The 114,177-nt window shown below is 41.7% G+C and overlaps 1 protein-coding gene across 1 annotated transcript; it reads left to right on the top strand.

The window, feature by feature from the left end:
* Positions 1–5,358: 5,358 nt before the first annotated feature.
* On the top strand, positions 5,359–75,465 carry LOC111966749 (teashirt homolog 2-like). The gene is made up of 2 exons (XM_023991653.1): positions 5,359–5,860; positions 71,745–75,465. The coding sequence occupies exons 1-2, from the start codon at positions 5,821–5,823 to the stop codon at positions 74,786–74,788; spliced, it is 3,084 nt and encodes a 1,027-aa protein (XP_023847421.1). The 5' UTR covers positions 5,359–5,820; the 3' UTR covers positions 74,789–75,465.
* The last annotated feature ends 38,712 nt before the right edge of the window (positions 75,466–114,177 follow it).

The raw sequence follows: 114,177 nt of genomic DNA, 5'->3' as shown, positions 1-114,177 counted from the left end.
GAGCTTGGGATTCATTGTCTCCACTAACTTCATTAGAAAAGGAGTTGGATTCATTGTCTTCACTGACTTCAATAGAAAAGGAGTGGATTCATTGTCTTCACTGACTTCAATAGAAAAGGAGTTGGGATTTAATTTCCAACTCCCATAAAATATGTTGATCTTTTTAAGAGTTCTATACAAAATAATTCAGACATAAAAACTGGACAAATGTAAATCAAATATCCCTTAAGACTTATGATTGCGTTTGTCGATACTACCATATCAACTGATCAATCATCTTATGCATGCATATTATGAGATCATGAGATCAAATCAATTACTTTCTAATTTCAGAGTCAATTAGGAAAAATATTGATTGGCTACAATCAGGCAAATGTTTGCACAGCAGGCAACACCAACCTAAACTTCTCAAGTTAGAATCAGATCAGATCTCCCATAATTGAGGGCGCAGAACTGCAGACCACCCTTCTGTAGCTGTCAACAAGATGTCAGGGATGCATCCTGGCATCCTTCCTGGGTGGGTGATGGACACGGAAAGGAGCACTGGAAATGTCCATCAGCATCCTTTAGCCAGTGCCATGTGCTGAACAAGACAGCTCAGGTCTGAACAGACACTGACAAACCCAGGGTGGACACACTGTCGACACAGACTAAAGCCAATGCCAAGAGACAAGTGACAGGTTGCTTTATTGCCTTACCTTAACTGCCCACTGCAGTAGGCCCACATGCAAACAGGGAGCAGAAATAGGCACATAGAGTGGAGTGCTCTCATGCACGCACCACACACACACACACACACACACACACCACACACCACACACACCACACACACACACACACACACACACATCACACACACACACACACACACCACACACACACACACACACACACACCACAACACCACACACACACACAACACCACGTTTGAATATATCCTAAAGATACATATGCCATCACAAAGTTTAAACTGCAGAAACTCAGGGAAAGCAAAACGATGTATAACAGCAGGCCTACAGATCACCAACATGTGCAATACATTGACATACAGCTCTTGACTAGTAAGATGTAGAGCTCTAGACAGTGTGTTCAATGTTCAGTACTTTAAACAAACAAATGCTCTTTTCTTTTAAGCAATTACCTGCCACAGGTGAACCTTATAGATCAAGTGAAATGTTTGAGATAAATCATTAAAGACACTGACAGGGCATTTATCTTCACTCTCTGCTTTACTGCCTCAAGTGCACAACACCACACATATCGACACATACCGACACACACACACACACATTACCGACACACACACACACATACCGACACATACCGACACATACCGCACACACACACAACACACCACACACACCACACACACACACAACACACACACACAACACACCACACACACACACAACACACACACACACACCACACACACACACACACACACACCACACACACACACACAACACACACACACACACACACACACACACACACCGGACCACACACACATACCGACACACACCAAACACACACACACACTGAACCCGATTGTTTTTGAACAGTCCTGCTGCTTAGTCCCAGTGTGTCTCAGTGTGTGTTCTTGTAAGAACACAGTTGCATGTGTCAATCCTCCAGTGGATCCATGTTCTTAAAGCGCTTCATTTTGAAATCAAGCATGAATAATGAATTAATTTCACAAGGCTTCCTTAACGATATATTACAGGAGAGGAAATAGGTCAAGCGGCTCGATGGTAGAAATATTTTTTGAAAATGATATTATTGGGTTAAAAAGACACACTTTAATCTGGTAAAGAATAACCTAACTTCCACACTCTCTTCTCAACACCACAACCACCTTCAAACACCATAGTAAACCAATGTACTAACATGTTTGATGTCGCCTATGCCAAAACTGATATATTAGGATTTATAAACTGGGTGGTTTGAGTCCTGAATTCTGATTGGCTGAAAGCCATGGTATACCACAGGTATGACACAACATTTTGTTTTACTGCTCTAACTACGTTGGTAACCAGTTTATAATAGCAATAAGGCACCTCAGGGTTTGTGATATATGGCCAATATACCACCAGGCACCACGTTGCGTCAGGCTTAAGAACAGCCCTTAGCCGTGGTATATTGGCCATATACCACACCACCTCGGGCCTTATTGCTTAAATATTATCCTAAAGATATCAAGGCCATTGTTTCGTCAACTTAGATAATAGACACCAGATTTAGAATTAAAAACAACAGAGATATTTGGATCCAAATACAATATTCTTGGACATTGAGCAATGTCATTCTCTAACATGTTAGTCTTAGCAAACTTTGACAAGGATTTCTCACAGTGAAGCATTTGCTTCAAGGTTAGCAATCAGAGCATAAAACAGTAATTGTCGTTGTCATAAATATGTGCATTTCAAATTACTCCAAATTAATATACAAAGTTCTCATGCAGCTAATTGAAATATAGTTTGATATTTTATTGAAGCTCTTTGTTCTTTTGGCCATTTTTTTTTACTAACTGGTTTCTATATTTGATTTTGAAATGGGCATCTGCTGTTAACAGTATGCATATGTTGTTGTTCTACTTTGAAACCTATGACTCTCAAGATGGATCACTGGTTGTCCGTCTCACATGAAATGTAATCTTTGAATCAAAAACAGGTTTGGATTCCCTAGGCCTTTCTTCTTTCATTGTGGCTAGTACATTTTAATTAGACTGGCTATGCTGCTCGGTTTTGTAGCCAACCTGCGTAACTAAATAGTTGAACCAAAGATGCAAATGAGTACTGGGTTATTGGGTTGTTGCAATATTGGAAACAGTCAGGAGGAGGTGAAACTAACTGCTCTTAGTGAATTCCAGAACACTGATTTCCTTAAATAAGAAAATCCATGTTCAACATGAGGTCGTGGTCAAAAGGTTTTTATTTTGTTTCACATACACTATATATACAAAAGTATGTGGACACCCCTTCAAATTGGTGGATTTGGCTATTTCAGCCACGGYCGTTGCTGACAGGTGTATAAAATCGAGCCCATAGCCATGCAATCTCCATAAGAAACATTGGCAGTAGAATGGCCTTACTGAAGAGCTCAGTGACTTTCAAATTGGCACTGTTATAGGATGCTGCCGTTCCAACATTAAACAGTTTTTTTTTACAGAGACATTTGAGAGATTTTTTGACAAAAAAAATGTGACTGATTGATGTCAAAGTGCATGTTTGTGCCTTTCTTGTGTTTAGCAAACATCGATTACATGTTTCATCATTGAATGAGTACATGTGAGCAACATCATTTGCAATTGGAATATGTGATATGATTTTATAATGTTGGGGCTTTGATATCCTCAGACAGTGTATACACACATCAATGTGTCTTTGTTTACGGCCTTCTCAGCATGCAGGCAACACAATGCATCTAATTGCTGCAACACTGAAAATTATGGAAGCTTAAAGCCACAATTGTCCACAGTTAGGAACATAATCCCACTAAAACTGGTTTGTTACCATATGTTATGGTGGTGGATCATCAGCTATGTGGTGGAAAATCCATAAGCAGCCAAGTAAGAGAGATGCAGCCGTGTAACACTGAAATGCTTGACAAAAATATGTGAAATTGTACTATAGCGTAGACTAGTAGCAATATACTGTATATACACTGATTGTACAAAACATTAGGAACACATGCTCTTTCCATGACATAGACTGACTAGGTGAATCCAGGTAAAAGCTATGATCCCTAATTGATGTCCCTTGTTAAATCCACTTCAATCAGTGTAGATTAAGGGAAGGAGACAGGTTAAATATGGATTTTTAAGCCGTGAAACAATTGAGACATGGATTGTGTATGTGTGCCATTCAGAGAGTGAATGGGCAAAACAATATTTAAGTGCCTTTGAACGGGGTATGGTAGTAGGTGCCAGGCACACCGGTTTGAGTGTGTCAAGAACTGCAACACTGCTGGGTTTTTCAAGCTCAAAAGTTTAATCTGTGTATCAAGTTGGCTGGATGTCCTTTGGGTGGTGGAGTCAACATGGGCCAGCATCTCTGTGGAACACTTTTGACACCTGTAGAGTCCATGACCCGACGAAGGTGTTTGTACACTCAGTGTATAGCAGAGATATCCCATAGACATCATCTATGCGCGCGCGCACACACACACACACACACACACACACACACACACACACACACACACACACACACACACACACACACACACACACACACAAACCTCCCATAGACATCAATGCGATGATTTACACACACACGCACGCAGGCACACACATAAGAACACACACACACCCCTGAACTGAGCAGAGCTGGATGGAAGTGTACACACACACATGCTTCTTTTGAAACACACAGCCGGGACCGGGGTGGGTGTTAAAAGCTGTCAGACAGGTATGGCTGGGGTTGCATCTAAGCCGTGATTGATCACACCGGTTCAGGCCGAGTTCAGGGGAGGTCGCTGGCATTGTGGGTAAGATGACTGATATCCACATCAATGGCATGATGGAATATTATTATGAAGCCATTTGTAATGTAGGGACGGACTGGCCAGGGCAAACCAGTTTCTCCGAAAGGGTTTGTGAGATCATGTTGCACTGTGAGGACCACCTAAGTCATCCATCATATTACCTAAACCTAGTTTCTGATTATGTCATGAGTAGCTTCTCTATGTAATAGGAACACAATTTGTCTAAACATACAGGTACCTACTTACCTCAATAATCTAGTAAGGACATTTCTGGTGAAGCAGTTGGTCAAGTTCTCCTGCAGCATTGCAATTCTCAAACAGAAATGGTAGAAATGGACGGGGATTAGACATAATTATCACTGTACAAGATATTTCCAAAATATTAGAGCACAATATTAGAGCACAAAACGTGTTTTTGTGAGGGTGAATGTGAAGTTGATGAACATGATGCTACGCAAGACTGAATCACAGATTACAAAGACATAAACAGGTGTTGAATACTTCTTATACAACTCTATAACCTCATAATATAGCATTTACTATGTTTGGAAGCAATTTCAGTTTTCAAATGTCTATTTCTTTCTTCCAACACCTCAGCAAAACATTGTGAAAACAAAAGGGAATTTAAATCGATGACGTCTAGTACCTTTTTTACAGTTTCTACTGGGCCATATCCTGGTGTTTTCTCTGGCCTCTGTCCCTTTAATAAGTTATTGAGCGTAACAAATGTTTGGTTTCCACTAGCTTCCATAGACATAAAACGAAAATTGGCAATAAGATACATTTTAGAAATGGGCGGGGTTTAGACTTAATTATGACTTTGTGGCTAGTGACGACCAAATGTCTCACTGCCATCATCAAGTCCAGGCGAGGAGGGAGGAGTTTTTAATGTTCAGTTTGTACTATGTATCGATGTTTGCTGGCATCGCCTCACCCTGCCTGCTCCTTGCGTGATATAGTCTACTGTACCATTACCAAAACGTTTTACGCTCTTCCTTCCATATATGCTATTCAATACAGGGTGCTCTCAGAACCTGACTGGCATCTATCTATCTGACGGACGTCGTCCTATGGCTTTGGTGGACCGAAACGGAAAGAAAAGGAGAAGACAATACGCCCTATATGATCTAGGAACGGTGAAAGAAGAAGAATTGCTTTGACACCTGCATTGCCCAGGCAACGTTTTCTGACTCTGGATTTTATAGTAAGAGGAAAGAAGTAGGCTACTCTGAGAGCAAAATAGAGAGTYGCTCGCTCTGCATGGACTAGCTTATTAGACTGCATACTGATTTCACCTGGACAGAGTGAGCTACGTGAACTACGAGTTAAAAAATGCCAAGGAGGAAACAGCAGGCGCCGAAAAGGGCTGCGGGTAAGAGGACATTCACACGTATATTGGTCTTGAACAATATTAGATGTTATTCTTATCAAACTGATATAGCCTCTTTACTGTCCCAAAGCGAATATCAAAGTGATGGTAATACGAGATGACAAAGGTGCAATTTATTCAAATATACTCGAGTCTTTTTTATATTAAGTTAAAGTTTTCTGTTTTTGAATAAGAGAGATATGCATAGGCTATTATGCGCACATATGTGGGGGTAATTTAATTGAATTAGTCTACTTTAGCGTTTGTAATTTAGCCCAAGTCATTCGAAAATAGTTTTACCAGAAAGCAAAAGTGGTGTGTATTGCTATAAACGATTAAGACGTGCGTAAAAGTATATTTCAGATGTGTGCTTCGGGTAGGTTATCTGAAACAGTTTAACTTACAAAGAACTCATATTATTTGATATCACAGACAAATGGAGAACAGAGTGAGAAAGAAGCATTTATTTAACTTTTTGGCGTGTGTGTGTCTACTATGTTATGTGTTTAAACAAGATGGAGAACACCTGAGACAATCATTGACAACCACTGTAACAGTGTAATGCAAATATTATGTAAATAGTTATACCTGACTGTCACTCAGTAAACTGAATACATACAGTAGGCCTACATCATCTACAGTGCAAGGTGTAAAATATGAACAAAGCTCTGTTGCTTAAATGTAGGTGTTAGGGGTCATCAGGAAAAATACATGCATATCTGTCAAATAAGGCTAGAGTTTATGTGGCCCTTAGTTTTTGGTGTGTGTGTGTGTACTTAAGCATATATTCTCAGTGTGGCCTTTCTTCATGTCATGACCAATAGTGAAATAGTACTGTAGTGTTAAAGGTCATCAGTGTTCCAATACTTGGTTTGTTATGGTGACCAACTCATTTTAGTGTTTACTAATCGGGTTACTTAAGCCAGATCGATCATTACCAAAACCATCAGGCTGTCCTACTCCTTCTTTCATCCTTTGTTACCTCACTCTGCTAAATAATTGGTGTTAATGCTCAGTAATTCAGGCCATATACATCACCTGTATGATTAACCTTAACCTTGTTCTTTAACAGTGTTTCCACCATTGTAATAACGCACTGTAGTGCAGACCAGTGGCTTTATTAAAATAGGGACTGAAAATAATTGAGATTATGGATATGAATTGATTGATAAAAGGTATTGTCAGTGGAGATGGCAGGATGGGGTGGGTATAATTTGTGGAATGTTCTAACAGAAATCTGTTCTAAAAACTTCAGAAATAACAAGGTTGCCAACAAACAACTCATACAAAGTTGTATAGTGGCTGAATAAGATACCGGGTAGGGAATGGGCTATTTCATAAAGTTTTCACTCACCACGTTTATTCAGAAAAATGTCTCTGGTAGCCTATGGACAAAGATTAAGTATAAGCTACGTTGGTGAGTTGATGCCTATTCGGCAGCTAGTTAGCTAGGTGAATTGATCATGCTACTTTGTATGCGTTGTTTGTTGGCAACCTTGTACTTTATGAAGTTTGTGGAACAGATTCCTGTTGTAACGTTCCACAAATTATACCGACCCTGCAGGATGCTGTTCAGTGGGTTTAGAAGTTATCACTCCTTATTATGATTGCGGATGTAGGCACCAGATGGTGATTGTTCTCTGCCAGTAATGGCGGATCTATATAGTCGCTTAAGATAGTGAAACCCTTATCTAATAGACACCCACTCAAGTGTATGGACACACAGACACACACGCACAGACAGAGAAGCACCTCCAAACACACACACTCATCCTTATATATATATATATATATACACAGGGCCTTCGGAAAGTATTCAGACCCCTTGACTTTTATCACATTTTGTTACGTTACAGCTTTATTCTAAAATGGATAATAAAAATAATAAAAAAGCACTCTACACATAATACCCCATAATGACAAAGCGAAACAGTTTGTTGAAAATTTTGCTTATTTATTAATAATAAAAATAGAAATGCCTTATTTACATAAATATTCAGACCCTTTGCTGTGAGACTCGAAATTGAGCTCAGGTGCGTTCTGTTTCCATTGATCATCTTTGAGATGTGTTTTGACAACTTGATTGGAGTCCACCTGTGGTTATTTCAATTGATTGGACATGAATTGGAAAGGCACATACCTGTCTATATAAGGTTCCACAGTTGACCGTGCATGTCAGAGTAAAAACATAGCCATGAGGTCAAAGGAATTGTCCGTGGAGCTCCGTGATGGTATTGTGTCAAGGCACAGATCTGGGGAAGGGTACCAAAAAATATCTGCAGCATTGAAGGTCCCGAAGAAAACAGTGGCCTCCTATCATTCTTAAATGGAAGCAGTTTGGAACCACCAAGACTGTTCTTAGAGCTGGCCGCCAGGCCAAACTGAGCAATTTGGGGAAAAGCCCTTGGTCAGAGAGGTGACCAAGAACCCGATGGCCACTCTGACAGAGCTCTAGAGTTCCTCTGTGTAGATGGGAGAACCTTCCAGAAGGACAACCATCTCTGCAGCACTCCACGAATCAGGCCTTTATGGTAGAGTGGCCAGACGGAAGCCACTCCTCAGTAAAAGGCACATGACAGCCCACTTGGAGTTTGCCAAAAGGCACCTAAAGACTCTGACCATGAGAAAAAAGATCCTCTGGTCTGATGAAACCAAAATTAAACTCTTTGGCCTGAATGCCAAACGTTATGTCTGGAGGAAACCTGGCACCATCCCTACGGTGAAGCATGGTGGTGATGGCATCATGCTGTGGGGTTGTATTTCAGCAGCAGGGACTGGGAGACTAGTCAGGATTGAGGGAAAGATGAACGGCGCAAAGTACAGAGAGATCCTTGATGAAAACCTGCTCGAGAGCGCTCAGGACCTCAGACTGGGGCAAAGGTTCACCTTCCAACGCGACCACGACCCTAAGCACACAGCCAAGACAACGCAGGAGTGGCTTCGGGACAGGTCCTTGAATGTCTTTGAGTGGCCCAGACAGAGCCCGGACTTGAATCCGATCGAACATCTCTGGAGAGACATGAAAATAGCTGTCCAGCAACACTCCCAATCTACCCTGACAGAGCTTGAGAAGATCTGCAGAGAAGAATGGGAGAAACTCCCCAAATACAGGTGTGGCAAGCTTGAACTGACATACCCAAGACAACTCGAGGCTGTAATCGCTGCCAAAGATGCTTCAACAAAGTACTGAAAGGAAAGGGTCTGAATACTTAAGTAAATGAAATATTTCATTTTTTAAATTGTATTTTTTATAAATTTGCAAACATTTCTAAAAACATGTTTTTGCTTTGTCATTATGGTGTATTGTGTGGGGGTGAAACGATTTAATACATTTTAGAATAAAGCTTTAACGTAACAAAATGTACAAAAAGTCAAGGGGTCTAAATACTTTCCGAATGCATTGTAATATACATACCTACATACACACAACACCAGTCTCAACGTCAACAGTGAAGAGGCGACTCCGGGATGCTGGCCTTCTTGGCAGAGTTGCAAAGAAAAAAACATATCTCAGACTGACCAATAAAAATTAAAGATTAATATGGCCAAAAGAACACAGACACTGGACAGAGGAACTGTCGCCTCTTCACTGACAGAGGAACATCCCGGAGTCGCCTCTTCACTGTTGACTTTGAGACTGGTGTTTTGCGGTTACTATTTAATGAAGCTGCCAGTTGAGGACTTGTGAGGTGTCTGTTTCTCAAACTGGACACTAATGTACTTGTCCTCTTGCTCAGTTGTGCACTGGGGCCTCCCATTCCTCTTTCTATTCTGGTTAGAGCCAGTTTGTGCTGTTCTGTGAAGGGAGTAGTACTCAGCGTTGTGCGAGATCTTCGATTTCTTGGCAATTTCTCGCATGGAATAGCCGTCATTTCTCAGAACAAGAATAGACTGATGAGTTTTGGAAGAAAGCTCTTTGTTTCTAGCCATTTTGAGCCTGTAATTGAACCCACAAATGCTGATGCTCCAGATACTCAACTAGTCTAAAGAAGGCAGTTTTATTGCTTCTTTAATCAGGAACAACAGTTTTAAGCTGTGCAAACATAATTGCAAAAAGGTTATCTAATCATCAATTAGCCTTATAAAATTATTAACTTTGATTAGCTAACACAACGTGCCGTTGGAACACAGGAGTTCTGGTTTCTGATAATGGGCCTCTGTACGCCTATGTAGATATTCCATAAAAAATCTGCTGTTTCCAGGGATAATAGTCATTTACAAAATTATCAATGTCGACACTGTATTTCTGATCAATTTGATGTTATTTTAATGGACAAAAAAATGTGCTTTTCTTTTGAAAACAAGGACATTTCTAAGTGACCCCAAACTTCTGACCGGTAGTGTATAGTTGAAGTTGGAAGTTTACGTATACCTTAGCCAAATACATTTAAACTCAGTTTTTCACAATTAACATAGGTCAGTTAGGATCACCACTTTATTTTAAGAATGTGAAATGTCAGAGAATTATTTATTTCAGCTTTTATTTCTTTCATCACATTCCCAGTGGGTCAGAAGTTTACATACACTCAATGAGTATTTTGTAGCATTGCCTTTACATTGTTTAACTTGGGTCAAACGTCTCGGGTAGCCTTCTACACGCTTCCCACAATAAGTTGGGTGAATTTTGGCCCATTCCTCCTGACAGAGCTGGTGTAACTGAGTCAGGATTGTAGTCCTCCTTGCTCACACACGCTTTTTCAGTTCTGCTTACAAATCTTCTATGGGATTGAGGTCAGGGCTTTGTGATGGCCACTCCAATACCTTTGTTGTCATTAAGCCATTTTGCCACAACTTTGKAAGTATACTTGGGGTCATTGTCCATTTGGAAGACCCATTTGTGCAGGTCTACAATTTTATCCCTGATGTCCTTACACAGCTCTCTGGTCTTGGCCATTGTGGAGAGGTTGGAGTCTGTTTGATTGAGTGTGTGGACAGGTGTCTTTTATACAGGTAACGAGTTCAAACGGGTGCAGTTAATACAGGTAATGAGTGGAGAACAGGAGGGCTTCTTAAAGAAAAACTAACATCTGTGAGAGCCGGAATTCTTACTGGTTGGTAGGTGATCAAATACTTATGTCATGCAATAAAATGCAAATGAATTACTTAAAAATCATGCAATGTGACTTTCTGGATTTTTGTTTTAGATTCCGTCTCTCACAGTTGAAGTGTACCTATGATAAAAATGACAGACCTCTACATGCTTTGTAAGTAGAAAAACCTGCAAAATCGGCAGTGTGTCAAATAATTGTTCTCCCCACTGTATATATATATATCACACACACACAGTTGAAGGCAGAAGTTTACATACACCTTGGCCAAATACATTGAAACTCAGTTTTTCACAATTCCTGACATTTAATCCTAGTAAAAATGCCTGAGTCTTCTTAGGTATGACGCTACAAGCCTGGCACACCTGTATTTGGGGAGTTTCTCCCATTCTTCTCTGCAGACCCTCTCAAGCTCTGTCAGGGTGGATTGGGAGCTTTGCTGGACAGCTATTTTCACGTCTCTCCAGAGATGTTCGATCGGGTTCAWGTCCGGGCTCTGACTGGGCTACTCAAGGACATTCAGAGACTTGTTCCGAAGCCACTCCTGCATTGTCTTGGCTGTGTGATTAGGGTCGTTGTCCTGTTGGACAGTGAACCTTCGCTCCAGTCTGCGGTCCTGAGAGCTCTGGAGCAGGTTTTCATCAAGGATCTCTCTGTACTTTGCTCCATTAATCTTTGCCTCGATCCTGACTAGTCTCCCTGTCCCTGCCACTGAACAACATCCCCGCAGCATGATGCTGCCACCACCATGCTTCACCGTAGGGATGGTGCCAGATTTCCTTCAGACGTGACCCTTGGCATTCAAACCAAAGAGTTCTATCTTGGTTTCATCAGACCAGAGAATCTTGTTCCTCATAGTCGGAGAGTCATTTAGGTGCCTTTTGGCTAACTCCAAGTGGGCTGCCATTTGCCTTTTGCAGAGGAGTGGCTTTCATCTGGAAACTGTACCATAAAGGCCTGGTTGTTGGAGTGCTGCAGAGATGATTGTCCTTCTGGAATGTTCTCCCATCTCCACAGAGGAACTCTAGAGCTCTGTCAGAGTGACCATCGGGTTCTTGGTCACCTCTCTGACTAAGGCCTTTCTTCCCAGATTGCTCAGTTTGGCCAGGCGGCCAGCTCCAGGAAGAGTCTTGGTGGTTCCAAACTTCTTCCATTTAAGAATGATGGAGGATACTGTGTTCTTGGGGACCTTCAATCCTGCTGAAATGTTTTGGTACCTTTCCCCAGATCTGTGCCTCGACACAATCATGTCTCGGAGCTCCACGGACGATTCCTTCGACCTCATGGCTATGTTTTTGCTCTGACATGCACTGTCAACTGTGGGACCTTATGCAGGTGTGTGCCTTTCAATTGAATTTACCACAGGTGGAGTCCAATCAAGTTGTAGAAACATCTCAAGGATGATCAATGGAAACAGGATGCACCTGAGCTTCATTTCAAGTCTCATAGTAAAGGGTCAGAAATATTATGTAAATAAGGTATCTGTTTTTTATCATTTATAAATTGGCCAAAATTTCTAAAACCCTGTTTTCACTTTGTATTGTGTGTAGATTGATGAGGAAAAGTTTTATTTAATCAATTTTATATTAAGGCTGTAACGTAACAAAATGTTAAAAGTCCAAGGGGTCTAAATACTTTCCATATGCACTGGGTATTTATTATTATTATTATTCACACACTAAGTATTTTTGTCCCACAACAATCAATTTTCTTAAAAACAATGTGTCCCCAACCCACTATTATCCTGGTAACTTTTGAGAAGATGCCTAAGATCCCTTTACACGCTCTCAGCTGCCTCGCCTGTAATCTGGTAAATGTGTCAGCCCTTTAGAGAAATAAGCCTTCCTGAAGAGTTTCTTCATTGTTGAGGTAATTGTCTCCTCTTTGACAGGCACATTCATCAGTGGCTTAATGGTCAATCAAAAGTTGGCAGGCAGAGTGTTTCCATTCTTTCCTATCCACTACATTAGGAATACTTAATCAAAATGTCTACCGGTAATGGTTGTGAAGAGTTCATGACTGACTGATCCGTTGTCTGTGCCGATAGAAAATTAACAGCTCGGCACTGGAGAGATGTTGGCCTGCAGATAAACAAATTGTGCATTAATATTTCATCTTCAAGACCTGGGATGTGCTTGCAGGCAGCTGAATATTCCTGGGCGGTGTTGTCATTTCTCTCACTCGCTTTTTTCCCCCTCTGTATTCTTGAAGGCTCTTTGCAGCTGTAACTCATTTCGCTTGATGACTTTACTGGGGTTACAGAGAGTGACGACAAATTGATTACCTGGCAGAGCAAGAATGGTGCGAAGAGAGACACGGGCTGACAGTCATGTTATAATAATATGTTTAATGATGTGTGGAAGGGAACAGGGAGAGAGGGCTATTGAAATAAGAGATGCAAGTATTATTTTTTTTGTGCAGATGTAGTAGGCCTATACCTCAGTGAAAATGTAATTTTGAAGGTGTAATGAAGAGAATGTCCTCAGCTACAGCCCATTCATTTATGGGACATTTTGTTTGAGGCGACAGACATTCATGCGAAGTCCAGTTACAGTATTAGATTTGCTCATCATTCATTGAACGTAAGGGTAACTTAAAGTGACAATTCCTTCCTGGCACACTGCAGAACACACTAAACTTTTAGATTTAAGTCACCATACGCCATTGTGGAAACGTTAAGGAATATGTGATGGAGTATAGGAAAGCATTTCAGTGTTTTGTTTCATATGTTGCAGACGCATGCAACCCTATGACTGGACTAAATACTGTAGCTCTAGCTGTACCTCAAACCGTTAGCCCAATTTTCTTTTAACTAGATACATTGGGCAACAAACAAAGGCTTCAGGTGTTGCAGTGCCAGTAAGTGAGTGACAGTAGCTTGTGGGGATTGGCAAGCTGAAAGTGATTTGTTCTGGAAACATCTTATCATCAGGGCAGATGTTGTTTATTCTAGTTCATGTAAAAATAAAAGGATGTCCAGTGCAGCAGTTTGATTTGAGTGACAAAAGATGAAAGGAAAGGGCACCACCAAATATAGAAGTGATGCATTTTCTGGCCTATTTTTCTATAGAAGATTATAACCGTTGCTAATTATTGTGTTTTGTACCAAAAAGTGTTGACTTTGTCGAAGGTCTTGATGGCTTAGTTTTGCTCTCCTATTGAGTTGTCCTCATATTTGTTATAAGAGTAATATGGGGTGTGTTGTGTGATTTTGTAATGATAAATGCCGTTTAGCAAATGTTTTTTATCCAAAGCGACTTACAGTCATGCGTGCATACATTTTTCGAGTGGGTGGACCCAGCAGGAATCAACCCACAATCTTGGCATTGCAAGCACCATGCTCTACCAGCTAAGCTATAGAGATCTCATTACATTTCACGACAGTGAGGTGAGGTGACAGCAGGTGTGGATAGGTAATAGTCTGAGAGGGAGTCAGCAGGGGGGCGCACTATCTATGTGATAAGAACAGAGACTCCTATGCCCTCCCAGCGGACTGATCTCTCCTGTGTGGAAAACAGACTGTTATGATTGGTCTCAAGGTCTCCTGACTGCCTGTGCAGTGCTGCACCGTACCTCCTCAGTCACAACGCAACTGCAGCCTGCAACTGCTCATTCACCTTGCGTTCCCTCTGAGACCTGCGCTAGTTTCCAGGCAAATTACACAATTTAATATGCCATTGGGCTGGGTGATTCATGTGTCCATGTGATCATCGCAGCAGAAAAAGGCTTTCTTGTTATATTTTTTTCCTCATTAAGGCAGACAATAACTAGAATATTGGGAGAGTTTATTGTAAGCAGGCTAAATCTCAAGGATCAAGGAAATTATGCCACAGCACTGTGCTTTGTCCAGGTTCCAGATACAATGGTTTAAAGACCGAAATGGGGAAAAGACTGAAGAGTAAGGGCAGTTCATCTAAATGTACTTTGAAGATGAAAATGGGGAAGGACTAGTAGAGATAATGTAATAACACTCTGTTCCTGCTGTGTGAAGGACATTTGTATATGATGAAGTACAGTGGAGGATTTCCACTTGCCAAGAGCACTGCATTCTTATAAGTATGCAATAAGCACATTTACCCTGTACATCACCTTATAAAACACAGTTTACTCCAACACAGGAAAGACTAGGACTACCTGAGAGTTGTTGAATGAAATGAATGGTTGTAGACCTACTTTTTGGACATATGACTCTGAAGGCAGTGCTGGATCAGGTATCTAGCGCCATATGCCTCTCAAATGGATACATCCATATCTGTTCTATTTGACACAATTCACAGAAGAATATCCTGTGTTGTGTAACGCTCGTCTTCCTCCTCGTCTGAAGAGGAGCAAGGATCGGACCAATATGCAGCGTGGTTTGAATACATACTTATTTATTATGTAAACGAAGACGGAAAAACACTTAAACAAACTACAAAACAATAAACGACGTGAACAGACCTGAACTTGAGAACATATAAAAATGAACGCACCAACAGGAAGAAACAAACGAACGAAACGAAACAGTACCGTGTGGCGAACAAACACAGACACAGCAACAATCACCCACAAACAAACGGTGAGAACAGCTTACCTTAATATGGTTCTCAATCAGAGGAAACGTAAAACACCTGCCTCTGATTGAGAACCATATCAGGCTAGTTGACAATGAACCCAACATAGAAACACATAACATAGAATGCCCACCCAGCTCACGTCCTGACCAACTAAACAATACAGAACAAAGGAAATAAGGTCAGGAACGTGACATGTTGTATATATGATGTTCTCTCATTTCAGTTGTATACACATCATATTGTGTACGCCACATCATATTGTAAGTTACTTAAATTGTGAAATAAATAAAAAGTAGTTGTGTGTGTGTGTGTGTAAGATTAGCATAGACAAATTTCAAATTTGACGACAGCACCTTGAGAAACTATCCAACATTTGAGCGATTTAGTGCTTTTTGAGGTTGTTTCGTTTTGAATCTTTTATTTTTGGGGTTTCAATGATTAATTTTTTTAATTGTTTTTTTATTTTTACATAATGCACTATGTGGGTTGAATGTTGTAACACAGAATAAAACAATTTAATACCAGTCCCATAATGTTAGTGTCTGCCCCTTACTGCTAATCGGTTATTACCCATAATTTATTTATTCACTTTACTTTAATCAAATATTTGAGTAGTTGTGTATATTACATTTGATTTATTTGATTACTGCATTATTTTATTCTCAAGTCATCAACTCATCTCTATAGAGCTGCTGCCTCTACTGTCTGACAATCATCATTTTAGTAGTTCTTCAAAGTAAATAAGGCATACTTTTTTATGACTGCTGAACACCTACTATCAATCACTTAGATTGGGTATTTTCAGGTAGAGAGACCTCGCGAAGTAACTGCTCTCTATCCCTTTCCATCACGCATTCTTCTCTCTTCTCTCTCTCTCTTTCCCTTTCTTCCCCACACTAACCTAATGTGGCAGGCGTAAAAGAAACACACAGACCAGACAAGTAGGCGTGCAATGGATTATGGTCATTGTAGTTAGTTTAGCGCAGACAATGTGGTAAATTATGTAGAATTATTGGTCTGTTGGAAGCTACAACTCCCTACAACATCACACAGTTCGCAGTAGTGATCTGATTTATCTTTAGAGAAACTGTGCAATGTGCACATTTAATCTCCCTGAAAAAACAGACAAATAATTGAACTGATTGGGTCAATTAGTTGTTTTAAACAAAAAATAATCAACATTTTGGTTAATTGCTCAGTGCCACTGAATGCAAAAAAATCTAAAACACAGTGAAAACATTAATCTGAAGTTATCTGCGGTGTACCTGATTTGCTTCTAATCAAATCCTTAATAGGCTTAAATTAAGATGTATTATGCAAATTAACTCTCAGCTGTTACTGTCTGCAGGAGCTAGGACAATATTGTGCTAATGGTGTGATCTGTAACAATTACAAAGTTAAACTGATTTCATACTGTGGCTCTATGCTTTTCCTAGAGGTCAAAAGGCAGTTCAGTTTGCATTGCAAATGTTGTTCATATTTTAGCATACACTCTTAGAAAAAAGGCTTCCAAAAGGATTCTTCAGTTGTCCCCATATGAGTAACTTTTAAAGAACAATTTTTGTTTTCAGGTAGAACCTTTTTGAGTTCCATGTAGAACCCTCTGTGCAAATGATTCTGGAACGCAAAAGAGTTCTACCTGGAACCAAAAAGCTGACCTCCCTTGCCTATGCTCTCCATTCTCTAGACTGGGGTCAAACGGAGGCTTTTACGTTTGAAAGAATTTTACCAATTCAATCACATTTCGTGTCTTGAAGAACGACTCTTGTACATTAAAACCTCTTAGTATTCAACTATTCAGGAATATTAAGTGGGCTAAAAAATCATGGTATTTTCAATGTCAATTACAGTATGGTACTGTATTTGACAATCAATTCATTGATCAATCAATGGACTAAACAGAACCGTATATTGGTTTCTTCTGATTTTGGACATTTAAAACTATTTTGCTATGGTAGCTTCAGTGTATATAATGTCAGTTTATGTGCCTCTTAGTAACATATTGCAATAAACATTCATACTGAACAATATTCCTAAAATTCAATACAGCAAATGTAGTATGGTTACTCAAATCACTTTCCATTGGTGTGCATTTCAAGCCTTGAGTTATTTGACTGTATGTGCTGCATGTGCTGAGCCAGTCTTTTGAAACCAACATCTTAATTGAATCTCATTAAATAGCACTGACAGCTTGGGTGTTCGTGTTGAATATAGAATGATTCTGCTGTGCTTGCAACTTGATTAAGAGGATTCAAGAGAACATATTATTGTATGCCTTGGTTTACTCTGGTATGTAAAATTAATTAAATCATCATTAAAGGGAATAACCTGTTTAATTACTTTTTACCAGGCATGTACTTACTAGGTAACAGTTATGTTACTTACAGTGCATTTGGAAGTTATTTAGACCCCTTCGACCCTTTTCCACATTTTGTATTCTGTTTTTCCTCCTCAATCTACACACAACACACTATGACAAAGTGAAAACAGGCGTTTAGAAATGTTTGCATATGTATCGGGGAAAAAACAAACAGAAATACTTATTTACTTAAGTATTCAGATCTTTTGCTATGAGACTCGAAATTGAGCTCAGGTGCATCCTGTTTCAATTGATCATACTTGATGTTTCTACACCTTGATTGGAGTCCGCCTGTGGTAAATTCAATTGATTGGACATGATTTGGAAAGGCACACACCTGTCTATACAAGGTCCCATAGTTGACAGTGCATGTTAGAGCAAAAACCAAGCCAAGTCGAAGGAATTGTCGGTAGAGCTCTGAGGCAGGATTGTACCGTGGTACAGATCTGGGGAAAGGTACCACAAAATGATTGCAGCATTAAAGGTTCCCAAGAACACAGTGGACTCCCTCATTCTTAAACGGAAGAAGTTTGGAACCACCAAAACTCTTCCTAGAGCTGGCCGCCCGGCCAAACTGAGCAATTGGGGGAAAGGGCCTTGGTCAGGGAGGTGACCAAGAACCTGATGGTCACTCTGACAAAGCCACTCCGTAAAAGGCACGTGACAGCCCCCTTGGAGTTTGCCAAAAGGCACCTAAAAGGACTCTGACCATGAGAAACAAGATGCTCTGGTCTGATGAAACCAAGATTGAACTCTTTGGCCTGAATGCCAAGCGTCACGTCTGGAGGAGTCTTGGTATCATCCCTACGGTAAAGCATGGTGGTGGCAACATCATGCTCATGGGAATGTTTTCAGTGGCAGGGACTGGGAGACTAGTCAGGATCGAGGGAAAGATGAACAGAGAAAAGTACAGAGATCCTTGATGAAAACCTGCTCCAGAGCACTCAGGACCTCAGACTGGGGCGACGGTCTGAATACTTTACAAATGCGCTGTACGTGCCTATTAGTACTTACATTCTCATTTTCCAAGAAAATACAGTACTAGACAAATAATTGAGCATCTTAGACAATTACTGCATGAGTTCATATGTATTTATTATCTTGTAGTACTGTATGTAATATCTAGTAGTATATTATCTTGTAATAGCCTGTTACTTTGTTATTCCACTGGAACAGTTTTACCTTGGAAACTCAACATGCACAACAACAACGTACTATACAGTAACAGGAAAGTTTGCATGCAACCCAAAATGTGAATCATGTTAACTTTATTATTGCATTTATTCATGCAGGGCACAATATATTATCTTAGCTACAATAACAGAGTCCGTAGTAGACAGAGTTATGAAAAATATGCATCCTGTATCATCTAAGCTAGCAATAAAAGGCAATTGGAATTGGTTCAAAATTGTCTGTCCTTGTAATGAGAGGATGACGAATGATATAATTTAGGGAAAGGAAATGAATGCGGGCAAACCAAAGAAATAATGATTCTGCTGCATTTTTTATTCGCCATGAAGATTCACTAATTCTGCTAAATATACCAGGAAATGTATGATCGCCAGTTAATCATTAGGTATTTTCTAACATTGTTATAGTCTGGTAGTAACACAAATGATGTATGGACAATGTAGATTTGATAGATGAACAGAGCATACATAGTGTGTGTATGAAGACGAGTAGGCTACACAATCATTGTCAAAATTGAATCCATTTCTTAGTCCACTTTTTTTCTTCTGTAGCCCCCCCTCCCCCTCTTTTTTTACCATTAACTCAGATCATCCTGTACTTAAGAACATTAATCATTGCAGATTCCAGTACTTAGCCCATGTATGATCTCAGATTGCAGACATCTGATTAAATCACACAATTCAAATGGAGTCCTTTTCACCATTTTTAAGATCATGAAAAGGGGGGAATTTCCGAAGGAGATGGATCTAAAGCTCAATAATTTTGTCCTCACATGATTAATAGTAGACAGGGAGGGCTTTGTACAGGAAAGAGCTACATCTAATTGTGGGCCAAGTGTATCTAAGAGAAAGAAAACATGATGCCAAAGGCTTCCTGTATGAAGTGACATGACATGAAAGGTTCACGTGGGTGTTGGATGCTGTGATGATGTCACAGATGAGATTTTGGAGACCGCAAATGTTTCCTGACTGATTGGACAAACGCGTTTCTGGCATTTCCACACAATTCTAAAGAACACCCAGGCAACTTTTTCCAAAGAAATGTTGTTAGTTGAAAAGGAAGAGGTGTGTGTGTGTGTGTGTGTGTGTGTGTGTGTGTGTGTGTGTGTTAGAGTTTCCGGTAATAGCCGGCTTTTGGCGTTTATTATAATTATTTTGGGCGAGAAATAAAATTGGTGCCAGCAAATTGTCTGGGAGAATAAGAACAAATGCTGTTGCGAAATAATGCATTTTAGCCTCTTCATTGATGTAAATACATTTGACTGGTAATGCTATTCGGTCTATAGGTTAATTTGCATAATTTAGTCGAATTAAAATGGCACGTGTGTACACAGTAGATTCGTTATGTATCTTATTTATCATACTCGTACAGCATGCAGATACTGCTGCCGCATCTCAAACAGCACACATAGGCAACAGAAGGCAGGCTTCATCACTTTGCAATGAGCTGTAGGTAGTATGCATTTTGAAAACATACACTACCGGTCAAAAGTGTTAGAACACCTGCTCATTCAAGGGGTTTTCTTTAATTTTACTATTTTCTACATTGTAAAATAATAGTGAAGACATCAAAACTATGAAATAACACATATGGAATCATCTAGTAAACAAAAAAGTCCAAATCAAAATAGATTTTAGATTCTTCAATGTAGCCACCCTTTGCCTTGACAGCTTTGCACACACTTGGCATTCTGTCAACCAGCTTCATCTGGAATGCTTTTCCAAAAGTCTTGAAGGAGTTCCCACATATGCTGAGCACTTGTTGGCTGCTTTTCCTTGACTCATCCCAAACCATCTCAATTTAGTTGAGGTCAGGGGATTGTGGAGGCCAAGTCATTTCTATTTTATTGATTTATTTCACCTTTATTTAGCCAGGTAGGCCAGTAGAGAAATCTATGTACAATGTGTGCAAATGTAGAAGAGTAGGGAGGTAAGGTAATAAATAGGCCATAGAGGAAAAATAATTACAATTTAGCATTAACACTGGAGTGATAGATGTGCACATGATGATGTACAAGTAGAGATACTGGGGTGCAAAAGAGCAAGAAGATAAATAACAATATGGGGAAGAGGTAGTTGGGTGTGCTATTTACAGATTGGCTGTGTACAGTGATCGTTAAGCTGCTCTGACAGCTGATGCTTAAAGTTAGAGAGGGAGATATGACTCCAGCTTCAGTGATAAAATGTTATTTTGAATTTTTTTGCAATTCGTTCCAGTCATTGGCAGCAGAGAACTGGAAGGAAATGCAGCCAAAGGAGGAATTGGCTTTTGGGATGACCAGTGAAATATACCTGCTGGAGTGCATGCTACGGGTGGGTGTTGCTATGGTGACCAGTGAGCTGAGATAAGGCGGGGCTTTACCTTGCAAAGACTTATAGATGACCTGGAGCCAGTGGGTTTGGTGACGAATATGTAGTGAGGGCCAGCCAAGCATACAGGTCGCAGTGGTGGGTAGTATATGGGGCTTTGGTGACAAAACGGATGGCACTGTGATAGACTGCATCCAATTTAATGAGTAGAGTGTTGGAGGCTATTTTGCAAATGACATCGCCGAAGTCAAGGATCGGTAGGATAGTACATTTTACGAGGGTATGTGATAAAATCATTTATATATTTAAAGATAATGATTAAATAATTCCACTCTGAAACCATATAATTGTACGAAATGTATTAGATTCATAAAACTATAATCTGATGATGTGTGTAGTTTTAGTCAGAATTAGAACAAGGACCTTTTTGTTCCTTGTTAGTACGAACGCAGGGTGCAAGTGTGAAACAAATGATAAGAGGAGCTATCGACAGACGAGTTGTACTACTGTGTCCCTTACAGGACATTCTGTCTACACCCGTGGAGGGGAGAAACTGTTAGGCTTGCAGAAAATTATGAGACATGTTGCAGATTAAACAATGTATCTGTGAAGTGGAAAAACACCGACTTTCTAAGCAAGGCGTAGTTTAAGATTTGAACTTGTTTGTGTGTGTTATAAAAGACTGGGTTTGTATAATGGACTTCAGAGTACTCTCGTGAATAAACATGTTTGACTATTGTAAGCGGGGACTCTTGTCTGTTTCATTCAACCAGAATCTTACAAACTCTGGGTTGCAGACTGAGTAGATTAATTGAAGTTTATGAACATTGATAACGAAGTTCTCATAACAGTATGTTTGGCAGCATGAGTGAAGGATGCTTTGTTGCGAAATAGGAAGCCGATTCTATATTTAATTTTGGATTGGAGATGCTTAATGTGAGTCTGGAAGGAGAGTTTACAGTCTAACCAGACACCTAGGTATTTGTAGTTGTCCACATATTCTAAGTCAGAGCCGTCCAGAGTAGTGATACTGGGGGGCAACAATCGGTTGAAGAGCATGCATTTAGTTTTTCTATAATTTAAAAGCAGTTGGAGGCCATGGAAGGAGTGTTGTATGGCATTGAAGCTCGTTTGTAGGTTTGTTAACAGTGTCCAAAGAAGGGCCAGATGTATACAGAATGGTGTTGTCTGCGTAGAGTTGGATCAGAGAATCACCAGCAACAAGAGCGACATCATTGATATATACAGAGAAAAGAGTTGGCCTGGGAATTGAACGCTGTGGCACACCCATAGAGACTGCCAGAGGTCCGCACCACAGGCCCTCCGATTTGACACACTGAACTCTGTCTGAGAAGTAGTTGGTGAACCAGGCGAGGCAGTAATTTGAGAAACCAAGGCTATTGAGTCTGCCGATAAGAATACGGTGATCGACAGAGTCGAAAGCCTTGGCTAGGTTAATGAAGACGGCTGCACAGTGCTGTCTTTTATCAATGGCAGTTATATTGTTTTGGACCTTAAGCGTGGCTGAGGTGCACCCATAACCAGCTCGGAAACCAGATTGCATAGTGGAGAAGGTACGGTGGGATTTGAGATAGTCGGTGATCTGTTTGTTAACTTGGCTTTCAAAGATTTTTAGAAAGGCAGGGCAGGATGGATATAGGTCTGTAGCAGTTTGGGTCTAGAGTGTCTCCCCCTTTGAAGAGGGGGATGACCGCGGCGGCTTTCCAATATTTGAGGATCTCAGACATTTCGAAAGAGAGGTTGAACAGGCTAGTAATAGGGATCCAGATTTTCCTCTTTCAGAACATCAGCTGTCTGGATTTGGGTGAAGGAGAAGCGGGGGGGCGGGGGCTTGGGCGAGTTGCTGCAGGGGGTGCTGATCTGTTGGCTGGGCTGGGGTAGGGGTAGTCAGGTGGAAATTATGGCCAGCTGTAGAAAAATGCTTATTGAAATTATTGATTATTATATTCGATGCTAATGCAGAATGCCAGAGGGTGTTTTTGTGCTGGTCAAGTCTGGGGTGAACCATGGGCTATATCTGTTCTTAGTGCTTATTTATGATGGCGAGGAAAGCACTTTTAAAGAATAACCAGCCATCCTCTACTGACGGGATGAGGTCAATATCCTTCCAGGATACCCGGGCCAGGTCGATTAGAAAGGCCTGCTCGCTGAAGTGTTTGAGGGGGCATTTGACAGTGATGAGAGGTGGTCGTTTGACCACAGACCCATTAAGCACACAGGCAATGAGGCAGTGATCGCTGAGATCCTGGTTTAAGACAGCAGAGGTGTATTTAGAGGGCAAGTTGGTCAGGATGATATCTAAGAAGGTACCCATGGTTACGTATTTAGGGTTGTACCTGGTCGGTTCCTTTAATAATTTTTGTGAGATTGAGGGCATCTAGCTTAGATTGTAGGATGGCCGGGGTGTTAAGCATATCCCAGTTTAGGTCACCTAACAGTACGAACTCTGAAGATAAATGGGGTACAATCAATTCACATACGTATATGGTGTCCAGGGCACAGCTGGGGGCTGAAGGGGTCTATAACAAGCGGCAACTGTGAGAGACTTGATTCTGGAAAGGTGGATTTTTAAAAATAGAAGCTCTAATTGTTTGGGAACAGACCTGGATAGTATGACAGAGCTCTGCAGGCTATCTCTGCAGTAGATTGCAACTCTGCCCCGTTTGGCAGTTCTATCTTGTCGGAAGATGTTATAGGTAGGAAAGGAAATTTCAGGATTTTTGGTGATTCAGACACAGCTAGGACATCCGGTTTGGCAGAGTGTGCTAAAGCAGTGAATAGAACAAACTTAGGGAGGAGGCTTCTAATGTTAACATGCGTGAAACCTAGGCTTTTACAGTTACCGAAGTCAACAAATGACAGCGCCTTGGGAATGGGAGTGGTGCTGGGGGCTGCAGGGCCTGGGTTAACCTCTACATCACCAGAGGAACAGAGGAACAGAGGATGAGTAGGATAAGGGTACGGCTAAAGGCTATAAGAACTGGTCGTCTCGTGCATTTGGAACAGAGAGTAAAAGGAGCAGATTTCTGGGCGCGGAAAAATAATAGATTCAAGGCATAATGTACAGACAATGTTATGGTAGGATGTGAGTACAGTGGAGGTAAACCTTGGCATTGAGTTACGATGAGAGAGATTTTGTCTCTAGAGGCACCAGTTAAGCCAGGTGAGGTCACCGCATGTGTGGGGGGTGGAACAAAACGGCCATCTCAGGCATATTGAGCAGGGCTGGGGGCTCTACAGTGAAACAAGACAATAATCACTAACCAAAACAACAATAGACAAAGCATATTGACATTAGGGAGAGGGATGTGTAGCCGAGTGATCATAGGGTCCAATAAGTAACACTAGATGAGTCAGGGAGCCAATTCAGTATCTACTATGCTAGGCGAGCTGGTGACACAGCGATTCAGACAGTGGGCCGGGGCTAGCAGATGGGCATCCGGCGACGTCGCAACGGAAGAGCCTGTTCAAACCACCTCGGACGGTTACGTAGGCAAACCAGTCGTGATGTATCGGCGGGGCTCCGTGTCGGCAGTGAAGGGTCCAGGCCAATTGGCAAAAGAGGTATTGTAGCCCAAAAATTGGCTGCTGGACCTCTTTGGCTAGCCGGGAGATGGGCCTAGCTCCAGGCCAGCTCCAGGGTAACTGGTGCTTGCTTCGGGACAGAGACGTTAGCCAGGACTGGCCACTCGGATAGCAGCTAGCTAGCTGTGATGATCCGGTGTAAAGGGTCAGAGCTTGCGGTAGGAATCCGGAGATGTGGTAGAGAAAAAGCAGGTCCTTTGCTGTTGTTCTGGGATTGATTTGCACTTTTCGCACCAATCTACGTTCATCTCTAGGAGACAGAACGCGTCTCCTTCCTGAGCGGTATGACGGCTGCATGGTCCCATGGTGTTTATACTTGCGTACTATTGTTTGTACAGATGAACGTGGTACCTTCAGGCGTTTGGAAATTGCTCCCAAGGATGAACCAGACTTGTGGAGGTCTACAATTCTTTATCTGAGGTCTTGGCTGATTTCTTTTTGATTTTCCCATGATGTCAAGCAAAGAAGTACTGAGTTTGAAGGTAGGCCTTGAAATACATCCACTGGTACACCTCCAATTGACTCAAATGATATCAATTAGCCTATCAGAAGCTTCTAAAGCCATGACATCATTTTCTGGAATTTTCCAAGCTGTTTAAGGCAGAGCCAACTTTGTGTATGTAAACCTCTGACCCACTGGAATTGTGATACAGTGAAATAATCTGTCTGTAAACAATTGTTGGAGAAATTACTTGTCATGCACAAAGTAGATGTCCTACCCGACTTGCCAAAACTATAGTTTGTTAACAAGAAATTTGTGGAGTGGTTGAAAAACGAGTTTTAAAGACTTCCACCTAAGTGTATGTAAACTTCCGACTTCAACTGTATAAAACCCCCAAGGTGCATTATTGCTATTATAAACTGGTTACCAATGTAATTAGAGTAGTCAAATTAAATGTTTTATCATACCTGTGGTATACGGTCTGATATACCACGGCTGCCCACCAATCAGCATTCAGGTCTCGAACCACCCAGTTTATAATATAAAATAATTGCCTCAACGGACATGGTCTGATTTTGGCTAGGCTACTTTGAAGCAAGGTAAGATATGCCTCATAATATGTAGTAAAACGTTCAGGTTTCAAACAAAGTACACACTACCGGTCAAAAGTTTTAGAACACCTACTCATTCAAGGGTTTTTCTTTATTTTGAATAATTTCGACATTGTAAAATGATTTTTGGAGGAATGTCATTTTTGGAGAAATGTCCTTTGGTCTGATGAAACAGAAATAGAACTGTTTGTCCATAATAACCATTGTTATGTTCAGAGGAAAAAGGGGGAGGCTTGTAAGCCGAAGAACACCATCCCAACCGTGAAGCATGGGGGTGGCAGCATCATGTGGTGTGGGTGCTTTGCTGCAGGAGGGACTGGTGCACTTCACAAAATAGATGGCATCATGAGGCAGGAAAATTATGTGGATATATTGAAGCAACATCTCAAGACATCAGTCAGGAAGTTAAAGCTTGGTCACAAATGGGTCTTCCAAATGGACAATGACCCAAGCATACTTCCAAAGTTGTGGCAAAATGGCTTAAGGACAACAAAGTCAAGATATTGGAGTGGCCATCACAAAGCTCAATCCCATAGAAAATTTGTGTGCAGAACTGAAAAAGCGTGTGCGAGCAAGGAGGCCTACAAACCTGACTTAGTTACACCAGCTCTGTCAGGAGGAATGGGCCAAAATTCACCCAACTTATTGTGGGAAGCTTGTGGAAGGTTACCTGAAGTGTTTGACCCAAGTTTAAACAATTTGATGTCAATGCTACCAATACTAATTGAGTGTATGTAAACTTCTGACCCACTGGGAATGTGATGAAAGAAATAAAAGCTGAAAGAAATAATTCTCTCTACTATTATTCTGACATTTCAAATTTTTTAAATAAAGTGGTGATCTTAACTGACCTAAGACAGGGAATTTTTACTAGGATTAAATGTCAGGAATTGTGAAAAACTGAGTTTAAATGTATTTGGCTAAGGTGTATATAAACTTCCAACTTCAACTGTATATGGCCAATATACCACGGCTAAGGCCTGTTTTCAAGCACTCCGCATTGCGTCGTGCTTAAGAACAGCCCTTAGCCGTGGTATATTGGCCATATACAACACCTCCTCGGGCCTTATTACTTGATGAACTTTCTTTCATTGTCAAATAGCCAAAGGCACAATCCTAATTATATTAGCAACCTATGCAATTATTATTTTATTTTTTTGGCCTACTGGTACATTAGTATGAATTTGATCTATTGTCCCACAACTGTCTGAGTCTGTTTGGAATAGGCTATTTATTTCTTGACAAGTTGACTATTGGCATAGGTAAACTTTTCTACTATGGGGGATAGTAGATTGACAGGCTAGTGAGTTTTCTGTTTGTTACTTGTCTTGTTGGGTGAGAAAAAGTACATTTGGAAAGTTATTCTAACATCTTCAAAGTGCGCATCAGAATTTGGTAAGAAGGACCGCACATCGTTGCACCCTCGACTTGCATGTTCTGTTGAATATTAATACCATAATCTAAATGAGATTTCTGTCATTCTGAACACTGTGGGTGGACACCCTAATCAGGTTACACACCCAATGCATATGGGTCAGGTACATTTCTCAAATGACCGGTAAATTTAAATGTTCCCGGTCAATTGTCTGGCGCCACATTTTCCTAATGAATACCCTGGTGTGTGTGTGTGGGAGGCAGGGCTTTGGGGGATCAGCAGTGTAATACATGCCATTACATTGCCAGGGGGAGTCATTGACGGTTAGCAGGATCCTGTTCCACATCATACTGCAGTCAAATTAATTCTGCGGTAAAACGACAATATGCATTTCAGTGGAAACCAGACCTTAATGTTCTCAGGCGTTTCCACTGTTGTTCCCTGAACATACAGTGTACATATTTATTTGTCCCTGACTGTTTTTCAATAAAATGTCAAATGGAAAGTGGAAAAGGGAAATATCAATACTTATTGAGCTAACAGTGATGTGATCAGGTACTTGTGGGAAGTCTTCACAATCAGAAGGAATGTTAAAATGAGTCCAAAAGCCATTTTAGCTTTAAAGAACAATATATTTTTTCCCCTCCCTCTCATATCCTGAAAAACACGCTGACTCAGCATTTCCTTTTTGTTTTGATCAAAGTTCATAAGTTTTATATTTTTATTCATACATTTTTTATCTTTAACTCTGCATTTTTGGAAAAGGACATTTCAGTAAGCGTCTCACTGTTAGTCTACACCTGTTGTTTACGAAGCATGTGACAAATACAATTTGATTTGAATTATCTCACAGTCCTCTCAGGTAATTTTGTGAAGTAGATCACGGCCATTTTCTCCATGACAGTCTGTGGTGTAGTGTTTGGATAAGAGGGAAGCCATTGTCTGGTGGTGAAAGTGATCATGTTGGGAGTGAACCACGAGCCAGTCGTCTCCTTGGTCATAATAAACCACAGCAATCCTCTGTCTGTGAGTCTGAGTGACATGACCAGAGCTCAAGGCTGTGGGAAGATCATCTCCACGACAACGTAACAGAGGTCACACATAGATCAAAGCACGTTGCCCAGAGCCATGACATCAACACTGGACAGGCTCTTTGTCAGCTGGACAGGGTACTGCATATCTCTTCATATCTACTGGAAACATACATCCAAACAATCTGCTCCTCTATCATTGTTATGAACTGAGACAGACTGTTTCAGTTCTGTATGTACCCAACAACAATCATTGCATGTCTCAGTACTGTACAGTATATGCATTCATCCACAGCCCTGTAAGGCTGGCTGAAAAAGGCTTAGAGACAGGGGTTGATTCAATTTGAAAAAGGGACTTTGTGATTGGCAGTTTGATACGTGAAACTGTATATCAGATGTCATATGGAGGATGTAAGCGGATTCATTTCTGATGTCTATTTAACACCTATATCAGTCAAGGAGTGAAGTGTTTTGGGAATACATTTGATGTAGTTTATATAGATCTGACTTTGTGTTTGTAAACATTGTTAAATGTTAAGTGCATTTCCCTCGTATTTTGACAACACCCCCCCCATTCAGAATAACTTTGACTCTGAACCCCTAACCCTATTTGTCGCCACTTCCATTTCCTGAAACACAAAAGAGGCGGATCCAGAAGCGTTGAGTTATGACTCATGACTTCCTGTCCCGTCCACTCTCTTACCTTGTCAATCTAAGAGACGCATGCAGCTGTCAGGACACATGTACTATGGCCAAAATAACAGCTGCTATACATTGTCTTAGAAAATCTCTTATCCTTATGTTGTTGTTGTTTTGTAGTGTATTTGCATGTATGTCTTGTGCTCTACTGTACATACGCAACTACAGTCCTTATACATTGTGTCAGTGACATGTGTTTGCACACTTGTTTGTGCATACATATGTGTTTATTTTTGCATGTTCCCTACATGCGCTATGGCAGCCCTACCATTCTGGTATGGACCCAGCTGAGAAGGTTCCGGCAGTGTCCAGACGCATCCTTTAAGGACCTCTTCAGGTCCTGAACCCCCCCCCCCCCCCCCCTCGCCTGCAGGAGGGCATTCATATTAATTTCCTCCTCTGATTTGGGAGAAATGATAAAAGGCGAGTTTCTTCCCCCCACTCTTATTTCCTGCCTGTGTTACTTACAACACGAACCTGCACACTCATTCACATTTAAAATGTTTGTATTTTTTAAATATATTTTTCAAATGTATTATTTCCCCCTGACCCTACCACCCCTCCTCTAATTGAAGTAAAGTAATGTACAACAATACTTAGGCTTCTACTTCCAGCTTATACATTCCCATTTGATTTAGACCCTAGACTGTTAATGGTTGTCATGCCATGTCACAGAGTAGGATGAAGGAAAGCTCCATGTTAGGATCTGTGATTACTGAACGTAGTGTTAGTGAACTCTTTGTTGGGTGTTTTTTTTWAAATAATATTCATCACTCCCGATATCCATATCTTAGTTGCTTCATATACTAGTACACTTTTGTGTCATTCTAAAGATGTGTTTCTCACCCTGAACTGAAAAACCCCCTCTAAATAAAGTTATTAGTGCTCGATGATATAGGGTTAGGGTTGAAATAAATTACACTGATTAGACTGCTGGCTGTATATTTATTTTCTTACTGAGGACGTTGAGTAAATTAATGGTAATGAAAATAAGTCAGTCATGTAACTCAACTCTGTAATTACTGGCATACTTTGATGGTGCTATATGATACAGACAGCATACGCATCTACCTATTTATCCAAAACTCAGGTATCATTACATCTTATCCAGAGCGACTTACGGGAACAATTAGGGCTAAGTGCCTTGCTCAAGGGCACATCGACATATTTTTCACAAAGTGAGCCCAACGCTCTTAATCACTAGGCTACCTTCCACCATATCATTTACACAATATTAAGTATCCTTCCTCTAAATATGCAGGCCTGGGTGGGGTAGCTTAGCTATAGCTCTGTGACTCTGTAGGCTGTAGTCTGTATGATTGCCATGTCAACTCTAAACACACATACACACAACTACAGCACCTTTAGCTTTGAGAGGATGATCTCCACCTCTGGCTCAGATTATGAGGGGTCTCTGTCTCGGCTCTGTTCAGTCAGCGAGGAATGTGCTCCCTGCTCTCTGCCTCCCTCTCGCCTACAGGCACATTGAGCAGAATGTGTCTGCGGTCTTCAAACAGCCCACATTGATCATTATTCATGACAGAAAGTCATAGGAAGGTTTATGCTTATTCTAGTGAGAACGGAACAGTGTGTTTGTGTTTCAATCTGAGTAACAGAAACGTAACTTTTTTAGTAGATAGGCCTTAACTACAATTACTGTAAAGACACCCACTTCTTCTTGTAATAGGTGGTGCGATTCATATGTGCGATTTCAAGTGTGGATAACAAAATGGAAACTGAAACAAAATAAATTGCCAAGGTTGTTCATTATCTTATTTGCACATACTTTTTAACTGTGTAATTATACGTGAGAGGGAGAGAGAGATGTGCTGTATTGGTGTATGGGCAGCCTATACTGTATATGAGCTCTGTTGGGGTGTGACTGTGTGCACCATCTTGAGTCCCCTCTTTGCAGGGGCAGCAGGCTGGCTATGGCATCAGTAAGGCACTGGGCTAGCTGAGATTCCAGCCTGTGAGTAATTGACTTGCTCTGGTAAACTCCTCTGAATGACACAGGCATAATTCACCCTAAAAGTTTGCACTGTCACCAAGATGAGCTAACTGTCTCCCTGAAATATATGGGTGCAATTTTCGTAATTGGGTTTATAGCAATTCTTGGGAGAGGAGAGTGAGATTGAGATATTACTGACTTTATTACTGCAGCTGAACACCATCTAGCACCTTTCCCCTCAATATCTCTCTATTCCTCTATTGAACACTATTGTGAAGGTTCACATGGCCCATACATTTGAGATATTACCAAAGTGAAGATTTTAAACAGTACTTACGTACAATACAGAATAGGAGGATGAGAAGTCACCATACATAATGTCTTATTACCCATGCCTACCGTATATTCTATTACTGATGTAATAATGTTAGAAATTGTGTTCCAGTTTCCTGGTCCTCTGGTACATTACTGTAGTTGTAGCCCTTGGTTATTGTGGTGGTGTGTCTGCTAGCATTACCTTGTGTTCACCATTATTGGTCATTTTAAAGTAGAAATTGTGGGAAGCTTGTGGAAGGCTACCCGAAACACTTGACCCAAGTTTAACAATTTAAAGGCAATGCTACCAAGTACTCATTGAGTGTATGTACACTTCTGACCCACTGGGAATGTAATGAAAGAAATAAAAGCTGAAATAAATAATTATTTATACAAATTATTCTGACATTTCACATTCTTAAAATAAAGTGGTGATCCTAACTGACTTAAGACAGGGACTTTTTACAAGGATAAAATGTCAGGAATTGTGAAAAACTGAGTTTAAATGTATTTGGCTAAGGTGTATGTAAACTTCTGACTTCAACTGTTTACTAAGAATGATATGTACAGCAGTATATTGCAGTGAGCTATGTCAAGAATCCAGTATATAAATAATGGAACGTACAGTAGTAGAATGAACAGCTCATTGTTGAACCCTCTCATTGGATAATTTTCTCATCTTTACTCATGTGCCAAAACATAATGTGAACTCATAAAAAATCTAATCTACATAGGCTGTATAACACATCCCATAAATTGATTTTGACTCAAGCGTTTGAACAAAAACATCACTGTTACATTGCCCATGTTAGAGAGCTGATGCCACTCCCCTCTCTGGCTCCCTGTGAATACTCTCCTTTAATAGTGTGATGGGTGGTAGCTGAAAAGGTAGCTTACTTTGTGGGTTGAGGGAGAGGAGAGGTAGGATGGGGTTTTTGTGACTGGCAGCAATCAATCACTTTGTGAGTGCAGGCTAATGAAGCGGCCTGTGGTTTATTAAAGGCTACCTGGGAAAAGATTACTGCTGGGCCTGTATTTCTCGACAGCCAGACAGCCAGACAGCCAGCCAGACAGCCAGACAGCCAGACAGCCAGACAGCCAGACAGCCAGACAGCCAGACAGCCAGACAGCCATAAAGCAGTCAAGGTGTTAACTCAACACTGGCTCCTATTATGTGACCTGGGTATATATGTGAATGCAAAGCTTTATACATTGTGTATTTTAGTAGGAGGAGAGAGAGAAAATAAAAAAATTAGGATTTTTATTAGGATCCCCATTAGCCGACGCAAATGGCGACACATAATGACGCCATCCTGGGGTCGACACATAATGAAAAATGAATTACAGACAAAAAGGCTTTACAATTGACATACATTTAAAATCAAATCAAATTTTATTGTTCACATACACATGGTTAGCAGATGTTAATGCGAGTGTAGCGAAATGCTTGTGCTTCTAGTTCCGACTGTGCAGTAATATCTAACAAGTAATCTAACAATTTCACAACTACCTTATACACACAAGTGTAAAGGAATGAATATGTACTTATAAATATATGGATGAGCGATGGCTGAATGGCATAGGCAAGATGCAGTAGATGGTATAGAGTACAGTATATACATATGAGATTAGTAATGTAGGGTATGTAAACATTATATAAAGTGGCATTGTTTAAAGTGACTAGTGATACATTTATTACATACAATTTTAATTATTAAAGTGGCTGGAGATTGAGTCAGTATTTTGGCAGCGGCCACTAAATGTTAGTTGTGGCTGTTTAACAGTCTGATGGCCTTGAGATAGAAGCTGTTTTTCAGTCTCTCGGGCCCAGCTTTGATGCACCTGTACTGACCTCGCCTTCTGGATGATAGCGGGGTGAACAGGCAGTGGCTCGGGTGGTTGTTGTCCTTGATGATCTTTTTTGCCTTCTTGTGACATCGGGTGGTGCAGGTGTCCTGGAGGGCAGGTAGTTTGCCCCCGGTGATGCGTTGTGCAGACCTCACTACCCTCTGGAGAGCCTTGCGATTGTGGGCGGAGCAGTTGCCGTACCAGGCGGTGATACAGGCCGAAAGGATGCTCTCGATTGTGAATCTGTAAAAATGTGATTGTTTTTGGTGACAAACTACATTTCTTCAGCCTCCTGAGGTTGACGAGGCGCTGTTGTGCCTTCTTCACCACGCTGTCTGTGATGTGTATGCCGAGGAACTTAAAACTTTCCACCTTCTCCACTACTGTCCCGTCGATGTGGATAGGGGGGTGCTCCCGCTGCTGTTACCTGAAGTCCACGATCATCTCCTTTGTTTTGTTGACATTGAGTGTGAGGTTATTTTCCTGACACCACACTCCGAGGGCCCTCACTTCCTCCCTGTAGGCCGTCTCGTCGTTGTTGGTAATCAAGCCTACCACTGTAGTGTCGTCTGCAAACTGATCAAATCAAATTTATTTATAAAGCCCTTCTTACATCAGCTGATATCTCAAAGTGCTGTACAGCCTAGAACCCAGCCTAGAACCCCAATCAGCAAGCAATGCAGGTGTAGCAGCACGGTGGCTAGGAAAAACTCCCTAGAAAGGACAGAACCTAGGAAGAAACCTTGAAAGGAACCAGGCTATGAGGGGTGGCCAGTCCTCTTCTGGCTGTGCCGGGTGGAGATTATAACAGAACATGGCCAAGATGTCCAAATGTTCATAAATGACCAGCAGGGTCAAATAATAATAATCACAGTGGTTGTCGAGGGTGCAACCGGTAAGCACCTCAGGAGTAAATGTCAGTTGGCTTTTCATAGCCGATCATTCAGAGTCTCTACTGCTCCTGCTGTCTCTAGAGAGTTGAAAACAGCAGATCTGGGACAGGTAGCATGTCCGGTGAACAGGTCAGGGTTCCATAGCCGCAGGCAGAACAGTTGAAGCTGGAGCAGCAGCAAGGCCAGGTGGACTGGGGACAGCAAGGAGTCATCAGGCCATGTAGTCCTGAGGCATGGTCCTAGGGCTCAGGTCCTCCGAGAGAGAGAAATAAAGAGAGAGAATTAGAGAAAGCATACTTAAATTCACACAGGACACCGGATAAGACAGGAGAAATACTCCAGATATAACAGACTGACCCTAGCCCCCTGACACATAAACTACTGCAGCATAGATACTGGAGGCTGAGACAGGAAGGGTCGGGAGACACTGTGGCCCCATCCGACGATACCCCCGGACAGGGCCAAACAGGCAGGATATAACCCCACCCACATTGCCAAAGCACAGCCCCCACACCACTAGAGGGACATCTTCAACCACCAACTTACCATCCGGAGACAAGGTCGAGTATAGCCCACAAAGATCTCCGCAACGGCACAACCCATGGGGGGCGACAACCCAGACAAGAAGATCACGTCAGTGACTCAACCCACTCAAGTGACGCACCACTCAAGCACTAGTAAGCCAGTGACTCAGCCCTGTTATAGGGTTAGAGGCAGATAATCCCAGTGGAGAGAGGGGAGCCGGCCAGGCAGAGACAGCAAGAGCGGTTCGTTGCTCCAGTGCCTTTCCGTTTACCTTCACACTCCTGGGCCAGACTACACTCAATCATAGGACCTACTGAAGAGATGAGTCTTCAATAAAGACTTAAAGGTTGAGACCGAGTCTGCATGTGAGATGAGTAGGCAAACCATTCCATAAAAATGTAGCTCTATAGTAGAAAGCCCTGCCTCCAGCAGTTTGCTTAGAAATTCTAGGGACAGTTAGGAGGCCTGCATCTTGTGACCTTAGTGTACGTGTAGGTATGTATGGTAGGACCAAATCGGAAAGATAGGTAGGAGCAAGCCCATGTAATGCTTTGGAGGTTAGCAGTAAAACCTTGGAAATCAGCCATTGCCTTAACAGGAAGCCAGTGTAGAGAGGCTAGCACTGGAGTAATATGATCACATTTTTTGGTACTAGATTCTAGCAGCCGTGTTTAGCACTAACTGAAGTTTATTTAGTGCTTTATCCGGGTAGCCGGAAAGTAGAGCATTGCAGTAGTCTAACCTAGAAGTGACATGATGATTGAGTTAGAGGCGTGCATGGCCACGCAGTCATGGGTGAACAGGGAGGACAGGAGAGGGCTGAGAACGCACCCTTGTGGGGTCCCAGTATTGAGGATCAGCGGGGTGGAGATGTTGTTTCCTACCCTCACCACCTGGTGAAGTCCAGGACCCAGTTGCACAGCGCAGGGTCGAGACCCAGGGTCTCGAGCTTAATGACGAGTTTGGAGGGTACTATGGTGTTAAATGCTGAGCTGTAATCGATGAACAGCATTCTTACATAGGTATTCCTCTTGTCCAGATGGGTTAGGGCAGTGTGCAGTGTGATTGCGATTGCGTCATCTGTGGCCCTATTGGGGCGGTAAGCAAATTGGAGTGGGTCTAGTGTGTCAGGTAGGGTGGAGGTGATATGATCCTTGACTAGTCTCTCAAAGCACTTAATGATGGCGGAAGTGAGTGCTACCGGACGATAGTCGTTTAGCTCAGTTACCTTCGCTTTCTTGGGAACAGGAACAATGGTGGCCCTCTTGAAGCATGTGGGAACAGCAGACTGGGATAGGGATTGATTGAATATGTCCGTAAACACACCAGTCAGCTGGTCTGCGCATGCTCTGAGGACGCGGCTAGGGATGCCTGGGCCGGCAGCCTTGCGAGGGTTAACATGTTTAAATGTTTTATTCACGTTGGCTGCGTTGAAGGAGAGCCCGCAGGCTTTGGTAGTGGGCTGTGTCAGTGGCACTGTATTGTCCTCAAAGCGAGCAAAGAAGTTGTTTAGCTTGTCTGGGAGCAAGACATTGGTGTCCGCAACCGGGCTGGTTTTCATTTTGTAATCCGTGATTGACTCTAGACCCTGCCACATACGTCTCGTGTCTGAGCCATTGAATTGCGACTCTACTTTGTCTCTATACTGATGCTTAGCTTGTTTGATTGCCTTGCGTAGGGAATATCTACACCGTTTGTATTTGGTCATGTTTCCGGTCACCTTGCCATGATTAAAAGTAGTTCACGCTTTCAGTTTTGCGCGAATGCTGCCATCAATCCACTGTTTCTGGTTGGGGAAGGTTTTAATAGTCACCGTGGGTACAACATCACCGATACAGTTGCTAATAAACTCGCTCACCGATTCAGCGTATACATCAATGTTGTTGTCTGAGGCTATCTGGAACATATCCCAGTCCATGTGATCGATGCAATCTTGAAGCATGGAATCAGATTGGTCGGACCAGCATTGAACAGACCTGACCACGGGCGTTTCCTGTTTTAGTTTCTGTCTATAGGCTGGGAGCAACAAAATGGAGTCGTGGTCAGATTTGCTGAAAGGAGGGCGAGGGAGGGCTTTGTATGCGTCACGGAAGTTAGTAGCAATGATCCAGAATTTTGCCAGCCCGGGTCGCGCATTCGATATGCTGATAAAATTGACATTACAGACTTAAATATAAAAATATTTGTAAACCGCTACTAAAGACACACACATATACGCCTCCCCCAAAAAATACAGAAACATTGTGTCGTAGGCTGGAGTTCAAAATTATAATTGACACTGCAGATTGACGGTGAAATTGGGAAATTCAATTTAAGATGGAAAAAGATGTTAAACTAATCACACTAAGTTGGTTATTTTATTGGTTTCTCATTTCATGTAATAGTGGTGTACACATACAGATGTAGAATCTTAATTTTAGCCAGTTTGCTACAGCAGGAAAATAATCCTACAGCAACAGGCAATGTGGATTATAATTAATGGACTTTTTTGTAGCGGTTGATAAATTTTTTGTAAGGGGAAGTGGAAATTACAAACTTCAGAAGCCTTTTTAACCTCAAATGTAAAAGTTTTTAAAAATCCTGAAAAAAATTTAAAGTTATCATGCAACAGAGTGATCAAATTAAGATCTGACATCTGTAAAGCTTGATCAGGTGTGTGAGTATAATACTTTTCCATTGTACAATTAACATTCATCTGTTGAGGGGTTTTGGAGGGGCGCAATGTGCGACTTATGTGTTTTCCGTTTGCTCCCACAGTATTCTTAAAGTTTGTCAATTTTGCAGCAGAACCGTATTTATTTTCCAATATTAGTTTGGTGATCCCTTTCCGTAAAAACCAAGACTACTTTGCTTTCGAATGTCAGCATGTCGGCGAAACATAAGGCCAAAAATATGACTTTGAGAAAACCCGGTCTACAAGACCCACTCTTATCACCGCCCTCTCCTGAGTCTGAGGGCCCGGGGATTTAAACTTTACCTGGAGGTACGACTTGGCCTGGCGGTGCTGAAATGAACATTCTCGAAGCCATCAAACTACTACGTTCTGAGGTAGTTTAAATGAAAACAGAGGTAGTTGCTACGATTGAGGCCCGAATACAGGAGGTTTCTGATACTTTACAAGCAGATCTAACCATCCTGCGGAACGAGACGGTGCCAGCAATCACATCACTCAAATCAACAACAGAGTCGCACACTACAACGATTGCAGCACTGGAGACCTCTGCTACCAATGTCTCCGACCTAACTACCTCCCTGGAAGCTGACGTGAAACGCGTGGCTGCGGATCTGAAAAAGGTGCAGGAGAGTTGTGAGTTGAGGGATTCTCTCGCAGCAATAACCTGAAACTGGTATCGGTCCCAGAGTCAGTGGAAATGCCTCACGCCCCATATTTCGTTGCTGGGCTCCTGAAGAATGTTCTTGCCATGGATGAGAAGCCGCTAATTGATCGTGCCCACCGGTCGCTCCACCCAAATCCCCGGGATGGTGAGAGGCCCTGTGACATCATTCTTCGAGTGCACTTTTTCCATGAGAAGATGGAGATTCTCCGACTAGCCCGCAATACCACTCTGAGCTTTCAAGGACAGAGCTTCTCTATCTACCAGGACTACTCCCCCACTGTTTCCAGGCAGCGCACAGCTTTCGGGCAGGCCAAACGACTACTACGGGACCATCCAGGTGTAAAGTATGGACTGCAATTCCCGGCCCATTTATGCCTTTCTCATGATGGTAAAGACTACACATTTGATTCTCCCGATGAGGCTATGGCTCACATTCAACGTCACATCAAGAAGTCTTGAACTTGCCCATAGATCAGCAATTGTTGCTTGCGAACTGTGGATAGTAAGTAAGTAGGCCACCTGTGGTACAATTATGTTTAGTTATAATGTACTATTCTTGTATAGTTGGGGAATTGGCGAACCCATTCAGGCTTATTTGATGTGATCTAATGTTTTGATCATCTAGTGTGCTTGCCTTTACAAGCATTCAGTCAATTTAATTTCATTGTATTAAGGTTTTACTTAACTCCTTTGTTTCCAGGCTGTCTCATTCACCTATTCAGTTTGTTTACATAGTGTCTCAGTGACCTCAAAATATTTTTGGTTATTTGTTTACTGCATCCGTTTGTACCGACCCAGTAAACCCGACCCAGTAAACAGTAAATGTTCTGAGGTTACACGTTTTTGGGGGTCTTCACTTCAATTTTAAAGGTTTTGAACGTCATTTATGCCCAGCAAACTTTCAATGTTGCACACACACAGTTTTTTGGTCTTAGCTGTAAGTTGTCTTATCGTCCAACTAGACAATTATGTTTTTTTGATCGTCTTACTATGATTTGGTTACTTCAAATTCGTTTTTTGGTTGAAAGCCTAGATACATTTATTTTATTGTCTCTCTCAATGCTTGTTATAAGACTGGGAATATGATTATATACATCTACAAGTGGTGCCTTTGTAATATCGATTGCACAAGGGATTCACTTTTTATTTAATTTTTTTGCTGCTTGATCCACTAACAGAAAACGCGACTTTAAAGAGCGGGACTGTGGGTTTGGGTTTAACACCGCACTCTCACAGACATACTGTGCGAAGAGAACATGTTTTATTTAGGCTTGTACCTCCTTTGGGGAGGTACTGTCTGTGATTGGGGAGGTGGTGGGTGGGTGGAAGGAGGTTTAATTGTTCAGTTCTAATGTTGTCATTCTATCTTTTTGTGTAACGGTTTTCTTCCATTGGTGAAGGAGAGGACCAAAACGCAGCGCGGCTAGTGTTCAACATAATTTAATAAAGAATATGTGAACACTACAAACAACAAAACAATAAATGTAAAAACCGAGACAGACCTATCTGGTGCAGAACACAAACACAGAGACAGGAAACAATCACCCACAAAATCCCAACACAAAACAAGCCTCCTATATATGATTCTCAATCAGGGACAACGATTAACAGCTGCCTCTGATTGAGAACCATATTAGGCTGGACACAGAAACAGACAAACTAGACACACAACATAGAATTCCCACCCAGCTCACGTCCTGACCAACACTAAACAAGCAAAACACATAAGAACTCTGGTCAGGACGTTACATTTGAGTGTTTTTTTTACTGTACTTTTTCAAAGTATCTTACACTGTACATTTTTACTCTGAGACAAGTTATTCTGGGGTTTTGGGTATTCATTGCTTTTTCCTGATGATTGGTTGTATAATGGGAGTGCTCATGATGCCCGAAATAATATAATCAAGTACATTCCATGGAACATCAAGCGGGCGTAACAACCCTGTGAAGCGTAAGAGGGTGCTGACACACTTAAAGGGTTTGAATGCAAATGTTGCATTTCTACAAGAGACTCACTTGAGGACTGGTGAGCACTTTAGGATGCATAGGGACTGGCTTGGTCAAGTGTTCCACTCTAACTTTCATAGTAAATCGAGAGGTGCTGCTGCCATTTTGGTTGATAAATCTACTCCCTTTGTAGCTTCTGAGGTTATTGCTAATTCTGCCTAACCTTCGACAGTGTACTTATGAGAGTATTGTTATTTCTGACCATTCACCATTAGTGCTTGAACTAGAGTTTCCCCAGCGACCTCCTGTGTGTTATCAATGGCGTCTTAACCCCATTTTACTCTCAGATAAGGAGTTTGTCAATATCATTTCTTCTGAAATCACCTTATTCCTAGAAATTAATTCAACGCCAGGTATGCCCTTCTCTACCATATGGGAGTCTCTCAAAGCATACTTACGTGGCCAAATTATGGAATCCATAGCTACATTGGATGAGAAGTATGCTACAGATAACTTCCTCTGATCTACATAAAGAGTGCCAACTACTCCAATCTGAATTTGATGAGCTTTCTACCAGCCAAACTGAACAGTTACTCTTGCGAGCTCGATACAGAGTGTATGAACAAGGCGACAAGGCCAGTAAACTCCTTGCACATCAGATCCGTAAATCTGAGGCCTCACGTTTAATCCCACAAATAAGGACCCTGTCTGGTGCCACCACAGTTATACATAAAGAGATCAATGATCAATTCAAACAATTTTACTCTGCGCTATACACCTCTGAATCTCCTCAAGAACCTTTGCTGATTGATTCATTCTTTAATGGTCTGAATATGCCTTCAATTAATACAGGCTCCCATGACTGTTTAGAAGAAGAATTTACACCTGAGGAGATTGCAACAGCAGTGTCCGCATTGAAAAGTGGTAAATCACCGGGTCCGGATGGTTTTCCAACCGAATTTTACAGGACGTTTTCTGGTCTGCTTTGCCCATTCTTGTCTCGATTTATTTAGAGTGCCTTAATACCTCAAAGCTACCGCCTAGTCTTTATCAGGCTTCAATTTCATTACTATTAAAGAAAAACAAAGACCCCCTGGAATGTGGATCCTATCGCCCAATCTCTCTTTTAAACTGTGATTACAAAATCCTAGCCAAGCTCTTAGCCATCCGTATGGAAGGCTCGCTGCACCAAGTAATACACCCTGACCAGACTGGCTTTGTGAGAAATAGGAATTTGTTTTTCAATATTAGACACTTTATGCATATACTGTACTCCCCAGCATCGGGGGACCCGGAGGTGGTGGTCTCGCTCAATGCTTTTGACCGTGTTGAGTGGGACTACCTAACAGCTGCCCTTTATAGATTTGGCTTTTGCCCCAAATTCATTGCGTGGATAAAGATTCTTTATTTTTCTCCCATGGCTTCGGTATGGACTAACAACTTGTCCTCTGACTATTTTCCCTTTCACCATGGATCCAGACAGGGTTGTCCACTCTCCCCCTTGTTGTTTTCTTTGGCAATCGATCTCATCGCCATCGCACTACACTCTAATGATGCCATTCAAGGTATAATCAGGACATGCTTAGAGCAGAAAGTCTTGCTATATGCTGACAACCTCCTTTTGGGGGGACATTAAGGTTGATGATGTGCCTATTGATTCTTATTGAATGTGACCTGCGGGTGCCTTTTTCACCTTGCCCTGTCAGAGACTAAAATGTGAGCTTGTTTTGCCCTGTTTTTTATTTTTTGTTTTGTTCACTCTTACATAAAATGATCATAATTTATTTTTGTTGAAAGCATTGTAAACTTTTTTTTGGGGTCCAGTGGATGGTTGGTCTGTGGCCATGAGTGGTTGCATTTCTTCACCCCTATCCCTTGTCTGTTTACAGGAACAAAGGTGAGGTGTCTGCTCTGTCCTTGTACTACAGANCACCCCTATCCCTTGTCTGTTTACAGGAACAAAGGTGAGGTGTCTGCTCTGTCCTTGTACTACAGATTGCCCTTTAACCTTGGTAGCCTTCTGCCCGATGTGTTTAACCTGTCTAGGACTGGGGAACCCCTCGCCAACAGCCAATGAAATTGTAGGGCGCCAAATTCAATCAACAGAAATCTCATAATTAAATTTTCTCAAACATACAAGTATTAGACACCCTTTTAAAGATAAAATTCTCGTTAATCCAACCACAGTGTCCGATTTCAAAAAAGCTTTTCGGCGAAAGCAGAACATATCATTATGTTAGGTCAGCAACTAGTCACAGAAAGCATACAGCGATTTTCCAACCAAAGAGAGGAGTCACAAAAAGCAGAAATATTGATAAAATTAATCACCAACCTTTGATATTCTTCATCAGATTACACTCCCGGGACAACATGTTACACAATACATGTATGTTTTGTTCGATCATGTTCATATTTATATCCAAAAACCTCAGTTTACATTTGGCTTTGCCTCCAAAACATCCCGTGAATTTGCACAGAGCCACATCAAATCACAGAAATACTCATAATAAACATTGATAAAAGATACAAGTGTTGTTCACAGATTTAAAGATATACTTCTCCTTAATGCAACCGCTGTGTCAGATTTAAAAAAAACTTTACGAAAAAGCAAACCATGCAATAATATGAGTACGGCGCTCAGACGACAAATTAACCCAAAGAAATATCCGCCATGTTGGAGTCAACATAAGTCAGAAATAGCATTATAAATATTGTCTTACCTTTGATGATCTTCATCAGAATGCCATCCCAGGAATCCCAGTTCCACAATAAATGTTTGATTTGTTCCATAAAGTCCATAATTTATGTCCAAATTACTCAGTACACAATCTAAACTCACGACGCGCGGGCAGGTCCAGGCAAAAGTTCAGACGAAAAGTCATATTACAGTCCGTAGAAACATGTCAAACGAAGTATAGAATCAATCTTTAGGATGTTTTTAACATAAATCTTCAATAATGTTCCAACCGGAGAATTCCTTTGTCTTCAGAAAAGCAATGGAACAGAGCTGGCTCTCACGTGAACGAGCGTCACAAGCTCCTGGCATTCTGCCAGAGCCCTGACTCATTCCCCTCTCATTCGGCCCCACTTCACAGTAGAAGCATCAAACAAGGTTCTAAAGACTGTTGACATCTAGTGGAAGCCTTAGGAAGTGCAAAATGACCCCATAGACACTGTGTATTCGATAGGCCAAGAGTTGAAAACCTACAAACCTCAGATTTCCCACTTCCTGGTTGGATTTTTCTCAGGTTTTCGCCTCCCATATGAGTTCTGTTATACTCACAGACATCATTAAAAAAGTTTTAGAAACTTCAGAGTGTTTTCTATCCAAATATACTAATAATATGCATATATTAGCAACTGGAACTGAGTAGCAGGCAGTTTACTCTGGGCACGCTTTTCATCCAAACGTGTTAACTTATCCAAAGTACGATATCTTTAAAGCTATTCTTTTTTATTTGTATTTTTTCTAGTTGAGTATATTATTTATATTGTTTTGTGTTGTCCTGTGTGTAAAACTGAATAAACAGAGTTTTCAAAAAAAACATAAACTTCAACAGATTAATAAGTAACTTTTTCTTGTCATTTTTTTTTTTACGGAGAGAGCATTTAAATCAAGGCACACAAATATAGTTAGGAAGACAAATGAGTAGCAAGAGTGAAAAATGCAAAGCAGTTCTTTTTCTCTTTATTTTAATGGTGGTGAAACATTACTGATGCCATTACAGAGACCTTTTATTGCATTCTTTTTGTCCCTCAAGCCGAGAGTAAAGAAAACCCTTGTGGTGCAAAGTAGCCTCTTTACTTTTAAGAGATAATTTGAAGCCATTTCCAATTCATTTCCTTATCTGTCAGCAGGCTTTACAGGGCTTACGATGCAATTACTCTACTAACTGAAATAAGGTTAAGAAAGATAACTCTGAGGTAAATCTATCGTATTAGTTGTCTGTGTTTAGATTGATACCATCAACTGAAAATGGCTCTTGCTGATAATGAACTGTACCAAAAATGGAAAATCCTTTGAAAACAGAGATATAGGGCACATAGTTACAACTTTTTTAAAGCATTGTAAATGATAAAGATCAAAAACATTCTCGATAACCACCAAACAAATTCTCGTCAGACATTCTAACTACATATCCTGATCAGATTTACATGTGGTGGGTGTGAGTCATACGTTTGGTCCCTGTATCAGGTCCAACCTGCAGGTCTCCCAGGGGTCTGACTCTGGGATGGGGTGAGTTGAACTATATGGCTCCATCCCACAGTCCAGACGGTAGTATATCAGCGGAATCGCAGCAGCATGGGCGTGTGTGTGTGTGAACTCGCTACTCATAAATATCCCCTCCTCCATAGGGGCCCCTCTGATGGTGATGGCGAAAGGATGTTGCTGTCTGAGTGATTGAGTGCTCCTGATCCTGGCCCTGGGCACATCCCTGTACTCAGCACCCAAATGGGAGGCCTACCGCTGAGCCGAGCAGAGCACTGGGCTGGCTGGCTGGCCTGAGGGGGCTCTTCTACTAACACAGGCCGATCAGTCGCAGACATACAGCTACACACACAGCATAAAAGCTGCAGAGACCCTTTCTCCCTTTCAGACCACAGACAAAGGAACACTTGCAGTGCAGCCAGCTACACCGTGAACACAGTGTGAATGGGGTATTGTCTGATAGTAGGCCTACATCTGTGGGGAGAAACATACATTAATTTATGAAATGTGAAACTTGGTGCTGAATTGTTTTATTGTAGTGGAAAAATATGATACAATTTTTGGGGGGTAGATCATGTGATAAATGTGTCTTCACGTAACCTCCTAAAGGTGTCAGCAGACTTCAGTTCGGCTGGCGGCTAGGCGAACCGAACGAGTATGCTCGCAATACTCCCTTAAAAGATTCAATAGTACTGTTTGTCCATTTTGAGACGCCATGGCCAGCATTCACTTCCTCAAAATAATCAGAATTAATCTAAGATATCTCAAGAAATCTGTCATTCATTTTTTAGTTTTTGCAGGGGGTAGATCTTAGTCACACAATTTTACATTTAACTAAGATGTTTGGTGCCGTATTTCTCAATAAAAAAATGTCCCTCGTTGAATGACAACAAAGAAGAATCCCTAATGTTGACCAATGAAAAATGTTGTGTAACGGAACAGCCCCAAACAAACTCACCAAAGTCCCCCAAAAACCGCCACAAAATGTCATCATAGTATATGCACAAACTCTTCTGAGTGGTTTCGGCTGGGAAGCATGCGGGCTCCTTAAGTACTGTAACATTATCAATACAGTATTGTGTGCCCTGCCGTTAACTTTCAAATAGGAATCTCCCCCCTCTCTCGCTCTCTCTTTCTCTCCCCTCTTTCTCTCTATCTCTCTCTCAAACCCTCTCTCKCCCTCCTGTCTGTCTATCACTCACTCTCACAGGAATCTGAGATAATCAAGGAGCGGTAATTAGCCTGACTTGCTTCATGGTAATTGGGGGCAGGAGGAGGTTGATCTTTCTCTAATGTTTTATTTTCTTTCTGATATTTACGTACTTTAGGTTGCTTAAGCCAGCTTTTTTCCTTCAGTCTTTTCCTCAACTCGTCCCGCTGAAGTGGATAGCAGCCGTTTTATGGGCTCCTGACCAATTCTGCTGTTCGGTGTGTTTTTTTACACTGATCTTAACCGTTTTGTACAYAATGTCTCCGCCATGATTTCCTATGACCGAAAAGAGCTTTTGGGCATCAGAACAGCTATCACAAACCTCAATTTGAATGGCAATTTCTATTTCAACAAGTTCGCAGCTCTGGACGTTATGCTTATTTTGGACCAGGCCCTAATCCCTTGGACTCGAAAGAGGAAGCGACGGCGCAAGAGAGGCAGGCGAGCCGGCATCCTGACGAGACTACGTTGGCGAGCAAATAAATCACTTCTACCCTCCGTTCTATTTGCGAACTTACAGTCACTAGAGAACAAACTGGACAAGCTTGGTTCGAGACTATCCTATCAACGGGACCTGAAGAACTGTAATATTCGATGTTTCTTTTTCAATGCAACGTCAAGACTGATCAGCAGCCTCGGGTAAGACAAACAACAGCTGGTGTGCGATCTCTAATGTTAAGGAAGTCTCAAGTTTTTGATCACCTGAGTTAGAAAACCTCATGCTAAGCTGCAGACCATACTATTAACCAAGAGAGTTTTCATCTATTTTTTGTAGCTGTCTATTTACCACCACAAACTGAGGCTGACACTAAGACCGCATTTAAGAGCTGTATAAGGCCATAAGCAAACAAAAAAATGCAGGCGACGCTTCTTGTGGCCGGTGATGCTTCTTGTGGCCGGTGATTTTAATGCAGGGAAACTGAAATCCGTTTTAACAAATTTTTACCAGCATGTCACCTATGCAACTAGAGGCGACAAAACTCCAGATCACCTTTACTCCACACACAGAAACACAAAAGGCTCTCTCACGCCTCCCTTAGGCAAATCTGAACATAACTCTATCCTCCTGACTCCTGCTTACAAGCAAAAACTCAAACAGGAAGTACCAGTGATGCACTCAATACGGATATGGTCAGATGAAGCGGATGCTAAACTAAAGGACTGTTTCGCTAGCACAGAGTGGAATATGTTCCTGGATTCATCCTATAACATTGAGGAGTTTACCACATCAGTCACCGGTTTCAGTAATAACTGCATCGGCAACGTCTTCCCCACAGTGACCGTACGTACATATTCCAACCGGAAACCATGGATTACAGGCAACATCTGTACTGAGCTAAAGGCTAGAGCTGCTGCTTTCAAAGAGCGGGACACTAATCCAAATGCTTATAAGATATCCCGCTACGACCTCCGATGAATCATCAAACAGGCAATGCATCAGTACAGGACTAAGATTGAATCCCACTAACTGGCTCTAATGCTCGTCGGATGTGGCAGGACTTGCAAACTATCACGGATTACAAAGGGGAACCCAGCCGTGAGATTCCCAGTGACACAAGCCTACCAGACTAGCTAAATGCCTTCTATGCTTGCTTCAAGGCAAGCAACACTGAACCCTGCATGAGAGCACCAGCTGTTCCGGTTGACTGAGATTTTGCTCTCCGTAGCCAATGTAAGACCTTTAAATAGGTTAACGTTCTCAATGTCGTGGGGCCAGACAGATTACCAGGACGTGCACTCAGAACATGCGCTGACCAGCTGGGAAGTGTCTTCACTGACATTTTCAACCTCTCCCTGACCCAGTCTGTAATAACTACATGTTTCAAGCAGACCAGCCTGCCCAAGAACTCACTTCTGTAGCCATGAAATGCTTTGAAAGGCTGGTCATGGCTCACATCAACACCATTATCCAAGAAACTCTGGACCCACTCCAATTTGCATACCGCCTCAACAGATCCACAGATTATGCAATCTCTATTGCACTCCACACTGCCCTCTCCCACCTGGACAATTGGAACACCTATGGCAGAATTCTGTTCATTGACTACAACTCAATGTCAACACCATAGTGCCTTCCATGCTCATCACTAAACTCCATGCTTCTGGTTGGGATATGTACATATGGTCCCTGTGGGGACCCAGGGACTGAACACCTCCCTCTGCAACTGGATCCTGGACTTCCTGACTGGCCGCCCCCAGGTGGTGAGGGTAGGCAACAACACATCTGCCACTCTGACCCCTCCTGTACTCACTTTTCACCCATAACTGCGTGACAGCGCATGATTAAGTTTGCTGACGACACAGCAATGGTCACTGTTAGTCTACACCTGTTGTTCACGATGCATGATTTGATTCTTTTATGTTTGTTTTTTACATAATGACCCTTGCATTTCATCATCAGTCAGTAGCAGCTCAGGCATTTTATTTATTTAACCTTTATTTAACTAGGCAAGTCAAACAGGAATTTGCATCCTGTAGCACAAACTCWAAAAAGTTCTGGGACACTGTAAAGTCCATGGAGAACAAGAGCACCTCTTCCCAACTGCCCACTGCACTGAAGCTAGGAAACACTGTCTCCACCGATAAATCCACGATAATAGAGAATTTCAATAAGCATTTTTCTACGGCTGGCCATGCTTTCCACCTGGCTACCCTTCCATCCTGCACCCCCCCACAGCAACTCGCCCAAGCCTCTCCCATTTCTCCTTCACCCAAATCCAGATATCTGATGTTCTGAAAGAGCTGCAAAATCTGTACCCCTACAAATCAGCCTGGCTAGACAATCTGGACCCTTTCTAAAATGATCTGCCGAAATTGTTGCTTCCCCTATTACTAGCCTGTTCAACCTCTCTTTTGTGTCGTCTGAGATTCCCAAAGATTGGAAAGCTGCCGTGGTCATCCCCCTCTTCAAAGGGGGAGACACTCTAGACCCAAACGGCTACAGACCTATATCTATCCTACCCTGCCTTTCTAAGGTCTTCGAAAGCCAAGTTAACAAACAGATTACCGACCATCAAGTCCCACCGTATCTTCTCCGCTATGCAATATGGTTTCAGAGCTGGTCATGGGTGCACCTCAGCCACGCTCAAGGTCCTAAACGGTATCATAACCACCATTGATAAGAGACAATACTGTGCAGCTGTATTCATCGACCTGGCCAAGGCTTTCGACTCTGTCAATCACCACATTCGTATCGGCAGACTCGATAGCCTTGGTTTCTGAAATGACTGCCTCGCCTGGTTCACCAACTACTTCTCAGACAGAGTTCAGTGTGTGTCAAATCGGAGGGCCTGTTGTCCGGACCACTGGCAGTCTCTATGGGGGTGCCAAAGGGTTCAATTCTTGGGCTGTCTCTCTTCTCTGTATACATCAATGATGTCGCTCTTGCTGCTGGTGATTCTCTGATCCACCTCTACGCAGACGACACCATTCTGTATACTTCTGGCCCTTCTTTGGACACTGTTTATAAATCTCCAGACGAGCTTCAATGCCATAAACTCTACTTCCGTGGCCTCCAACTGCTCTTAAATGCAAGTAAAACTAAATGCATGCTCTTCAACCGATCGCTGCCCGCACCTGCCCGCCCAGCATCACTACTCTGGACGGTTCTGACTTAGAATATGTGGACAACTACAAATACCTAGGTGTCTGGTTAGACTGTAAACTCTCTTTCCATACTCACATTAAGCATCTCCAATCCAAAATGTAATCTGGAATCGGCTTCCTATTTCGCAACAAAGCATCCTTCACTCATGCTGCCTAACATACCCTCGTAAAACTGACTATCCTACCGATCCTCGACTTCGGCGATGTCATTTACAAAATAGCCTCCGACACTCTACTCAACAAATTGGATGCAGTCTATCACAGTGCCATCCGTTTTGTCACCAAAGCCCCATATACTACCTACCACTGCGACCTGTTTGCTCTCGTTGGCTGGCCCTCGCTTCATACTCGTCGCCAAACTCACTGGCTCCAGGTCATCTACAAGTCTTTGCTAGGTATAGCCCCGCCTTATCTCAGCTCACTGGTCACCATAGCAGCACCTACCCGTAGCACGCTCTCCAGCAGGTATATTTCACTGGTCACCCACAAAGCCAATTCCTCGTTTGGCCGCCTTTCCTTCCAGTTCTCTGCTGCCAATGGCTGGAACGAACTGCAAAAATCCCTGAAGCTGGAGACTCATATCTCCCTCACTAACTTTAAGCATCAGTTGTCAGAGCAGCTCACAGATCACTGCACCTGTACATAGCCCATCTGTAAATAGCCCATCCAACTACCTCATCCCCATATTGTTATTTATTTTTTAGTTTATTTTGCTTCTTTGCATCCCAGTATCTCTGCTTGCACATTCATTTTCTGCACATCTATCACTCCAGTGTGTAACTACTAAATTGTAATTTCTTCGCCACTACGGCCTATTTATTGCCATGCTTCCCTAATCTTACCTCATTTGCACACACTGTATATAGATTTTTTCCTATTGTGTTATTGACTGTACGTGTGTTTATTCCATGTGTAACTCTGTGCTGTTTGTGTCACACCGCTTTGCTTTATCTTGACCAGGTCGCAGTTGTAAATGAGAACTTGTTCTCAACTGGCCTACCTGGTTACCTGGTTATATAATAATTACAATCTAGGTTCTATGAAAATGTATATTTGGCCTGTATTTTGTGTCCAATTGTCCCATTGTCTTTCAGGGTTTACTTCCTAGCCACTGTAGACAGACATGGTCCATATCCCTACACAGCCTTCACTCTCACTGAGTGTAGGGTAGAGCAGAGGTGTGTCGGGATGTTTTCTAAACCCAACTCAGAGTGCATGACCTTTTCCAGTAGCAATAGAGTCTGGAGCCAGTATCTTGACATGTAAGGCTGCCACTGCCTCCTGAAGAAGAGTGTAGCTGCCCCTGAGGTAAATGAAAACATTTGGTTCTTGCTAGACCTGCTCAAGTCACGTCTCAACTGGGCCACATGGGCAAGCAGGCGAGCAAGCAGGCAGGTGGCACGTGTACCAGAGGAGAGGAGACTTTACTAGAGACTTTACCGTGGTGGTGGCCTACTTCTTCTACTGTCTCCATGCAGGCCAGTGCCACAACCCAATGAATCCATTTGTCTTGTTTCAGAAATACACCTGTATAAAGCATGACCTGCATGCATTGAGGTGGGTTAACCTTCTACAGACTAAGCCCTGTCTAAACTGGGAGGGGAGGGAGGGACGGGGTGGGGGGCAAAACTGAGAACACCATCATGTTCAAGTCTCATCTTTCCATAGAGGGGTCATAATAGTTTGTAGGCCAAACCGCTCTGAAGCTACAGACGATTTTGTGAGGGGGGGAGGGGGTGTCTCATGGTCTGACAAATACCACTCTAGCTCTGTCACATTTTACCGCAGATGCGGAAGTACAACATTGGCGGATACGGTAGATTGAGACACATCCAATGAAAAAAAAAACAATGTCGCTAGCTTAAACTGACAGATTTTTATGGGGATTTTTGTTAATATGCTAATTGATTTTCCTCAGGGTGCGCACATCGACTCTAGGGGATTTTAAAGGGTTTATGCAACATTTTGCCACGGTCTTTACAGCATTAAACCATTATCTAACTTACACTCTTAGTAAAAAGAGTTCCAAAAGGGTTCTTTGGCTGTCCCCATAGGAGAACCCTTTTTGGTTCCAGGTAGAACCCTTTTTGGTTCCAGGTAGAACCATCTGTGGAAAGGGTTCTACATTGAACACAAAAGGGTTCTACCTGGAACTCACTGTTCTCCTATGGGGACACCCGAAGAACCCTTTTTCTAAGAGTATGATGATAAAAGGCATCGTACTACAATAACCTATATATAGTATCCTGGGTAAAATGTTTCTATAACAATATGTTCTATTGTTCTTGTGCATATTAACTTAGCATTATTGCAGTGGAGAGAATGGAAACACAGAGCATATTCTTCCTGTCATCTAGTGTAGTGATGTTCCGTAGACAGGCCAGCAGGTTGATTAGTCATGCCTATCTGTTTTCTACTCTGAAAATTCACCATGGAGGGTTGACACTGTCACGAACTCATATCAACATTCGCAATTACTGAACAGCCCCCGTATGAGTCCCTAAGGGAACCATGATTGCAATTAAAAAGCATGGGCCAAATGTAAATTAAATAAACTACTTGAAACGGGAAACAATGAATGCTTGAAATTCCTTGACTTATAACTCTGCTACAATTTAACTTCCATTTTATCTTTGTTGCCTGTTATCCATTAAGATAATGATAATGCTTTATTTCACTGGCATACTCATTATAGTCCCTGTGTCTAAAACAAATTTCTTTGTTTTGAAATTATTGCTATTAAACATAATTATGTTAAGGATAGCTGATACTATGGTCTCATAATATAAAAATTAAGAAACTGTAATTACAGCTTTCTTTTAAAATCAAACCCCCATTAAATGTTTCTTGTTTATTTTTGTGTTGCTCTTCTGCTGATTTAAATGTTGTTGTAGTTAGATAGGGAGAGACGAGGAGAGCACTGCAGTTCATGGGGTTATTAAAATCAGTAGAGCAATAGCAGCTGAACTTCTGCCTATCCACCGTGATTGATGACCCAAGCCTTATTTGCTGAGGCGGAGTGTTGTTCCTGTGTAATTGTCTACCAGATGGCTAAGCTAAGTGTTCTTAAATGCCTTTAGACCTGCAGGGGTCTGAGGTCCAAACATTTTAGGTACTAATGGTATTGTTGTTGTTGTTAACATCCTGCAGTTTGAAATGCTGTTTGAGATCATGATTCACTAGCAAGCATTGAGTTGAAATAAGTCCTCCTAAACTCCACCTACTTAATGTGTTCAACCTAGATCTTTTCCAGTGATGGTATTTGGAAAACTAAAACAACCCGTCTTCAGATCATATTGTATTGGTCACATACACGTGTTTAGCAGATGTTATTGCGGGTGTAGCAAAATGCTTGTGTTTCTAGCTCCAACAGTGCAGTAATATCTAACAAGTAAGAACGTTGACAGAAGGGAAAAGAAGAAAAAACAGACTATTTGTATCCACTAGCTAGGCTACCTGAGGTAGAGTAGCCAGATTGTGCAGAAAAGTGGATCTAGGTGGCAGTGTGATCATCAATCACAGGCCCTCAAGGGGAGCTGCAGCAAAAGCTGGGCTGAAGTGCTATCTGTCAGCTGCTTCTCTGATACAGGCCCGGAGAGGAGAGGAGAGGGGCCCTATCAGCAGCCATCAGCTCATATCCCAGCTACAGAATGCCATGTAAACACGTACAAGTGCTCCTGTCAAAATAACCCCTGTCCCAGTTCAGCAGGTCACACATATTTCCACAAATGGATTGATAGTCGGTCATCCTTGTTTAGTGGGATGAAGGAGGACACGTTGCATTGGGATGTTTTACATCCTGGCTCTTCTAGATAGACGCTGCTGCCATTTTTTTTATAATACGTTGTTTTTCTGTTGGCATCAACGGCTGGTTTTAAACTACTATTCAATATTTGTAATTTATAAGGGTATGTACTGTGTGTACTGTCTCGCTCCCTCTACATCCTACTTTTGAATAAATCCACCAAGAGCTTCTCCACTGAGCCACTACTGTCAATAACTCTCAAGATGGATAGTTGTTCTGCATGCTTGTTTATTCGGCACTGGGAAGATATATACTACCGTTCAAAAATTTGGGGTGTCACTTAGAAATGTCCTTGTTTTTGGGAAGAAAAGCGACTTTTTTGTCCATTAAAATAACATCAAATTGATCAGAAATACAGTGTAGACATTGTTAATGTTGTAAATGAGTATTGTAGCTGGAAACTGAGGATTTTTAATGGAATATCTACATAGATGTACAGAGGACCATTATCAGCAACCATCACTTCTGTGATGACCTTCTAGGCAGAGTTGCAAAGAAAAAGCCATATCTCAGACTGGCCAATAAAAAGATTAAGATGGGCAAAAGAACACAGACACTGGACAGAGAAACTCTGCCTAGAAGGCCAGCATCCCGGACTTGCCTCTTCACTGTTGACGTTGAGACTGGTGTTTTGCGGGTAGTTTTTAATGAAGCTGCCAGTTGAGGACTTGTGAGGCGTCTGTTTCTCAAACTGGACACTCTAATGTACTTGTCCTCTTGCTCAGTTGTGCACCGGCGCCTCCCACTTTCTATTCTGGTTAGAGCCAGTTTGCGCTGTTCTGTGAAGGGAGTAGTACACAGCGTTGTACGAGATCTTCAGTTTCTTGGCAATTTCTCACATGGAATAGCCTTCATTTCTCAGAACAAGAATAGACTGACGAGTTTCAGAAGAAAGGTCTTTGTTTCTAGCCCTTTTGAGCCTGTAATCAAACCCCCAAATGCTGATGATCCAGATACTCAACTAGTCTAAAGAAGGCCTTTATTGCTTCTTTAGTCAGCACAACTGTGCTAACATAATTGCAAAAGGGTTTTCTAATGATCAATTAGCCTTTTAAAATGATAAACTTGGATTAGCTAACACAACGTGCCATTGGAACACAGGTGTGTTAGTTGCTGATATTGGGCCTCTGTACACCTATGTAGATATTCCATAAAAAAATCTGCCGTTTCCAGCTACAACAACATTAACAACGTCTACACTGTAGACGTTGTACACATCAATTTGATGTTATTTTAATGAACAAAAAATGTGCTTTTCTTTCGAAAACAAGGACATTTCTAAGTGACCCCAAACTTTTGAACGGTAGTTTATATAAGTATAATTTGTCATTTGTATAATTATTTGGAGTCCTAGTTAAAACCCAGAGTGGGGGGAGATAGCCATGTCTTGGGGGGTGGGAGGTACTGTAGGTGGGGGAGGTTGTCTGACGCTTTGATGAATGACTCCACGGGTTTTTGGTTTTTACTGTGAGTGCTGGGTCCTTTTAGCTGCTATTTGCTTTCACCACTGTCCAAGAAAAAGGATGTGATGGGTCCAAGGACTGAGTAGCATCGTCCTGTCATGTGCAGCTGCAGCCACACAGCGAACAGGGTGGTCCGAGCTGAGCAAAAGTTACATGCTGCATATGCGTAGGCACAGTACACTTGACTGCAGTCTGCTGGTCTATGGCCCTGGAATGAATTTGCCTGTTTAAATACAAATATTCAGGATATGTTGAATATAAATATGCATGTTGTTTTGTCCATTTTTGTCAATTGGAAGAGCAACACTACTAGGAAGAAACACTGTTCAGTAGTCAAAGCTACAGTAGTATCCCTGTGATTCTACTTTTGATTATGTTCCACTTTGGGCTTGGAGCCAACGTGAGCACTCGCTTCGTTACTGTATGGATCATCTTTTAAGACCATTTAAGATCACAGTGCCCAGAGTCACAGTCAAGTAATAACTACTTCAACAGACTCAGATGTTCATTAAGCTCTTTCGTTCATTCAACTTGAGGAGCACCTCTTCTTTGACAGGCTTGTCTTTTTTTGTTTATTTCTGTACAGAATAAACATACCACCAGTGTTATGACAAATTCTTATTTTTATTTAAAGCAGATATGCTATTTGCGTTACTTCTGAGATCTCCCTCAGTGGTTTGAATTTGAAAAATAATTATACGAGTTGGGACAACAATAAGAAAACAGAAAGAAAAACTGAAACAGATGAATGACAAGCAATTACTTCAGTTGTCCATCAAACTGTTTTGATCCATTGTTGAATCAAACATGATTGATATACAGTATCAAATCTCACCTGAAAATGATTACTACTGTATTTGAAAAGCTGTTTGTGTCAGTGTGCATGTGAGCTTCTGCATTCAATATCCACTGTATTCCACTGCCACAGAGTTTCAATTCTAGATGGCCATTGTGTCTTCAGTTGCATTTTAGACTGACAAAATGTATTTTCCCAGCTGGAATGAGTGCGCTTTTGCTGTCGTTCAGCAACAACGGAGTATATCCCACAAAACGCTGTTTGTGTCTCGGATGTCCCCAGCCTCCCTCTACAGCCATTGAATATAGGACAGTTAGTACAGTCCACCAGGCCTTGGTAATCCTGCTACATACTCATCACGTAGCCCTTTCCTCCCATACACATTATAAAACCTGGTTGCTTGGATCCTGGATGCTGATTGGTTGATAGCAGAGAGATAACACACAATAATTCCTGAAAAATACCATGATGCTGTAATGGCATAACTCCTTTTCAAGTATCAATATGTATCCACTGTTCCGCACCCCAGCCAGGCAATTAAACTTCAAATTCCCTCGGGCGGGGGGGGCGTCTAGAAATGATTTCCCCATGCTTCTTACCTAGCATTTGGTTTGGTACAGCGGGGGTTAATGTAAGCCTCACTGTCTGACTATCTGACCTCGGAAACAACGTTTCACTTTTAAGTTGCAATCTGCCCTGTACTTGTGAACGGTGCCCAGACGAGACGAGACACATTTTTCTGAGCCAAGCGAAATCACACATCAACATCATTATCATGGATATGAAATTGCAGATATGCAGATAGTGTACTGTCATTCCAGTGCAATGTTTGACGTGACTAAATTAGCACAAGTTGGCTAGCTAGCTAACAAGTTGCTGTTCATATCAACATCACCAACTACTAGCTTGCTATAATATGGACTGGCCAACCATTTACTAGTTGTTGCCTACCAGTATGTATTTTAATATTTATTAAAGTGATTCTCTGTTACTATTGTATACTTTTTAGTCAGTAGTTCTGAAAGTATTGCTCACAAGACAAAAGTGGTCCCCAAAAATTGATTGCATACTATATCACATATGTGCGCCACGTCATTTCTCTCTCTCTCTCGCTCTCATTTGTGCATCTTGCTAGCTGTCAATCAAATGGTGAGGCGCTGAAGCTCACAGCTTCTGGAAAATAGTTGCTTTCAAACTAGGGAGTTCGTGGCTAGTTTAGGTAAGACAGTAATTCTGCTCATTAAGCATGTATGAACTACACATTGATGAATCCAGCCCAAAGTCGGAGGTTTAAAAAATACTTGCTAGTCGCCAAAGTTCCGGGAACATGTCTTTCAATCATTAATTATTGAAGTTCTTGTCTCTCATCATCATTGAATCTCTGCTAGCTAGCTAACTATATAGCTAGCTAACTAGCTACATGCCAGTGATTTGTTTAGCATAGCAACGTGGAATAAATAGAATTAATAACTGGGTCAAAACATGACAATAGAACGGACAACCAGCCCATTTGGATATCAACATCAGAATCTCCGAACTAACGACTGGCTTTTGCCCAGATTATTTTGTATGGTGGAATTTACTCAATATAATTGCTTTTAACCCTTTACACTCGTGGGAATTGGCCTATATGGATAAGGCTACATTGAAAAGCATACAGTATGCATAACAACGGTAGGGATTTAAAGGGAACAGTTCGGAGATAATGGGAAGATTATTAGACCAAATGTGAGTACACAACAGTTCACCTGACACAGTACTGTATCCACATTTTTTTTACATTATGTGCATTTTACATTGAAATCTGAAAATAATCTGGATACATTCAGTAACGTAAAACTAATCCTGGAAAATGTGGGGTAGCTGCAACATAAGACAAAAACATGACAAGGGTTTCAGTAAGAGGACTAACTGATGTCTCCAAGTGGCCACACACCTCTCTAAAGTGTGCACAATTCCTAAGCAATTTCAATGCACTTTTATGACTCAGAGTCTTATAAGGTATTTTTGTAGCTCTTCTAGCTGTGCCATTGAGGGTCTAGAGCAAGCACACCTATAGTTTCATTTGAAACACAACCTTGCATCCCCGCCATCACACAATTACTGTTGCTGTTTATACAATAAAAGAAACGGTCCATTATAAATCGCAATCTGGGTTAGGTGGGCATAATTTGAAAGCTTGTTCTATTGGCAACATAAATTATAAAATATCATCTTACTGTTAGGCTTTCACAATGCAATTCAGTGAAACTGTTTTTGTAATTTTGGTGAGCATAGAAAGGACTCATGAGTGCGTTCAGGTGCTTGTGCCCTGGCAAATTTTCTTCACAATTAACAGACAGGCTCATTCTGTTCAGAACAACCCAGGGTATGATGCCATGTCATCTTGTAATTGTACATCAAACATAGTGACACTATCTGATTTGGAAAGTGCACGTTTGGTTTGCTTGTTTGAAATCAAAGCAGTATTTATTATAATCCTCAACGTCTCACCTTTGAAAATACATTGAGTCTTCATTTATAGCGTTTCCCTCACTCAGACATTTTTTGTTGCAAGTTGACCAATTACTGGGAAGAATGGGGGCAACTTGTCACACGCTTAAGTTCAGTCAAAACCCATAGAGTGCTGTGAAGTGCAGAGCCAGAGCTCTCACATCATGTATAGCATGTTACTGTAGAGCCACTATGTTCCAATTTAGGTGCTTATTAGTGCCCAAATCATCCATTTTCAACCCGTATACGGGTACAAGTGTAAAAGGCTACTGAAAACATGTCGTTAATCTTTTTTTTATATGTTGGCAACCGGTTCATGAAAGCAATAAGGTCCTCAAACCCAGGAATTATTCCTTGGCTTTACCTCGGGCCTAATAACTGCCCCTAGTTGGAAGTTATCACATGATAATTCCCGGCTTCTCATGCCTTATTGCTTAAACAACCCACCCACTAATGCCCCTGGGCGCAGTCCATTCTGTAGGTTGCTTGATGTCACAGTATGTCAAAGCATCCATATGCAAACAGAGATGTAGGGCACCCCATTGGCTTTTAATATTGAGAAATCAAAGTGTTACCATTAGAGTAGTTATCTCCATTTTGTTTGACTAAGCAGTGACGCAACACACAACAAAATAACCTTTTGCATGCCGAATCTCTTTGGAAAACTAGGACATGAAATTACATATCCCTCCTTCTCTCTCCCTCTTCTTCCTCTGCTTGCTAATGTCTTTCCTAGAACTTGAACGAACAGCGTGTGTGTAGGACACATAAGACAGATGTTTAGGAGTACTTTCACCTTGTTTGCACTTTAACAGAGCTTAGCTGATGTGGAATGCCACTCATTCAGCCTCCTTGCTACCTCAGGGCTTTTCTAGCCTTTCTTCCATAGAGCCATCTGTACTGGACAGAGAGTAGCTCTAACCCACGTCTCAGGCCATAATCTCCACAAGTGGGATTTTTATCCAAAAGAAAAAGGTTAAATAGACTGTGTTATCTTAAATACAACCAACTTCTGTTATCAAAAACTGAACTGATGTGTATTACTCTATTGAATAGGCCTCATTCAAACATGGTTTACTGTTTGCATGGCTATGTTATCACTTGTGTGTAGGCCCGCTGTATGCTTTTATCAGTTTGTGCTGTCGGGTCTGTTTGCAGACAAGGCCGTCATTGATATTGTTGAGGAGTGACTATCGTTAAGCAGTGGACTTATCTAATCCGTCTGCTGTGCTTTGGAAAGCCAGAGGAAGCGGCTACGGGACAGGAGCAGGGAGAGTGGACAGGGACGGGCTGTGGATGCTACTGCATATTTAATTATCGTTGATATTAACACAGAGAGAGAAGGACAGAGAGGCAAGAAGAGAGGATAGAGGAGCAGAAGGAGGGAGGGGATAGAAAGCGAGGACCCGCCATGTTCACTTTTTAATTAAGGCTCCGTAGTGTAACTCGTCAATGTACATTATTGGAAGAATGAACGTCAATGCCATTGCTTCTTCTCCCCCTCCTTTATCTCTGTCAATGATTCAAAGACATGATTTATGGTTTGTCTCCGTCTTTCAGGATCATCCATCAAGTTCCGGCTCTGCCGCCGTGCCACCCGTTGTAAATCATTCTGAAAGCCTGTCACTCATTACCATTAACCCCTCCTCTGTCGCTCTGGTCTGCGGCTTCCTCAACCTCTCTTTTTTTCTCTCCTTCCCTCCCTCCTTTTCCTCCCCCTCAATGCACAACCTACAGCCACACAGGGTATCAGTTCCGTTTCGCTGCCCCGTCCGTCCGCCTACCTTCTTTTCAATAAATTAACCAATGAATAAAAAGGCCCTGTACTCTTCAGGCAGGCAGGCAGCTCCTACTCCTCCTCCATTACATTAATGCTGCTTTCATAACCAAGTGGGAAGTGGGAATTTACCACATATGACTGGGACAAATCCACATGAGCAGCCCTCCACCTGATAATTACTAGTTGGAAACCGGTCTATTGCCACGTTCGCGCGCTAGTCGGGACTAGGAAACTCAAATGTCCAACTTGCTAATTGGTTGAACGCAGCACCTGTATATCTACAACCAGTTAACAAGTCAGACATTTCAGTTTCCTAGTTCCGACTAGTATATGAACACAGCATATCATCCTAAGCCCCCACTTCTCCTACATGGTGACCTCTGACATTGCTTACTAAGGAAATTATCTTGATAACAGCATTTTCAGCAGTTAAATGCAACATCAAAAAACTTTATTTATAAAAAGCAATCTATTAATATGGTTTTTGAATGCTATAATTTATTTGCGTTTCTCAACAAGTTCAAAGCACATGAATGCATCCAACTGGTATTTACAACGGGTAAATTCCCACCTCATACTTGGTTACGAATGCAACATAACACCACAGAAATGTCACTGCTGAGAAGCTCAGGGTAATTGAGGATGTAGCACATAGAAAACATTTGTGTTGTGGTTTTGCAATGGAAATATTTGAACACCTATGATATGTGCACATAATTGTTTTACTCAGTTACATACAGTACAAAAATATACTATTTAAATCTATGGATTTAATAACCTAACAAACTAAAGGAATATCATCACAAGGATTTAGTTATTTGTAGCCAGGGTTATAAAGTTACTAGTTAGTTTCAAACCAGTATTTGTGGTAGGCCCTTCCACTAAATTATATTGCTTTACTGGAAACGTTAATGCTTTACAAACCGAGGCTTACAATGACACAATGACTGTACTCTTTAACCAGATCTTATAGAAAAGGGTTTTATGAACTGAAACATTGACTCAATAGAGTGAATGTCAATCTCTCAACAATAGATGATGTGCCGCCGCGGGAAGCTTCAATTCACTAGCTTCTTTGTTTTATCATTCTAATCAACATCTAGATATCAACGCTAMAGAATATCCACAAACAGCGGAGAGAAGCCATGAGCCACAGTATTGAGGGGAATCTTTCAGAGATTGGGTGCCAACACATTTCACTATTTGTGCAACCATTGTTCTCAGAACGGACTGTCAAAGTGACAATGCAGCGGCAGGCAAATCCTGAAGTTTGCGCTTTTCAGAAAAACTGCGAGCCCTAATCATTTTTGCAGAAGGACATTTGACAACAAATTTGCCATTAAAATGAATGGGAGGGAGGCTGAGTTGTTTTGAAGCATTTCTTACTTTTTAGCTCGTCTCGTCCCCCAGAGCTGCTGCATGTTTGGCGGGTCTGCTTCTCCCCTTTACACTTGCCATGAAACAGCCTTTGGTCCCACAAGAAACCATCTGACAGTACCACGCTTCTGTTGTATTTAATGAAGGGAAAAAGCAGCAATCTACTATTAATGAATTTGGAACATAAAAAATGCCTCCCTTTGCTGAAAATGGCACAAAACTGATTATATAGGGATAGCCTCTTCTGGATTCCCGTCCAGATTTTAATGAAAGATCCATAGAGCCAGAAGAGGGAGGGAGAGTTAGTGAAATGCAGATTGTTTTAATAGAATACACACTCTTCACCAGGCAGCTGCAGTATCAGATTCATGATGGCCAGCGTTTTTGTGAAGTTCATGATGCTGTGACTATATACATTCACTTATCTCAGGAGAAGAGGAAATGTAACAGAGAGCGAACCATGTAGTGACAGAGGTGGACCACTAGCAGCCTTTATATTTCATGTTGTACACTGAACAAAAATATAAATGCAACATGTAAAGTGTTGATCCCATGTTTCATGAGTTGAAATAGAGGACCACAAATGTTCTCATGTTGTGCACAAATTTGTTTACATCCCTGGGCAGAGCCCTACAGAAGGCAAATAAAATAGAGGTTGACTCTTCCAACCCACTCCCCTCCAAATTCCAGCTCCTTCCCTCTGGCCGCAGGTAAAATATTTAAAAAATAAAATAGGGACAAGTACTCTTTTATTCCGAATGCAATTCTGCAACTTAACAAAATGTTGGACTAATTGCACATTTGCACTCACACTGAAATTGCACTTACCCTGCCTACATGCTTGTAAACATCCTATGCATATTTTTATATTTGTTTTTTACATGTGCTATGTTTTATGAATTGCCTCTCTGAAGACATAAAAGTTTTCTCAATCTGTTAGTGATCTGTTAGTTTCTTCTTTGCCAAGATAATCCATCCACCTGACAGGTGTGGCATATCAAGAAGTTGATTAAACAGCATGATCATTACACAGGTGCAACTTGTGCTGGGGACAGTAAAAGGCCACTTTAAAATGTACAGTTTTGAGGGAGCATGCAATTGTCATGCTGACTGCAGGAATGTCCACCAGAGCTGTTGCCAGAGAATTGGATGTTAGTTTCTCTACCATAAGCCGCCTCCACAAGAATAAGACGCCTAGAGAATTTGGCAGTACGTCCAACGGGCCTCACAACTGCAGAATACGTGTAACCACGCCAGCCCAGAACCTCCACATCCGGCTTCTTCACCTGCGGAATCATCTGAGACCAGCCACCCGGACAGCTGATGAAAATGTGAGTTTGCACAACCGAAGATTTTCTGAACAAACCGTCAGAATCTGTCTCAGGGAAGCTCATCTGCATGCTCGTTGTCCTCACCAGGGTCTTGCCCTGACTGCAGTTCAGTGTCGTAACTGACTTCAGTGGGTAAATGCTCACCTTCGATGGCCACTGGCACGCTGGAGAAGTGTGCTCTTCACGGATGAATCCCGGTTTCAACTGTACCGGGCAGATGGCGTGTATGGCGTCCTGTGGGCGAGCGGTTTGCTGATGTCAATGTTGTGAACGGAGTGCCCCATGGGGGCAGTGGGGTTATGGTATGGGCAGGCATAAGCTATAGACAATGAACACAATTGCATTTTATTTTTATTTTAATGTACAGAGATACCGTGAAGAGATCCTGAGGCCCATTGTCATGCCATTCATCCACTACCATCACCTTATGTTTCAGCATGATAATGCACAATGTCGCAAGGATCTGAAAATGTCCCAGTTCTTCCATGGCCTGCATACTCAACAGACGTCACCTATTGAACATGTTTGGGATGCTCTGGATTGACGTATACAACAGCGTGTTCCAGTTCCTGGCAATATCCAGCACCTTCGCACATCCATTGAAGAGGAGTGGGACAACATTTCACAGGCCACAATCAACAGCCTTATCAACTCTATACACTGCATGAAGTAAATGGTTGTCATACCAGATACTGGCTGGTTTTCTGATCCACGCCCCTACTTTAAAAAAAAATCTTTCTCTGTGACTGACAGATGCCTATCTGTATTCCCAGTCATGTGAAATTAGGGCCGAATGAATTTATTTCAATTGACTGATTTCCTTATATGAACTGTAACTCAGTCAAATCTTTGAAATTGTAGTATGTTGCATTTATATTTATGTTCAGTGTATATTACATCAAATACACTATGATATGTAATAGCTTATTGTCACAACACAATGTGTTATATTTATTTATTTTTATTTTATTTTACCGTTATTTTACCAGGTAAGTTGACTGAGAACACGTTCTCATTTGCAGCAACGACCTGGGGAATAGTTACAGGGGAGAGGAGGGGGATGAATGAGCCAATTGTAAAATATAGCAAAGGACCAAAATATAATGTATAGGATATTTATTTAATTTAGGATTTTTCTCTAAAAAGATTCAATTCAACCACTTTCACTTAGTAAAAAAAAAATATAGCAAAATCGAATTAAATAAAAATCTCTTTGCAATCAAATTACCTGGTAAATGTATAATGCATTTGTTTTATTAGTCTGTATGTTGCAAAACTACTGAGCTTCATAAAATCCAAGTCCGGTCAGACAAGTGTAGAATAATTGTCCCATCCTCCTCCTCTCAGCCTGTGGCTCATAAAAGCTTTGAACAAAGACCTAATCTGTGCGAGGCAGTGGTCCTTTAAACGATGGCCCATTTTCCCCTACCCTGCCTGCCAAACCACGTAAACATTCCTGACTGACATTCAATCAGAGAAATTTGAACCGAAGCAAGATGGTCTTTTATTAGTACCTCTGTTTGCTTGACTGGTCAGCTCCAATATGCACAGTTTGGATGGGTGGCGTACAGTAAGATGATGGGTTCTCTCTGATAAGGGTGAATGAGGGGTAAACTGCTATTCTGCAGAAAGGAACCATCAGACCTCATCACGTCGCTCCTGGAGAGCCATGTCACAAGCTCTTCAAAAACCAAGTGACAGAGAAAGGAGCAAGCAGCAGCACACTGGGCTGTACTGAGTAGCAGCTCTGTCTCTCTGTCCCCTTGTCTTTCTCTCTCTCTTTCTTTCTTTCTTTCTTTCTTTCTCTCTGTCTGTCTGTCTGTCTCCCGCTCTCGCTCTCCCGCTCTCTCTCTCGCTCTCTGGCGCTCTCGCTCGCTCTCTCTGTGTGTCTGTCTCTCTTTCTCTGTGTCTGTCTCTCTCTCTTTCTCAGATAAAAATGTTTTTTTATTATATTGACAGTAGTATTTGCTGTTCATGATTAAATGTACTGTTTTCCTTTTCATAAGAAAGTATTTGTTGCATTCGCCAGAAACAAAATCCTTGAACTTAACAAATGGACTGTAGTGCCACTACCAGTGAGGCAATATTCTCGTGGTTCCATCCATGTTTTTTGGAAGGGTGTGTAAAATGTCCCCTGCCAGCCCTGAAAGCGGGGCCCTCCTCTTCTGGTGAGATGCAACACGAGGCAATAGTACTGCATGTGAGGCGGTGGCAGGCAGGCGGCATGGCGGCTGGCGATAGCACGGTGGCACGCTTACGTGATGACTTAGCTGCTGGAGTGCAAATTGCATTGCTCTCCTGCTATTCACTTCCAATTAGGCAGCGGGCCGAGTGATGCGTCTCGGATCAGGAGCTTCTAGCAGGCAGGCATCAAAAAGAGCAGTGTCGCTCAGTGACATCATTGAGGGAGGGAGGGGAAGGGACTCCTGGAGCTACAGTAGGATGGCAGCCACAGCTTGATGTGACTAAGTGAGAATCGTGATTAGTATCGATGAAGAAACAGGGACACTGAGGAACGACAGCATTTTTATTTTGAACATGAAAATCCCCAAATCAGAAAGATAAAAATCTTCAAATAAACATGCAGATTCTGCTACTTTTTAGTCTTACAGTCTTGAAACATATTGTAGCTGTTTCAAGATCAAGTGTCAATGGTGTAGGTTAGTAAGGTTTTCAATGTTTTACCTTCATTCACTAACAACATGTTGGTTGTGAATGTGGAAATATTGTTTTGATTGCCGTAATTATTGTGATGATTTTTGCCCAAATCAACTGCCAGATGGTAGGGTATGGTATGGTGTCATATTTGTGATCCTATCATATAAATCTGGGTCTGAGTCCATCCAAGTAGCTACATCATACTGCCTTTAGCACAATTCACAATCTGCCTTTCTTCACGTTGTCTGGTTTGAAATGTTGAGGTTCTTTATTTGATCATATTAGACTATGAAATATTGAATGTGCCGGTGTATGAAAGCAAGGCATTTATCTGCATGAATAGCCCCTGTTTAGTGAAGTAGGTAATGCGCTTTAAGTATCATCCCATTCATGCATACAAAAATGGACACTAAACTCTCTGTCGCATGGTTTCACGCTGCAGCAGAGCCCTCAGAGAGATCTTAAAGCTGCAATATGTAACTTTTTGGGCGACATAGAAATGTGAGTTATAGATATGTCATTCTCGTTGAAAGCAAGTCTAAGAAGCGGTAGATCTGTTCTGTGTGCATTATTTCTATGATTCCCATGCTTAAGTTTTTTGTTTTTGCATCTTTTACTTTCGGTTTAGTATACCAGTTTCAAACAGCTGAAAATACAATGTGTTTGGTTATGAAAAATATATTTCACAGCGGTTTAGATGGTACAATGATTCTCTACACTATACTTGCTTGTTTTGTCACAAACTGAAATTAGGCGAACTATTCAACATTTTGCGATTTCTGCAACCACTGTATGACTGCATTCTGACTTCATCTTATGGTTGCTGGTAACATAACAGTGTTCTGAGTGTATTTATGACTGTGGGGGTGATGTACTGTTTCAAGCAAAATAAATAATCTAGGCTATAGGTGGAGTGTGAGAAGGGTCGTAAAAGTTATTTAGGCCTCCTTATTTTACAATAAAAAATTAAAAAACACATATTTTGTGTTTTGTCTATTACCTTCCAGTAATAGTTAACTGGATCACATAGGCTAGGCAGTCTGTGAACCCTGTAAACATGTCCTTCATTGTTTCGAGACAGTATAAAGACAAACCAGTCAAATATACTGTCTGTAAAATAAAGCAATGATTATTGAGTTTACAGTAAGCTATTGGCCCGGATTAAAAATTAACTCATGCAATGTCAGCCGTGTATCCAGTCTCAGATTGATCTAGATAAACAGCATACTGTAACCTGACTTCAACTGACTGACATCTGTCAAATATTACATAGCTGGTATGTCTCTCGGTCTTATGACAGGCTTGTGCATTAAGCGTAAGTTAAAACTGTACATAATGATGACTAACCACTAGAAAACGTGTAGCCATCTTGCAGACACTATTAAGTCAACAACAAAAGTATAGTTTTAGTAGATATTTGATCAAAATTACAGTACAGTGCGTCAGCCTCTCTTTGAGATGTCTCCCTTCACACTACAAGGACTCCAACTCCATAGAGTGCTCTGGAGAGGAACCTACAACATATCTATCTCACTTACCTTATTATAGAACTGAAATCTATAGTGACAACAAATGAAACTGCTCATTTACAACAATATATCAACAAAAGTCTTGCAGAGGTTGGGGAGACAATTTGACTCCAGAAGACAAAGTCTGTAGATTGCTTTATTTGCCTGACCTGTTTTATTAACGTGTAGACTCTAGAAGCTGCATTCTTATGTGGGACACCGTAGACRGACGGATAGCATAGACGGACGGACGGGCCTGCTGTGTTTTATTTTTTTCTATTTAGAGTGCCATAAATCCGGGAGATGAAAATGTCATGGAGCAGGTTCATTTTCCAAAGAGGTTTTGATTGCTATGAGCGTGTAATTGATTGTTCCAAGGACAGGGGGAAATCTAGAAATGTCATAACAGTCCTGCTTAGGTCGGTCCCACCGCCAGGCAATCAATGTGAAGTAAAAAGGGATATTGATTTGTGAGCAGCGAAAACTGTAGCTTGAGACAACCGGAGAGCAGTTCAGGAAAGTGGCACAGACATGCAGACCTGTCACTGGCACCTATGAATTACACAATTTTCTGTGAAGATAGTATTACCTGGGATATTCAGGGTATTGCAGGCAGCTGTCCATTAGCTAACCCTGTCAGGCTGCTCACTGACTGCCTTGTCACTTTAATGAGGGAAATGTTGACCTTCCATGTGATAAATGTTGATATCTTTACCATTACAAAGTTAATACTAACAGGCTAATAGTGGAAGTTAAATACTGTTACTGGGGAAACACAAACTAATTTCAGCATGCTAACTTGGAAAATGGCAAGTTATTCTGCAACAGGTGATCAAATTATGATCATACATTTGTATCAGAGATGTAGACTACAATGTCCCTAAGTAGCATCAGAGAAGGCTCTGCCCTTGCATTTGATATTGCTAATTGGCATCCACCAAGGGTTGGCAAAATGGAGTTACAAAGAGTGTGAGAAGTGGAATTAGACATGTGGGTATCTTGGAGTCACCCCTGCCTGGTGCCTTTGGATGTAGATAACCAGAGATACTGTATATAATGACGAGATGGTCTTGTCTCCGCCCTAACTATGGGAGTCGTTGTCCAAAATGTGGGAAGGCAGGCAGTCTGTATTCCCGCATGGACGGGAGTGGACCGTCTCGCGTCACCTCATTTTCACTGATATTACTTTAGATCAAATGGGCAGGAAATGCTGCTGATAATTTCTGTCAATTTCGTCTGGAAATACAAAGTATACTAAATGTAGACTATTCTCACGTTCTGTTACTTTAGGATTTTAATTCCTGATAATTAAGTTATTATCTTAATACATTTTTGTTTCATTAAATAGCCATGCTGAGTTTGATAGTGCTCTATGGCAGTGTAGATAAAGCTACTTGAACATAGTAAATTGTATCATCTAATTGCCATGAAATAACAATTTATTGGATGCATGTCAGTGTGCTCCATTGCTGTATGATTGCTAAGTGTCTCTTAGTGAAATATTTATTAATGCTAATTCTTAATCCATGAATTAGTTAGAAGGTTCACTATCTGCATGAAGTAGGCTAAGTAAAGCTGTTTTGCTATATCTGCAATATGTCACCAGACAATCCTTGAAACTTCTACTTGAAAATGCTCTTTTATCAATCAATATTTGGTAATGGTCAATATAAATGAAAGGTTCTACGGTAATTTGAATTTTCCAAAAAAGCAATGTGCTATAATTGACTTCTGTCCATAGTCTCTATCAAGACTTTCAAAAATAGAAGACGTCAACTAGAAGCTTGTCATAGGCGATAGTGTTCTCGTTTATCTGTGATAACTACAGTTGAAGTCAGAAGTTTACATACACCTTAGCCAAATACATTTAATCTCAGTTTTTCACAATTCCTGACATTTAATCCTAGTAAAAATTCCCTGTTTTAGGTAAATTAGGATCACCACTTTATTTTAGGAATGTGAAATGTCAGAATAATAGTAGAGAGAATTATTTAATTTCAACTTTTATTACTTTCATCACATTCCCAGGGGGTCAGAAGTTTACATACACTCAATTAGTATTTGGCAGCATTGCATTTAAATTGTTTAACTTGGGTCAAACGTTTCGGGTAGCCTTCCACAAGCTTCCCACAGTAAGTTGGGTGAATTTTGGCCCATTCCTCCTAACACAGCTGGTGTACCTGCGTCAGGTTTGTAGGCCTCCTTGCTCGCACACGCTTTTTCAGTTCTGCACAAACATTTTCTATAGGATTGATGGCAGGGCTTTGTGATGGCCACTCCAATACCTTGACTTCGTTGTCCTTAAGCCATTTTGCCACAACTTTGGAAGTATGCTTGGGGTCATTGTCCATTTGGAAGACCCATTTGCGACCCAAGCTTTAACTTCCTGACTGATGTCTTGAGATGTTGCTTCAATATATCCACATAAGTTTCCTGCCTCATGATGCCATCTAATTTGTGAAATGCACCAGTCCCTCCTGCAGCAAAGGACCCCCACAACATGATGCTGCCACCCCTGTGCTTCACAGTTGGGGTGGTGTTCTTCAGCTTGCAAGCATCCCCCTTTTTCCTCCAAACATAACAATGGTCATTATGGCCAAACAGTTCTATTTTTGTTTCATCAGACCAGAGGACTTTTCTCCAAAAAGTACGATCTTTGTCCGAATGTGCAGTTGCAAACCGTAGTCTGGTTTTTTTATGGCGGTTTTGGAGCAGTGGCTTCTTCCTTGCTGAGTGGCCTTTCAAGTTATGTCAATATGGGACTCGTTTTACTGTGGATAAAGATACTTTTGCACCTGTTTCCTCCAGCATCTTCACAAGGTCCTTTGCTGTCGTTCTGGGATTGATTTGCACTTTTCGCACCAAAGTACGTTCATCTCTAGGAGTTAATGCGTTCCTGACTGATATGACGGCTGCGCGGTCCCATGGTGTATATACTTGCGTACTATTGTTTGTACAGATGAACATGGTACCTTCAGGCGTTTGGAAATTGCTCCCAAGGATGAACCAGAATTGTGAAGGACAAAAAATTAATTCTGAGGTCTTGGCTGATTTCTTTTGATTTTCCCATCATGTCAAGCAAAGAGGCACTGAGTTTGAAGGTAGGCCTTGAAATACATCCACAGGTACACCTCCAATTGACTCAAATGATGTCAATTAGCCTATAAGAAGCTTCTGAAGCCATGACATACTTTTCTGGAATTTTCCAAGCTGTTTGAAGGCACAGTCAACTTAGTGTATGTAAACTTCTGACCCACTGGAAGTGTGATACAGTGAATTATAAGTGAAATAATCTGTCTGTAAACAATTGATGGAAAAATTACTTGTGTCATGCACAAAGTAGATGTCCTAACCGACTTACCAAAACTATAGTTTGTTAATAAGAAATTTGTGGAGTTGTTGAAAAATATGTTTTAATGACTCCAACCTAAGTGTATGTAAACTTCCGACTTCAACTGTATATATTAAACGATCAATAAAACATGTCTCTGTACTCTGACAACACTCCCTCTCCAGCATGGGGGGAAGAGGGTGTTTTGGAAGCCAACAATGATCTCAGTTGGCCAATCCAGAAGTCTCTCTTGTGGTTGAGGGTCATAGCACATTCGGGAATCTCTGGTCTGCTGCGTGGCTCCTTGTTCTCCATGTTTGTTTTGAGTCCCATGACCATCTTCATCCATTAGCTGGCAACCAGTTCACCTCTAAAGCTTGTCCTGAGACACTTGTGAAATATTGATTAAAAAAAAGATTTATTTTCCGAATGCGAAGGAGGATGACATTCTTAATTCTATGGGCTGACCCAGTGTTCTGTAGTACTTGGAGTGCTCCTTACATTCAGCATTCCATAGAGTGCCCCTAAATCAAAGGTGAAATATTACCCACATTAAATGCATAGGTGCCTAGACAAGGGCATTGTCTCCTTTTCATGTTTAATTAAAAGCACATCTGCCATAACTTCTCCCAAAATGCAAATTTTCCAACATGAATAAGAGAACATACTGCAAGATGTTTCTTCGAAAGTATTTTTTAAGTAGTTTGTTTTCATATTGTGGACTTGCTAAATTTGAGAGGGACCTTAATTCAACAGAGAATAGTTTGATTGTTTTATATTGATAATAGTTTTACTGATTCATTTACTGTATGAATATCTGATCCTCCAGCCTGGTTCAAAACTGCTTAATATGCTGTATCACAAGTAATGCAAATTAGATGATGTTAAATATGTCAATTAGAAAAACTGTTGTTTAATTATCAGTTAATTGATGCAATAACATTGAGCCCTATGAGTGTGAACAAACAGGTGGATAATGAAATAGATAATTGCTGTTTATGAGCCTGTCAAGGACAATATAACAATGTGACAGATTGCCAGCAACTTCTAGAAATGTTAGATAATGATCTTGTTATAATAAATACATATATTTTCAACAATTTATTGGTTCTTTGTTGTGCTGTGATTCATGTATTAATTATTATCCAGATTTAGGTTTTTTTTTTGCATAAAGAATGCAAATTTCTCTGTCAAGAAAGACTATCTCACTCTGTAACCACTTAAATGGAGACAGGATATATTTCAGCTCATTTTGAAATCTGAAATGTAAGTAAACCCCTCATCTTGCAAGGCTCAGGCTTTTTCATTTATTCATAGAACACTTGTGGAATATTAGAATATCGCTCAGTCTTTGTAATTTGCTGCAACACAATCTGGTGGATCCAAGCATGGAAAGATATTATCCAACAGAGAAAGCTTAAGTTTTTTTCATTGCAAGTTCATTGCAGTTTGGAGATACTCATAATCACTTTGGAATAGGCCACTTGCAATAACACTTAGTAAAACCCTAGCAAAAATCAATTGCATTTTGCCTGTCATTGGCCAACGATTGTTGTAAACATCTCAACATGAGGCAGGGAAACCTTTGAGACAGCACTAAGTCAATGACCCGCCGTGAATCACAAGGAGCCGCTTGACCTCTAGTAGTTTGTTAGAAAAGGCATGTGACATCCATACTGTTGATCCTCTCATGTAGCTCAGTCCTGCATTGTGCATGTAGCCTTGTGTGGACTCCACAGTTTCTCTGAAAACAGAACAAAAAAGCAAACAAAACCTCTTGTTTTGACGTACTTTGCATATTTTTCCATTCTTGGAAATATTTCAAATGCTCAGTAGTGATTGCAACTCAACTAATTTCCCTCTCCTATGGTGATTTCTTACTATTATGTAGTCTAAAGAGAGATAGGGGTCTTGTAATGAATAACCTCGTCCCCAGGCTATTGGGCATATAAGCCTGGGATATCAAAGATTCAAACTTGGCCTTAGAATTCTATGGTCACTCCCACTATGGGAGTTGCCTGCTTAGTAAAGTATTTGTCATCATTTATCACATGACTGTGAAGCGTGGGGAGGGTTAAAAGGAAGATGCTGTAGATTAAGCCAATGCCTATGCACCGGGAGTTTATTCCGGTTTTTCTTTATTGGCTAACGAAGGCACAGTTTGACGCGTTGGTCCACCAGACTTTCATTGGTCGGAAGTGTCTGGGAACAAGATTATGTGAAGCTTAATAACAAAGGTTTCTAAATTGTATCTCTCTTTCTCCTTCTTTTTCAGTATACGAGCCTGATGAACATGGCGTCATGCGAGAGACCATCTCTGAGGATGACAGAGAGAATGACACTCCAACTGAAGAGAAGACGAGTCCCAAGGCCTCAGAGGACAAAGAGATGGACAACAAAAGCAGCTACCAGGACTCCCCCGTCAGTGTCCTTTCCAATCAAGAAGCCGAGTTGGAGTCGCGCCTTAGCGACGCCAGCGATAGACTCTCACTCTCAGACTTCAAAAGTTCCCCACCACCTGAAAGCCAGAAGGACGAGGGGAGCAGCGGTTCGAAACACAAGGATGACATGCACAGCAGCCTGGAGAAAATGAGGGCCGCCTATGCTAACTTTCTCTCAGATTCCTACTGCACAGGGATCGGAATGGACTTGAAAATTAGCAAAACTCCCAGCAAAGCTAACTGTGACAGCACCAATGTTAGCACCAAGAGTGAATTTGACTGGCATCAGGATGCACTATCCAAAACCTTCCAGCAAACACACTCCCCAAAGCCTGGTTCCAAACCCAACCTCTTCAGCTCGGTCCACCTCTACAGACAAAGCAGCAAAGCAGGTGGGACAGTATTTACAGGGGCCAGCCGATTCAAGTGTAAGGACTGCAGTGCAGCCTATGACAGTATTGTGGATTTGACAGTGCACATGAACAAGAGTGGACATTACCAGGACAACAATCATGGCAAACCAAGCAATGCCTCCACATCCTCTTCCAAATCAAGGAAACGAAATTTGCAAGACATGGAAGGGAAAGAGGATGCACAGAAAGTTCTGAAGTGTATGTTCTGTGGCCATTCTTTTGAGTCCCTCCAGGACTTGAGTGTCCATATGATAAAAACTAAGCATTACCAAAAAGTACCTTTGAAAGAACCTATCCCAGTACTCTCACCTAGATTACTGCCACCAGCAAAGAAACGGACCTATGAGGCCAACAGACCTTGTTCTCCTGATTCTACCACAGGGTTAGCTGGCTACAGCGAGGCCCAACGGTCCGCTGCTATTTCAAATGCTAACAGTAATCGCTATGGTTATCAGAATGGGGCTAGCTACACTTGGCAGTTTGAGACATGCAAATCTCAGATTCTAAAATGCATGGAGTGTGGAAGCTCACACGATACCCTGCAACAACTCACCACTCATATGATGGTCACTGGACATTTCATGAAAGTTACAAACTCAGCCTCTAAGAAAGGGAAACAGTTAGCTCTGGATCCCTTGGTTATAGAAAAGATGCAGGTATTAGCTGAGCCGCTTGCTAACAAAACTGATGGCGATAAAGTGTCTCCAAAAACATATTCCCCAGGGGGCAGTGAGAAAGATAGCCAGAGGGAAGGCACATTGGACAAAATTGAAGAAAGTCAAGTGAAGGATGACAAGGATGAGAGTAAGGATCAAAAGGCAGGGGAAGGGGCATTTAAATATCCATATCTCCGCGAGGAGGATCTGGAGCAGCAGGGATCATCAGGTGGAGGAGGGGATATCCTCAAGTCTTTAGCCAACACAGTGGCCTCTGCAATCAACAAGGCTCAGACTGGGACCCCCAGTTGGAGTGCCTACCCCAGTATCCATGCTGCCTATCAACTCTCTGGGATCATCAAGAGCAGCAATCCCTTCTCAGCGTCTCCCCCTATTCAGCTAAAGCAGACATTCAACCACAAGCTCAGATCGATCGCCCCAAAGGGGAAGTTTCTTCAGGGTGCTGTGGGAGTTGAAACTCAGAAGGGACAACAACAGCATCAAAATGCGGACATCAAAAAAGAAAAGGTTGGCATTAGCGATGGTAAAGAAAGTCAGAATATTAAGTTTGATCTGGTGGAGAATGATGACAGCGATTGTCAGGACAATTTCTCTACCTCTTCAAAGCTTGAAGCAGACTGTCTGAATGAAGGGAGTGATGCGATCAAAGGGAAGTTGAGCCCAGATTTCTCAGACAGAGGCAAGACACCAAGCCCTCCTGCCAGCAATGGACGAAGCGCTACTTCAGAGCTTGTCAATGACACCCCAGAAATACTGTGCATAAACCCTCTAAGTGCACTGCAGTCAGTTCTGAACAATCATTTGGGTAAAGCAAATAAGCCCACCAATTCAAGATCTGAAAACAGTCAACTCTCTGCTTGCTCTCAATCTATATTCGCTGAACTCAACCGGAGTATGGAGAAACCAGCAGTGGTGCAGGCTACTCCTGCTAGGAACAGAGTTAACAATGCCTTTTTGTTTACTGGCAATGATCAGCCAATAGACCTGACAAAATATAAACCTAACAAGCCAAGTTTCTCCCATCTACAACCCTTTGCCCCAATGCCACAGAAACACGCTCTGTCTGACATTGCTGACATGGTCAAGGTTCTTCCTAAAGCCACCACACCAAAAGCCTCTATGCCATCAAGGATACCCACCATGAAACTGGAATCAGACGTGAGACGCTCTGAGGACGTGTCGGCTGAGGTATACTCGGTTCACAAGCGCAAGGGAAGGCATTCGAACTGGAACCCCCGACATCTTATCATCCTCCAAGCCCAGTTCGCCTCCAGCCTCTTTCTGACTTCTGAGGGCAAGTACTTACTCTCAGATCTTGGTCCTCAGGAACGAATGCACATCTCTAAGTTTACTGGACTGTCCATGACAACCATCAGCCACTGGTTGGCCAATGTGAAATACCAACTTAGGAAAACAGGGGGGACCAAGTTTCTGAAGAGCATGGACACTGGCCATCCGATCTTCTACTGCAATGACTGTGCTTCCCAGTTCAGGACACCACCAGCCTTCATCTCCCACCTGGAATCACACCTAGGGTTCCAAATCAAAGATATGCGCAAATTGCCTATTGAGCATCAGACGAAGGTAGAGGAGCCAGAACTGTCAAAGGCTCTCAGTGTCCGTGCGACAGAGACGCTAGTCACAGAGGAGGATGTTGACACTAAGTTCAAATGTAAGCTGTGTTGTAGGACATTTGCTAGTAACCATGCAGTTAAACTCCACTTGAGTAAAACTCACAGCAAATCGCCTGATAACCATTCACAATATGTGGAAATGGATAAAGAGTAGGAGTTGTTCATTTTTGCTACCTTTTTTGTTGTTATTGATTTTTGAAACACTGGTTAGATATTTCAGCAATGTTTCCAGTAGCATTGAAAACATTTGAAAACATTTGATTGAATATGACATGGACACACTGGCTAGACTAAACCCTAAAATGTTAAAGAATACACCAACTTATACCTTTGCACCCTTCTTAAATGCATCACCAGTAATGAAATGTATTACTGCTTGAAATATAATTGCTAACGTTTGCATGCAATAGCTCTGGCTATGACTACTATTTATTTGTATAATATGTCAAGTTTCAATTGTATTATTTCAAAGAAAATGTAATGGATAAATTGTAATGATCATCTCCAATGCTACACCTTTGTAAAATATGCAGCTGTTTTAAACAGGTAGCCAGACACATGTTAACACATTTATTGCACTGTACATTGAACTGTACAGTGAATTGCTATTTAAAAAATGTTTTGTGTTTCAATGATAGAACAGAAAAGCACTTTAATAAATGTTAAATCACCAGGTTAGACTCAGATTCTGTACATGAACCCAACAAATTTAGACAGGTTGGAAACAAGGAAAAATAAAATATAAATGTGTTTCATTTTAAAAGGATGACAGTGAGACAAATGATACCTGCACCTTTTTTTTACCAATTGAAATAAAGAATTAACATTTGATACCAGACTGTGTTCATTTTAAGTTTTCATGAGTCTCCTGTACTTCTCCTGAAATATTGTAAATTAACAATATATGCGTAGATCAATGTGTGGTTGGGAATGACTGTGTTCTTCATAACAAGTAGACATTTTCTTCAGCTCTCTTATTTCACAGCTATAAAATATAATTGCCTGCTAAATTCATAAACATTTTACACAATTTATCTCTTTTCTTTCCAGCAATCAAGTCCCTCAATTACCACCACCATCAAATCTCTGTTTTATAACAGGCGGCTGACATTTGATGGCAAATGGAGAAAAGCACATGGGCACAATGGTGATTTGAATACTGTGACACCAACTTGCCCTCTGTTGGAAATGAGCAGGCAATCACAATTGTTCATCAGATGACTCCTAATGCAGTTAAAGTATTCAGCTATAATTTCTTCTTGCATTTATAATTACTGTCATAGACCACACACCTCAGTGAGCAGATTAAAGCTATAAATTATGTAATGCCTCGCCTCACCAATGGATCCCCTGATTCGTCTGTAGAGCCATTATGTTGTAGAGTAGCAACTTATTTTAAATTGAGACCAGCACAAATTATCTAAGATATGGGAAGATTATAGTGGGAAAACTGATTGCAATATTCAGATCATTTGTGTTTATTCATGGTAATTAAAATGTAAGATTGAATTGTCTTATTAAAGAGGAGATATGCCTCAGTACTGCTGCAGTTGTAAGCATTCAGAATGTCACAATTTTGCTAAAGTTCCTTTATCCTTTGTGAAATTACTATAGAAATTCACTGCAGTATTGGATGTGGGACAACAAGCGTATACAGTAGTCTGGCTCTATCAGCATAGCATGCAAGTGATCAACATTAGGTTAAGGCTTACCATTGATAAAATGCTGTCATCAATGCAATCACCTGAATTGTTTCTTACCTTAATTTGGTCTAATAAGTCAAAGTCACATTGGTGATTTATTGTTACTGTACAGGGAAGTGATACACTTAGGAACACGTGCTCTTTCCATCACATAGACTGACCAGATAAATCCAAGGCTATGATCCCTTATTGATGTCACTTGTTAAATCCACTTCAATCATTGTAGATGAAGGGGAGGAGACAGGTTAAAGAAGGATTTTTAAGCCTTGAGACAATTGAGACATGGATTGTGTATGTGTGCCATTCAGAGGGTGAATGAATAGGCAAGTTAAAATATTTCAGTGCCTTTGAACGGGGTATGGCAGTGGGTGCACTAGTTTGAGTGTGTCAAGAACTGCAATGCTGCTGGGTTTTTCACCCTCAACAGTTTCCCGTGTGTATCAAGAATGGTCCACCACCCAAATGACATCCAGCCAACTTAAGACAACTGTGGAAAGCATTGGAGGCAACATGGGCCAGCATCCCTGTGGAACACTTTTGACACCTTGTAGAGTCCATGTCTCAACGAATTGAGGCTGTTCTGAGGGCAAAAGCTGTTCTGAGGGCAATATTAGGAAGGTGTTCCTAATGTTTTGTACACTCAGTGTATAATCTATAAGTAAAATATATGTACTGTATATGTGACCATGATCTAAAACAAACATTCCACAAGGTTCAAATTCCAGTTGCTAAACAATCCATTTGAGGCTTCATGATTTTTCACATGGAATGTTTCCATTTCAATACAGTTGATATTTGTGCACTGGGCATGATAATTAAGATTTTTGATTTTCGTTTGAAAACTAACTGGGCACCTCAGCAATGGCTGAAGGTAGTAGTAATGTATCCCTACTGCACTTCATGGACCAAAATATATGGTTAGCAGTAGGGGCGCAACTTTGGTGGGGGGGACATCGTTTATTWAATTTTTTTAATTTAACATTTTTATCCAGTCCGATGAACACTCCAAACACCCTACCCGACTGCTCGGAGGTGTCAGCATGGTCCTAAACCACACCGTTGCCTTGTTTTGTATCACATTTCAATGAAAAAATTGGGCTCCCAAGTGGTGCTGCACTGCATCTCTATGTTAGAGGCGTCACTACAGACCCTGGTCTTGAACCAGACCCTGGGAGTCCCATAGAGCAGCACACAATTGGCCCAGCGTGGTCCGGGTTTGGCCGGTGTAGGCCGTCATTGCAAATAAGAATTTGTTCTTAACTGACTTGCCTAGTTAAATAAAGGTTATATAAAATAATAAAACTGGGGGGAACAAAAATGCAATTTCAGAATGTGGGGGGTGGGGGGAGTTACACCCATGGTTAGCAGAGACAGTGGTATACACAATACTGTAAATACAGCAGTTGTGGTGAACTGTTAAAGCTAGATTGTGTTATGTGTCATCACATTTCCTCTCATCCATGGGAATTGAATGAAGGAAAAGTAAATGAAATAAACTTTGGAAAAATATTAGTACCGGTATGTGAAATTCTCTAAGTCATATCGTGTTTAAGAAATTATTCTTGCCTAATGTTTTGCAGACAATGAAAAGTAACAGCCTGCCTATACCATGATGCGGTTTGTCTAGCTGTAAAATTGTTTTTGAAACATTTAAACTGTCTTAAGGTCTATAAATGTCATGATTCTGATTATTCATAGTCTGATGGATCCGAAACATCAGAACAGCTTACTCTCTCCACACAGGCTAGGGCTTGGAGATTCTTTTTAAAAACTGTACCAGTGGCTTAGTAGAAAAATCTAATTATGCACATAAGTATGCTAGCATTGCAGAAGCAGCCGTGAAAACCAAACTTAGCTAAATTGATGCCAGCTCGCATTTGCAAATCCTTTGTCAATCTGCCATTAAACATTTTATCAAATAATGATAAGTGTACGCCCATTGCTTAGTTTGCTCTGATGTTAATGTGCTGTAATGGGACAAATGTGCATTGGAATTTGCCTGCTTGGATACACACAAAACATTAACTATATGCCTGACTTTGTTTCTTTCTATGGGTTAGACAGGGATGTGTTTTCTGCATTTTCTGTGAATCACAGAGGAAAAGAGGGTTGAAAAGCTTGTCACACAACATCATCATAATAAGTGAATCTCATTTGTTTAATGAATTACCATGAAAATAATTACCTGTTAGAGATAAGGGACAGAGACCGAGCCCTTGAGTATCATTTCTTCTTCCCTGAAATCTTTATGATTTTAATGTCCGTTTTTACTTCATTACACCTCATTACTTCTAGGCATCCATTTTTTTTGTCCTCATACTGTATGCATGACTTATTGCATGAGCTAAGACTGGATTGCAAGTTTCACATAAAAGCGCTCATTGCACAGATTTTACCTATAGATGTGGTCTAAATTAGTAGCAATCTCCATTCCACCTCCTTCAGTAGGCCTATCTGTCATGTTATTTATTTTAGATTGTTGTGTTGTTACAAATGTGCTAATCCTATCAAACACTTGATTAATATACTTCAATACATTTAATCAATCAAGTGGAATGATACTGCATATTAATCTTGCATCATACATTATAAACTCCTTGTCATTTAGCAATTATGGCACATGCATGTCTTATCAATCATGTAACCTGATACCTGATTCTAAAAAGAAAAGATAAGGGTTGATAAAGTAGTTTGAACAGGTGAAAACTCAGGAACAGTGCTGTATTCCATTAGAAGTCTTCAAAATGTTCTATCACAATAGTTCAAACATTGTTTTCATAATTTAGGCCTAGTGTCACGCCCTGGCCTTAGTATTCTTTGTTTCCTTTATTATTTTAGTTAGGTCAGGGTGTGACATGGGGAATGTATGTGTTTTTGTATTGTCTAGGGTGGTTGTATGGTTTAGGGGGTTAAGTAGAGTAGATGGGTTTGTGTTTAGTGTAGGTGTCTAGCTGTGTCTATGGTTGCCTGAMTGGTTCTCAATCAGAGACAGATGTCATTAATTGTCTCTGATTGGGAGCCATATTTAAGACAGCCATAGGCACTAGGTTAATGTGGGTAATTGTCTATGTTGTACGTTTGTAGCTTGTGTGTGCACTTACGTCTTTAGCTTCACGAACGTTTGTTGTTTTGGTTTCAGTTTGTTAAAGTGTTCGTTGCATGTTTTTTCCTTTTCTCTAAAATAAAAGAGAATGTATTTTGCACACGCTGCGCCTTGGTCCACTCTCTCTCAGCAAGACGATCGTGACACCTAGTCATGATTTCTGCCCTCTCTTTTCTTCTAATCATCCTCTCTTCCTTGTGCTTTCTCTGTCTATTTCTTATGGTTTAACTTGTAATGGTCGTCCTTAAATATTAATTTTGTTTAATTTCTTGTTCATTGCGAAATACATAGGCCAGTCAATGATTGAGTCATGTCATTACTTCTCTGTGAGAGGAGAAGAACATTTGAAAGGCTTCACCGTTGTGTCAGCCAGTCATCTGATGTCAGGGAGATTTGAAGAGTCTCCCTCCCTCTTGAAGTGCTGTATGTTGCACTATCAACACAGAGTCCAACGCAGTGGGGTGTCAGTGACGTGTATTCATGGATGCCAAGGAAGGCCAGGTTTCCCCCCAAAAATGTACCAATGTAAAAAAAAAAAAAAAAGATCTTTCATATCTCTGTATTTCATAATTTTCCTTCAATTTGCAAGGGGCTGAATGTATCTCACAGAAGAAAGCATCCGAGCAAGTGAAACTGTGCACCTCTGTCTCTCTACATGTAGGCCATCTATCTGATCCTGTCTTGTCGAAATGAGTATGACATTGTTGCCACCTGTAGCATTGAAGGCAAGGGAAGCCAGAGAGCATTTGGCCTCCCTTGATAAAAAGTATACAAAATTTGCCAATCAGCGTTGAGCTAAACTGAGCGAGCTCAACTGTACATCCCATTGAGAGCATCTGTCATTGACAGAACAACTTGAATTGTTGCATCTCGTTGTGTTGTTGTCCTCTGGTGGCTAGCTAGCTAAAATTGGCACTTTCCTAAATTAGCCATGGATGGAGATCGGGATTTGGACTCGTGGTTTTACTTAATTCTCCGTACTAGCCAATGAATAAAACGGCGATACATTCTTGTGCCCCTGGCCTGAGAGGATGGAAGTTCAATATGTAGCTAGATGTAGAAGGCTAATGTTAACTAGCTAATGTTGCCCATGAATGGAAGTTAGGCTAGCGAGCAAGCATTTTAGCCAGGTAGCCTAGGACAACAAAAAATGAAAATGTGTACTGTATGACAGAGTGATAGACCGTTTTGTCAATGTGAAAGAGAGGAGGATGGTATTAGCGTTTCAAGTCTGAATTTGTCCTGCTAGGTGACCTAAACCGATACATGCTTAAACCACCTGACCAAGTCCTAAAGAGACCCCCTAAATATTTCTCAGATTATTACCAATCCCACAAGGTATGACTTCAAATACTCAGAAAAGGCTGCTCTTCTTGATGTAATCCTCACAAATAATCCTGATAGGTATCAGTCTGGTGTTTTCTGTAATGACCTTAGTGATCACTGTTTTACAGCCTGTGTTCGTAATGGCTGTTCACTGGAATGACCTGTCCTGATTTGTCATAGACGCTTGCTGAAAAACTTTAAAGAGCAAGCCTTCCTTCATGAACTGGCCTCTGTAAAATGGTATAGAATCAGCTTGATCCCCACTGTCGAAGACGCTAGGACCAGTGGTATTGTTACCAAACACACTCCCATAAAGAAAATGAGAATTTAAAACAGGTTCAGCCCCTGGTTTGACCGTGATCATGCAGAGTTACTCCACCTCAAGAATTGCATTTGGCGAAAGGCTCGGCACACGCATACTCAGGCTGACTGGCTTTCGTTCAGACAAATGAGAAACAAGTACACTCGGTCTATCCGGAAGGACAAAGTTAGTTACTTTTAAGGAGCAGTTCTCTCTCTGTGGGTCTAACCCCAAGAAGTTCTGGAAAACGGTTAAAGACCTGGAGAATAAACCCTTCTCCTCACAGCTGCCCATGTCCCTTAACTTCTTATGGCTGAAGGGGCAGTATTGAGTAGCTTGGATGAAAGGTGCCCATATCAAACGGCCTGCTCCTCAGTCATAGTTCCTAATATTTGCATATTATTATTAGTATTGGATAGAAAACACTCTAAAGTTTCTAAAACTGTTTGAATTATGTCTGTGAGATTAACAGAACTCATATTGGCAGGCAAAATCCTGAGTTGAAATCAAAACAGGAAGTCAGAAATCTGAGCCTGTATGTATTCACCAGAGTCCCTTAAGAAATCCACTTGAGTTATGAATGATGTTGCACTGCCTAGGGGTTCCACTAGATGTCAACCATCAATAGAAATTTCAATGAGACTTTTATGATGTTGTGGGAGAGAATGATAGCAGAATCAGTCAAGTGTCCATCAAGCAGCCATTTTCTGATCATGCTTTTTTTTCATGGAAGTCACCTACGTTCCATTGCTCACGCAGACAAGAACGAATACTCCGGTTGGAACTTTATTGAAGCTATATGTTAAAAACATCCTAATGAACATCCTAATGATTGAAATGTTTCTTCGACCGGTAATATCACATTTTGACGTTTTTGTCCGATATAAAGCTGACCAGAATTAGCGTTTGGACATGTTTACCAAACGCGCTAACAATTGGACATAAATAACGGATTGTTTCGAACAAAACAAACATTTATTGTGGACCTGGGATTCCTGGTGTGCTTTCTGATGTAGATCATCAAAGGTAATGGAATATTTATCATGTATTTTCGTGTTTATGTTGATGCCATCTTTGCAGCTGTGGTATGCTACTTTTGAGCGCCGTCTCAGATTATAGCGTGCATTTCTTTTTCCGTAAAGTTTTTTTGAAATCTGACACAGCGGTTGCATTAAGGAGAGGTATATCTATAATTCAATGTGTATAACTTGTATTATCATCTATATTTATGATGAGTATTTCTGTTGAAACGATGGGCTATGCAAAGTCACTTGATGTTTTTGCAACTAGTGAATCTAGTCGCCTCAATGTAAACTCAGATTTTTTTTATATAAGTATGATTTTAATCAAACAAAACATGCATGTATTGTGTAACATGAAGTCCTATGAGTGTCATCTGATGAAAATAATCGAAGGTTAGTGATTCATTTTATCTCTATTCTGGTTTTTGTGAAGCTATATTTAGCTGGAAAAAATGGCTATGCTTATTGTGGTTTTGTGGTGACCTAACATAATCGTTTGTAGTGCTTTCGCTGAAAAACCTATTTGAAATCGGACACTTTGGTGGGATTAACAACAAGATTACCTTTAAAATGATATAAGACACATGAATGTCTGAGGAATTTTAATTATGAGATTTCTGTTTTTTGAATTTGGCGCCCTGCACTTCGACTGGCTGTTGTCATATCGTTCCCGTTACCGGGACTTCAGCCATAAGAAGTTTTAGAGTTGATGATGTGGTTGTTACTGACAAGAAGCACATGGCTGAGCTCTTTACTCACCACTTCATTAAGTCAGGATTCCTATTTGACTCAGTCAAGCCTCCTTGCCCGTCCAACATTTCCTCATCTCCCACCCTTTCTAATGCGACTATCCTGATGCTTCTCCCTGTTTTTCCCCTACCCCGCTACAAAGTTTCTCCCTGCAGGCAGTCACTGAGTCCGAGGTGCTAAAGGAGCACCTGAAACCTGACCCCCAAAAAAACATCTGAGTCAGATGGTTTAGACCCTTTCTTCTTTAAGGTTGCTGCCCCTATCATCGCCAAGCCTATCTCCAACCTTTTAACCTGTCTCTCCTTTATGGGGAGGTTCCCATTGCTTGGAAGGCAGCCACGGTTCGACCATTATTTAAAGGGGGAGATCAAGCTGATCGTAACTGTTATAGGCCTATTTCTATTTTGCCCTGTTTATCAAAATTGTTGGAAAAACTTGTCAATAATCAACTGACTGGCTTTCTTGACGTCTATAGTATTCTCTCTGGTATGCAATCTGGTTTCCGCTCAGGTTATGGATGTGTCACTGCAACCTTAAAGGTCCTCAATGATGTCACCATTGTCCTTGATTCTAAGCAATATTGTGCTGCTATTTTTATTGACTTGGCCAAAGCTTTTGATACAGTAGACCATTCCATTCTGGTGGGCCGGCTAAGGAGTACTGGTGTCTCTGAGGGGTCTTTGGCCTAAGTACTAAAAAGTATAAAGTCAGAACATCTGCTGTATCAGCCACTGCCTGTCACCAAGGGAGTAACCCAAGGTTCAATCCTAGGTCCCACACTCTTCTCAATTTACATCAACAACATAGCTCAGGCAGTAGGAAGCTCTCTCAAACATGTATATGCAGATGATACAGTCTTACACTCAGCTTGCCCCTCCCCGGATTGTGTGTTAAATGCTCTACAACAAAGATTTCTTAGTGTCCAACAAGCCTTCTCTACCCTTAACCTTGTTCTGAACACCTCCCCAAAACAAAGGTCATGTAGTTTGGTAATAAGAATGCCCCTCTCCCCACAGGTGTGATTACTACCTCTGAGGGTTTAGAGCTTGAGGTTGTCACCTCATACAAGTATTTGGGAGTATGGCTAGATGGTACACTGTTCTTCTCTCAGAACATATCAAAGCTGAAGGCTAAAGTTAAATCTAGACTTGGTTTCCTCTATCGTAATCGCTCCTCTTTCACTCCAGCTGCCAAACTAACCCTGATTCAGATTACCATCCTACCCCTGCTAGATTACGGAGACTTAATTTATAGATCGGCAGGTAAGGGTGCTCTCGAGCGGCTAGATGTTCTTTTCCTTTTGGCCATGGTCATCTCTGTATACCCGTTGCAAGACCCACTGGTTGATGCTTATTTATAAAACCCTCTTAGGCCTCACTCCCCCCAATCTGAGATATCTACTGCAGCCCTCATCCTCCACATACAACACCCATTCTGCCAGTCACATTCTGTTAAAGGTCCCCAAAGCACCCACATCCCTGGGTCGCTCGTCTTTTCAGTTCGCTGCAGCTAGCGACTGGAACGAGCTGCAACAAACACTCAAACTGGACAGTTTTATCTCAATCTCTTCATTCAAAGACTCAATCATGGACACTCTTAATGACAGTTGTGGCTGCTTTGCGTGATGTATTGTTGTCTCTACTTTCTTGCCCTTTGTGCTGTTGTCTGTGCCCAATAATGTTTGTACCATGTTTTGTGTTGCTACCATGTTGTTGTCATGTTGTGTTGCTAACATGCTGTGTTGTCATGTGTTGTTGCCTTGCTATGTTGTTGTTTTAGGTCTCTCTTTGTGTAGTGTTGTGTTGTCTCTCTTGTCATGATGTGGGTTTCGTTTTATATTTCCCAGCCCCCGTCCCCGCAGGAGGCCTTTGCCTTTTGGTAGGCCGTCATTGTAAATAAGAATTTGTTCTTAACTGACTTGCCTAGTTAGATAAAAAATATACAAATTCTTATTGTCTCTGCCTTTAGGCCTGTATATCACGGTCGCAAGGCATATGAATAAACTGCTTATAGAGCAAACAGCGCAATTATCACAACACATAGGTTGTAATACGGCTTATTTTTGGGAGGAGGTGAGGGCTTGACTTCCCCAGATATTTTACCCACGCACCACTACTGTGGAGTGTACTCTTTTATGTTGTTAAGAAGAAGAGAAAGAATGGTGACACTTTCCAGAATAACCTAACACATCTTCTTGAATGTCCTGCAGGGCAGTGTAACGTTCGTCGTTAAGGGTAGACCAAGGCGCAGCGTGATTTGGGTTCATCATATTTTATTTAAATGTGAACCAGCGAAAAAAAACAATAAACAACACAACGAACGAAAAGCTTCGTCGTGCAAAATACATGCAACCAAACAAAGACAAGATCCCACAACTGAAGGTGGGAAAAAGGGCTGCCTAAGTATGATCCCCAATCAGAGAYAACGATAGACAGCTGCCTCTGATTGGGAACCATACTAGGCCAACAAAGAAAAAGAAAACATAGATATACAAAAACTAGAGTACCCACCCTAGTCACACCCTGACCTAACCAAAATATAGAGAAGAAACAGGGATCTCTAAGGTCAGGGCGTGACAGTATCCCCCCTCCAAAGGTGCGGACTCCGGCCGCAAACCTGAACCTATAGGGGAGGGTCCTGGTGGGCATCTACTCTCGGAGGCGGCTCCGGTTCGGAACGTAGCCCCCGCTCCCTACGCTGATCCCTCCGCTTCTGTGGAACCGGACCGTGGATCGTTGCCGGAGACTCCGGACCATGAATCGTTGCCGGTGGAACCGGACCGTGGATCATCGCCGGAGGCTCTGAACTGGGAACCACCGCTGGAGGCTCTGGACTGCAGATCGTCGCTGGAGGCTCTGGACTGCAAATTGTCGCTGGAGGCTCTGGACTGCAGACCGTCGCTGGAGACTCTGGACTGCAGACCGTCGCTGGAGACTCTGGACTGCGGACCGTCGCTGGAGACTCTGGACTGCGGACCGTCGTTGGAGACTCTGGACTGCGGACCGTCGCTGGAGACTCTGGACTGCGGACCGTCGCTGGAGACTCCGGACCTTCGCTGGAGGCTTCGGACTGGGGACCGTCCGCTGGAGGCTCCGGACTGGGGACCGTCGCTGCAGGCTCCTTGCCATGGATCATCACTACAGGCTCCGGGCCATGGATAATCACTACAGGCTCCGGGCCATGGATCATCACTGGAGGCTTCGTGCCATGGATCATCACTGGAGGCTTCGGACCATAGATCATCACTGGAGGCTTCGTACGTGGAGCCGGAACAGGTCTCACCGGACTGAGGAGACGTACTGGAAGCCTGGTGCTGGGAGCTGCCACAACACGTCCTGGCTGGATACCCACTTTAGCTCGGTGAGTGTGGAGAGCTGGCACGGGACGCACTGGGCTATGAAGGCGCACTGGAGGCATAGTGCATAGAGCCGGCGCAGGATATGCTGGGCCGTGGAGGTGCACTGGAGGTCTGGAGCGTAGAGCTGGCACAACACGTCCTGGCTGAATACCCCCTGTAGCACGGCAAGTGCGGGGAGCTGGCACAGGCCGCACTGGGTTGTGCTGGCAAACTGGGGATACCGTGCGTAGAGCTGGCGCAGGATATCCTGGACCGAAGAGAYGCACCGGAGGCCAGGAGCGCTGAGCCGGCACAATCCGTCCTGGCTGAATGCCCACTCTAGCACGGCAACTGCGGGGAGCTTACACAGAGCGCACCGGGCTGTGGATGCGCACTGAAGGCATGGTGCGCAGAACCGGATAACGCGGTGCTTGACCGGTCACTCGCTCCCCACGGGGAGTTGGCTCAGGTCTGAACCCTGACTCCACCAATCTCCCCCGTGTTCCCCCCMMAAAAAATGTTTTGGGGGCTGCCTCTCATGCTTGCTTTGTTGATTTAACTCCTCGTATMGTTGCCGTTACGCTTTCGCTGCCTCCATCTGCTTCTTTGGACGGCGATACTCCCCGGCCCTTGTCCTGCTCCCTCCAGGATTTCCTCCCAGGTCCAGTCCTCCTGACCACGCTGCTTGGTTCGTTGGTGGTGGGATCTTCTGTAACGTTCATCGTTAAGGGTAGACCAAGGCGCAGCGTGATTTGGGTTCATCATATTTTATTTAAATGTGAACCAGCGAAAAATAACAATAAACAACACAACGAACGAAAAGCTTCGTCATGCAAAATACATGCAACCAAACAAAGACAAGATCCCACAACTGAAGGTGGGAAAGGGCTGCCTAACTATGATCCCCAATCAGAGACAACGATAGACAGCTGCCTCTGATTGGGAACCATACTAGGCCAGCAAAGAAAAAGAAAACATAGATATACAAAAACTAGAGTACCCACCCTAGTCAAACCCTGACCTAACCAAAATATAGAGAAGAAACAGGGATCTCTAAGGTCAGTGCGTGACAGGCAGAGCTTCAGAAGTTCATATCCTTATACTTTGTCACTCTTCAAAGTGAGTCAATCTTATCAAGAGAACATGTTATATGAGTGCTTCTTTGGCAGTTTTTATAAGAAAAAAAACAACATTTTAGCTGCGGAGAGAAAAATGTGCAGCTTGAATGTGAACGTCCTGCATTTTGCCATGGGTCGTAGATCCAATGTTGCAGTTTTTAAGCACATTTTCTGCAATTCTACACATTTTTCCATGGATCAGAGACAAAATGTTGCAGTGTTAAAACTAAGGTAACACTTTATTTGGATAGTCCATCTGTAGATGCTCTACAGATTATCTACAGACAATCAGTACCATTTCAACTAACTATCTACTAACCTTAATTCCTATCCTAACCTTAACCCTAACCCTAAACTTAACCCTTACCCTTATTACTAAAACTAACCCTAACCGTAGCAAGCAGTTACTTATTAAAATATATATTTTTGATAGTATGATCATCTGTAGAGTATCTACAGATCGAACACCCAGACTATTCAAATAAAGTGTGACCAAAGCTAATTTCATCTGATTCTACTCATTTTGCAATGGGATGGAGATAACATTTAGCAGTTTTAAAGCTAATGCCCTTCAGTTCTAAACATGTTTCCGTGACTTAAGCCATCTTCATATGATTCTGAGTGAGAGTAACTGACAAAATCAATGGGGGCCCCCTGAAGGTCAGGGCCACTGGGCACGGTCAGTAATTCGGCCATGATGACTACAAGGTTTTAAAATCTGGCTAGACTAAAAAAAACATCTGACATGGGGTAATTGAGTAGTTCAGAGGACGATAAGGTAGCTAAGGTGAAACAGTCCCTCCCGTTTATCCAATAGTCTCCTATTTGTTTTGGATAGTGTGATTATTTTCAGCCAGACATAGACCATCTATTCAAATCCTCTTAATTCAAATATTGTTTAAAGTCCACATTTAGCATTTCTGTATTCCCCTACCAAAGTTTCTTTTTAAACAGGATGAGTTTGCCACAGAGAAATGTGGACGAATTTCAGCGTAGGAATGCATGGCCAACATTTTCATTGCCATCATTTACCGGAGGAGAAAACTAACACTTGATTGCCAGCAGTTCATCAGTGCATCCTTCAAATGTGTCACCCAGCCTGCCTCAAGGCACCATGCTGGCTCAAATTGAAGCTGACATGTCCCAAATACGAACACAACAAATCACACATTTTTATTGGAGCCTAATCTGCAGCCTAGCCCCCTTGCAGACGTCAGCACAATCACGGACGCCTCTCTAATTCCTGCCGACTGGCTGCTTGTGCCTCCCAAGCATCTTCGGACTCACAGACCAAACACTAATGGCTGGGCGCAAGAGATGAGGGTGACACCTATGCTTATCAGATGACTTTAATACACTTGTAAAGATGTGTGAGGAGAGAGGGGAGAGAGGGAGGATTCTGCCTCGGTAAATACATGGTTGAGATGTAAATAGAGCTTACATCTGCAACAATGTCTGTGTTCAGTCAAATCAAATGTGCTTGTTTGATGGAAGACAGTGTGGGTGCTAAACCAACTCTGAATGTAGCTATATTGTCTGTATGGTATTTGGTCAAAAGCATAAAACTAAATAAAATGTTCAATGCATTAATGAAGCCTTTATAAACCCTTTATAAGGCCTACAGTTGAAGTCGGAAGTTTACATACACCAAATACATTTAAACTCAGTTATTCACAATTCCTGACATTAAATCCTAGTAACAATTCCCTGTTTTAGGTCAGTTAGGATCACCACTTTATTTTAGRAATGTTAAATGTCAGAATAATAGTAGAGAGAATGATTTAATTTCAGTTTTTATTTCTTTCATCACATTCCCAGTGGGTCAGAAGTTTACATACACTCAATTAGTATTTGGTAGCATTGCCTTTACATTGTTTAACTTTGGTCAAACATTTCAGGTAGCCTTCCATAAGCTTACCACAATAAGTTGGGTTAATTTTGGCCCATTCCTCCTGACAGAGCTGGTGTAACTGAGTCAGGTTTGTAGGCCTCCTTGCTCGCACATGCTTTTTCAGTTCTGCACAAACATTTTCTATAGGATTGATGGCAGGGCTTTGTGATGGCCACTCCAATACCTTGACTTTGTTGTCCTTAAGCCATTTTGCCACAACTTTGGAAATATGCTTGGGGTCATTGTCCATTTGGAAGACCCATTTGCGACCAAGCTTTAACTTCCTGACTGATGTCTTGAGATATTGCTTCAATATATACACATAAGTTTCCTGCCTCATGATGCCATCTAATTTGTGAAATGCACCAGTCCCTCCTGCAGCAATTCATCCCCACAACATGATGCTGCCACCCCCGTGCTTCACAGTTGGGGTGGTGTTCTTCAGCTTGCAAGCCTCACACTTTTTCCTTCAAACATAACAATGGTCATTATGGCCAAACAGTTCTATATTTCTTTCATCAGACCAGAGGACTTTTCTCCAAAAAGTATGATCTTTGTCCGAATGTGCAGTTGCAATCCGTAGTCTGGCTTTTTTATGGCAGTTTTGGAGCAGTGGCTTCTTCCTTGCTAAGCGGCCTTTCAGGTTATGTCAATATGGGACAATATGGGACAAAAGATACTTTTGTACCTGTTTCCTCCAGCATCTTCACAAGGTCCTTTGCTGTCGTTCTGGGATTGATTTGCACTTTTCACACCAAAGTACGTTCATCTCTAGGACACAGAACGAGTTCCTGAGTGATATGACGGCTGCAGGGTCCCATGGTGTTTATACTTGCGTACTATTGTTTGTACAGATGAACATGGTACCTTCRGGCGTTTGGAAATTGCTCCCAAGGATGTGGAGGACAAAAAAAAAATCCTGAGGTCTTGGCTGACTTCTTTTGATTTTCCCATCATGTCAAGCAAAGAGGCACTGAGTTTGAAGGTAGGCCTTGAAATACATCCACAGGTACACCTCCAATTGACTCAAATGATGTCAATTATCCTATCAGAAGCTTCTAAAGCCATGACATAATTTTCTGGAATTTTCCAAGCTGTTTAAAGGCACAGTCAACTTAGTGTATGTAAACTTCTGACCCCCTGGAATTGTGATACAGTGAATTATAGGTGAAATAATCTGTCTGTAAACAATTGTTGGGAAAATGACTTGTCATGCACAAAGTAGATGTCCTAACCGACTTGCCAAAACTATCATTTGTTTTCAAGAAATTTGTGGAGTGGTTGAAAAACGAGTTTTAATGACTCCAAGCTAAGTGTATTTAAACTTCCGACTTCAACTGTATATATGGATTTTTCAGAGATTATTCATAAAAATATGTAATTTGTAGCAAATTCTTTATGCTTGATGATTATATGTCTATGATTAGAATGATGAAAAACAGAAAGATGAAGTTTTAGCCTGAGGATGCTTTTCAACCGCTCTTCTGTACATTAGGCCTAAGCTGTCTAAGAGCATACAGAGATAAATAAAAAGGATGGGAGGATGAATGCAGGCCCAGTGTTTTCTCTCCACCTCTTGCCCTCCTCTCCTGTCATCTGTTGCCCCACAGCAGGCCAGAGGTTGTTGGCGTTGTGCTCACTTGTAATCCGTCTCACTGTCAGACGAGCAGCTCCTAGGTCACCCGTCACTCACCGTGACATGAATCAGGGTTGACGCCAGCAGATTTAAGCCATTTCTCTCAGTCTGTAAACACAGGCAGAGATCACATAGCAGGCCCAAATCAAAAGAACAGCCTTCACTAACCACACCATGGCCCGAAACCACTGGCCTCAGGACAGGTGCATGACCCACAAGAGCAGTTTTACATTTAGAGCACGGGTTTAAAACAGTTCAGGAAACTGAACCAAAAACTGGAAAATAAACGCATTTTTCAAGGAACAGAACCAGAACTGAGAAGGAAAGTGATCTATACTTTTCCCCAACAGAACCGTTATTTTAAAAGCATATGAACTGGTTAATAAAGCTCTTTTTCATGTTCCGAGCATTTTTTCCCAGTCCCACAAAAAACGCAACAGAGCGCCTATGCAAAGCCTTCACTGTCACTAAGAAACGTATTCTASTGTCTGCCTGCAGCTACTGACGTTATAGGCGTGATTCAGAAATTAGGGAGAGAGATTTTTAATTAGAGAACAATGAACTTTTTAAATTATAGTTAAGGATACTATAGTTATCACTTTCACATTGGATTAACTACAAAAAGTAAAGATGTGTTTTTATTTTAATTCCGGTGCTGCTCTGCACACACAAGCTTGTTAGCTAGCTCTGCTCTAGCTCTTGAAAACTCTAGGCAGGATTATGTGTAATGTAATGGAACTGAGAGTCATGATCAAGCGCTAGCTCCAGTCAAACGTTAGTTAAGCCAACTCTCTGAAGTTCAAAGACATTCAAAGTTCCTTCATAGAAACCGCACCTCCGTAGGTATAATTATGTGGGCTTAATTCACTAGTCCTCAACTGGCAGCTTCATTAAATAGTACCCGCAAAACAGCAGTCTCAACGTCAACAGTGAAGAGACGACTCCGGGATGCTGGTCTTCTAGGCAGAGTTGCAAAGAAAATCCATATATCAGACTGGCCAATAAAAAGATTAAGATGGGCAAAAGAACACAGACACTGGACCGACACTGACAGAGGAACTGTGCCTAGAAGGCCAGCATCCCAAAGTCGCCTCTTCACTGTCAACCAAGATCGCGTAGCAGTGGGGACGTCTGTTTTGATTGTCTTGTCCCGTCCCTTGTATATATAGTTTTTCTTCGTATATATTTAATATATATTGGTATAATTATACATTTTTTAAATCTCATTTTCCATCTACGGACTGAACATACTCTCCTGCAACCCGCCTCACCCAATGTGGTATGGATCTTTCTATTTTTACAATTTTGAACCGGAACCCACTTCTGAAGCTAGCCAGCTACCTAGCTACTAGCTAGTAGTTAGCCTGGAGCAAGTCTCATTCTAGGCCCATCTGCCAGCTAGCTGAAGAGATTCCATCAAGTAATCCCTGGGCTTCAATTACCTCTTTTGCCAATTGGCCTGGACCCTTTGCTGCCGACACGGAGCCTCGCCGATCCATCACGACTGGTCTACCGACGTAACCGTCCGAGGGGGTTTCTGTCCCGAAGCAAGCACCAGTTAGCCTGGAGCTAGCCTGGAGCTAGGCCCTTCTCCAGGCTAGCCAAAGAATTCCATAAGATAATTCCTGGGCTTCAATACCTCTTCTGCCAATTGGCCTGGACCCTTTGCTGCCGACACAGAGCCCCGCCGATCCATCACGACTGGTCTGCCGACGTAACTGTACGAGGGGGTTTCAACAGACTCTTGTTGCGACGTCCCCCTGAGGCCCATCTGCTAGCCTGCTGCTATCCCCGGCCTGCTAGTTGTCTGAATCGCCGTGCCTCCAGTTTGCCTAGCTACTTACTGGGCCCTATGATCACTCGGCTACACATGCCTCTCCCTAATGTCAATATGCCTTGTCTATTGCTGTTTTGGTTAGTAATTTTTGCCTTATTTCACTGTAGAGCCTCCACCCCTGCTCAATATCCCTTAGCTAGCCCTATGTTCCACCCCCACACATGCGGTGACTGCACTTGGCTTAAATGGTCCCTCTAGAGACAAAACCTCTCTCATCGTCACTCAATGCCTAGGCTTACCTCCACTGTACTCATATCCTACCATACCCTTGTCTGTACATTATGCCTTGGATCTATTCTTTCACGCCCATAAACCTGCTCCTTTTGCTCTCTGTTCCGAACGCACTAGACAACCAGTTCTTTTAGCCCTTATCCTACTCCTCCTTTGTTCCTCTGGTGATGTAGAAGTTAACCCAGGCCCTGCAGCCCCCAGTATCACTCCCATTCCCCAGGCACTCTCATTTGTTGACTTCTGTAACCGTAAAAGCATTGCTTTCATGCATGTTAACATTAGAAGCCTCCTCCCTAAGATTGTTCTATTCAMTGCTTTAGCACACTCCGCCAACCTGGATGTCCTAGCCGTGTCTGAATCCTGGCTTTCCATCCCTAACTATAACATTTTCCGACAAGATAGAACTGCCAAAGGGGGCAATGTTGCAATATACTGCAGAGATAGCCTGCAGAGTTCTGTCATACTATCCAGGTCTGTGCCCAAACAATTTGAGCTTCTACTTTTAAAAATCCACTTTTCCAGAAACAAGTCTCTCACCGTTTCTGCTTGTTATAGACCCCCCTCGGCCCCCAGCTGTGCCCTGGACACCATATGTGAATTKATCGCCCCCCATCTATCTTCAGAGTTCGTATTGTTAGGTGACCTAAAGTGGAACATGCTTAACGCCCTGGCCGTCCTACAATCTAAGCTAAATGCCCTCAAGCTCACACAAATCATCAAGGAACCGACCAGGTACAACCCTAAATCCGTAACCATGGGCACCCTCTTAGATATCATCCTGACCAACCTGCCCTCTAAATACACCTCTGTTGTCTTAAATCAGGACACTGTAAAGTCCATGGAGAACAAGAGCACCTCCTCCCAGCTGCCCCCTGCACTGAGGATAGGAAACACTATCTCCACCGATAAATCTACGATAATCGATAGTTTCAATAAGAATATTTCCATGTCTGGCCATGCTTTCCACCTGGCTACCCCTACCCTGGCCAACATCTCAGCACCCCCTGCAGCAACTTGCCCCACCCCCCTACTGCTTATCCTTCACCAAAATCCAGACAGCTGATGATCTGAAAGAACTGCAAAATCTGTATCCCTAAAAATCAGCTGGGCTAGACAATCTGGACCCTCTCTTTCTAAAATGATCCGCCGAAATTGGTAGCCTATTCAACCTCTGTTTCGTGTCATCTGACATCCCCAAAGATTGGAAAGCTGCCGCAGTCATTCCCCTTTTCAAAGGGAGAGACACTCTTGACCCAAACTGTTATAGACCTATATCCATCCTGCCCTGCCTCTCTAAAATCTTCGAATGCCAACTTCTTAGGGCTAGGCCCCTTTTTTCTCCATTTCCGCCTGAATGACTTGCCCAAAGTAAACCGCCTGTAGCTCAGGCCCTGAAGCCAGGATATGCATATAATTGGTACCATTGGAAAGAAAACACTTTGACGTTTGTAGGAGGAGAATATAACACAATAGATATGGTAGGAAAAAATCAACAAAGAAAAACAAACAGATTTTTTTTATTTTTGAGAGACCATCTTCTTAGAAATGCAAGAGAAAGGTAAATTAAAATATGGCAAAGCACCCCCACAACATGATGCTGCCACCCCCGTGCTTCATGGTTGGGATGGTTTTCTTCAGCTTGCAAGCCTCCCCCTTTTCCTCCACTAAGCCTCCCCCTTTTCCTCCAAACATAACGATGGTCTTTATGGACAAACAGTTTTATTTTTGTTTCATCAGACGAGAGGCCATTTCTCCAAAAAGTACGTTCTTTGTTCCCATGTGCAGTTGCAAACCGTAGTCTGGCTTTTTTATGGCGGTTTTGGAGCAGTGGCTTCTTCCTTGCTGTGCAGCCTTTCAGGTTATGTCAATATAGGACAYGTTTTACTGTGGATATAGATACTTTTGTACCTGTTTCCTCCAGCATCTTCACAAGGTCCTTTGCTGTTGTTCTGGGATTGATTTGCACTTTTCGCACCAAAGTACGTTCATCTCTAGGAGACAGAACGCGTCTCCTTCCTGAGCGATATGACGGCTGCATGGTCCCATGGTGTTTATACTTGCGTACTATTGTTTGGACAGATGAACATGGTACCTTCAGGCGTTTGGAAATTGCTCCGAAGGATGAACCAGACTTCAAATCAAATCAAATCAAATTTTATTTGTCACATACACATGGTTAGCAGATGTTAATGCGAGTGTAGCGAAAATGCTTGTGCTTCTAGTTCCGACAATGCAGTAATAACCAACAAGTAATCTAACCTAACAATTCCACAACTACTACCTTATACACACAAGTGTAAAGGGATAAAGAATATGTACATAAAGATATATGATGAGTGATGGTACAGAACGGCATAGGCAAGATGCAGTAGATGGTATAGAGTACAGTATATACATATGAGATGAGTAATGTAGGGTATGTAACATAAAGTGGCATAGTTTAAAGTGGCTAGTGATACATGTATTACATAAAGATGGCAAGATGCAGTAGATGATATAGAGTACAGTATATACATATACATATGAGATGAGTAATGTAGGGTATGTAACATTATATTAAGTGGCATTGTTTAAAGTGGCTAGTGGTACATTTTTACATATTTCCATCAATTCCCATTATTAAAGTGGCTGGAGTTGAGTCAGTATGTTGGCAGCGGCCACTAAATGTTAGTGGTGGCTGTTTAACAGTCTGATGGCCTTGAGATAGAAGCTGTTTTTCAGTCTCTCGGTCCCTGCTTTGATGCACATAGATACGACCTCGCCTTCTGGATGGTAGCGGGGTGAACAGGCAGTGGCTTGGGTGGTTGTTGTCCTTGATGATCTTTATGGCCTTCCTGTGACATTGGGTGGTGTAGGTGTCCTGGAGGGCAGGTAGTTTGCCCCCGGTGATGCGTTGTGCAGACCTCACTACCCTCTGGAGAGCCTTACGGTTGTGGGCGGAGCAGTTGCCGTACCAGGCGGTGATACAGCCCGACATAATGCTCTCGATTGTGCATCTGTAGAAGTTTGTGAGTGCTTTTGGTGACAAGCCGAATTTCTTCAGCCTCCTGAGGTTGAAGAGGCGCTGCTGACTTGTGGAGGTCTACCATATTTTTCTGAGGTCATGGCTGATTTCTTTTGATTTTCCCATGATCTCAAGCAAAGAGGCACTGAGTTTGAAGGTAGGCCTTGAAATACATCCACGGGTACACCGCCAATTGACTCAAATGATGTCAATTAGCCTATCAGAAGCTTTTAAAGCCATGACATAATTTTCTGGAATTTTCCAAGCTGTTTAAAGGCACAGTCAACTTAGTGTAAACTTCTGACCCCCTGGAATTGTGAAACAGTGAATTATAAGTGAAATAATCTGTCTGTAAACAATTGTTGGGAAAATGACTTGTGTCATGCACAAAGTAGATGTCCTAACCGATTTTCCCAAACGATACATTTTTAACAAGACATTTGTGGAGTGGTTGAAAACAAGTTTTAATGACTCCAAGCTAAGTGTAAGTGAACTTCAGCCTTCAACTGTATATTCCTGATCTCTATTATGGCTAAGTAGCTCCTATTATAGCTACATACTGTCGTAGAATATTACTTACAATATGTGGACAACTATAAATACCTAGGTGTCTGGTTAGACTGTAAACTCTCCTTCCATACTCACATTAAGCATCTCCAATCCAMAATGAAATCTAGAATCAGCTTCCTATTTTGCAACAAAGCCTCCTTCGCTCATGCTGCCAAACATACCCTCGTAAAACTGACTATCCTACCGATCCTTGACTTCGGCGATGTCATTTACAAAATAGCCTCCAACACTCTACTCAGCACATTGGATGCAGTATATCACAGTGCCATCCATTTTGTCACCAAAGCCCCATATACTACCCACCACTGCGACCTGTATGCTCTCGTTGGCTGGTCCTCGCTACATATTCGTCGCCAAACCCGCTGGCTCCAGGTCATCTATAAGTCTTTGCTAGGTAAAGCTCCGGCTTATCTCAGCTCACTGGTCACCATAACAACACCCTCCCGTAGCACGCGCTCCAGCAGGTAAATTTCACTGGTCATCCCCAAAGCCAACACCTCCTTAGGCCGCATTTCCTTCCAGTTCTCTGCTGCCAATGACTGAAACGAATTGCAAAAATTACTGAGGTTGGAGACTTACATCTCCCTAACTAACTTTAAGCATCAGCTGTCAGAGCAGCTTACCGATCGCTGCAGCTGTACACATCCCACCTGTAAATCGCCCAACCAACTACCTACCTCATCCCCATATTGTTTTTGTTTTTCTATTGTGTTATTGACAGTACGTTTGTTTATCCCATGTGTAACTCTGTGTTGTTGTTTTTGTCGCACTGCCTTGGTTTATCTTGGCCAGGTCGCAGTTGTAAATGAGAACTTGTTCTCAACTGGCCTACCTGGTTAAATAAAGGTGAAATAAAAAAAATAAAAAAATACAGTGCTTTCGGAAATATTCAGACCCCTTGACTTTTTCCACATTTTGATACGTTACAGCCTTATTCTAAAATTGATGAAATTATTTTATTTCCTCATCAATCTACACACAATATCCCAYAATGACAAAGCAAAAATAGATTTGTGAAATATCACATTTACATAACTATTCAGACCCTTTACTCAGTACTTTGTTGAAGCACCTTTGGCAGCAATTACACCCTCGAGTCTTCTTGGGTATGACGCTACAAGCTTGGCACACCTGTATTTGGGGAGTTTCTCCCATTTTTCTCTGCAAATCGTCTCAAGCTCTGTCAAGTTGGATGGGGAGCATTGATGCACAGCTATTCAGGTCTCTCCAATGATGTCCGGGCTCTGGCTGGACCTCTCAAGAACATGCAGAGACTTGTGCTGAAGCCACTCCTGCATTGTCTTGGCTATGTGCTTAGGGTCATTGTCCTGTTGGAAGGTGAACCTTTGCCCTAGTCTGAATTCCTGAGCACTCTGGAGCAGGTTTTCATCAAGGATCTCTCTGGACTTTGCTACATTCATCTTTCCCTCAACCCTGACTAGTCTCCCAGTCTCTACTGCTGATGAACATCCCCACAGCATGATGCTGCCACCACCATGCTTCACTGTAGGGATGGTGCCAGGTTTCCCCCAGAGGTGACTCTTGGCATTCAGGCCAAAGAGTTCAATCTTGGTTTCATCAGACTGAGAATCTTGTTTCTCATGGTCTGAGAGTTCTTTAGGTGCCTTTTGGCAAACTCCAAGCGGGCTGTCATGTACCTTTTACTGAGAAGTGGCTTTTGTCTGGCTACTCTATCATAAACGCCTGATTGGTGGAGTGCTGCAGAGATGGTTGTCGTTATGGAAGGTTCTTCCTTCTCCAAAGAGGAACTTTGGAGAAGTTGACCATGGCCCTTCTCCCCCAATTGCTCAGTTTGACCAGGCAGCCAGCTCTAGGAAGAGTCTTGGTGGTTCCAAACTTCTTTCATTTTTTGGGGATCTTCAATCCTGCTGAATTTTTTGTTACCCTTCCCCAGATCTGTGCCTTGACACAATCCTGCCTCGGAGCTCTACGGATAATTCCTTCGAACTCATGGCTTGTTTTTTTTTCTCTGACATGCACTGTCAACCGTGGAACCTTATGTAGACAGGTGTGTGTCTTTCCAAATGATGTCCAATCAATTGAATTTACCACAGGTGGACTCTAATCAAGTTGTAGAAACATCTCAATGATGATCAATGGAAACAGGATGCAACTGAGATCAATTTTGTATCTCATACTATTGCAAAGGGTCTGAAAACTCATGCAAATAAGGTATTTCTGTTTTTTGWYCTTAATACTTTTTTAAAAAATAACAAAAAAATGTTTTTCTTTGTCATTATGGGGTATTGTGTGTAGATTGAGTTTTTTACTTTAATACATTTTAGAATAAGGCTGTAATGTGGAAAAAGTCAAGGGTTCTGAATACTTTCTGAATGCACTGTAGCTACAATGGTGGCTACATTACTTACTATTACGGCTACATGGCTACTATTATGCCTACATAGTGTGGCAGACGGCAGTGAGAGGTGAGGGGAGTGGTAGTTGAGGAGAGATATCTTGCAGGCTCCACCCCCAAGCCTTATATGGACTTCCTGCCTCAACGAGGAAAGGCTGGTGGTTGTTAAGCCAGGGAGCTCTTGGGGATAAAGGAGGAAGCAGCCTGCACAAAGGGGCAAAGGAGGTGAGAGTCAAGAGAGGTATGAAGAGGGAGAAAAACGAGAGCAAAATCTGTGTGATTGCCTGTTGTGACCTGGACTGTTGGACTACCCCCCGTGTACAGGATTGGCTGAGGACCCGAGTGTGAGGATTACCCCTGGAAAATAGAACGGACAAAGAGAATGGTGATTGGTGAATTCTCCCTTCTTTCCCCGTGTATGAAAATCCCTGATAAACTTCCCCTTTGCATTCTATTTGTGCTACTGGTTCCTGTTTTGTTTTTGAATTGGTGACGTGGAAACCCCACACCCTTGATCTTGCTACAATAGATGCTATTTGTGCTACTGTAAATAGCTACTATAGCTAATAGCTACATAACCTGACCTGCAGGTGTAGTCACTCATTCAAGACATCTATATGACAACTGAGATGCAGGACTCCAAATACAATTTCTTTGCTTCACTTTCGGCACAAATATTCATCTCATGTCATAAAATCATGTGAGCACTCAAATTGTCAGACAGCTCCCACTCTGAGCTCTCATCATCCTTCTCCCAAGCATTTCTATTTAATTTAAGTGTTCTGGGAAGTACATACATTTTATTTTAATGACGTTTCTCAAGTTGACTGATCTGTAATGTAAGCTGTTCCAGTCCAAGTTTTTCTTTCTATCTTCTTTGTGTGACTCTCATATACGGGACTTTTCTCCTATTAAAAGAAAGTGTTGATTATTTAATGTAAAGGTAGACTTAGCAACAATGCATCATCATACAGACCTCAAACAATATTTTAAATATATCAAGACTGCCCCATAACATCTCCATAAGTTTCCCATAACATCCCCATAATGTTTCCACAACTTTTGCATAATAGTCCCGTAACATACCCATCATTTTTCCATAATGTTCCCACAACTTCCACATAATGTTCCCATAACAGTTTAGGTTTTATTGATTTGCACCAAAGAAAAGGGTGAAAGACAAAACAGTGTGCAGGTGAGGTTGGAAGCCTAAAAAGGCTTATATAAAAACCACACCATAAATATATCTCCATAATGTTCCCTTAACATCACCATACCATCCCCACAATGGTTCCATAACATCACAACAYCCCCATAATGTTCTCACAACATCCCCATAAAGACCCCATAATGTTCCAATAACATTACCATAATGTCACTGATGTTCCCATAAAATCCCCATAATGTTCCCATAACATCACAACATTCCCATACGGTACCCATAATATCCTCATAATGTTCCCATAATGTTCCTATAATGTCCCCAAAACATTACTATAATGTTCCTATAGTGTCCCCAAAACATAATGTACCCAAAACATAACCATAATGCTCCCAGAATGTCCTCGTAAAATTGCCATATCATCACTATAACAAACACATTTCCAAAAACCTTGACAGGCATTATCATGAGCTCATGCTAACAAGCGTGATACAACTGCATGTACTCAATAACCACTCATAAATGAATAGGCAACAGTATACCAAATGCTACTTACTGAAATGATATTGAAARCAGTGAAGTTGACCCGAAACACATCAAAGACATGGCAGATGTCGTCAGCCATGCAAAATCATTGAGATATCAAAAGAAGAAATCGAATCACATTCTATTTGTAACATGCTTCATAGACAATAGGTATAGACTAACAGAAATAGTGGCACAGTGAACAACAAATACAAATAACATGTAAAAATAACATGGCTAGATATAGGGAGGAAAAAATAACATGGCTGTATACCGAGTCGATGTGCAGGGGTACGAGGTAATTGAGGTAGCTATGCACTTTACATATATACTGAACAAAAATATAAACRCAACACGAAACAATTTCAACGATTTTAATGAGTTACAGTTCATATAAGGAAATCAGTCAATTTAAATAAATTCATTAGGCCCAAATCTATGGGTTTCACCTAACTGGGCAGGGGCGCAACTATGGGGGGGACTGGGAGGGCATAGGCACACCCACTTGGGAGCCAGGCCCAGCCAATCAGAATGGGTTTTTCCCCACAAAAGGGCTTTATTACAGACAGAAATACTCCTCAGTTTCATCAGCTGTTTGGGTGGCTGGTCTCAGACAATCCTGCAGGTGAAGAAGCCGGATGTGGAGGTGATGGCCTGGCGTGGTTACACGTGGTCTGCAGTTGTGTGGCTGGTTGGACGTACTGCCAAATTCTCTAAAACCACATTGGAGGCAGCTTATGGTAGAGAAACTTTAAATTCTCGGGAAACAGCTCTGGTGGACATTCCTGTAGTCAGCATGCAAATTGCACTCTCCTTTAAAACTTGACACATCTGTGACAAAACTGCAAATTTTAGAGTGGTCTTTTATTGTCCCCAGCACAAGGTGCGCCTGTGTAATGATCATGCTGTTTAATCAGCTTCTTGTCAGGTGTATGGATTATCTTTGCAAAGGAGAAATGCTCGCTAACGGGTGGAAACAAATTTATGCAACAAATTTGAGAGACATTTTATTTCAGCTCATGAAACATCGGACCAACACTTTACATGCTGCGTTTATATTTTTGATCAGTATAGGTAGGGGTAAAGTGACTAGCAGCAGCGTATTTTGTGTGTGTGTGTGTGTGTGTGTGTGTGTGTGTGTGTGTGTGTGTGTGTGTGTGTGTGTGTGTGTGTTATGTGGGCGTACGTGAGTATGCATGTGTGTGACTGTTATGTGGGTGTGTGTGTTGTAGTGTCAGTGTACAGTATAGTATGTACAGTATGTTTGAGTGTGTGGTTAGAGTCCAGTGTGTGTGCATAGAGTTAGTGCAAAAAAGGATCAATGCAGGGAGTCCGGGAAGCCATTTGATTAGCTGTTTGCGGTCTTGTTTAGAAGTCTTATGGCTTGGGGGTAGAAGTTGTTCAGGGTCCTGTTGGTTCCAGACGTGGTGCATTGGTACGTCTTTGAACTTTTTTGGGCCTTCCTCTGACACCGTCTGGTATACTGGGTACTGCATGGCAGGGAGCTCGGCACAGTGATGTACTGTAACATACGTACTACTCTCTGTAATGCATTGCGGTCGGACACCAAGCAGTTGCCATACCAAGCTGTGATGTAGCCAATCAAAATGTTCTTGATGGTGAAGCTGTAGAACTTTTTGATGATCTGAGGGCCCATGCCAAGTCTTTTCAGCCTCCTGAGGAGGAAGAGGCGTTATCCTGCCCTCTATTTACGACGGTGTTGGTGTGTTTGGACCATGACAGATCCTTAGTGTTGTGGACACTGAGGAACTTGAAGCTCTCAACCCCCTCCACTACGGCCCTGTCGATGTGAATGGGGTGTGCTCGGCCTTTCCTGTAGTACACAATCAGCTCCTTTGTCTTACTGACATTTGTCTTACTGAGAGGTTGTTGTCCTGGAACCACACTGCCACGTCTTAGACCTATAGGCTGTCTCATCGTCATCGGTGATCAGGCCTACCACATTGTGTCGTCGGCAAACTTAATGATGGTGTTGGAGTCGTACGCGGCCACGCAGTCGTGGGTGAACAGGGAGTACCGTAGGGGACTAAGCACGCACCTCTAGAGGGGCCCCCTTGTTGAGAGTCAGCATGGCGGATGTGGTGTTGCCTACCCTCACCACATGGGGGCGGCATGTCTGGATGTCCAGGAGCCTGTTGCAGAGGTAGGTGTTCAGTCCCAGTGACCTTAGCTTAGTGATGAGATTCAGTGTTCAACTATTGTGTTGAACACTGAGCTGTAGTCAATGAACAGCATTCTCACGTAGGTGTTCCTTTTGTCCCAGTGAGAAAGGGCAGTGTGGAGTTCAATACAGATTGCGTCATCTGTGGATCTGTTGGGGTGGCATGCGAATTGGAGTGGGTCCAGGGTGTCTGGGATGATGATGTTGATGTGAGCCATACCCAGCCTTTCAAAGCATTTTTCATGGCTACAGATGTGTGCTATGGGGCAATAGTCATTTAGACATGTTACCTTGGCATTCTAGAGCACAGGGACTATGGTGGTCTGCTTGAAACATGTAGGTATTACAGACTGGGTCAGGGAGAGGTTGAAAATGTCAGTGAAGACACTTGCCAGCTGGTCAGCTCATGCTCTGAGTACGCGTTCTTGTAATCCGTCTGGCCCTGCGGCCTTGTGAATGTTAACCCGTTTAAAGGTCTTACTCACATCGGCTAATCGCACACCCATTCAGTGCCAAGGCATTATGTTTGAAAAATTTTCAGCAAAGAATCAAACCAATAGACAATATCTGCAAGGAAACTGAGACAGCTTTTTACAGACTGCCACATCAAAACGCAGAAAGCCTAAAGGCTTAAAATAATACAAAAAGTCTAATCAGACGAGCAATCCCTGATGTTAATGAAGGTGTCACACATTGCACAAAGAAAGTTGTGCCTGGCATTCTTCCATTTTTCGGCTGCCTACACCAGTGACATTTCATCTCACATTCAAAGAGCGCATAGGCCCTTAATGAAATGCATAATTAACATATTCTAATTGTGCTGAGCACAGTGATGGTTTTGACAGAGCTCACTTTCCATGTCTAATTCAATGCTAATTTAATCTGTTCTTTTTCCGCCGACATGACCTTTTCTTGATTGAGTTTCACCGCACAGAATTTTTTGATGGATTGATTTCAACCTCTTGGATTGCAACAAAAGCAGCAATTTCAGACAGAAAAAAAAGACGGTTGGAGAAAAGTAAGACAATGGAGACACCAGACATTAAATTAGGTGACAGGAGAGATGGAAGAAAACACATTAATTAAAATGGATAAAGTCAGGCCAACCTGAAACTGTGTCCATCAGTGATATATTATGTTATAAAAGCCTTCCTCTGTGACATACAGTACCAGTCCAAAGTTTGGACACACTACTCACTCAAGGATTTTTCCTTATTTTTCCTATTTTCTACATTGTAGAATAATAGTGAAGACATCAAAACTATGAAATAACACCATGGAAATATCTAGTAACCAATAAAGTGTTAACAAATTAAAATATATTTTAGATGTGGGACTATCATTTGTTTTTTCAACAGGACAATGACCCAACACACCTCAGACTGTGTAGTGGCTATTTGACCAAGAAGGAGAGTGATGGAGTGCTACATCAGATGACCTGGCCTCAACAATCACCCGACCTCAACCCAATTGAGATGGTTTGGGATGAGTTGGACCGAGGAGTGAAGGAAACGCAGCCAACAGTGCTCAGCATATATGTGGGAACTCTTCAGGATTGTTGGAAAAGCGTTCCTCATGAAGCTGGTTGAGAGAATGCCAAGAGTATGCAAACGCTGTCATCATGGCAACTGTGGCTACTTTGAAGAATCTCAAATTAAAATATATGTTGATTTGTTTCACCTTTTTTGGTTAGTACATTATTCCATGTGTGTTATTTATCGTTTTGATGTCTTCACTATTATTCTACAATGTAGAAAATAGTAAAAAAATAAGAAAACCCTTGAATGAGTAGGTGTGTCCAAACTTTTGACTGGTACTGTATGTTGTCTCTTGAATATTTATTCTAAGCTGATTAATGGGAACATTTTTCGCAGTCATTTAATCACACTTGCTGAACATTGCTTAAGCACTTCAGCTGGCTTACCTTTAAGAGAAGGATTAGTGGGAAAACTGTAAAGCTTCCTTTTACAAGAAAAGGGAGACCAACTCTATTCATGAATCTTCTAAATTCTAAATCTTCTGAATATTTCCTAAAAGCTCAGAAGACTCCCCTACTTGAGACTGAAATGGGGTTTCAAATATGTCAATGTCTTGCAATCTTTGGAGCACCTCTCCTTTTTCTATTGTGCAGAATACACAAAATAATTACCCAAAATGTGAAAGCCTCTGGAAGTATTAGACATGTTTTTCTCTTGTGTCATTTTGAATGATTCAGTAAATGGACTAGTCTTTCTGAACCATATTATGTTGTGTGGACATTACAATGCAATATGAATTTGGATAAATGTGAGATTTTTACAACAGTAAATGCAAATTGAACACGTGTTCCAAGGTCCTTCCAATGGCTGTTTCTAATCCTGGTCTTTCTCTAAGTGAAAATATTGGTATTGAAATTGGGTGCAGAAACTGGGATCTAGGAAACGTGCAGCTGTCCGTCCGTCCGTCAGTCAGTCAATCAGTCAGTCAGTAGCAGGGATGGGGGGATTATGCAGGCTCAGAGCGGTAATTGAACACCGCCGGGCCCGCCCTCATTTACATCTTCTCCTTCTGCCGCATTTTGATTGGCAGCTGTACATGAAATGCCACATCAGTTGAAAGTATGTTGTGAGCTGGCACTAACAATCCCGTGACTCCGGGGAAACCTGCCATATTGTAATTTGGTTATCAGGCATGAAGGAAATCATTCTAATTGCCAGGAAATGTGAGGCAGAATAAATACTTCATTGCTGCAAGTTGCCCAGGGTGACAGTTCTTATTTAATATACAAGAGTGTCCTGTTGCCTGCAGGATTTGTGGAAGGGAAATGGAGGGAAGCAAATGGAAGGAGGGGAAGGGCAACAAAGGGAAAGGAAGGAAAGGGAAGAGGGAAAGGTGAAAGGAAGGGAACAGAAAGGAAAGGAAGGGAAGATAAAGGAAAGGTAGGGAAGATAAAGGAAGGGTAGGGTGGGAAGATGAAGGGAATGGAAAGGAAAGGAAGGGAAGGAAGGGAAGGGAAATGAAAGGAAGGGAAAGGTGGAGAAAGGAAAGGAAAAATATGTGAAATGAAGGGAAACTAAAGGAAGGAAAGAGAAAGGAAAAGAAGGGATAGGAAGGGAAAATGAAATGAAGGGAAGATGAAATGAAGGGAAGATGAAGGGAACGGAAGGGAATGGAAAGGAAGTGAAGGGAAGGGAAATTACAGGAAGGGAAGGGAAGTGAAAGGAAAGGAAGGGAAGACAAGGGAAAGAAAAGGAAAGGAAGAGAAGGGAAAGGAAGGGAAGATAAAGGAAAGGAACGGAAAGGAACGGAAATGAAAGGAAAGAGAAAGGTTGGAAAAGGGAAGGGAAGAGAATGGAAGGGAAGGAAGGGAAGAAAAGGGAAGGGAAGTGAATGGAGGAAAATGGAAAGGAAAGAGAAAGGAAGGGAAAGGAAAGGAATAGCAAGGAAAGGGGAAGGGAAGGGAAGGGACAGAAAGGAATGGAAAAGAAAGGAATGGAACAGAAAGGAAGGGAAGGGAAGAGAAAGGAAGAGAAAGGAAAAGGGAAAGGACGGAAAGGGAATGAAAGGGAAAGGGGAAGGAAAGGGAAGGAAGGGAAGGGAAAGGAAGAGAACGGAAAGGGAAGGGAAATGAAGGGGAAGGAAGGGAACGGAAAGGAAAGGAATGGAAGGGAAAGGAAAAGAAAGAAAGAAAAAGGAAGGGAACGGGTGGAAAGGAAAGGGTGAGGGGAAGGGGAAGGAAGGGATTGGAAGGGAAACAGAAGTTAAGGGAAGGGAAAGGAAATTAAAGGAAAGGAAAGGAAAGGAAGGGGAGGGGAGGAAGGGGAGGGGGAAGGAAGGAATGAAAGGAAAGGGAAGGGAAAGGTAAAGGAAAGGGAAACCCATCAAGACAGTCATGAAGAGCGAATGGAAGGTAGAGGAAAGTGGGGGGAAGGAAGAGAAGGGAAAGGAATGGCAAGGGAAAGGGAAGGAGGGGAATATGAAGGGAAGGGAAAGGAAGGGAAAGTAACAGAAAGGAACGGAAAGGAAGGGAAAGGAAGGGAATGGAACGGAAAGGAAGGGAAGGGAAGAGGAGAAGGGAAAGGGAAATGGAAAGGAAGGAAAGGGATGGAAAGGGAGGGAAAGGGAAGGGAAAGAAGGGAAGGGAAAGGAAGAGAATGGAAAGGAAGGGAAAGGAAATTAAAGGAAAGGAAGAGAAGGGACCGAAAAGAACACAAAGGAAGGAAAAGGAAGGGCAAGGAAAGAAAGGAAGGGAAAGGAAAGGGGAAGAGAAAAAGGAAGGGAAGGGGTGGGGTGGGGTGGAAAGGAAAGGGTGAGAGGAAGGAAGGGATTGGAAGGGAAACGGAAATTAAGGGAAGGGAAACGAAAGGGAATATAAAGGAAGGGAAGGGAAAGGGAAAGGAAAGGGAATATAAAGGAAGGGAAGGGAAAGGGAAGGGAAGGGAAGGGGAGGTGAAGGAAGGGAAGGGAAGGGAAGGGAAGGGAAGGGAAGGGAAGGGAAGGGAAAGGAAATTAAAGGAAGGGAAGGAAGGAAGGAAGGAAAGGAAGGGGAGGAAAATTAAGGGAAGGGAAAGGTAAGTGGAAGGGAAACACATCAAGACAGTCATGAAGAGGGAAGGGAAGGTAGAGGAAAGGAAGGGAAGGGTGGAAGGGAAAGGAATGGCAAGGGAAGGGAAAAGGAAGGAAGGGAAAGGAAGGGAACGGAAAGGGAAAGGAAAGGAAAGGAAGGATAGGGAAAATAAATAAAAGGAAAGGAAGAGAAGAGAAGGGACCGAAAAGAACGTAAAGGAAGGGAAGGGAAAAGAAAGAGAAAGGAAGGGAAAGGAAATGGAAAATAAAGAAAAAGGAAGGGAAGAGGTGGAAAGAAAATGGTGAGGGGAAGGAAGGGATTGGAAGGGAAATAGAAATTAAGGGAAGGGTAAGGGAAGGGAAGGGAAGGGAAAGGGTAGGAAGGTGAAGGAAGAGAAGGGAATGGAAAGGAAATTAAAGGGGAGGAGAGGAGAGAGAGATAAATATAGAGAGAGAGATAAATAGGGACATACATAAGGGGAGAGAGAATGAGAGAGATAAATAGGGAGATACATGGGGGGAGAGATAGAGAGAGAGATGGGGGAGGGAGGTACATAGAGATTCATCAATCTAATTATACATAAATACCAGGGTTAAGAGAAACTGCGTCAACTTACACCCTTCAATGGAATGAACTGGAAGGTGTGACATGATGTGTGGATTATTTCTCAAGGGGGATAGGAGCTTCTCAATTCCAAATGCCTTGGTGTGGGTGGCTCAGACAATGATCGCTGTGGTTGGGCTATTATCCCCTGTGTCAGCAGGGATCGCCCTCACATTTGAAGAGGGCCACTCGTCTGCATCCATGCCACTTTGTGAAAGATCATTAGCCTGGCTGTCAATTTCCCCCTAACAGCATCTGGATGCTATAATTACATCCTTCTCAAGTCCTCATATTGTCTTCATACCATTCCACTGCAGGACTGAAGACTGGATAGTCTGGAGAATACATAAACGCTTTCTGAGTTGCTCCCCCATTTGTTTAAGGAAGGTTATGGGAAGCATGAACGGTACAGTTGGTAGGCAAATTGCATAACGTAAATTGGAGAAAAAAATGTGTACATACAGTATATGTAAACCTTACACTATGTGGTTTCACACTGTACCATGGCCCACAAAGATGTTCTGTCAAGAGAGTTTGTTTCTGGTCTTTTCTGGTAAGGTTTCTGGTAAGGTTTCATGTACTGCATCTACATGGACATTCATAAAATGTCTGCCTTTTTCAGTTTTTGACTTTCAGACTTCACCAAGAGAGCACTATTAGAGGCTAACAGACAGACAGGCTGAAACGGACAGATCAGTCAAGGCTCACAGTTTCCCTGGTACCTCTTCATGTCTGGGATCACTAAGTGCTGAAGAGTGGTAGGAGAGGGGTTCAATGGTGAGGCATTTATTTGCTACCTGGTCAAGCAGAGCTGTATGTGAATTGACAAACTCAGGGCATCATTAGTACTACAGATGTAGGTGCTTCATTTGAGCCAGTTTGCCACAGCAGGAAAATAATCCTACAGCAACAGGAAATGTGAATTATTATTTGGATTAAAATTAAAGGACATTTTTCTTAAGGGAAAATCAAGTCTGAAATGTCAAAGTGGAGGRGTGGTATCTCACGAGGGGAGTAGATAGTATATGTCTGGCTTCAAGGTGTTGTTGCCCCAGGTTACTTTATGTCTGGTCTGGTCAGTCAGTTGGTCTGCTGGTTGATCCCCCTCTAAGGGTCACACAGAAGCAGGGAGCCCCATTGTCATTTCCAGTCTGTTACAATCAGATCACAAGGTGATCTGTACATTTTAGGGGAACAAAAGTATTGGGATAAATTCACTTAAATGTGTATTAAAGTAGTAAAAAGTTAAGTAATTGGTCCCATATTCATAGCACACATTTGTTCGATGCAGATAATTGTTTCAGATCATTTTATGCCCAAAAGAAATTCATGGTAAATAATGTATTGCATCATTTTGGATTGTCTTTTATTGTAAATAAGAATATAATATATTTCTAAACACTTCTACATTACTGTGGATGCTACCATGATTACGRATCATCCTGAATGAATCCTGAATAATGATGAGTGAGAAAGTTACAGGTGCACAATATCATACCCCCAAGACATGCTAACCTCTCACCATTACAATAACATGGGAGGTTTGCATTTTATATCATACCCCCAAGACATGCTAACCTCTCACCATTACAATAACATGGGAGGTTTGCATTTTTTKGGGGGTATAATCATTATTCACGATTCATTCAGGATGATCTGTAATCATGGTAGCATCCACATTAATGTAGAAGTGTTTATAAACTTTGTCTAATCTTATTTATAAAAATACCCTCAAATTAAAGCTGACAGTCTGCACTTTAACCTCATAGTCATTGTATAATTTCAAACCCAAAGTGCTAGAGGGCCAAAACAGCAAAAAAAWKTGTCACTGTCCCAACACTTTTGGAGCTCACTGTACGTAAATATGTGATATGTGACATCAACATATCTCGGGCTTCTTCTGGGGTATCTTAGGCCACTTACCACTCTTCTGACCCTCTCCTTTGAACATTTTCTTCATAAAGGCTCACAAATCGAAAGACATCAACGTAAATCAATGCACCTGCGGACCAGTTTTCAGTCATTAATATGTCAGGTTAGGGTTGGAGCTAAAAAGAGGACGGGATGTCAGGATTTGTAGGGGTTGTGTTTACTTTGTTCAGAGTTATGTGCAGTGGTGTATTTGATGTATCTTATTCATTATCTTGGCTTGTCCTCATACCTATCTATGTATTAATTTATGTATACTATTTATTTATTTAAACTATTTATTTATTTATACTATCAATGTAATTATAGCTCTCTTTATACCTATCTATGAATTCATTTATTTATACTATTTACTGTATGTATACTTTATGTATGTATACTTTATACTATGAGCGTAGCATACTCTTTACTCCTACTGAATGTTTTGATTGTAAAATTATAGTTTATTTTAATTTTATTTAACCTTTATTTAACTAGGCAAGTCAGTTAAGAACAAATTCTTATTTACAATGACGACTTACTCCGGCCAAACCCTGACAACGCTGGGCCAATTGTGCGTCGCCCTATGGGACTCCCAATCACGGTCGGTTGTGATACAGCCTGGATATATATATWTTTTTTWAATATTAAAATATAGTATAGACTGTTCAACAAAACAACATTGTTTTACTTCCTCATTTGTGTCATTGCCTGATTTGATTGGACAGTCTACAAAAACATACAGAATCTAAAACACTAGCACAAAATTACAGATTTTGTCCCAAATCTTGTGATGTTGTGGACTTCAAAAATATTGTCCTTACTGACGCTTGACGCAGCCGTAGTAGGGCAACATTTTTCCACACCTCATATTTGTGAGACATCAAACATTTTCCTGCATGGAACTTTTGGTAGTAGCTCTGGGCTGCCTGCGCATTCTGGGAAGATAGAAGAAAATAAAACAGCGTATTTAAACCAGGTCAGTCATGAATTGTATCACCAACTGTGTAACTTGGTCATAGTGTTTCAAGTTTTTGCTGAACCTGAACATATACAAAGTTGAATTCAAGATTGAGACCTCATATCACCATGTCAACAATAGGCTACTATTTCCTGTCTGATTTACAAATATGTGATCGTAATTTATATTTATAAGCAAAATAACAGCATACATGTATTGTCAATTGCCAACATCAATGCTTGCTGAAGTATCCTTAATAGGGAGCTTAACAATTGTGGAGAAAGGCAGCCTTCACAACTTTGAAGCACACATACAACTTCAGATCAATTGATTTTAAAGTGCAGTGCAGCAAGAACTGGCCATACTAAAACTCAAAACTAAATCAAAATTTCAAAGTCTACGGAGCTCTCTACTTTTGAGACGGAGCACAGAGGAGTGGATTGGCAAGACTTCATTAACATGGTTGAGAAATAGGCAGCTCACTGGTCCACCTTGAAAAATAAAGGGGATACTTTATCAGATTGATTATCTTTACAAGACTGAAGAATAACCTTTCTTCTTCCACTCAGAAGTTGAAAAATAAATACTCTTGAACATCAAAGGTAGTCATAATTGACACGTTACATCCGTGTAAATGGATCAAACCGGAGAGAGACTTCAATTAAATAACCTTACAGTGTGATGGAGAGACAGGAGCTGGGTTAAGAGAAGAGTAGGCCCAATTATGCGTTTAGATTTCCCCCTTATACCACTCTGGTCAAAAAAAAGAGTGTAAACTCGCTGGAGAGTAGAAGAGTTTGGAATGAGAAAGCTAAATAGAAAGAAAAGAGAGAAAGGAAGTTTGAGTGACTCCTTCAACGAAGGAGATCTGTGGACATGTCAGTGTATTAGTGCTCTTGATTAGCATTTATAAAAGGCCCCGGCGCTCCATCATTTATATTCCTATTTAACCATGATTTGGTGTAGGGCACACTGTGATTAATCTTGTCACTAGGCCTGATTGACAGGGTCAAGTCTTCATATTCCATTTTATAAAAAATACAAAAGGGAAATAAAACCCTAGATCCCTGGATGTGTCAGCTTCCTTCCTACAAAGTTCTATGTAATATAGAGATGCGTGTTCTTACGCACCCATCCACCGAACTTCGTAACGATTCTCTCCTATTTCCCTCTGTCCCTCCCTTCTCTATCTCTCTACATGTCTCTTTGTCTATCTCTCCACTCTCTCTACCTCCCTTCTCTCTCTCCCCTCTCTCACTCCCTTGTCTGTCTCTCCTGCCATCTTGTCATCTGATAGGTCAGGAATGTTTTAATTTTAAGGATAGATTCTGCCTGTCAAGCAAGGTGGCATGATTGCGTGTAGTTCAGTAGATGAGATGTGAAAGGTGTAAAATAAGGAGATGAGATGTGAAGGGTGTAAAACAAGGAGATGAGATGTGAAGGGTGTCAAATAAGGAGATGTGATGTGAAGGGTGTAAAACAAGGAGATGAGATGTGAAGGGTGTCAAATAAGGAGATGAGCAAGAGAACAAAGAGGAAAGAAGTGCTCTCTTTATTTCACAGATTGAATGACTGTGAATAAAGATTAAAGCAGGGGATCCACTGAGTGTGAAATTAACCCTTGATTACTGATGAGTCGGAAGCAGAAAACAACTGTTTGAATTGTTTTTGTAATTGTTTTTGGAGAGTATAGGCCTGGGCCTAGATCACATTTCCCTGAATATCAACGTACCATGGTGGTAGCAGGCTAGCAGCATAAATGGCTGGGGATAGGTGACTACATTATTAACCATGCTGAAAATGCTAACAGAAAAAGACTGAGACATGATCTGAAATTCAGCGGCTTGGTTGCATCAGAGACTACTAACCTTTCTGTTAGATTGGGCTGCCTCCACAAGGACAGTGGCCTTGAAAATAACAATTAAAATGCAGAAATGAATGTTCATGGGGGATATTGAAATACTGTATGTCATGTCTTACTATTGCACTGTATTTTTAACATACTAGCCAGAAAGACMATTCGGTTAAAAACATTTTATTAGTTCATGATCTGATGAAAACAATGTCATTTCGTTAAAGTACCACTGTACCATATAAATTGTGAGAACTTAACGTCTCTAAATGTTTCATATTCAGTGTTCCTATAAGGTACTGTTACTCCAATCCAATCTAGTCAACCAGACTATTTTACTACCTACAAACCGATCCCCGACTGAAGCCAGAGTATCTACTGTAACATAACGTGTGTTCATCTCACTATATAAAGCAGGGCTCTCCAACTCTGTTCCTATAGAGCTACCCTCCTGAAGGTTTTCCCTCGAACCCCAGTTGTAACTAACCTGGCTCAGCTTATCAACCAGATAATTATTAGAATCAGGTGTGGTAGATTAGGGTTGGAGTGAAAACCTACAGGATGGTAGCTCTCTAGGAACAGGGTTGGAGAGCCCTGATATAGACACATATTATCAAGCAGTCATCCAGAGAAGGAAACAAGATATCTCTTTATTTAGACCTGCTGTTCACAACTCAGATGCAGGAAGTGTACCGCCTCAACCAGAGGGTCTGCGTCCCAAATAGCACCCGATTCCTTATATAGTGCACTATTTGTTACCAACGCCCAAAAGCATAGGGTGCCATTTGAGTGTGTAGATGTTCACGTGATTAGCGATAATTAAGTGAGGACTCGTTTGTATATTAACTTATCTTAAATAAGCGTGAGTTCAATTAGTTTTTTTGTCATATTATTTTGTAATCTGTGTCTATTTCATTAGATTTAAAGTCTTGAGCATTTAGATTTTTTAGATTTTTCTTTTTTGACAGCTGCTGCATGAAGCCATAGTCCCACCCTCACTAGAACACAGTAGCACAATACACCATGCAATAATAACAGACACTAAAATAAGGTTTTGGTGAAGGTTTATGGGAGTTTTTAGATGGTCAGTGAAATCTCTAACAGTGGCATTTGTGCAGTATTCACATCATATCACAGTGCACAACCTAGATAGAATACTACACAGGTAAGGGCCTTATTCTCCTACCTACGTGCATGCTCAGGTTGACGTTTGATCTTGTCCTGGAGTCAGAGCTGAGCGATTTCCACCTAGATGGGCCAGCTGCAAAGTAAAAAATTAGCCATACAGTATATTGTAAAATGTGCTTTTTGGTCTTAATTTAAGGTTTAGGATAGGAATAAAGTTAGCATTGAGGTTAAGGTTAGGGTTAAGGTTAGCATGTGGTGGCATATTTCTGCTTTACCAAATGAGGAGAGTTACAAACTACACACCAGTCAGAGTTATACTTAAACTCCATCTTTAATAATAATAATAAGCAATAGCATTTGTCTTTCAACAATTCACTATTTGTGAACAACACTATAGTCCAAAAGGATACATTCTAATGACAAGTATCTCACATAAGCATATTATGCAAATAAAACATCTTAAATGTCTA

The sequence above is a fragment of the Salvelinus sp. IW2-2015 genome, linkage group LG7 (genome assembly GCF_002910315.2).
Source record: "Salvelinus sp. IW2-2015 linkage group LG7, ASM291031v2, whole genome shotgun sequence".
Classification (NCBI taxonomy): domain Eukaryota; kingdom Metazoa; phylum Chordata; class Actinopteri; order Salmoniformes; family Salmonidae; genus Salvelinus; species Salvelinus sp. IW2-2015.
Note: the sequence above shows the minus strand (reverse complement) of the source record. Positions and strands in the feature narration are given on the sequence as shown.

Coding starts and splice junctions, on each gene's coding strand:
- LOC111966749 (XM_023991653.1), top strand. CDS start 5,821: ATGCCAAGGAGGAAACAGCAGGCGCCGAAAAGGGCTGCGG. Junction 5,861..71,744: donor GGCGCCGAAAAGGGCTGCGG/GTAAGAGGACAT, acceptor CTTCTTTTTCAG/TATACGAGCCTGATGAACAT.